The 144,179-nt window shown below is 42.6% G+C and overlaps 3 protein-coding genes and 1 pseudogene across 9 annotated transcripts; 3 read left to right on the top strand and 1 right to left on the bottom strand.

Annotated features, from left to right (window-relative positions):
• The first annotated feature begins 1,276 nt into the window (after window positions 1-1,276).
• Window positions 1,277-5,885, top strand: jagn1a (jagunal homolog 1a). 2 transcript variants are annotated; one of them, XM_060928676.1, is made up of 3 exons: window positions 1,277-1,375; window positions 4,113-4,210; window positions 5,114-5,885. In XM_060928676.1, the coding sequence occupies exons 2-3, from the start codon at window positions 4,122-4,124 to the stop codon at window positions 5,574-5,576; spliced, it is 552 nt and encodes a 183-aa protein (XP_060784659.1). In that variant the 5' UTR covers window positions 1,277-1,375; window positions 4,113-4,121; the 3' UTR covers window positions 5,577-5,885. The 2 variants fall into 2 exon arrangements, with proteins under 2 accessions (XP_060784659.1, XP_060784658.1); XM_060928675.1 differs by lacking the exon at window positions 1,277-1,375 and adding an exon at window positions 1,386-1,781.
• A 4,294-nt stretch (window positions 5,886-10,179) lies between these two features.
• LOC132892151 (splicing factor 3B subunit 1-like) lies at window positions 10,180-31,431 on the top strand (annotated as a pseudogene).
• Window positions 31,432-47,045: 15,614 nt separating this feature from the next.
• Window positions 47,046-74,482, top strand: tfg (trafficking from ER to golgi regulator). 3 transcript variants are annotated; one of them, XM_060929423.1, is made up of 8 exons: window positions 47,046-47,152; window positions 53,307-53,491; window positions 53,931-54,014; window positions 64,844-64,990; window positions 65,567-65,713; window positions 69,587-69,733; window positions 73,267-73,356; window positions 73,631-74,482. In XM_060929423.1, exons 2-8 carry the CDS (start codon window positions 53,308-53,310, stop codon window positions 74,020-74,022), a joined length of 1,191 nt encoding a protein of 396 aa, XP_060785406.1. In that variant the 5' UTR covers window positions 47,046-47,152; window position 53,307; the 3' UTR covers window positions 74,023-74,482. The 3 variants fall into 3 exon arrangements, with proteins under 3 accessions (XP_060785406.1, XP_060785407.1, XP_060785405.1); XM_060929424.1 differs by having other exon boundaries at window positions 53,304-53,491; window positions 73,634-74,482; XM_060929422.1 differs by having other exon boundaries at window positions 53,304-53,491.
• Window positions 74,483-76,460: 1,978 nt separating this feature from the next.
• On the bottom strand, window positions 76,461-137,410 carry LOC132891639 (target of Nesh-SH3). 4 transcript variants are annotated; one of them, XM_060929417.1, is made up of 30 exons: window positions 137,111-137,410; window positions 131,686-131,865; window positions 131,542-131,610; window positions 131,248-131,380; window positions 130,431-130,612; window positions 125,272-125,327; window positions 125,062-125,107; window positions 124,890-124,970; window positions 118,325-118,380; window positions 118,160-118,205; window positions 113,689-113,732; window positions 113,523-113,568; window positions 113,357-113,437; window positions 110,987-111,030; window positions 110,824-110,869; window positions 110,653-110,733; window positions 104,771-107,107; window positions 104,312-104,383; window positions 103,460-103,600; window positions 100,721-100,804; window positions 95,949-96,002; window positions 95,690-95,812; window positions 93,746-93,835; window positions 92,674-92,883; window positions 89,964-90,069; window positions 89,779-89,858; window positions 82,893-82,922; window positions 80,396-80,554; window positions 77,235-77,357; window positions 76,462-77,118 (listed from the first exon to the last, which is right to left on the bottom strand). In XM_060929417.1, the coding sequence occupies exons 1-30, from the start codon at window positions 137,178-137,180 to the stop codon at window positions 77,003-77,005; spliced, it is 4,986 nt and encodes a 1,661-aa protein (XP_060785400.1). In that variant the 5' UTR covers window positions 137,181-137,410; the 3' UTR covers window positions 76,462-77,002. The 4 variants fall into 4 exon arrangements, with proteins under 4 accessions (XP_060785401.1, XP_060785400.1, XP_060785403.1 ...); XM_060929418.1 differs by lacking the exon at window positions 104,312-104,383 and having other exon boundaries at window positions 76,461-77,118; XM_060929420.1 differs by lacking the exon at window positions 104,312-104,383 and having other exon boundaries at window positions 76,471-77,118; window positions 107,018-107,107.
• Between the last annotated feature and the right edge of the window lie 6,769 nt (window positions 137,411-144,179).

Genomic DNA, 144,179 nt, shown 5'->3' with positions numbered 1-144,179 from the left:
AAAGTGAAGAGAGGACAGACGCGCAAGCCACATAGACTGCCATTATAAACTTGGCAGAAAAGTCACTCGTTTTTAACTTGCTCTAGTGACCTCATTTTTTGCACTACAGACAAAAGAATTACATCAGTGTGTTCAGGAGATCATTGTGGCACTCACTGTGAAAGAATTTTGTGAATATCTCCTTCCATTTTCGTGTAACTCCCCGTTGTTTGGAGGGAGCGCACTGAGAAAATCCTGCGCTCTGTGTGACACTCTGCTCGCTCTCACACACACACACAGAAGGGACGGGCTGCTCGCGGGCTTCAGTCTGATTGACGTGTCAGTATCCAATCATTTTGAGGTGGTACCTCGATATGATTGGATGGTGTTTTTCCTTTATTTTACACTGTAGACTGGATTAAAATCAGGGGAGGTCCTGGGGGCAGTCTGACCGGGCAGCCACCTGGGGCGGCATCGCGGGGGGGGGGGGGGGGGGGGCATCACGAGCGCGGGCACGAAAAAAAAAAACGGTCCCAAAAAAAAGGTCCCCCCAAAAAAACCCCGAAAAAAAAACAAGACGGGTGGGGTGTGTGTGTGTGTGTCTGTGTGTGTCTGTGTGTGTGTGTGTGTGTGTGTGTGTGAACATTTTGGGAAGCCCAATACCAAAGTTGCGCAGGTGACGTCATCAGTGTATGTGTGTGCCTAACTTGTCGTAGCTCCATAATATGCACAATCCCGCCAGCGGAACGTTGTACTAGTCATCAAAAAGACTTTATTACCATAGTACTACACTATTATGACATTACACAGAGTCTTAAATAATACATTACGACTTGATCATTGCCATTCTGGTAACAGCAAATTTATAACGGGCCGTGTCCGCGACGTACAACACACGACGAGAAATGTTTAAACGACCATGTAAAGCTGTTAACATCCTGTTGGCTAATACAGAGTTCAACGCCGGGGGGGGGGGGGGGGGGGGGGGGGGGGCACGAGTGCCAGCAGGGTGTTTCGCCCGGGGAGTAAATCGCTCTAGGATCGCCACTGATTAAAATATTTCGTTTTTGGGTCAAACCTTCTATTGTACTGCTTGCAACATGGGTGTGAGGAGCTTTTCAAGCAATATGGTAAAAAATACTCCTGAAAAAAATCTCATACCCCACCTTTAAATGCAGAGAGGAATTTCACAAGTGTGTGATGAATAAAGTTGTGCCTACGTTATGATCCAATCGGCGTACCATACTGCGCTTCAATTTGAGGGCGGAGAAAGAAAATCGTGCTACGCATGCGCAGGTCTGTAGGCTGCCATAGACAGGAACGTTATTGTGTAGCGCTTTGTCGCATATAAATAAAAATAAAACCTCTTTTGCGTCAGCACTTCAACTAGCCGACAGTAAGTATATTGTATTCGCTTTTTACTCATGTGAGCGCTTGTTAAAAACATACATGATATCATAAAAACAGGAAGAAGGGAGAGAAACAGCCGTTTAAATCGCTCAGCAGGTGAAGCCTGGGATCAGTGAGTCACTGACATCAGCAGCGCTCGAGCTGTTCTGGGTACAGTGAGGCTACAAACTGGCTGTGATCTGGAATAAAGATTAATCAGAACCTTATCATTAACTTTTTTTTTAAAATAATGATGCTTTCCCAGCAAAAGAAGTGCATATAGGCGACTGATATTAAAACCACTCGAGCTCCATCATGTTCTGCTGCACTGCTGTGTCATTAAAATCCCAGGCTCGCCTTGACCCAGTGATGGAGGCCTTACTGATGATACAAGTTTTTATATGAAGCATTTTGTAAGTGATTTGGTGATTTTTTTTTTCCCCCAATTCAGTAATCTCTTTGGAATAAATAACCTCATGTACTGTCTTTTAATCTTCATATTACATAGCGTCATCCTCATAAACCACACAGTATTGGATGCATTTAAATGTTGTTGCTATACACACACACATATATATACAGTGGTGCTTGAAAGTTTGTGAACCCTTTAGAATTTTCTATATTTCTGCATAAATATGACCTAAAACAACATCAGATTTTCACACAAGTCTTAAAAGTAGACAAAGAGAATCCAGTTAAACACATCAGACAAAAATATTATACTTGATCATTTACTTCTTATCTCATCTCATTATCTCTAGCCGCTTTATCCTGTTCTACAGGGTCGCAGGCGAGCTGGAGCCTATCCCAGCTGACTACAGGCGAAAGGTGGGGTACACCCTGGACAAGTCGCCAGGTCATCACAGGTCTGACACATAGACACAGACAACCATTCACACTCACATTCACACCTACGCTCAATTTAGAGTCACCAGTTAACCTAACCTGCATGTCTTTGGACTGTGGGGGAAACCGGAGCACCCGGAGAAAACCCACGCGGACACGGGGAGAACATGCAAACTCCGCACAGAAAGGCCCTCGCCGGCCACGGGGCTCGAACCCAGGACCTTCTTGCTGTGAGACGACGGCGCTAACCACTACACCACCGTGCCGCCCTGATCATTTACTTATTGAGGAAAATGATCCAATATTACATATCCGTGAGTGGCAAAAATATGTGAACCTCTAGGATTAGCAGTGTGAAATTAGAGTCAGGTGTTTTCAATCAATAGGATGACAATCAGGTGGGAGTGGGCACCCTGTTTTATTTAAAGAACAGGGATCTATCAAAGTCTGATCTTCACAACACATGTTTGTGGAAGTGTATCATGGCAAGAACAAAGGAAATTTCTGAGGACCTCAGAAACAGTGTTGTTGATGCTCATCAGGCTGGAAAAGGTGACAAAACCATCTCTAAAGAGTTTGGACTCCACCAATCCACAGTCAGACAGATTATGTAGAAATGGAGGAAATTCAAGACCATTGTTACCCTCCCCAGGAGTGGTCGACCAACAAAGATCACTCCAAGAGCAAGGCGTGTATTAGTCGGCGAGGTCACAAAGGACCCCAGGGTAAGCAACTGAAGGCCTCTCTCACATTGGCTAATGTTCATGAGTCCACCATCAGGAGAACACTGAACAACAATGGTGTGCATGGCAGGGTTGCAAGGAGAAAGCCACTGCTCTCCAAAAAGAACATTGCTGCTCGTCTGCAGTTTGCTAAAGATCACATGGACAGGCCAGAAGGCTATTGGAAAAATGTTTTGTGGACGGATGAGACCAGAATAGAGCTTTTTGGTTTAAATGAGAAGCGTTATGTTTGAAGAAAGGAAAACACTGCATTCCAGTATAAGAACCTTATCCCATCTGTGAAACGTGGTGGTGGTAGTATCATGGTTTGGGCCTGTTTTGCTGCATCTGGGCCAGGACGGCTTGCCGTCATTGATGGAACAATGAATTCTGAATTATAGCAGCGAATTCTAAAGGAAAATGTCAGGACATCTGTCCATGAACTGAATCTCAAGAGAAGGTGGGTCATGTAGCAAGACAACGACCCTAAGCACACAAGTCGTTCTACCAAAGAATGGTTAAAGAAGAATAAAGTTAATGTTTTGGAATGGCCAAGTCATAAAGTCCTGACCTTAATCCAATGGAAATGTTGTGGAAGGACCTGAAGCGAGCAGTTCATGTGAGGAAACCCACCAGCATCCCAGAGCTGAAGCTGTTCTGTACGGAGGAACGGGCTAAAATTCCTCCAAGCTGGTGTGCAGGACTGATCAACAGTTACCGCAAACGTTTAGTTGCAGTTATTGCTGCACAAGGGGCTCACACCAGATACTGAAAGCAAAGGTTCACATACTTTTGCCACTCACAGATATGTAATATTGGATCATTTTCCTCAATAAATAAATGATCAAGTATAATATTTTTGAATGATTTGTTTAACTGGGTTCTCTTTATCTACTTTCAGGGCTTGTGTGAAAATCATCTGATTATGTTTTAGGTCGTAATTATGCAGAAATATAGAAAATTCTAAAGGGTTCACAAACTTTCAAGCATCACTGTACATTTGCGGTACAGTCAGTATACAACTTTCGTATACAGTATACAGCTGTATACTTTCTGTAGTTAGATTTTAGCTCATGAGCCAATATAGACTGCTCATGCATATTGTTGCTCTGTTTATCATTCACTGACCTGTATGTTCTCATTTTGAGGCTGATGGTAAATGTCCTCCTCACACAGGAGTTAGTCATGACCTCACGTGCCGGCCCAAGAACTGCCAGGACTGATGGGAGTGACTTCAAGCATAGAGAGAAAGTGGCTCCTCATTATCAGATGAGGTAGTATCTTAAGCAGTAAATCCTCGCTGCCCATCCATGTTTTGTCATTAAAGGAGATACGCAGAACCTTTTATTTTTAAATAAATTTGAGTGGATAGTATCTCCATCCTTGACTCTTGTATGCTGCATAAATGGGAATAAAAAAAAAATATATATATATATTTTTGAGAGTTAAAATCGACCGCAAAGTTGGCATTGGAGCTGCCCCGCTGAGCCAGCCAGCCCTGAGTGCGTGACATCACAGCGGTAACCGGTTTTAAGCCCGAGGCCTTTTACAGCTATAGACCAAAGTCATATAAATAATAATTTATGGTGAAAGTAAGAAACACCGTTACCGACTTGCTCAACTAAGACTGATTTGACTTCATTGATTGTGGGTTGACTCTCATTAAAACAGGATGGGTGTTATAACTTATGCAGCATACATGTACATGCATGCATTTTCACTGATAAAACGTCAAAGGCTAATTAAATAATCAGAAGAACTGAGACAATCACATTCTGAAGCAAATTAAATCATCTTATACCGGTAACTTAAACACACAATACAGGTTACATGTATTAATCTAAATGCAGATAAACAACGAGCATTGTTTTTGTTATGTAGCCAAATGAGAGCGTCGCGTCTTACCTGTCTGTGTTCTCGCTTTTGAAGACCGAGCTTGTGGCCGATTTGTTTCAAAACAATCGGCCACAAATCAGCAAACGTTATATGAATAGTACAGTGTCTTAAATGATGTCTGAGTATCTCAGAAAATCTGTGGAAAGACGGAAACGTACAATAGGTTCCCTGAGATTTTGATGCCTTTGAATAGAGTGAATGAATATTTATTAATTTAGCGTTTACAAACGGCCAGCTCATCTTTTCCATCTGTCCTCTAACTTGACCCCTCTGTGTTGCAGTGCTTCCTTAAAGTCTGAGATCAAGAAGCTGACCATAGTGCATCTCGTTATATGGTTACTCATTGCTTCCCAGGTGACAGTTGCCCACTTTAAGCTGTTCTCCCATGATGTAGTGGCCATGCCCTATCAGTGGGAGTACCCATACCTCCTCAGCCTGCTGCCCTCACTGCTGTCTAGCATGGCCATGCCCAGGAACAACATCAGCTACCTGGTGATCTCCATGATCAGTGCTGGCCTATTTTCTGTGGCTCCACTCATTTTCGGTGCCATGGAGATGTTCCCGGTGGCACAGCAGCTGTACCGACATGGCAAGGCTTACCGATTTATCTTTGGCTTCTCGGCAGTGTCAGTGATGTACCTGCTGATGGTGATCGCCATTCAGGTGCATGCAGGGCAAATTTACTACAGCAAGAAGCTACTGGATGCCTGGTTTGACTCCACACAGGAAAAAAAGAAAAAATAAAGAGACTTTTGTTGAACTGTTTACAAGTCATACTGTTGTACATTACTCACAGGTTTGACATGCATGGAATTAGTAGAAAGGATCAAACGTACATAAAACTGGGCTTTGTTTATTCTTTACGTCGTGGCCACTATCACAATATATTTAGACATTCATTTCAGAAAGGACATTATAAATGATACTTCTGTTGAGTGAAGCACCTCTGACGGTCAGCTGTAATTTATGTATAGACGTACATTGTTTTATTACACCATCTGCTTTTTAATTCACTGGTATTTTTATGCTGTCGCAATAAAAAGGTTTAAAATAGTCATTGTATTGTGTTTCAAATGACTGATACTGTGTGCATGTGTTATCAGATTAATTGCTATTAATTAAACAGGCCTGCTGTATATAATGCCAGGGCTTGGGACAAAATGTGGTATGGACTACGGACAGCTGACCTCATCTCATCTCATTATCTCTAGCCGCTTTATCCTTCTACAGGGTCGCAGGCAAGCTGGAGCCTATCCCAGCTGACTACGGGCGAAAGGCGGGGTACGCCCTGGACAAGTCGCCAGGTCATCACAGGGCTGACACATAGACACAGACAACCATTCATACTCACATTCACACCTACGGTCAATTTAGAGTCACCGGTTAACCTAACCTGCATGTCTTTGGACTGTGGGGGAAACCGGAGCACCCGGAGGAAACCCACGCGGACACGGGGAGAACATGCAAACTCCACACAGAAAGGCCCTCGACGGCCCCGGGGCTCAAACCCAGGACCTTCTTGCTGTGAGGCGACAGCGCTAACCACTACACCACCGTGCCGCCCAGACAGCTGACCTGGTTTTCCTTTCTGTAATGGCAGAACTGCCACTAAGCACCATTTCCAGAAAAACGCTGCCTCTTTAATCCATGCACCTAGTGATCATTAAGCACTAGATGGCACTGGTGAGTTTAACAAGTGGAAACTATTGGACTACTAGATTATGCAATATAGACTCACTGGCCACTTTAATAGGATCACTTGTACACCAGGGCCATATTCACAAACCTTCTGAGAATACTCCGAGAGCTCCTAACGTAGCCTAAAAATGTCTAGCAAGGAGTCATAGTGTAGGAGTGATTAAGGAAGATGCTCAGAGCAACTCTGAACAAGGAAGGGACAAAAGCTTACCTTAGCGAGGAGGTGTGTTTGTTGCTAGGATCAACCAATTACATTCTTTTAAAAGGAGTGATTGTTTGATCAACAAAATAAAAAAAATTTAAATGTACATAGAATGGACTGTGAAATCGATCATAAAATTTAGTCTCTAAGACATGTAATTCCATTATCTGTAGCCACTTATCCTGTCCTACAGGGTCGCGGGCAAGCTGAAGCCTATCCCAGCTGACTATGGGCGAGAGGCGGGGTACACCCTGGACAAGTCGCCAGATCATCTCAGGGCTGACACATCGATACAAACAACTATTCACATTCACACCTACGGTCAATTTAGAGCCACCAATTAACCTAACCTGCATGTCTTTGGACTGTGGGGGAAACCGGAGGAAACCCACGCAGACACGGGGAGAACATACAAACTCCACACAGAAAGGCCCCCGTCGGCCGCTGGGCTCAAACCCAGGACCTTCTTGCTGTGAGGCGACAGTGCTAACCACTACACCACCTGTTGTAATTATGAATAGTTTGTATGTTTTATCTGTAACCGCTTATCCTGTGTCGGGTCGCGGGGGCAAGCTGGAGCCTATCCCAACTGATCATGGGCGAGAGGCAGGGTACACCCTGGACAAGTCGCCAGCTCATTGCAGGGCTGGCACACACATAGAGACACAACCAACCATTCACACTCACGGTCAATTTAGAGCCACCAATTAACCTAACCTGCATGTCTTTGGACTGTAGGAGGAAACCCACGCAGACACGGGGAGAACATACAAACTCCACACAGAAAGGCCCTCGTCGGACGCTGGGTTCGAACCCAGAACCTTCTTGCTGTGAGGCGACAGTGCTAACCACTACACCACCATGCCACCCACATGTTGTAATTATGAATAGTGTTTAATGTAATGAAATCTGCTGAATAAATTCAAAGGGTTTCCAGTCATTTCGCACAAGTCTTTTAGCACAACTCTAAAGTCATTTTGCGCAATTGTTGTAAACAACCCTGAAGATGCCATAGTGTCAAGTGTTTGGGTATAAAAATAAGCCTGATCACTGAAGTCGTGAACACACACACACACACACACACAGTGAATACACTCACCCAGACTTTGGGAGCATCTTGCTGTCCATAAACTCCATCTCAGGCCACTTTTTGTTTTTGTTAATTTTGCATTTTCCCTTGTATCTTTATGTGACATTCTTTTCTTTGGTTTTATTCACTGAAAAAAGTGATCTTTTTAGACAAGTTTCGCATTGCAATGGCAATGGGATTGTTTAGTACCTGTGTCAGTACTGTATACAGTGCCTTGCAAAAGTATTCGTACTCCTTGAACTTTTTCACATTTTTCCACCTTACAACCACGAACTTAAAAGTTTTTTATTGAGATTTTATGTGATAGACCAACACAGAGTAGCACATAATTGTGAAGTGAAACGAAAATGATAAATGGTCTTCAAAATTTTAAACAAATAAAAATCTGAAAAACATGGTGTGCATTAGTATTCAGCCCCCCCTGCGTCAATACTTTGTAGAGCCACCTTTTGCTGCAATTACAGCTGCAAGTCTTTTGTGGTATGTCTCTACCAGCTTTGCACATCTAGACACTGAAACTTTTGCCCATTCTTCTTTGCAAAATAGCTCAAGCTCAGCCAGATTGGATGGAGAGCGTCTGTGAACAGCAATTTTCAAGTCTTGCCACAGATGCTCAATGGGATTTAGGTCTGGACTTTGACTGGGCCATTCTAACACATGAATATTCTTTGATCTAAACCATTCCATTGTAGCTCTGGCCAGGATTGCCCTGTATTTAGCTCCATCCATCTTCCCATCAACTCTGACCAGCTTCCCTGTCCCTGCTGAAGAAAAGCATCCCCATAGCATGATGCTGCCACCACCATGTTTCACAGTGGGGATGGTGTGTGCAGGGTGATGAGCAGTGTTAGTTTTCCGCCACACATAGCGCTTTGCGTTTAGGCCAAAAAGTTCAACTTTGGTCTCATCTGACCAAAGCACCTTCTTCCACATGTTTGCTGTGTCCCCTACATGGCTTCTTATGCCTGTCTTTCAACAATGGCTTTCTTCTTGCCACTCTTCCAAAAAGGCCAGATTTGTGGAGTGTACGACTTATAGTTGTCCTGTGCACAGATTCTCCCACCTGAGCTGTGGATTTCTGCAGCTCCTCCAGAGTGATCATGGGCCTCTTGGCTGCTTCTCTGACCGGTGCTCTCCTTGCTCGCTCTGTCAGTTTAGGTGGACGGCCATGTCTTGGTAGGCTTGCAGTTGTGCCATACTTTTTCCATTTTTGAATGATGGATTGAACAGTGCTTCTTGAGATGTTCAGAGCTTGGGATATTTTTTTATAACCTAACCCTGCTTTAAACTTCTCCAGAACTTTATCCCTGACCTGTCTGGTGAGTTCTTTGTTCTTCATGATGCTGTTTGTTCTTCAGTGTTCTCTAACAAACCACTGAGGCCTTCACAGAACAAGTGCATTTATGCTGAGAGTAAATTACACACAGTAGGACTCTATTAACTAATTAGATGACTTCTGAAGGTAATTGATTGCACTGGATTGTATTTAGAGGCATCAGAGTACAGGGGGGTGAATACTAATGCACACCACATTTTTCAGATTTTTATTTGTTTAAAATTTTGAAGACCATTTATCATTTTTGTTTCACTTCACAATTATGTGCTACTCTGTGTTGGTCTATCACATAAAATCTCAATAAAAAACTTTTAAGTTCGTGGCTGTAAGGTGGAAAAATGTGAAAAAGTTCAAGGGGTATGAATACTTTTTCAAGGCACTGTATGTGTTAACTAACTGAGTGAGATTTAAACTTAATAAATGTGAAGTTTGTTGATTCATGGATTTTGCTGCCAGTAAAAATCACATGGTTACAGAAATTTTCTGATTAGATTTTTAGAATTAGAAGCCTTTATTTGTCATATACACGTTACAAACCTGGAAGTCAACGATAGCTGGACTGGTTTACTGTGTTAAATTGTTTGGAGGGAGGATTGGTGACGAACATACGGGCTACATCAAACATGGAGGTTTCAAGAAAGCGGAGTGGTGAAATACAGTCGCTAATATTCGACTGGAATCTCAGCAAATTTCATTTAAAAATCCATTAAAACGTCTTTAAACATGATCAGTATTTATAATAAAGATTAAATGTTCTTAAAACTTGTGCTAAAAGACTTTAAATTTGTGCGAAATGACTATATTTGTGCTAAAATACTTGTGCGAAAAGACATTTGTGCTAAATGACCGTAAGCCATTCAAAGCTTTACTTTAAAAGTAGCCTAAAATGTTTGAAAACAGTTTTGAAGTGTGTGAGAAGCGGTGGTATGTGGTGTAGTCTGAAGCGAGAGAGGAGATTACAGCACACAAACAGGATTCTTCAGGCACAGGTGAGTGCTAATGCCACTTACTTCAAACTTAAATGCAGATATACTCGACTGGACCACCGACTAAACGACTGTCTCAAATAGCAGAGACCATGTTTAATGTGCTTGGGCAGTCAGAAGAGAGCATCACCGGGCTGAAGGAAGCCACCAACAGGTCGATGATTCAGCTGGAGGAAATGCAATGAAGGTAGAACAAATTGGTTTCCATAAACCAACAGGCAGATAAACACAATATCAAGAACAATTTTTATTTAAGGTATCGGACATGTACACACCATTTCCCATATGCTCATTGCCATCATGGTATTCCGTGAAATTAATGAAAACAAAAGAAACAACTGAATATAACAGGCTTTGTGTTTTACCCCTTTTCTGCAGCATGGAGCCATCAGAGGAACCGGGGCCTTCAACGTCACAGGTGTGTGATCCTCAGCCTGAAGCATCTCCATCGTCTGCTGCTGCTGCTCCAACACCATCCCTGCTGGACAGAAAACTGGAGCTTGATATGGACTTCCCAAACAGCACAGAAGAGTCCAATGTTTACAGGAGGAGGACTACAAACTAAAAATTGAGCTTCTAAAAAAATAAATTACATGGCAAATAGAAATGTTGTGTTCATGTGTCTTTATAACAACATGCTTTCTTGTGTAAGCTACGTACATCAAGGAAAACTGTATGCTATTCTGGTTCAATGGAGCCACCAGTTTTTATATTACACTGAGTATAACTTGCCTAAAATGCACATTTGTAAATTGGGCTCAGTGAGGAAGCCCACTCTGGGACAAGTTCCTCCCCTGTGGAGGGTGACTCTCTCTCATCATCATCATCATCATCATCATCATCATCATCATCATCACATGGCTGTCATTGGGAGGTTCTGGGATTTGTCTGAGGTGGGGTTTACATTAGACCGTATCAGCGGATCATCAGATTAACGTTTTTAAAACGATCAGTGTGCACACAGCAACACCAATACACGATTCGCGTGCACACAGCAACGCCAATACACGGATACGCTCGGCTCCGCAGGCATCCTGCGCTCCAAATCACTCCGCCCTGAACAGCGAGTGCCCTCTGGAGGGTGCGCACTCCGGCCCTGCGCAGCTCACAGAGCGGGCGAGTGGAGCGCACGAGCAGTGATTTGGGACTGAGCCGCTGTGTGTGTGATCTCAGTGCATGTCGGGCATGCGCGTCACTTACCACTTGCAAGTGGAAGGATGGCAAGCCTAAAGACAATCATAACTACACAATGGGCAGTATTTGCATCAGTATTTGCAGTATTTTCATACTTTTATACTCTTTAATGAAAGGTGATACAAGGTGGAAGTCCGCGCCGTTTTTCAGCAGTCGCGTCACATGACCAACGCCAGCAAATCAGGAAGGTGGATGTCACAGTGACGTTGTCCAATGACAACGCCAGCTAGAGCTCAGCACAGCATATCCGCGTATTCTCAATGTTTACACAGCACCAGACCAGACACGATCTGGATTGAATACGTGGACCCTGGCGGATTCCCGTTTCCCGGCGTTTCCAGGCGTTTTAATGTAAACGGACAGTGCATCCGCGAAGAAAATGAGACAGATACGGTCTAATGTAAACTTGGCCTGACTTTGCAAATGTTGTGAAGTACCACACAGGCTGTAATGACTTTGCAGACTTCATCTAGTGTCAGTTGCACCTCTCCATGTAACACGTGAAACTGCCTCTTTAGTTGACCAATACCCCATTCAACTACAGTCTGTGTTTTCTTGTGAGCCCTATACGTCCATACCAATAAGCCAACAGAATTTAATTCAAAGTAACAGAAAGTAATGTGAATAATGTAATGCATTGTAGGCTATTTGAGGACAATGTTTAAATTACTAACATACTCCAACACATTTGTTTCTCCTTCAGTTTTATTCCCGCTCATAATAATTCTATACACATACCTGTTGTAATGTAGCTGCTGTCCCCGGTCTGGATGGAGGCACGGTGTGACAGCACAGTGCTGCCCCCTAACAAGTGGCAACCAGCTGGCACATAATGACCTTCAAAAAGCTGTCTCGGGCCACTCTCAGACAGTATCCTGCCCCATGTGTTGAGCAGGGGCAGATCCAGGAAAATGGGAAGGAAACTCCCTAGATTTTAATCCCATCGAGAACCAGTGGACAATCCTCAAAAAGTAGGTGGATAAACAAAAACCCAAAAATTGTGATAAACTCCAAGCACTGATTATACAAGAATGGGTTACCATCAGTCAGGATTTGGCCCAGTAGCTGATATCCAGCATGCTAGGGCAAATTGCATGAGTCTTGAAAAAGAAGGGTCAACACTGTAAATATTGACTCTTTGCATAAACTTAATGTATTTGTCAATAATAGCCTTTGAAACTTATGAAATGCTTATAATTGTACTTCAGTATACCATATCTGACAAAAAGATCTAAAAATACTGAAGCAGCAAACTTTGTGAAAACCAAAATTTGTCTCAGTGTCAAAACTTTTGGCCACGACTGTACCAGGTTGACTAATTTATCATATTACAAGGATACCCTATTAATGAATATGAGCAGTAGCCGGACAGCTGACACGTGTGTACGCAGTAAGCCTACTGCAGCATCTTATCATTTTGGCTTGTGAACATGCGTGTTAACATGCGATACCATAAACATCAAAGTATGGCGCACACCCTTTACATGTAGTCCACAGTGCAGTCCGGGAATACAGTAGGTTATGTCGATGCACAGAGTTCCCGTGCCCTGTTAAAATCCAACAGGACTCGCCCGACTTGCTTTTCATTGCATTCGTGTCACAAGCAAAAAAAAAACCCTAAACTAGGACCTACAGTACTATTAAATAGAAATTTATACCATAAACTCTTCAGCTCAATCCCACATAATGATTTATTTTGTCTATTTTTTAAACCTTATTAATTAAAAAACGGCAGGCATCTCTATGTATCTGCAATACAATCAAGTCACAATTCCAAGTAGCCATGTACTAAAACTTTTTTTTTTTTGATGGGGGTTGCGCCAGGTGTGCCCCCCTGAAATCCGTGCCAGACCTTAGTAGTAGTAATATGATAAATTAGTCAAAAGGCAGTTTGACAGTAATTCAGCCCTCACTATATGTTAGCAAGTGTAGCAGATAGTTACCCCGTATGGCTTACTGTTGCCCTGAGGAGACACATTATGCTCTGTATCACTCTGTATCAACCAAAAGGGCTGTGAATATCACCTGGATGCCAACTTGTGCACATGCTGCATACCCATGCCGAGATCTTGAACAAAGTCACAAAGTGACCATATGATGTAGCATTTGATATAAATACCACTATAATACAGCCGGGGCGGCACGGTGGTGTAGTGGTTAGCGCTGTCGCCTCACAGCAAGAAGGTCCTGGGTTCGAGCCCCGGGGCCGGCAAGGGCCCTTCTGTGCGGAGTTTGCATGTTCTCCCCGTGTCCGCGTGGGTTTCCTCCGGGTGCTCCGGTTTCCCCCACAGTCCAAAGACATGCAGGTTAGGTTAACTGGTGACTCTAAATTGACCGTAGGTGTGAATGTGAGTGTGAATGGTTGTCTGTGTCTATGTGTCAGCCCTGTGATGACCTGGCAACTTGTCCAGGGTGTACCCCGCCTTTCGCCCGTAGTCAGCTGGGATAGGCTCCAGCTTGCCTGCGACCCTGTAGAAGGATAAAGCGGCTAGAGATAATGAGATGAGATGAGATGAGATAATACAGCCATTGTTTACTGTTCTTCTTCTTACCTCATAGATCCATAATAAGTTGTGACTACTATCAGAGCTGCTGGCAACTTGTCCTCTAAAGCTGGTGATGGACTCTGATCACCTCCAAACATCTCTTTTAATCTCTCCATGGCTGCAATGAGTGTATCACTACCATGTGATGTCCAGGCTCAGTATGCTGCTTATAGTTAGTCTACTACATTAGCTGGATTGCCAATACAATGGCTCCAATCTATATCAACCCCTCTATGACATAGATGATTGAAACCTCGTTTCTGACAGTTAGTGGAGAGCCGCCGTACATCCTAACCTAAGGGTTCCAGGCCAGAATGTAGGGCAGCTTTCCACTAATACGATTTCTGGAGGGCACCAACTGTGTTTCTGCACTGTGAGACACATATAAATCAACCCTGTGAAAGCTACCTTATGTGACAAGGTTGCTTGTTAGATCTGAGGCCAAAAAGCCCTGGAGAAAAGGGCACAAAGCTGAGAAGGCTTGTAGCACTAACTGAAGCTGTAACAGTAGTTGCCTTAGGCCTGTTGGAATTAAAGAACTTTCAGAAGTGGGTCATCAGCCTGTGGCTAAACCCCAACTACCACAGACAAAAACACGTTACACAGAATTCAGCAATCAGGCCACAGAGTCCTGCTTGTGGCACTAAAGTAGCCTGTCAAATCTTGATTTCCACTGCTGCTCTTACTAGTGGTTGGAACACCTTGATGCCTTTCTCCTCAAATGGATCTGTTGGTCCATATGGACAGGAAGATTTGGCACCCTCAGCTAGTTTTCCTGCATCTGTGGTACTGGCCCCTCAGAGTAGGTCGAGGACTGATAAAAGCAAAAATATTAGGAGAATCATATTCCTTGTTCAAGGATGTGGGAAGGAAGGGTACTGAGGGTGCTGCAGCACCCTTGACCTTCAGGATTCCTTGCAGAACAACAAATGCAGCTGCAATACAAGTCCCTGTGTATGCGCACTTACGGTACTATAGGAACAATAACATTCAGATGTGTACTGCTACAAAAAAAAAAAAAAAATCAACACCTTCTGTTTTGAGAATGCAGTCAGGCTGTGGTAGGCAATAACTAAACAACACAATTTCTGTTAAAAGCAAAATAATAATAATAATAATAATAAAAATTATCATTCATGTGTGATGTCACAACTCGTCACTTGTATGCTGCTTAAAATTCCATCAATGTCAAACACCTTCACACATCCCTGGTCTTTGTGATAAGTTGGCCTTGTGTGTGGGTGGTGAGAGTGACCTTGGGGTCACCTAATTTTTTAAAACTAATTGACTGACCTTCCATGAAGGAGAACCTGTTGAGCATTCAGTGTTATTCCAAGTGCCTGCCCTGCAGTACTCTTTGGGCCAGATGGAAGTGATTTGATCATTATTTGCTCACTGGGTGAGGAACATCAACTACCTGGGTGTCACTGTGCATATTCTTCAGGTTAAGCCTTAGTGGCACAAGTGTGACAGCCAGCCTGAAAGTTATAGGTCAATCTTGATCACAGTAAATAACAATGTGCACTGAATTACCAAATAAAGTACACTGTTCTGAATAGGCTGCACAACAGTCTTACATATTCTTAATGGCAACAAAATTAGTTCATTTCAGGTCAGATCTGCATGATATCCAGCAGGTCCTGTATCTCATCTTCATCTAATATTAGCTGGTTATAATTGAACTACTGTTATTTCCAGCAGACCACAGTGTGTCCAGTATGTTTTGTATACCTTTCTGGCCATGAGCTTCAGAATCTTAGGAAGTTGTAATCTGATTGGCTCCCATTACATCTATGGATACACACTTCTATGTGTTGGAACTCAAACTTATGAATACTGATACAATGAGCCAGGATATACAGGGTGTTCAAAAAGTCAGGAGCCAATTAAAGTAAAACTACATATAGTCAATTTTGTGTTTATTATTTACCACCCCAATTCCATAAATTTGGGACACTGTGTAAAATGTAAATAAAAAACAGAATATGACGATTTGCAAATCTTGGAAACTCTATATTTCATTGAAAATAGTACAAAGACAACACTGAAATGTTGAAAATGAGAAATTTTATTGTTTTTAGAAAAATATATGCTCATTTTGTATTTGATGTCAGCAACATGTTTCAAAAAAAGTTGGGACGGGGCAACAAAAGACTGAAAAACTTGTGTAGTGCTAAAAAAAAAATATATATATATATATATATATATATATATATATATATATATATATATATATATATATATATATATATATATTTGGTTAATTGGCAACAAGTCAGTAACATGACTGGGTATAAAAAGAGCATCCTAGAGAGGTTGAGTCTCTCAAAAGTAAAGATTGGGAGAGGTTCACTGCTTTGTGAAAGACTGCGTGAGCAAAAAGTGCAAAAATTTAAGAATAATGTTCCTCAATGTAAAATTGCAAAGAATTTGGGATCAGATAATCTATGGTACATAATATCATTAAAAGATTCAGAGAATCTGGAGAAATCTCTGTATGCAAGAGACAAGGCTGAAAACTGACATTGGATAACTGTGATCTTCAGGCCCTCAGGTGACACTGTATTAAAACAGACATGTGTCTGTAGTGGAAATAGGTGTATGGGCTCAGAAACACTTCAGAAAAACCATTGTCTGTGAAAACAGTTCATTACTGCATCCACAAATGCAAGTTAAAACCATACTCACTCACTCCGCTGGCAATGGACCCAGTTGATCCTTAGCCACCTTCACAAGTCCTCACCAGACATCACGATCAGTCCACTAGCTAGAGTACTCTACTCCTAAAAGATGTCATAACTTTTCTTAAGTTGTCACTCCACCTCATCCTTGGTCTCCCTGGGGGTCTGATACCGACAGGAGTTCCTTTGGTGATTTGTTTGACAGATCTTGTTTCTCCCATTCAGGCTATGTGCCCTGCCCATCTTAGCCTCATGGCACATACTATGTTGGTAATAGGTGGGAGTTGTGATAGGTCCCATAGCGCTTGGTTATGTTGTCTTCTCCTCTCTCCAGTGCTGTCGTCAATGACTGGGCCATAGAGTCATCTTAGAATACTGTTTTCAAAGACCAGTAGTTTTTGTTCTAGTTGTTTTGTAAGGGCCCAGGTCTCTGCTCTATATGTAACAGTTGGTCAGATGAAGGTTGTGTATATCTGGAGTTTGGTTTTTCTACTGATATTTCTTGCATTAAGGATTGATTTCATTGCCCATGCACAGCAAGACCCGTTGCTATTCGGATTTTTACCTCTTCAGCAGTGTTGTTGTCAGATGTTACAGTTGATCCCAGGTATCTGAAGCTGGTTACCTTTTCTAATACAAGGTTACTGATATTGGTGTAACCTTTTCCCCCACCCATTCTTGAGGCTTTCATTATTTTTGTCTTACTTTCATTTATTTCCAACACAACCTTTTTTCCAGCTTCTTTAAATGCATTCAGTGTTGGCTCCAATGCATCAATTTTTGTTGAACATATATCCACATCATCTGCCTATGCTAATCTGTCACATGCTGCTGTTCCAATGTGGATTGGTGGGTTAGCCCAAGGAGTTTGTCTCATGACCCATTCCAGGACCAGGCTGAAAAGGAGAGTTGAGAGTGGGCACCCCTGTTTGAGACTACCTCCAACTTCAAATGGTTCAGTTGTCTCACCTCCACATCTAACATGGCATCTGGTATTCTTGTAGCACACTTAAAACCATATATAAACAATATTTAGAAATACTACCACCTTCTCTGGGCCCGAGCTCTTTTACAATGGACTGAGGAAATTTGTCCCAAGGTCTGACGAATCAAAGGTAGAAATTCTTTTTAGAAATCAGTCCCATTGGGATGAGACTTCTTCCAGTCAGATGGGCTCCTCCACCCCTCTGCTCACCCCTGGAAAGACCCCTATTGACACACCAGCTATGAATACGGCCACACCCACTCCAGGTACTACTGCTCCAGAAAAGTGTGTGGTTTTACTTACTTGAAAATACTTGAAAATACTTACCTGTTTACCTGTTTATATCGACTGCAACCGTGCTTTAGTGCTTACGTGCCAAACATTTAATGCATTATGTGTCTCGTGTAATGAATGTTTCATCCCATATTCAGTAATGTGATTGGTGACCAAGGAATTCGAAGTTTAAAATAATTTAGGCGTATTTTAAAGTTGGTTAATGTTGTAATGTTGGTGATGTTCATTTTTATGTATAAGAATATCCCTGTTTTCTTAAGAAGGGAGATGTCATGTTTGGGCCACTAAGGCCACCGTACCTTGCTCCTGAGGTCACGCACCCTGTCACATTCTATGGCAGTTATTCAATATGGCGACCCAATAAAGTCAGCAAACTATACGCCGGTGTCCGCGGAATTATTAGTCAGTTTATTTAAATACTTGCAGGTGCCAGAGGGCAAAAAAAGTATTAGTTTTAGGCACCTATAAAGGCATGCACAGGTTGCATATAATGGCTGCTTTTTTTTTCCCTAGGTCATTTGATGAGCATGACTCCAGCACAGCTTCAAGCATGGCGCTGGGAAAGAGTGATGAGCGTAACTGCCCACTGACTGATGAGGAGCTGGACATTATGTTCCCGGAAGGCTACAAAGTGTGCTGTTGAGCCTTCCAATTTATGACAGAAATTGTAAATGTCATTAAAACAATTAGCATGAACATTAACAAGTTTTGTGTTGCTTTACCACCAGGTGCTGCCCCCACCAGCAGGCTATGTGCCCATCCGCACCCCTGCCCATAAGTTAGCTGCCACCCCAACACCCATCAGCGGCATGACTGGCTTCCACATGCAGACTGAAGACTGAACCACCAAACAGATGAATGACCAGCCATCTGGCAACCTGCCTTTCCTAAAACCAGATGGCATCCAGTACTTTGACAAACTTCTGGTGAGATTCTTGATTATATCATCAGTAATTCCTTTGAAAGTCTGACTGTTATGGGGAACAAAGGATTATTTTGTCTTCTTCAGGTAGAGGTGGATGAGTTCACTCTGAGTCCAGAGGAACAGAAGGAACGCAAAATTATGAAGCTGCTCCTGAAAACAAAAACTGGCACCTCTCCCATGAGGAGGGTATGTAGCTTGATATGTGCTGAACTGTAGTGATTTACCTATTTTTTTTTCTCATCTCATTGGACTATGAACTTCTAACCATCACTGCTGTACTTTTAGGCTGCTCTCAGGCAAATCACAGACAAGGCCAGGGAATTTGGTACTGGGCCTCTTTTCAAGCAGATTCTGCCCCTGCTTATGTCTCCTACCCTTGAAGTTCAGTAGTTCCATCTATTGGTGAAGGTCACTGACCACATTTTGTACAAACTGGATGACCTGGTTCGACAGGTCCACAAGGTGAGGTATAACAGCTTATGTTAAATATTAATTGCATAGGAATTATTCTTTATGTATGAACAATGTATCATCTGTGTCTTATTCCTGCAGATCCTAGTGGTGATCCTTGATTGATTGATGAAGATTACTATGCTAGAGTAGAGGGCAGAGAGATTATCACCAATTTGGCAAAGGTGGGCAAAAATCCTGATGATGCATCTATTACTGATAATTAATTAGGTATTTCATTTGAATGTCCTCCCCCACACACACACAGACTGCTGGTCTGGCCACTATGATCTCCACAATGAGGCCTGATATTGACAACATGGACGAGTATGTGAGAAACACAACAGCTCATGCCTTTACTGTTGTAGCATCTGCTTTGGGTATTCCCTCCCTCTTGCCTTTCTTCAAAGCTGTGTGCAAGAGCAAGAAGTCGTGGCAGGCTTGGCACACAGGCATTAAAATTGTGATTGCCATCCTCATGGGTTGTGTCATCTTGCCTCATCTCCGCAGCTTGGTGGATATTATTGAGCATGGTCAGTATGTGATATTAATGGTCATGTAAACTTATATAGGATCATGGCATGCTGGATATTTTTTTGTGATACTTGCAGCATCAGATAAATTATTCCATCTAGTTGAATTCTGATCAAAACTCCTTTACAGTTGGCAAAGGAGGTGCTTTAGGGGAAAGACTTAAGGCAAAAATGGGTGTTCGACTGAAAGTAACAAATTTACTGATGCTGAATGGTGGTCTTACTGAACTGGTTCAATTTAGGCACTTATTCTCTCTCTATCTCACACACACACACACACACACACACACACACACACACACACACACACACACACACACACACACACTATCACATACACACCCTCTTGCTCTTACTCACTCACATTGATTCATTCACTCCCTTTCTCTCTCTCACACACACACTCACTCACTCACACACTCAATCACATGCATGCACACACCCACAGACAGACAGACACACAAACACACTCATTTGCTTGCACACACGCGCGCTCACACACACGTGTGCACCCACACTATCACTTACTCACTCACTCACTGCCACACAGAACAACAGACACACACACACTCTCTCCCTCTCTTTTCTTTCACACACACACACACACACACACACACACACACACACACACACACACACACACACACACACACACACACAATGTCCGTGTTCTCAAGATGAATTGTTGAGAATCCAAATGGCCTGAGGATAGAGACTTCTCAGTCTTTTTGTTTTGGCAAACAGAATATTCTGTGGGGAGAGCGCTGTGTTGAAGGAGGTACAGCTAAGAAAGAAATGTTTATTACTATCTTCACAGGATCCTGCCAGCATTGATCTCAAAAGAGAAGTGGTTATTCAGTGCCTGATGGACTACCTGGGGGAGAACAAAATGGCCCTGATAAAAGAATACTGTGTGAGTAAAGGGCTATTGAACTAATATATATCTTTAGGAAGTTGTCACATTGCACATCCAACAACATGGTCCTGAATGCATCAATTTCTGGTTTTTACAGAAGGCAGATGACCTCGTCCAAGAGGACATTGTGCAACAGGTGATGAAAATCTATGTCATCAGGAAAGGTCCCTCAGCCCAGAAGATGTTGGAATCGTCCTGGAGGGTGTCAAGGTGATGAGTGGTCTGGGAAGTGTGGCACGGGCATGCTCCACTTTTCTTGGCCTGACTTACTCACTGAACCTCAGCTACCCCAAAGAGCTGAGGTATACGTTTGAGGCTTTTCAGAAACTTTTGGTGGAAGTGGAAGACGCAAAGCTCTCAGGCAAGCTGCACAGCCTAAAGAACAAACTATTGGCCTGAGAGGCACTGGCCTTGCTGGGACTTATGTTACTGCTGGGTTTATTATACAAAGGAGTCCTGATTATTGTTTTTTTTTCCATATTTTCTAATTTTTGGAAGTCTTTAAAAAGTTTGCAGTGTTTTATAAAATCCTTTTTCCTCCATTTTTTGAAGTAAGGACGCGTTCTGTACTTGTCTTGTATAGTAAGAATATGTAGGTAAATGTATGGATAATACTCCCACTAAAATTTAAGGGCATGTAGTGTTTTATAAAATCCTTTTTCCTCCACGCTTTTTCAGTAAGGAGGCATTCTATACTAGTTTTGTATGGTAAAAATATGTATCGTAAATACTGCCACTTAAATTTAAGCTCATTTAGGCTCATGAGGTTCTCTCATAAACGTCTCTTGTAAAACTCATAAGGTTATCACACCCCACTGAGGATATTCATATTCATATTTTTTTTAATTTAATATAAGTAAGTAAGCTTAAATGTAATTCTAGGCTGTCCTTGTCGTCTGAACAAATTTTAGGCGAGTTGTATCTACTTAGTCTTTCTAAGCCAATTTACTTAAAAAGGCTGGAAGTAAAATCAACTCAATTAAAGTAAGTGTAAATTGTTACCTCATTTTTTTTAAGTAGGTTTAACATTATCATTTTTTACAGTGTGGACCAGCCGGTGGCTTTCCTTTCCCTGGGCCTTGTTGTAATGGGGTCTTGGGATGCTGCAAAGCCATGTCCTTCCTGAGGCAGCTTCCCCCACCCACACCCTGTACTGCAGCTGCATTTCAGCCTGGTCAACTGCCTCCTGAGCCCTCCACTTCCTACCCATCCTCACCTCAACATCGGCCAAGGAGACTCTGGTATCACTAGAGTCTCTGTACAGCAGTACTTCTCTTGTCTGGGAAACCATAAATTCTTCTGACAGGATACTAAAGGGGAGATGTAGCTTGTTCTTACTCCCATAAAAGGCAATGCTGCTGAGGCTACAGGGAAAACCCAACCACCTGCACAAAAAGTGGCTAGTCTTCCTCTGAAAGCCCTCGACGCTGGTCAGTGGGACGTCATACACCAGCAGTGGCCAGAGGAACCTTGGCAGGATGCTATGCTGGTAAATCCAGGCTTTGAACTTTCCTGGTAGCCCTGCTACAAGCCAGATTCCCAACTCCCTGCCAGCTTCTTGGAGTGCAGCCGTGTGCTGTTGAAGACCTTTCCCAGGCTCTTAACTGGCTTATTGGTGATTGATGGGATCTGAACTCCTCCTAGGGAGAAATAGAACTTGCCCATTACCTTCTCCTTCTTTACGACTATGGATTGGGACTTGGATGGTTTAAAGTCCATCTGGGTCCAGTTGATGAGGTGGTTGAGACCTTGGCAGATCCATCTGCAGCCTGGCACCAATGTTGTGGTCACCATCAGATCATCCATGAATACTCTGATGGGGGGTTGCCACACGCCTGACTTGGTGATTAGTTCCCTGCACTCCACCTCTGCTGACTTAACGAGCATGTTCCTGGCCAAGGCAAACAAGATCACTGAGACAGTACACCCAGCGATTATGCCCTTCTCCAGCCGATGAGATGTAGATGTTACTGTTCCAGAGGTGACTCTCAAGCTGAAGCAGCTGTAATATTCCAGAATGAGGTCCCTGATCTGGTCTGGAACATACTGTTGGACGAGTGAAGTTTTCACCAGCTTGTGTGGGATTGACCCATATGCATTGGCAAGGTTGAGCCACAGAACTGTCAGTTCGCTGTTGCCTTCCCTAGCCTCCCTGATCAGCTGGGTGACAACTCCTATGTGCTCAATGCATCCTGGGACCTTTAGAATGCCACACTTCTGTACAGAGGTGTCAATATATGTGTTCCCCAGGAGGAATTCTGTGATGCAATGGGCAACAATATTAAGAATATCTTCCCCTCGACACTGAGGAGTGAGATGATCCTGAACTGCTTGATGGTACTTGAGTTCTCCTCTTTAGGGATCCAGACACCCTCTGCATGTCTCCATTGCTGTGCCACTTTTTCCCTCCTCCAGATGACCCTTATAATTTTATAGAACCAAGTCACACTTTTGTCCATCACTCTTTCAGGTGGTGAAGCAGTGGGACAGATGGTGTGGAGGCCAACTACATCAAAACAGAGATTCTGCCCCCTTTCTTTAAACACTTCTGGCAGCACTGTATGGCCTTGGACAGAAAAGTAACTACAGACATATATGCTGTATGCTGAAGTTACTTTTCTGGTGAGGGGTTTTTGAACTTGTTAGTTTTTTCAGCAGTGTCTTATGGCTCTTGTTTATTCCATGCTTTGCCACTTGTCTCTTTCCCCTAGTTGGTAGACACTACAACAGAGCTGGCCAACAAAGTTGGTACAGCAGAAATCATCTAAAAAATTGTGGATGACTTGAAGGATGAAGCTGGGCAGTACAGAAAGATGGTGATGGAGATGATAGAGATGATCATGGGTAACTTGGGTGCAACAGACATTGACCACAAACTAGAGGAGCAGCTTATTGATGGCATCTTGTGTGCTTTCCAAGAACAGACCACTGAGCTGAGTTACAAAGGGTAGAATTTTTTTAAGGAGGTGGTGGGGGTGTGTATTGCAATGGCTCCTCTGTATTTGAATCCATGATACGGATACATTCCACCAGGACTTTGTGATGCTGAATGGTATTGGAACAGTGGTAAATGCTCTGAGCAAACAAGTTAAGCCCTACCTGCCTCATATCTGTGGTACTGTTCTGTGGCGTTTAAACAATAAGTCAGCCAAAGTCCATCAGCAACCTGCTGACCTCATTTCTCGCACAGCTGTGGTTATGAAGACCTGTCAAGAGGTGAGGGAAAAATAATTAGTTTCCCCATATCATGACTTCCTGAACATATTCATGATAAAATCCTGTTACTCGTATTCTCTAGTTTAATTCGTTACATATTGTTCTCTCTTATTATTAACAGGAGAAGCTGATGGATCATTTGGGTGTAGTGCTGTATGAGTACCTGGGAGAGGAATACCCTGAAGTGCTTAGAAGCATCCTTGGAGCTCATAAAGCTATCGTTAATGTCATTGGTATGTCATTATCCAATATAATCAGCTTTTCTAATGCACAAGGTGTAGAAGCCTGTGGTTTTGCGTTCAGATATGTATATGTGTCCTGTTTGGCAATGGGCAGCAAATTGCTGATGAGGATACATAAAAGTAATTTGTACAACCTTGTTTCATCCTCATTTTCATTGGTCACCATAATTTCTGCCCCATAGGCCAGCTCTAATTGGGTGCTGGCAATCAAGGAGAGTTAAAAAAATAAAACAAAACAAAAAACCCTTTGGCAGTATCAACTTTTCACGCAAAGAATCAAAACAAAGTAAGTGTTGCCAGGCAAAACAAACCTCGCCTGGTAGCACTTATGATGAATATGAAGGAAGATATCGTGAAAAAAAATAGGTACCCTATGGGTACATGTGGCTACTGCTTATAAATAAAATTGTTTTCTGATACCCTTGTTTTCTGATGAATAACAAATACACTCGAGCTGAGCCATCACGAGCCAGAGTGTGTGTGAGCGCTGATTAACTGACAAAAAAAAAGCTGATTGGCACAAGGTAGTCAGTCAGCATTTCAAAAGAAAAGTCCTTCAACACATTCTTACATTCTTACAACATGATGATAATGCAAGATCACCCCGTGTCTGAAATCGCTCACTCGTTCACTACTCCCTACTCACTATATAAGGAATTACTATATAGAGGACTATACAGTGGTGCTTGAAAGTTTGTGAACCCTTTAGAATTTTCTATATTTCTGCATAAATATGACCTAAAACATCCTCAGATTTTCACACAAGTCCTAAAAGTAGATAAAGAGAACCCAGTTAAACAAATGAGACAAAAAACATTATACTTGGCCATTTATTTATTTATTGAGGAAAATAATCCAATATTACATATCTGTGAGTGGCAAAAGTATGTGAACCTTTGCTTTCAGTATCTGGTGTGACCCCCTTGTGCAGCAATAACTGCAACTAAACGTTTCCGGTAACTGCTGATCAGTCCTGCACACCGGCTTAGAGGAATTTTAGCCCATTCCTCCATACAGAACAGCTTCAACTCTGGGATGTTGGTGGGTTTCCTCACATGAACTGCTTGCTTCAGGTCCTTCCACAACATTTCAATTGGATTAATGTCAGGACTTTGACTTGGCCATTCCAAAACATTAACTTTATTCTTCTTTCTTTGGTAGAACGACTTGTGTGCTTAGGGTCATTGTATTGCTGCATGTCCCACCTTCTCTTGAGATTCAGTTCATGGACAGATGTCCTGACATTTTCCTTTAGAATTTGCTGGTATAATTCAGAATTCATCGTTCCATCAATGATGGCAAGCCGTCCTGGCCCAGATGCAGCAAAACAGGCCCAAACCATGATACTACCACCACCATGTTTCACAGATGGGACAAGGTTCTTATGCTGGAATGCAGTGTGTAGCGTGAATAACGTGTGGGTGGAGCACAGAGGATGGCAGGACAGAGATCAGGGTGAATACAAGGCTTTATTGCCGTACTTTTCAGCCGGACAATTCAAACCAACACTCAGAGACTCGCACACACACACACTGTAGTCTCCTCTCGGGAAGCTCCCATCTGCTCTCACTCTCCCTCCTTAAATAGGGCGCGGTTTACTGGGGAAAACACACACAACACACAGGTTAATTACGCTCAGGTGTAGCGATTCTGCCACTTACCTTCCCCGACTCCGCCCTCCTGTCACAGACTGGTGCTTGACCACGCCCCCACTGCCACATACCCCCACCGCCCGACTCAGGCCGGGCGCCCGTCCGGCCCGCAGCCGACTCCCCCCCCCCGACCGGAGAGGAAGTCCGCCACGACCATCTGCGCCCCCGGCCTGTGGACCACCTTGAAGTTGAAGGGTTGGAGTGCCAGATACCAATGGGTGATCTGCGCGTTGGCATCCTTCATGCAGTGGAGCCACTGGAGGGGCGCGTGGTCCGAACAGAGGGTGAAAGAGCGCACCAGCAGGCAGTAACGGAGGGCGAGGACTGCCCACTTGATCGCCAGGCACTCTTTCTCAATTGTGCTGTAGCGCCCCTCACGCACTGACAGCTTTCGGCTGATGTAAAGGACTGGGCGATCCTCTCCCTCCACCCGCTGGGACAAAACGGCCCCCAGCCCTCTGTCCGATGCATCCGTCTGTAACAAAAAAGGGAGAGAGAAGTCAGGGGAGTGCAAAAGTGGCCCCCCACACAGTGCAGCCTTTACCTCAGAGAAAGCCCGCTGGCACTGCTCCGTCCACTGGACCGGATCTGGCGCCCCCTTTTTAGTGAGGTCAGTCAGCGGGCTGGTGACATCCGAATAATTAGGTATAAACCTACGATAATAGCCAGCCAGCCCCAGGAACTGTCTCACCCCCTTTTTCGTCTTGGGCCTCGGGCAGGCCGCAATCGCTGCTGTCTTATTAATTTGGGGATGCACCTGCCCGTTACCCAAGTGGAAGCCCAGATACCATACTTCCACCCGCCCAATCGCACACTTCTTCGGGTTGGCAGTGAGCCCCGCCCACCTCAGCGACCTAAGGACGGCCCAAAGGTGTTGCAGGTGCCGCTGCCAGACATTACTATAAATGATGATGTCGTCTAGGTAAGCCGCCGCATAGGTGGCGTGGGGCTGGAGGACCCGGTCCATCAGCCGCTGAAACGTAGCGGGCGCCCCAAACAGCCCAAACGGAAGTGTGACGAACTGGTGTAAGCTGAACAGTGTGGAAAAGGCCGTTTTTTCCCGGGATAATGGAGTCAAGGGGATCTGCCAATATCCCTTCGTCAAATCCAGTGTCAAGTAAAAGCGAGCCGTGCCTAGTCGATCGAGCAGCTCATCAATACGAGGCATTGGGTACGCGTCGAATTTAGACACCACGTTGACTTTTCTATAGTCCACACAGAACCAGACCGAGCCGTCGGCCTTGGGAACCAAGACCATAGGGCTGCTCCAGTCACTGTGGGACTCCTCGACGATGCCCATTTCAAGCATGGCCTGAAGTTCTTCCCGAACCACCTTTTTTTTGGGTTCAGGTAATCTATAAGGACGGCTACGCACTACCACCCCCGGGGGCGTCTCTATGTGGTGTTCTATGAGGTTAGTGCGACCGGGCAGGGGCGAGAACACATCCGAAAACTCGGCCTGCAACTGGGCGACCTCCGTGAGTTGGGTCGGGGAGAGGTGGTCTCCACAGGGGACCGGAGAGGTACGAGATGCCAATGACCCTTTTTGGACCTCCGGCCCCAGCTCCGCCTTCTCCGGAACTACTGACACCAACGCCACGGGGACCTCCTCGTTCCAGAGTTTCAGCAGATTGAGGTGGTAGATCTGTAGCGCCCCCTCCCTGTCCGTTCGCCTAACCTCATAGTCGACGTCCCCGACTTGCCGTGTGACCTCAAAGGGTCCTTGCCACTTGGCAATTAATTTGGAGCTCGACGTGGGCAACAGGACGAGTACCTTATCTCCCGGAGTGAACTCTCTAAGGCGCGTGCCCTTGTTGTACAGGTGGGTTTGCCGTTCCTGGGCCTGCCGCAAATTCTCCTGAGTTAGGTGGGTGAGCGTGTGGAGCTTTGCGCGCAGATCCATAACGTAATGAATTTCGTTTTTGCTCTGTGAAGGTCCCTCCTCCCAATTTTCCAGCAGTACATCTAAGATGCCGCGCGGCTTACGCCCATATAATAATTCAAATGGGGAGAACCCCGTGGAGGCTTGGGGGACCTCTCGCACTGCAAACAACAAGGGTTCGAGCCACTTATCCCAGTTACGTGCGTCCTCACTTACGAATTTTTTGATAATATTCTTGAGGGTGCGATTGAACCGTTCAACTAAACTGTCCGTCTGTGGGTGATAAACGCTGGTGCAGATCGGCTTAATACCCAGTAGCCCATACAGTTCGCTCAGTGTTCGTGACATAAACGAGGTGCCTTGGTCAGTCAGAATCTCTTTTGGGATTCCAACCCGGGAGATGACGTGGAAGAGGGCCTCTGCAATACTGCGTGCTGAGATATTGCGAAGAGGCACCGCTTCCGGGTATCGCGTTGCATAGTCCACCAGAACCAATATAAAGTGGTACCCTCATGTTGACCGATCTAATGGCCTGACGAGATCCATCCCAATTCTTTCGAACAGGGTCTCGATTAATGGTAGGGGGCGCAAAGGCGCTTTTGGAATGGCCGCTGGATTTACTAACTGGCATTCGCGGCACGCCATACACCACTTACGGACGTCGCCGCGAATCCCTGGCCAATAGAATTGGGCCATTATCCGGGCTAGTGTCTTATCCTGCCCTAGGTGTCCAGCCATGGGATTAAAGTGAGCCGCCTGAAATACCAATTCCCAGCGGCTCTTTGGAATTAACAGCTGTGTGACTCGCTCTTTTGTCTGAGTGTCCTGCGTCACTCGGTATAATCTATCCTTCATAATAGAAAAATAGGGGAAGGACGGGGTGGCGTTCGGCTGGAGCGTTTGACCATCGATTACTCTCACTTGGTCAAACGCATGTCGCAGAGTCTCGTCTCGCGATTGTTCTAATGGGAAATCCGCGAGTGATTCCCCAACAGAAAGAGGAGGAGCCGGCGGCTCCTCACTCTGTCGCGTAGATGACGTAGACGGCTCTGCGACAGCAGCTCCAGCCAAAGCGACACCGGGACCTCCCCCTGTCAAATGGCAGGACCCACTCTTTACTAGGCGCGTCATTAAACCCCGAAATCCCGGCCAATCAGTCCCCAAAATTAAAGAGTGGGTAAGGCAAGGATTAACCGCTGCCTTCACTATAGATTTTTCCCCTCTGAAATATATGTGGACCGACACCAAAGGGTAGCTGTGAACATCCCCGTGCACACACAACACCTTCACCCCCTGTGCTCCCCCCAATGCCTCGTCTTGCACCAGGCTTTGGCGGATCGAGGTCTGATTGCAACCAGAATCCACCAACGCCTGATATGTAGCCCCTTGTACACTCACCGGTATGCGATACGCTCCGGCCCAATCGAGGGCAGCTTCTGGTGCATCGGGGATCCGTACCACCGCGCCCACCTCCATTGCTGCGCACTGTTGTTGCAGGTGGCCCAGCTCCCCGCAGCGCCAGCAAACCGGCCCGGGCCTTCCCTCTGCACCTGTGCTCTGGGGCTCACTCACCTGAGGGGGGGGGAGAGACAGACACAGAAGGGAGAAACGGGAGGACACCACAGGTGTGGCGGGCCGGCTGGGATGGAGCCGGCCCCCGCCTCCGCGGTGGGGGAATGGGGCGAGGACGGGACACAGAAGGGAGGGGAGAAAGAGAGAGAGAAGAGGAGAAAGAAGACGATGTCATCGGTTGTCCTGCCACCGGAACAGCCGCCAGATGATCCTCTGCCAGTCCTACGGCCTGATCCAGCGATGCCGGGCGGTGGCACTGGACCCACTCTGCGGTTCCGGTGGGTAAGCGGGCGATGAACTGTTCCAGCGCCACCTGGTCGATGATTCCCTCGGTCTCGCAATCTTCGGCCCTCAGCCACCGCCAGCAGGCGTCCCGGAGCTGCTGGCCGAATGCGAACGGGCTGACGACTTCCTCCATCCGCAGCGCGTGGAAGCGCTGGCGCTGCTGCTCCGGCGTGCGCCCCACGCGCTGGAGGACAGCCCAGCGAAGGTCGGCGTAGGCCAGCTGGCGGTCGGCGGGGAGCTGTAGTGCGGCCAGCTGTGCCTCTCCTGTCAGGAGGGGGAGGAGGCGCGCTGCTCCATCGGCCACCCCGAGGCTTCGGCAACCTGCTCGAACAACGTGATGAAAGCCTCGGGGTCGTCCTGCGGGCCCATCTTGGTCAAGGTGAGGGAAGACGGGCCCGCAGCCGGGGCGCTGGTGGACCCCGCCGACGCGAGGAGACGCCGGAACGCCTCTCAGTCTTCCTGTTGAGCCAGCACCAGAGCTTCGAAGCGGCGCTCCTGCTCCTTCCGGAGCGTGACGAGTGCCTGGTGCTGGCTCTGCTGAGCCGTGGTGAGGGCATGGACCATGTCCGCGAACGGGGAGGATTCCATGGGGCTGCAGGACGTGTGCTCCACCTTTTCCCGGGTTTCAGCACCACTGTAGCGTGAATAACGTGTGGGTGGAGCACAGAGGACGGCAGGACAGAGATCAGGGTGAATACAAGGCTTTATTGCCGTACTTTTCAGCCGGACAATTCAAACCAACACTCAGAGACTCGCGCACACACACACACTGTAGTCTCCTCTCAGGAAGCTCCCATCCGCTCTCACTCTCCCTCCTTAAATAGGGCGCGGTTTACTGGGGAAAACACACACAACACACAGGTTAATTACGCTCAGGTGTAGCGATTCTGCCATTTACCTTCCCCGACTCCGCCCTCCTGTCACAGACCGGTGTTTGATCACGCCCCCGCTGCCACACAGTGTTTTCCTTTCTCCAAAGATAACACTCCTCATTTAAACCAAAAAGTTATATTTTGGCCTCATCTGTCCACAAAACATTTTTCCAATAGCCTTCTGGCTTGTCCACATGATCTTCAGCAAACTGCAGACAAGCAGCAATATTCTTTTGGGAGACCAGTGGCTTTCTCCTTGCAACTCTGCCATGCACACCATTGTTGTTCAGTGTTCTCCTGACAGTGGACTCATGAACATTAACATTAGCCAATGTGAGACAGGCCTTCAGTTGCTTAGAAGTTACCCTGGGGCCCTCTGTGACCTTGTTGACTATTGCACGCCTTGCTCTTGGAGTGATCTTTGTTGGTCGACCACTCCTGGGGAGGGTAACAATGGTCTTGAATTTCCTCCATATGTACACAATCTGTCTGACTGCAGATTGGTGGAGTCTAAACTCTTTAGAGATGGTTTTGCAACCTTTTCCAGCCTGATGAGCATCAACAACGCTCATGTGTGTGGGCGAAAACCTAGGGCCCGCCCCCGAAAAACCTGGTTAGAGGGTGTCAATAGTAATCTCAAGAAGTACGGTCTTTCGGCAGTTGATGCACAGAATCATGGAAAATGTAAGGCTGCTGTAAAACGTCTAACCCACCCAGGGGTGGAACCATGACATAAAACTGGATAGCAGCAGCAGCAAACAGGTAGTTTGAGACAGTCATTTAGCCAGTGGTCCACCCTTTAGAACAATTGATTCTATTGGTGTTTAGTCAAACACACCTCCTCGCTAAGGTGAAAGTTTTTGTCCCTTCCTTGCTCAGAGTCACTCTGAGAGTCTTCCTAAATCACTCCTATGCTATGACTCCTTACTAGAAATTTTTAGGTTAAGTTGGGAGCTCTGTGAGTATTCTCAGAATGTTTGTGAATACAGCCCCTGGTCATTCAGGAAATGATCTTATCAGCCAATCGAAACTGGACAGTTGAAGATCAGATTGTTCCAATCTTCCACTATCCAGCTGTTTTGGTGAACGTGTGCCCTTTGAAGTGCCAGATTCATGTGTTTGGCTGAAAGGAGTACAACACAATGTGGTCTTCTGCTATTGTAGCCCATCTGCATCAAAAGTTTGCCATGGTGTACTTTCTGAGCTGCTTTTCTACTCACTATGATTGTAAAGTTACTAGGAGATATTCGAGTTATTTGAGTTACTCTCCACTTCCTGTCAGCTCGAGCCAGTCTGTCCATTCTCCTGTGAGAATGGACAGACTGGATGACATCGTAGCCTGTCCATTCTCCTGCTCACTTGATGTATTAGGTTTTTTTCTGAAACTCAAACCAGTCCATCTAACACCATCACTCATTCCACGGTCAAAGTCATCAAGATCCATTTCTTCCTGATTTATTTGTGTGTAGTAACTAAAACTCTTTCACTCTACCTGCATGATTTTATACATTTTGCTACTGCCACATGACCGATAGCTATATGAACATATATAGTTTTTTTACATGAACATGTTATAGTTTTTTAATTAATAGTTTTTCATGAATTTTAGAAATATTATGAAGGTGACATTACTCTTACAGCCTTGTGCCATAATTTCTGGCCTTAAAAGAAGATTCTAAATACCCCATATATCTTTTCTCTGTGCTTTATGCCCAGTAATAACCATCCATGCATCCATCCATTATATGTAACCGCTTATCCTGTACAGGGTTGCAGGCAAGTTGGAGCCTATCCCAGCTGACTATGGGCGAGAGGCAGGATACACCCTGGACAAGTTGCCAGGTCATTGCAGGAATGACACATAGAGACAAACAACCATTCACAATCACATTCACACCTACAGTCAATTTCGAGCCTAACCTGCATGTCTTTGGACTGTGGGGGAAACCAGAGCACCTGGATGAAACCCACGCAGACACGGTGAGAACATGCAAACTACACACAGAAAGGCCCTTGTTGGCCACTGGGCTCGAACCCAGGACCTTCTTGCTGTGAGGCAACAGTGCTAATCACTACACCACCATGCCCCCCCCCCCCCAGTAATAACCACTGTCTTATATTTATTTGTTAATTTCTAAGTTAATTTCAGCCACAGAATCAAACAGGGAGCCAAACCTGTGAGCTTTAGCTATTAATGGATGTGAACACTATGTATCATCACAGACTGATGGAAGGGTTGATATGTTATACAAATATAACACCTTACTTGCTTAAGGATGTCCGTCATATCTGATGATGACAATCCTGCCTCTGCTACTTGTGAGTTCTCATGTGACTATAAAGTCCAATCCATGAGCCACACTGCCTGCCGCAGACAGAACAGTTAAGGGCACTGACTGGGGGTATGGGTGTGGAACTGGCTTCATGTCTCTTCAAGCGTCTCCTGGTCTGTCAGTCTCCTCGGTCCTCCTCGAGCTTCTGCACCCCTTGCTGACAGAGTTGCCACCAGATGGAGCATTGGGTGGCAATGTCCTCCAGCTGGTTTGGGTTCAGACCACACTTTTTCATAGCTGTCTTCAGTTGGTCTTTGTAACGTTTTTTCTGACCCCCTGCCAGGCAGTGGCCAACATGTAGCTGGCCATACAGCACTTTGTGAGGTAGGTGTTCCTTTGGCATCCTGATGACGTGACCAAGCCAGCGAAGTTGGTGCTGGGTGATGATGGCCTCCATGCTGACACAGTTGGTCTTGTGGAGGAGTTCAGTATGGGGCACTCAGTCATTCCAGGTTATTCCCAGGATCCATTGGAGGCATCTGATATGGAAAGCCTCAAGCATCTTGAGGTGGCAACTGTACAGGATCCACGCCTCACAGGTGTAGAGGAGAGTTGTGATGACCGCCAGATAGACTGATATTTTGGTGTGGAGTTTGAGGTCTTTATTTTGGAAGATCCTTTTTCTGAGTCTGCCAAAGGAAGATGACGTATGTTTAATCTGGTTTTGTAACTCTCTGTTGATGCTGGAGTTGTCAGAGAGGAAACTGCCCAGGTATTTGAAGGATTCCACTATTGTAAGTGGTTTGTTGGAGATGGTGAAGGTTGGTGAGTGGAGTGGAGGAGTAGAGGCCCACTGGCATATTACTTCAGTCTTGGCCACATTTATGGAAAGCCCCATCCTGCCATATGCCTTTGCAGCAGCTGCAAGGGTGACTTGCAGTGCTTCTGGTGTATGGGCCATGACTGCACAGTCATCGGCATACTGTAGCTCAATGATGTGCTCAGATGTTGTGTTTGTGGCCGCTTTGAGCCTTCGGATGTTAAACAGATTCCCATCAAGTCTGAAGTCCAAGGTAATTCCGCTGTCTCTCTCAATGTCCTTGTGACATCACACACAGGAGGAAAATGTTAAAAAGAACTGGAGCAGGGATGCACCCCTGAAGTACACCAGTGCACACCCTGAATGACTCGGATTCCTGGCCTCCGATAGTCACATGTGCCATCATGCCTTCATGAAACTGCTGGAGGATGTTAACAAACCTTCGTGGGCAGCCAAACTTCAGAAGGATTTTCCATAGGATCTCCCTGTTGACTGTGTCGAACGCCTTTGACAGGTCAATGAAGAGGTCTCGATGTTGCTCCCTACACTTCTCCTGGAGTTGACGTGCTGTGAATACCATGTCCACAGTACTCCTGTTTCTGCTGAATCCACACTGAGACTCAGGCAGCAGCTCCTCTGAGATGTTTTTCACCAGCCTCTGTAGCATAACTTTGGCTAGGACTTTTCCAGCAGCAGCCAGGAGTGATATGCCATGGCTGTTGCCACAGAGGCACTTGTCTCCTTTGCCTTTGTATATGGGGATGATGTTAACATCCTTCCACTGCTGGGGGATGGTTTCAGTCTTCTATATGTGTGAGATAAAGAGGAAAATGCACGGGTGCAAAGGTAGCCTTCCTGTCCGAAGATCTCTGCAGGGATGTTGTCAGGGCCAGGGGTCTTGTTGTTCTTTAGCGACTTTACTGCACGATGAACCTCTTCAAGGGTTGGTAGATGGTCAAGGTCTTGGATGGTGGGGCGGACAGGTAGTTCATCCAGGACTGAGGGATCTGCTGGGGAGGGCTGGTTCAGCAGAGCTTGAAAGTGCTCTGCCTACCTTTTTGAGATCAGGTTCTGATCCTTTATGAGGGTGGTACCATTGCCAGACTTCAGGGGGGAGATGGAGCAGTTTCTTGGGTCACACATCATTTTCACTGCATCATAAAAGTTGTGCATATAATTTCTGTCGGCATGAGATTGTATTTCATTTGCCTTTGATATCCACCACTCATTCTGCAGAGCATGCAATCTGACTGCACCTCTCTCCTGGATTCTTGCCATTTTTGCTGGAGAGCAGTTGATGTAGGATTTGTGAGGACAGCACTATGTGCTTTGTGCATGCCTTTCAGTATGGAAGTTACTGTGCCCGTGTTGTCACTGAACCAGTCCTGTTGCTTTCTCCCCTTGTACCCGATGGATTGGGAAGCTGCCTCGTAGAGCCTAGAGCTCACAGAAGACCACTTCTCATCTATGGAGTCATCTGTGGAGAAGCTCAATGTCTTCCAGGTTTTCAGCCAGAGCGAGACGGAGGCTGTTCCGGATCTCAGCCTTTTCTAGCTGGATACAGTCCGGCTTCTTCTTTCTTGGCTTCTGGAGATGGACAGCAGGGCGTACTTTCACCAGGAGCCTGGTCATGATGAGCAGGTGATCTGTCCAGCACTCAGTGCCTCTCATTGCACGAGTGAGTAAGATGTCTTTCATCTCAGACCGTCTCACAATGATGTAGTCCAGCAGGTGCCAATGTTTGGAGCATGGGTGCATCCAGGATGTTTTGTGCTTATTTTTGAGCTGGAAGAGTGTGTTTGTGATGGTCAGGCCATGCTCAGCACAGAGGCTTAGCAAACACAGACTGTTTGCATTGACATGACCAATGCCATGCCCACCAATGACATCACTCCATACCTTGTTGTCTTTCCCCACTCTAGCATTGAAATCGCCCAGCAAAAGGATCTTGTCTTCCTTGGGTATATGACAGAGAGCCTCATCTAGTGATTGATAGAAGTGGTCCTTCACATCATCCCCTGATGGTAGTATTGGTGCATAGGCACTTAGGAGGGTAGCATAGCATTTCTTAGCTAGAGGGATCCTGAGTGTCATGAGCCTTTCGCTTATGCCAATCGGTGTTTCAGTGAGTCTTGGTAGGAGGCTATTTTTTATTGCAAGTCCTACACCATGCTGGTGTTGTCCTCCTGCAGGGTATCCCTTCCAGAAAAAGGTGTAGGTGTCCTCCTTCAGGGAGCCTTCATCCAGGAACCTTGTCTCACTCAGAGCAGCAATGTCAATGTTGCAGCGGTTGAGTTCCGCTGCAATGAATGCAGTTCTTTGCTGAGGTCTTTTGTCGTTGGCATCCAGCAGGGTTCAAATGTTCCATGTTGCTAGTTTAAAAGGGACAGTTTTCTTGCATTTATTTCGACCACAGAGTGGAATGTCCCGATAGGTGTGGTAGCCTATCCAGGATACTCTGAGTGGGCAATGTTTAGGCCACCTTTTCTAGACCCCTCCCCACTTGGGGTGAGCAGTGTGGCTCCTAAATAGGGCTGCTCAGTCACACAGGGGTCTGCCAAGAGCAGCTGCCACTCAGCCCAGCTGCTGGCAACCATAAATAGCCCTGTGCCACTGGCGTGCAGGGATCTGACTAGGAGCTCCCAGTGCATTCAAACCTGCTCCTGTCACCAGACACCCTATTGCTGCCAGACTTTCCGTTTCTGGTTGCTGGTCTCACCGAGGCAGAGGTGGATACCTGTGCAGAGACATTATTTAGAGTGCCGTTGGGGGTGCGCATGTCCCAGCAGCACTGCTTCACCATGAGAGGGTGGGACCTGGTGGCAAGGGAAAGCCCAAGATGACCAGCACTCTTCCACAGCTGCAGGAGGCTGCCGGAACTCCAGTCTTTCAGAGAACCACCTGTCGCACACCGCCACACACATTGCTTTTCTCTCAGGGTGTGCTCCCCTAGCCTTTGTCATCCTTGACTTACCCACAAGGCAGCGGGACAGTGGTTGGTCAATGCAAGGCGTATCACTCCATGTGAGCCTGCGCATTTGACCTCTGGGGACCACTGTAGCTCCGAAGATCCCCTACAGTTTATTACAGGAAGGGTTGTTCGCCCTATGCCCAACCCCCAACCTGGAGGACCAGGGATCATCTTAGTCTGGTCTCTACCCCTCGACCTGTCTGATATGATTGAATCTACAGCATAGCTCTCAGGGTCATCAAGACACGCAAGCCCCCATACCATGACAAGGTGATGATCCGGTGGAGGAATATAACACCAGTCAGTGGGTGGCACGGTGGTACAGTTGGTATCACCTCACAACTCCAGAGTCCCCAGTTTGATCCTGAGCTTGGGTTACTGACTGTGCAGAGTTTTGCATGTTCTTCCTGTGTTTGTATTGGTTTTCCTCCAGGGTCTTCAGTTTCTCCCCACTGTCCAGATGCATGCAGGTAGATGGACGAGTTATGTTAAATTGCTGCTAGGTGTGTGTACATGGTGCATTATGAAGGATTGTTGTCCCATCTGGGGTGAATTCTCCCACATTGGGCCCAGTATGACTGGGACTGGCTCTGGATCCGCTGTGACCTTTAACAGAATAAAGCAATTGCTCGTGATGATTGAAGATTAACACCACATACTGAAAGTTCATGGAGGTCAGAGGCTCAAAATCCATCCTTGATGATACTTATGTAGAATTTGAACCAGTTGACCAGACATTAGAAGAGGCCAACCTATTTCTTCAGCCACTCAAGTATGATCACAAAGCTGAATGTTCTAAACCTGCAATGAATCCCTAGTAAGCTGAGATTGAAAACTTTGACAGATTTTAAGGGGCTGATTCTCAAATGACTGAAATCCTTGCAATGTGTTAGTTATGGGTATTCCAATGGTTTGTACTTGCGAAGTTCTTTCATGTAGAATTACAGCCATCACGGGCATCCGGTCAAGGATGAAGGAGACAGTAGAAGTTTGTTTGCAATCTTTAATCTCCTTTCCAGTTCTGAACCTTCTTCTGGTAGTGGTTTCCAAAAAAAAATTTTGTGAATGTGTACTGTGCAGCGCTCAATTATATCTTTCTTCTCTGCTTCTGCTTCTGTAGCCATCCTTCACTGAATACAGCTCCAAATGATCTCTCTAGGGTACTGATCTCTTTGTTAGGGGATTTTCAACAATGGGCTTTTGTCCATTTCAAAGAATATTTTTATTTAAAGTCATTTAATAGGATGGATACTATTTTCTCAGCTATTTTGTTCATGACTGTTGAGAGTTGAAATCTATAGAGGACACTATCTATTAATGTTGTATTACTTCAGATTGGGCTTAGTCTCAAGGCTACTTTTTGAAGGTCTTGGTCTCATCTCAGAATCAACTGCATTTTTACTTGGTACTACATAGAGGACTCTGGATTTTATTTCAAGACCGGTCAAGATCACAACTGCAGGGATTTCACTAAACTGTTGGTGCATTGTCTGATTTATTTGTTAACACCATTACTGTGATTGGATGAAAAACTTCCTGCTTCAAATGCAACCACTAACGTGGCTCATTGCTAATTTGGAATTTTCGTTACTGTTAAAGGTCCCATGGCATGAAAATTTCACTTTCTGAGGTTTTTTAACGTTAAAATGAGTTCCTCTGACCTTCTTAAGTCACCCCAGTGGCTAGAAATTTCATAATGTGTAAACCAAACTATGCCCAACATTTGAGAATGGCGCGTCAAAACGGCGCGTTGATAAACTCTTCCCTTGCCTACGTCAGCAAGGGAGATGATCCCCACGCCACCCCTCTGGATTCCCACCCACTGTATGGATTGCCCGCCCAACTCAAAAGTTGCTGTTTGTCCTACCAAGCCTACTGCGCATGCGCAGAACACATGACTATATTTTGTAGTGAGGAGCCCATAGAAGACACAACATGGAAATTGCGCTGTACATGGATGTGACAACACAGAAAGGAGTCTGTTTTTACTGCCAACGGGAGAGCCCCTGAAGACGCAGTGGCTTAATTTTATTTACTTCAATAATACGCCGTCGAGTCTACCTAAGACGGTGTATGTTTGTCAGAAGCATTTTCCTGATGAATGTTTCCACAACTTGGGACAGTAGGGCAGGTTTTGCACATCAACTGTCACTGAAGCCTGGGTCTGTGCCAAGCATCCCTGCTGCATCAGCAACAAACACCGAACAAGTAAGTGTATAACTGGTCGTTTTGCCGTGTTTTAAAATCGGTGCGTTAGCCTAGCAATGGCTACATTAGCTGTGCAGCTAACCGCTTCCTGCAGTTAGCCAGGTACATGGGCTCGAGTTGTACCATTTTTTTAGACAGGACGGACGGACCAGGGCATTCGCCCGCCTGGCCGTGCCCGACGAGGAGCGCTCTCGGCCGGCTTGGGAGGCAGACGGCAGCCCCTCCTGCAAGTGCAGTTTTACCATGGGCCTCATGCGGAAAAAAATGACAAAGTCCCACTGCTCAGTTTTACCATGGGCCTCAGGCGGGAAAAAATGACAAAGTCCCAGTTTTACCATGGGCTCGAGTTGTACCATTTTTTTAGACAGGGCGGACGGACCAGGGCATTCGCCCGCCTGGCCGTGCCCGACGAGGAGCGCTCTCGGCCGGCTTGGGAGGCAGACAGCAGCCCCTCCCCCTCCCCCCATGGCACGCCCCCACCGTCTATCCTTCCCTGCCTCCTGCTTCTCATTAGCAAAACGATGCACTGGGAAAAGCTCTGAAATGGGGCTTTCTCCCAGGAGGCTATATCTACGTACCGAGGGTTCATTTCGAGAAAGGCTGCAGATATAACATCCGGAAGCCTCCACGAGCCTGTTTAAAGCATCAACAAACCACCATGCCATGGGCCCTTTAACGGCTGTCACCCCTCCCTGCCCCCCTTCACACACACAGGTCTAGCTTTGATCTTGTCTCAGTCTCACCCTGCCTTGGTCTTGGTCTTGACTTGATCTCAACCCCTCAAAGTCTTGGTTTTGTCTCAGTCTCGATACACTTTGGTCTTGGTCATGACTTGGTCTTGGTTTAGGTGGTCTTGACTACAACATTACTATCTCTACAGTCTAGATCTAGAAGGCTCAGAAGTTTCTTTTTCATGCTGTAGTCAGGATGTTACCTAATAATACTTCCAAACAACTTTTTGGAAGTTATGAGGTAGAGAGTCAAAAGGGATCCTAGAAAATTCAGAGTGGCAGCTGCTAAATGCAGACAAATATGTCGAAAAATGATTCACTAGAAATTGATCTGAGATAAGGAAGCAGTGAGCATAAAACAGGTAAAGGTTACAAGAGATTCAGCAGTAAGATAGCACTTTACAATAGTCTTCTCATCATTGTGCTGTTACAGACTAATGCAGAGACAGTAGATGTAGCTCAGAAATTACTTTTACTAGTAATGAGACTTTGATGCCTAAGAACACCTGACCCATCCTCAAGGTGTAGATCTTTTGTATGGGGAAAATAATTATATTATATTATATTATATTAGATTAGATTAGATTAGATTAGATTAGATTAGATTAGATTAGATAAAACTTTATTGATCCCTTTAGGTGGGTTCCCTCAGGGAAATTAAGATTCCAGCAGCATCATTACAGATAAACAGAGAAAACTTCTAGATAGATTAAAATAAATTATTTACATATACAAATATAAAAAAAATAAGATATGGGGAAGGGGGGGAAGGAGGGAAAAAAGGGGGGTGGCGGCAGGAGAGATATTGCACTTTATATTGCACATTATATTGCACATTGTCCGGTATTGCTTATTGTTAGGCTAGGCTACTGCTCCTTCCCATCCTCTGTCCTCCTGTTACCCCTCCTCCTCCCCCCCAGAGAGGAGTTGTACAGTCTGATGGCGTGAGGGACAAAGGAGTTTTTGAGTCTGTTCGTCCTGCACTTGGGAAGGAGCATTCTGTCACTGAACAGGCTCCTCTGGTTGCTGATGACGGTGTGCAGAGGGTGACTGGCATCGTCCATGATGTTCAATAGTTTTTCCATAGACCTCTTCTCTGCCACCATCACCAGAGAGTCCACATGCCTTCATGCCGACCACAGAGCCAGCCCACCTGATCAGTTTGTCCAGCCTGGATGTGTCCTTCTTGGATGTGCTGCCCCCCCAGCACACCACAGTGTAAAACAGGACACTGGCGACCACAGACTGATAGAACATCCACAGGAGTTTCCTGCAGATGTTAAAGGACTGCAGCCTCCTCAGGAAGTATAGCCTGCTCTGTCCCTTCCTGTATAAGTGTTTGGTGTTGCAAGTCCAGTCCAGCTTGCTGTCCAGCCACAGCCCGAGGTACTTGTAGGAATCCACAGCCTCCACCTCGACTCCCTTGATCAGAACTGGTCGTGACCTTGGTCTGGACCTCCCAAAGTCAATGACCAGCTCCTTGGTCTTCGAGGTGTTGAGCTGCAGATGGTTCCTGTTGCACCACACAGCAAAGTCCCTCACCAGGCTCCTATACTCCTCCTCTCTGTCGTCACTGATACACCCAATGATGGCTGTGTCATCGGCAAACTTCTGAATGTCACACGGCTCCAAGTTGTAGCAGAAGTCCACGGTGTACAGGGTGAAGAACAGGGGCCAGCACTGTGCCCTGGGGTGCTCCGGTGCTGCTAATCACAGTGTCAGACGTGATGTCCTTCAGCCTGACGTACTGTGGCCTGTCAGTGAGGTAGCTGGAGATCCAGGTGACCAGGCAGGGGTCCACTCGCATCCTGTTCAGTTTGTCCTGAAGCAATAGGGGCTGGATGGTGTTGAAGGCACTTGAGAAGTCCAAGAAGAGGATCCTCATTGTGCCATTTCCCTTATCCAGATGTGAGTGGGCTCAGTGTAGCAGGTAGAGGATGGCGTCTTCCACACCGACACCTGCCCGGTACGCAAACTGCAGACAGTCCTGGGCATGTTGTACCTGGGGTCTGAGGAGGCTGAGGAACAGCCGCTCCAACGTCTTCATCAGATGTGAAGTGAGTGCCACCGGTTGGAAGTTGTTCAGCTCACTGGGATGATTCTTTTTGGGAGCTGGAACGATACATGATGTCTTCCAGAGGGTTGGCACTCTCCCCAGCTGCAGGCTGAGGTTGAAGATGCGTTGGAGTGGTTCACCCAGTTCAGCAGCACAGGTCTTCAGTAGTCGGGGACACACCTTGTCCGGGCCTGCTGCTTTCCTGGGGTGAAGCTTCCTCAGTTGACCTCTGACCTGGTCTGCAGTAATGCATGGAGGAGTCTGTGTTGAGGTGGGGCAGGAGGGGGAGGAGGGGGCTGCTGTGATGACTGGGGGGAGGTGTGTTGAGGGAAGAAGGAGAGATGGCTGCAGTGAGGGAGAGGGTGGGGGGGGATATGGGCTGGTTGAACCGATTGAAAAAGGCCCTGTCCACACGGCAACGGATTCAGGTGAATCTGATAAAGTTGTTTATCGTTTCGGCCTGGCGTCCACACGGCACCGGCGTTTTGGGTGCCCCAAAACTAAATCTTTTGAGAACGGGTTCCAGAGTGGAAAGATCTGGCAACGGCGCCGTTGCGAAGTCGTCTGGATGAGTAGAACGGATTTGTTTACGATGACGTCACAACCACATGTGCTTCACGCCGGGTAGAAGTGTAACGAACTCGATGCGAGTTGTCAACAAATCCTATAACTTGGTTCATGAAACGCGCTTACAAAATATTTTCACTGTGAATATTTATTGTGTAATGGTGCAAAGTGAGACAGAGAGTGAAAGTCAATCCCGCCAGCAAAAATAGGGAAAAAAAGGAGCGATCTCACCTCTTCAGATGTTGGTTTAAGTCCTACAATACATTCCTCAAAAAGGGCGTAGAAAAACAAATTAATCCATCAACGTGTAGCATTCAATTTATTCCAGACCATTAAAGAAGCCGCCTTCCGCGTAGAATCATATGTCATCCTCACCGCCATATTAGATGGGTCAAAGCGGAGAATAAAGATGCCTCATTCATGTGGTGCGTTTAACTGTACCAACAGGTTTGCCGTCCAAACGAGATCACATGGGATTACCTTTCACAGGTGAGACTGGAAAAATACTTTTCATTGTATTTGGTCATTATAACGTAATTTTACAAACAGATTTTTCTGACTTTGTGGCTAATATGAAGTCTCGCGCATAATAGTTTATGCGCATGCGTCCTTACTACTTCTATTGTTGTGGTGTCTCCGATGGGACCGTCTTACAGCACACCTAGAGGTGTGGCATGTGTATTGCATCGTTTTCAGCAAGCGTTGCGTTGCCATATGTACCTGATATTTTACTGATCCGTTGCCCATGTGGACGCGATATTTTTTTTTTTAAATCTCGTTGCCGTTGTCGTGTGGATGTAGCCAAAGTCATTCAACTCATTCGCCCTCTCCACTGTCCCCTCAACGACTCTGGTCTTTGTATTGTGGCCTGTGATGGTTTTTCACACCTTCCCAGACCTCCCTCATGCTGTTCTCCTTCAGCTTCTGCTCCACCTTTCTCCTGTAGCTGTTCTTAGCTTCCCTCACGCAGCGTTTTACCTCCTGCTGTGCTGCTTTCATTGCCTCCCTATCCCTGCTCCTGAAGGCGGCCTTCTTCCTGTTGAGGACAGCTTTGACTTCTTGTGTTACCCATGGCTTGTTATTAGGGTAACACTGTACAGTCTTAGTGGGGGAGACCATGTCTGCACAGAAGTTAAGGTAATCCGTCAGACAGTGTGTCAGCCCCTCTTTGTCCTCACAGTGTGGGCTAAGCAGCACATCCCAGTCCATGATGTCATAACAGTCCCTGAGAGCATCTTCCATTTCAGGGGACCACCTCCTGATGGAGCTAGTTGTTGCAGGCTGCCTTTGAACCAGGGGGGTGTACTTCGGCTGTAGAAGAACCAGGTTGTGGTCAGACTTCCCTAGTGGGGGGAGGGGTGTGACTCTGTATGCATCCCTCACATTAGCATACAGCAAGTCAATTGTCTTGTTGTTCCTTGTTGGACAATCCACAGCCTGGTAAAAAGCAGCCAAAGTAGAGTCCAAAGTAGCATGATTAAAGTCCCCAGAAATGATGATAAATGCCTCAGGGTGCTGTGTCTGCAGCCTTGCTGTGACAGAGTGAATCCTCTCACATGCAGCGGCTGCGGCTGCCCTCGGAGGGATGTAAACACAGATGGTGATCACGTGGCTGAACTCCCTCAGCAGATAATATGGCCGCAGGCTAACGGCTAGCAGCTCCAAGTCCGGGCTACATAAAACTGTCTTTACGGAGATATGTCCCGGGTTACACCAGCGGTTGTTCACATAAATGATGAGTCCCCTACCTTTGCTTTTCCTGCATATGTTAGTGTCTCTGTTGGCTCTCACAGCAGTGAATCCCCGCAGGTCCACATTAGCATCCGGTACAAGGTGTGTTAGCCATGTCTCCGTAAAGATAAATAAGCTGCTCTCCTGGTAAATCCACTGGTTGTTCAGAGCGGAAAGCTCGTCGACTTTATTCTGCAGCGAGTTCACATTCCCCATGATAACGGACGGAATGGATGGTTTGTAGCGCTGCCAGTTGTCTGCTAGCCTAGCCTTTAGCTTAGCTCCAGCCTTGCAGCCCCTGGGTTTCCTCCTCAGCTCCGCCGGGATGGGGTGTCATATCCCGGCTCGTCCCATTGTTTTCAGGGCCAGCAGCTCCTCTCTCGAATAAGCGAGAAAACTGGCTCCTGGTTGCATGTTAAAGTTAAATATATCCATGTTATATAGTAAAACACACTATGTCTTCGTAAGAAGAGCAGAAAAGTAAAAAAAGGTGGAAAAAAGAGGTTTAAAGAGCTAAAAACTACAGAGCTACTGTAGAGGCGTCCGTCTCACACAGCGCCCATACGCCCAACAATGTAATTATGATAATTACATGTACAACAGTGGTCTGATCTACTTCTCATCTCATCTCATTATCTCTAGCCGCTTTATCCTTCTACAGGGTCGCAGGCAAGCTGGAGCCTATCCCAGCTGACTACGGGCGAAAGGCGGGGTACACCCTGGACAAGTCGCCAGGTCATCACAGGGCTGACACATAGACACAGACAACCATTCACACTCACATTCACACCTACGGTCAATTTAGAGTCACCAGTTAACCTAACCTGCATGTCTTTGGACTGTGGGGGAAACCGGAGCACCCGGAGGAAACCCACGCGGACATGGTGAGAACATGCAAACTCCGCACAGAAAGGCCCTCGCCGGCCACGGGGCTCGAACCCGGACCTTCTTATTGTGAGGCGACAGCGCTAACCACTACACCGCCGTGCCGCCCTATATTCATATTTTCATGTGAAAAACAATAACGATATCACCCACGTGACAATGAAGAGTACAGCTGAATATCTTAATTCTGTGAGGGTACTGCATACCAACTTAATTAAGTCACATATCGAGTACATACAATTCATTCATTCATTCATTCATTCATCTGCAGTAACAGGGCTGACACAGAGACACAGACAACCATTCACACTCACATTCACATCTAGGGTCAATTTAGAGCCACCAATTAGCCTAACCTGCATGCTTTTGGATTGTGGGGGAAACCGGAGCACCCGGAGGAAACCCATGGAGACATGGGGAGAACATGCAAACTCCACACAGAAAGACCCTCGCTGGCCACTGGGCTCAAACCCAGGACCTTCGTGCTGTGAGGCGACAGTGCTAAGCACTACACCACCCCTGGGAGGACATGAGTACATCCATCCATTATCTGTAGCTGCTTATCCTGTTCTACAGGGTTGCAGGCAAGCTGGAGCCTATCCCAGCTGACTATGGGCGAGAGGCGGGATACATCCTGGACAAGTCATCAGGTCATCACAGGGCTGACACAGAGACACAGACAACCATTCACACTCACATTCACACCTACGGTCAATTTAGAGCCACCAATTAGCCTAACCTGCATGCTTTTGGACTGTGGGGGAAACCAGAGCACCCGGAGGTAACCCACGGAAACACGGGGAGAACATGCAAACTCCACACAAAAAGACCCTCGCTGGCCACTGGGCTCAAACCCAGGACCTTCGTGCTGTGAGGCGACAGTGCTAAGCACTACACCACGCCTGGGAGTACATGAGTACATCCATCCATTATCTGTAGCTGCTTATCCTGTTCTACAGGGTTGCAGGCAAGCTGGAGCCTATCCCAGCTGACTACGGGCGAGAGGCGGAGTACACCCTGGACAAGTCGCCAGATCATCGCAGGGCTGACACATAGACACAGACAACCATTCACGCTCACATTCACACCTATGATCAATTTAGAGCCACCAATTAGCCTAACCTGCATGCTTTTGGACTGTGGGGGAAACCAGAGCACCCGGAGGAAACCCATGGAAACACGGGGAGAACATGCAAACTCCACACAGAAAGACCCTCACTGGCCACTGGGCTCAAACCCAGGACCTTCGTGCTGTGAGGCGACAGTGCTAAGCACTACACCACCCCTGGGAGGACATGAGTACATCCATCCATTATCTGTAGCTGCTTATCCTGTTCTACAGGGTTGCAGGCAAGCTAGAGCCTATCCCAGCTGACTATGGGCGAGAGGCAGGATACATCCTGGACAAGTCATCAGGTCATCACAGGGCTGACACAGAGACACAGACAACCATTCACACTCACATTCACACCTACGATCAATTTAGAGCCACCAATTAGCCTAACCTGCATGCTTTTGGACTGTGGGGGAAACCAGAGCACCCAGAGGAAACCCATGGAAACACGGGGAGAACATGCAAACTCCACACAGAAAGATCCTTGCTGGCCACTGGGCTCAAACCCAGGACTTTCGTGCTGTGAGGCGACAGTGCTAAGCACTACACCACCCCTGGGAGGACATGAGTACATCCATCCATTATCTGTAGCTGCTTATCCTGTTCTACAGGGTCGCAGGCAAGCTGGAGCCTATCCCAGCTGATTACGGGCGAAAGGCAGGGTACACCCTGGACAAGTCGCCAGATCATCGCAGGGCTGACACATAGACACAGACAACCATTCACGCTCACATTCACACCTACGGTCAATTTAGAGCCACCAGTTAGCCTAAACTGCATGCCTTTGGACTGTCGGGGAAACCGGAGCACCCGGAGGAAACCCACGGAGACACAGGGAGAACATGCAAACTCTACACAGAAAGGCCCTCGCCAGCCACTGGGCTCGAACCCGGACCTTCTTGTTGTGAGGCGACAGTGCTAACCACTACACCTCCCCTAGGAGGACACGAGTACATAAAATATATATTTAATATATACAATTACAGGGGGAAAAAATCCAGACATGGTCAAAATCAACATTCCCAGAAAGTAATTCCATAACTGTAGCTAATCATCCTGAGAACAGCCATTTAAGGTGCAACTAAGTGACATTGTCAATTTTCTAATTCACCTTAGAAACACTGAATGTTTTCTTATCTGGGTTCTCTTTGTTATTTTTAAAAAGCTTTGGATCGTGACAAAATGTTGCTTGATACGGCCACTGTTTTGTCTAATCACTCACTTCGGTAATCCGATCATCACCAAACTCAATAGCAGTGTGATTGAATTCACTGCGCATGCGCGACTGTGTGTCTGCCACGTACAGGAGTCACTTCCGGATGTGTAGCACTGTTGAGAGGTAGTTCAGTGGAGACTGGTCCTGCTAAAATACTGTACACCACTGCGGGATCAACAGCCTAACGCCAGGTACAGCACTGCTGTTATACTGATAGAGATTTGGATGTTTGGGTCCTTTGTCACATTAAATATTAGCATGTAACGCTTTTAAGGTTCCGGCACGGCTGACTGTTATTAGCTAAGTGAGTGTTAGCATCAGTTTAGCCTCTGGAAAGTGGGGCAAAAAAACCAAAAACGTTTGGGACGGAAGACGAGTATTAGGTTATTAGAGAACAATGTGTATTGTTTTGAAAGCTTCTGGCTTGTTTTCTTTATGCTAATGTTCTTTAGAAAGCAGTGCTTAAAACCCTTTGCGCTGTACGTTGACGCCGGCAGAGCGCTTTTGAGCTAAAGAGTACGTTTCTTGCAGGAAGTCGCTGTGACAGCTGCGTAATTATTATTTTTTTAAAATACGTTTTTCAGAATACGCCTTCATTGTGATTGGCTAGAAGCTGCGCGTGCATTCTAATACGCAGCTTTAATTGGACAGCGGGTCAGAAATAACCAGAATACGGGTGTAGAGAGAAACAGAACGCCTTGCTCAGAGTGGATCACTATTTGGCAGGGTTAAAACGTCCTGCCAGCAACGCAGCAAAAATGGCCAGATGATTGCGATACAGTTTATTCATTTCCCCGAAGTGGTTATACAGTTGGAAGCATTGTAGAGTACCTAAAAAGTTATCTTTAATTTTATAAACAGCTTTTCATTACTTTTCTTTGAGTAATTTGACTGTCGGGGAGGGGGGAATTGTAATGTTCCGCTGCCATGCTATTTTGCTAGCGATTTAGCTGCTTAGCTAGTAAAGTAGAGCAGCTGAGCATCGCCCATGTCACTGTCAAAAAGTCTGCAAAACTTATAAATGATGCTTTGGTTTATGTAAACAGGACTGTGAATAGTTTTTTTTTCCTATAAGCAGACCCGTTGTTAACTCTATAACACCTGACTCAGGTGAGATGGTGCATGTGGGACATTCCACCGAATGGGTGCCATTTGCTTGTTGTACCACTCCCAAATTAAACTTAATTTGTTATATCTTTTCAACACGGATTATAATAACACACACATTTAACTATTCATAATGTGTATTGGTCAACCTCAGGCTACGTTACTATGGAATCAATTTTGTGCCAAAATGTTCATACAATACTTTTGAAATATCAAACAAAAACGACAAATCAAAATACAAAAAAACAAAAAAAGTCAATTTATTTTAGACTGGCAAACAAATTATTCATGTAATCGTGCAAAATATCAGTCTATTACTCTTCAGAAACCTTTTATTTTTGTTCTGCGTCTTTCTCAGTTTTGCTTGACGTAATTTATTTTGGTTGCGATTCCAGCTTTCCCGTTTGCGCTCCCTGACTTTTTGCTTGCAGCTTTGGCACAAACTTCACGTGTGGGTGGGCTGTCCAGGAACGCATTCCCACTGGGTAACTTGTGTTTGACTGATAGCTACGCTCAGCCATTCCCTACTCGGATTCTGGCAGACTGTTTGACGAGTGAGCGATCCATTGACGGTAAACAAGGATCGAGTGGACTAAAGTGGCGACTATGATATTGAATTTACACTTTTGTTGAATTAATTCAATATCATAATTGCCACTGAAGTCCACTCGATCCTTGTTTACCGTCAATGGATCGGTCACTCGTTAAACAGTCCGCCAGGAGGCGTCGTGGCTCAGGTGGCTAAGGCGCCATACCATAAATCCGGGGACCCGGGTTCGATTCCGACCTGAGGTCATTTCCCGATCCCTCCCTGTCTCTCTCTCCCACTCATTTCCTGTCCTGTCTCTACACTGTCCTATCCAATAAAGGTGAAAAAAAGCCCAAAAAATATCTTTAAAAAAAAAAAAAACAGTCCGCCAAAATCCGAGTAGGGAATGGCTGAGCGTAGCTGTCAGTCAAACACAAGTTAGCCAATGGGAATGCATTCCTGGACAGCCCACCCACACGTGAAGTTTGTGCCAAAACTGCAAGCAAAAAGTCAGGGAGCGCAAACGAGAAAGCTGGAATCGCAGCCAAAATAAATTACGTCAAACAAAACTGAGAAAGACGCGGAACAAAAATTAAAGGTTTCTGAAGAGTAATGGTGATGATACACGGGGCAACTTTTTGGGCAATGTTGCCGAGCAATGTTGCTGGGCAATTGCGTTTTGACTCTTTTCTATTGAGATTGGGCAACATTGCTTCTTTCTGAATGGTTTTGATAATCTCTGGCAACTTTTTGAGATAAGCCAATCAGAACGCGAGTATCGAGTCATGTGACCTCCGGTGAGGTTCGGATCAGAAATTTCAAACAAATATGGCGGCCGCTCAGTGTCAGTGGAGTGAAGAGATGGAGAGACTCATCTGTTTTTACGCCGGTAAGTTATTTTAATATTCTATATGGAGGAATTTACCTCACCAAAGCTCTAAACAACAGACAGCTTGATTAAATGGTCACAGCAAAAATTAAGACATCGATTTTTTTTTTTTTTTAGCTAACTGTAAACTGCCGTTGCTAACTGTTGTTGCCCTGAAAAGTTGCCCTGTGTCTCACCTAGTTGCCCGTTGCCAGCAACTTTGCTCGGCAACATTGCCCAAAAAGTTGCCCCGTGTATCATCACCTTAATAGACTGATATTTTGCATGATTACACGAATAATTTGTTTGCCAGTCTAAAAAAATGATTTTTTTTTTTTTTTTTTTGTATTTTGATTTGTCGTTTTTGTTTGATATTTCAAAAATATTGTATGAACATTTTGGCACAAAATTGATTCCATACGTTACAAGGTTTGAAAGTCAAAGATGGCTGCATTTTTTTTTTCAGTCCTGTTACCAAAACTCTGAAAGTAACAGGACTGAGTTTTTAGCCTAGGATTAGCTAATACATGGAATTAAGCCACATGGCGTCATCGCTAATAGCATGACCACACTTGGCACATTCTATTGATTTACCAAAAATCTGTATTTTTAAAATAAATATAATCTAAGAAATAATTTAAGTAACAGGACAGTATGTTGACATTGACCTTATCAGTCAAAGTTAAAAAATCATCAAATATACAGAAAAGTAAATGAGAGAACTAACTTTTGGTCTTCCCATGGCCTTCAGAAGACACAACTGATGTAACTTCCTGTTGAGCATGTGATTTATGGAATGTTCCAAATTTGTCAGATGGGGTAATATGTTTGGGTAACAGGACTGAGTGAAAACCCAGGGACACGACTAAAATGTGCATTTTAACTAAGATATTGTGGATTTCTTATGAAAAAAAATATATTTAAACCATGGATAGGATATGGAGTCACACAACAGTGCAAAAGAAATACTGTTTCTGAAGGATTTTAATCATAATATTTTATAGTTAAGTATAAAGTTAGAGTGCGGGGACAGGTAACACATGCTATTTTTCAGCGTTTTAGGTAGTTTTTATTAATCCTTACAATTATATATCTTAAATTTGAAATTAGATCAATGTGCAGGACATTCTGCGTAATAAGGAAATTTATTTTAAAGTACATTTTTATGTGCATTTATACATATAATTTTGTAGGGACGGAAATGGCACCGATTTGGTGGAATGGCTCATGTTAAGATGAGTGGAATAAAACACTATCAAAGCTTTGAGCTTTATTTAATCAGTGATCAGATAAGCACTGATCAGTGATATGCTCATGACATGTTTAGTATGAGCTAAGGAAGATCTACTCTCTCTTGACTGTTGATTGAGCTGTGTTTTATTTTTCTCCCATATAGCCCTTTTCACCAGTGGTTCATCAGTACTTCTGTCTTCCCATCACTATAATGGATCCTTCACTCACAGGCTTCCTTTCCTTTAGACGATTTACACCACAGTTTGTGTACCTGGCCAAAGTCTGTGCTAAGAAAGCAAAGTCATCTTTCCTGCTTTGACCCTTAGACTGTTCTGTGGCATTACAGTTAGTCTGAAGCTGGGCCAGACTTGGCTCAAATTACTACGGTCCTAATTAAAGGCCTTGTTTTCCTTTCTACTATTTCACCGGACTCTTCTGCATATCATATTCCTTTCTTTTAGGCTCACTGGGCAGCTTGCCATGGTCATCAGAGATGAACGGTTTCAGTAGGTGCAGGATTAACCCTTAGAAGTGTGCGATATATGGTAACACAAATTTGGTCCACAATCTGTTGGCTTTTTTTTGTCGTCGGTGTAGTGGATTGTATAGCTGCCACGAGTCAAAAACTATTTTCTACGCTGGCGTATTAAGGCCATTGTTGGTTGTGTGTGGGTTTAATTTTTTTTTTAAATGTCAACATGAGTTTAAAAAAAAAAACCTCTGAATTTCTGAGATTAAAGTCATACGTTTGTGAGAAAAGGCTCAGATATTGTATGTGATTATAAAGATATAAATTAGTGTGGGGGGGGATCCTTCAGAAATTCCAAGAAAAATAAAACTTAAAAAAAAAAATCCAAGCTTAACAAGTCACAAATTTACAAAGGTGGAACCTAGCATGCTTCGTGGCCTCTTGGCTGTTGTGAATTCTGGGAAATGTAGGAGAAAATCTCTTGGTGCTTTTGACCTCATCTGGGACGGAGTCCACCGGGGGTGAGGTATTGTTTTCGGTTTTTTTGTTTACAAAAAAAAAAATGTTACAGGAAAGCAGCTGGACCAATCTCCATGAAACTTTCAGGATAGATGGGCATTGGTCTCAGATAGAACCTTCAAAATGTTGGGGGTCATCCGGTCAAGGTTTTGTGGCTACTGTCTCATATCCAGGCGGTAGCCACTATTGGCCCTTTTCCACTACCCTTTTTCAGCTCACTTCAGCCCAACACGGCTCGCGTTTCGACTACCTCAGAGCGGCGCGACTCAGCTCGCTTCAGCCCTACTCAGCACCCAAAACTTGCACCGTTTTGGAGTGGGGCTGAAGCGAGCCAAACCGAGCCGAGTGGGGCTAGGGGCGTGAGGAGACACTCCCCTGTGCACTGATTGGTGAGGAGGAGTGTCCTCACATGCCCACACACGCCCCGCGAGCACGCTGGGATCTGTAAACACCATAAACCCGGAAGAAGAATTACGAGAATTTCTGAAGCCTTATGCGCCTCGCCTCATCTATACGCTCTTGTCAGTATCTGTTGGCGTTGTCGGTGACAACAAGCCACAGCACCAAGACCAGCAACACTAACGACTCCATATTTATTGTTTACTCTCTGGGTCGTGAGACTACCGCTTAAAAGGTCACTGATGTCACTGTTTGCGCCGCCTAACGACATCACGTGACGTCCACCCACTTTCGCTAACTCCACCCAATGTGTCCACCCACTTCCAGCCAGCACGGTTCAGCGCGGTTGTAGTCGAAATGCAACTCCAACAGCCCCACTCAGCCCGACTCAGTCCAACTCAGCACCGCATGGCTCAGCCCAACTCAGCCGCGTTGGTAGTGGAAAAGCGGCATATGTCATCGTGCTGTAAAAGTGTAACAGTCGCGCGGTACGGTGTGTTCCGATTGGCTGAGACCAATAAGCAGTACAGTGTGTTCTGATTGGCTGAGAGAATCAGAATCAGAACCATGTTTATTGGCCAAGTACACACAAGGTCAAAGTCACAAAAAAGGTCAGAATCGTTTTTTTGCGATATCTTCCTTCATATTCATCATAAGTGCTGCTGGGTGAGGTTTGTTTTGCCTGGCAACATTTGTTTTTGTATTGTGTGTTTGCTTTTTTTTTTTTTAAACCTAAAATGTCTCTAATATTCTGTCCTAGTTTTTCCTGTTTTTGTTCTGTGAACATTTTCAGTCCCTGGGAGGAGAAAAGGGATTCTTAAAAAAAACCACAAACAGATGTCATCTGTTCTTACACATGCAAATGTGGGATTGACAAAAGGTTTCAAAACTGCACTGTTGACAGACTTTTCCTGTTTGTTTTGGTAAATGAGTTTATTACTATGAAATTACAACATGTTTCCAATCATCTCCAGGAATAAAATGGGTCAGCGCTCATCTTTTCTGCAACAGTTAGGTTTGGGTACATTGCTACTCTAATTTAGAAGCGGAAAAGGTTGCACTGTGTTTTAAATCACTACATTAGCTCAGTGTGACTGTTTTATGGCCTGAGCATAAAGGTGGCACCAGTTTCATGGCTGTTGGTTGACGATCCGTGTTGAAATTGTTAGTATTTCTCAAGCAGTTGAACATGCAGTCATTGTCCATGCTGTGTTTCAGCAGTATGAATGGCCAGCTGGACCTGAGTGGGAAGCTGATCATCAAGGCTCAGCTGGGCGACGACATACGCCGCATCCCGATCCACAATGAAGATATCACCTACGACGAGCTCCTGCTCATGATGCAGCGCGTTTTCCGCGGCCAGCTCCAGAGCAGCGATGAAGTCACCATCAAATACAAGGACGAAGGTGCCTTTTCACTTTATGTGGCAGATTCAGGCTTTTTATTAATTAGGATAGGAAAGCTTAGTTTCTCATTAGATGCTAAACAGTCTTTCCTCTGTCAGGGGCTCCAGTACTATAATTACAGGAAGCAACACCATTCCTGATGGTCTTGTTGCCAGCTTAACACACAAAAACAAAACCATGTGCAGTGAACACATGCGACTTAACCCAGATTACACAGAACAGTAATCAAACAGCTCATAGATTGTTCTTTATGCATGTAAATTGCACAAATTTGATGAACACCGACTAATTAACACAAAATCCAAATGAGTGGTGCATTTTATAAGAATGTGGTAAGAGTACCTATCCCCAAGCAGATCTAGATCAGAAGTAGGTTCCCATTTTTATTAATCACCCATGAGTTTGTCCCTTTGGGTCATACCCTTTTCTTCTGTTGCAGATGATGACCTTATCACCATCTTTGACAGCTCTGATCTGTCCTTCGCAATCCAGTGCAGCAGAATATTAAAGCTCACTCTGTTTGGTGAGTTGTTACCTGTGAGCTTTGGTTTTGTGCCAGATGACCTTCAACCTGTGTGGTGACGCGTATACCTTTCCCCGACTGCTCACGTTTGTGAAACATCGCAGTTTTATGTTTTTATTTTATGATGATAGAACGATAGCTGGGGGGAATACAAGAGCAATTCCAGCGTTATGGACGCGACACTTGAACTCAAAATGGCAACAAATGACCCAGTGCATGTTTTATTGTCTCCCAGTATTTAAACAGGTGTTGCATATTTTAAGGCTGTACCATACTGGAGAAGTGATAGAACAAGAACAATTCCCATAGTACATCTAGGGCATGCCAGAAAATGCCAATAAAAGATGCGTTATGGATGTGACAGAAAAAGTGTCACTTTTCTTGGGTGACTGTACATTTTTATCAAACTCTGTGAAATCGTAAACCTAATGTCGAAATGGAGATATCCGTTTGATAGAGGGGTCCAAGGTGAATATTAAAAAATCTTTGTTTAAAATATTTTGTATTTCATGCAGAGTTTCGGAAGGAAAAGTCAGCGTTATGGATGTGACGAAATTCCGTTATGGATGTGACGCGTCTGAAATAGACATGGCATATGTTTAGAAAATCAGCAATTTAACCACCATAACCCTTTGAAAAAACTCTCTAAATATCAGCTAAAACTATCAAAGTTCTTAAATAATATTTAGGATGGCTATTGTTTTGCTGTTTTGTGGATTTTAGCATACATTTCTGCGGCTTGTGGCAATAATATAGAATTGTACATGATCAAAGTTGATTTTAGCTTGGGTTTTACATTATAAGAAAGAAAGACTGACAGTGACATATTAGGTTGGTTACAAATTGGTTCAACTTATTCACATCTGTAAAATACAGGCCGAGGTGATATCTCTGGGAGTGGTTTTGATGTATTACATGTTGCTTTATTTTTGCATGGTGAGGTTGACATTTACATGGAATTGCCCACAGCTAAACTGTAGACAGATTTCTCACGTTGACTTTCTCTGTCCAGACCACACCACCACATGTTGTATTGAGATTTAAGGGCTTGAACATAGTGGTGTTTTATAAGCAGATAATCTCTCTTCTGCTGTGATGACTAAATAACCCCAAGTTAATCTCTCCTTGAAAGCTCTGGCTTTTGGGGGGGAAGGTTTGTTTAAGAGAAAACGATTTGAGGCATGTGTATCCAGGTTTTTTTCTAGAAAAATTTAGTATGAGGGCGCTCACCATGGCGAGGGAGCGAAGCGGGGGGGGGAATGGTGCTGGTTGTCCCCCTCCCTCCGCTGTGCGAAGCCTGAGGGAAATTGTAACAAATTGTCTGTCAAGATTGAAAAAGAAAGAAGTAATCTTCTTCTGCCCTGGACAGTCTTTGGCTTTCTTCCGCTTCGTGCCGCGGGATGACATCTTTAAATGCCCAAGTGTCAACAAAAACAACTCGCAAACTACTTCTGTCAAAAACTCCCGCGCCGGTGGGTGAAAGGTCATTCAGTTTCGAGAAATCTCGCTCTACAAGTCAGCTGACCTTGTATGTAACCCATGTCAAATCTCGCGAGAGCAGCCGCGACAAGTAAACAACATGGCGCCTCAGTCTGGAAAACGCCAATTCGGATTGTTTTTGCACTGTCTGGCAGTGTATCTACTATGATTGTAATATTTTTGGAGTAATTATAACGTATTTGATGATCAGACACATTGTCACGTGGTGTTGCTGGGATGTTTTCACGGAGAAAAGATCGTTTTGAGAAAGATTGCATGTTGTGCAGTAGCATATAAGTGCATGGCCTAAGTGTGACTTGGGGTTCAATCAGCATTTCGGTAAGAGGGCGCAGCGCCCCTGTTCCCCGGTTTAGACGAAAGCCTGTGTGTATCAATTAATATGTCAAGAAATTCACCATCAATTATGAAAAATTGTGGATGTGGATTTTTAACATGTACTGTACAATGGAGCACTTTTGGTGTTCAGTGTAAAGATGGGTAATATATGGTTCATGATAATCTCACAATAAGGTTAGACAGTTAATATTTTGAGGAAGTTTTTCACGAATGAGTCAAGAGCATGTTAACGAGTGCTTATGCTGCCAGGAACGTGGAAAAACTCATGCACTTGCCTCTTGGACAGATTTAGGGAAGTCCGATTGTATGCAGATCTGTTTGTAGGTTGTCTAGCAAGGTTACGGTCTGCAGAATGAGGCCGTCACGGCAGCACTACTTGTACCGGGGATCTAAATCTGAAAAGTTGCCTCCCCCCATTCAGTCACATCGGAGTAGATGAGCTGTTCTCGCTTCCCTCGCTGTTTATCAGCAACATCAGTATCATCTTTCCCCTTCCACTTTTTTTGTTAGAGAAATGGAATTTCATTTTTTTCATATAATCTTTTAATGAAATAATCTCCAGCCGGGGGCAGCTTCAAGTCTTACTCGCTATGTGGAGCTTCCGTGTCTTGCACCCAAATGACGCCGGAGCACTGCCAGAAACGATCGGGGGGATTTTTCTGATTGGTTAAAATATTTTCAATGGCGGCCTCCATGAAATCGTCCATTCTGCATAGAAACTGACTTTCGGAGATGGATGTCTTAGTTGTGTGAGCTCCTTATTTTCAAGTATTCGCATGAATCTGTAGTTTATATCGTCTATCTTCATAACTATATTTTAAATTTGGGTTTTCGTTTCTTTTAAGTATGAATCATTTGTGCTTGTGACTCTTAACAGGAAACAAACATGGCTAAGAGTGCAAAGAGCATGTGCAGGCTTGCTGCTGACACCAAGCACACACAAGTTCAGTAGTTATCTTCAGAATTATTGGCACCCTTGGTATGGATGGGTGAGAACAGTCAGGTCGGAATTCACGTAGCTTTTTGTGTATACACATCCGCTAAGCGCTGTCTTCATCAGTCAGCACCAACGGACTGTCTGCCGTCCTCCAGAGCAAAATGCAATGCATATATTAGCTAGTAGCTAATGTTGGTTTTAATACCATGAATTAATGTTCTTACAAATGGTGTGGGGGTTTTTTTTGTTTTTTTTTTTTGGTGATGCAGGTGACTCGTGAAAAAACATATCAGTGTGCAGGTGCATGCCATTTCGGAGGACCGATGCATTCACATTACAGTTCACCTTTAATTATGAATGTGAGCCGTCAAGATAGGCAAATCTAATCTGAGCAAAAAATCGGAATTGAACAGTGAGGCTTGTAATATGAACATAGCCTTTGGCCCTGCTCACACCAATCATTAGCATCTGTCCTGGGCGATCAGGTCACAATTCTCAAGCTCTAAGTGCACGTGTGAACGGATCAAACGCATCCTGAAGTCTCATTGTGATCTCGTCACTCGGACCACGTTTGGAGGTAGCCTGGGCTGCATATGGCCATATTCTTTTCAGCGTGTACATGAATGTATCCTGGGCCACATTGAAGGACCACCTACTCAACTGGCATCCTTCGTGTAAGCAAAAGTACATACTCATTTGCATGTCAGTGGAATCATATTAAAGTGTGACAACAGGTAATAACTTCTTAAATTGCAGAAGGTGCTTTTGTCCTCGATGTCTGAATTTTGAGAAGTCCAGAGATGTATTACTGTGTCAAAGATCTTGGGTGTTTTGGTTTGCCTTGAACATGCCAAGGAATAGACCTGGTCTGTATTGTTTGATTTCTTATTCTTCTTTTGATTTCCAGCAGACTAGGCACGGGAAGTGTGTTGCTGCTTCTTCCAGGTTAAAGCAATGACTCATTCGGTCTCTGCAAATGGAAATGTAGGCGTTTATTTGCATATGTCGGATCGGCAACATGAGTCCAATATTTGAGTGAATTATGTCAGTATTGGCACCTGATACCAATATTGGATTGGTCGGACTCAACTCTACTGCTTTTAATATTTTGTGCAACCTCCCTTTCCCAAAATAAGCGTTTTCCCCTATGCTTTATGAAATTGGAGAACACAGAGCAAAGAATTTGCAGCCACTCCTGAATACAGAATCTCTCCAGGTCCTCTCTTGTGGTCATCTCCTTTCAGTTCACCCCACAGGTTTTCATTGGAGTTTAGGTCAATAGGCCATTTGCAGGAATTGGTCACGTGTCAATTTTCCCCATAGCAACAAGCCCGTGGTGGGCAAGCTAACTTGACATTCCTTGACAACCATAAGAGTTTGACTGGCGATGCAAAGCAATCCATTTCTGTAATAGCTGTTTTTACCTTTTCTACTTTCTTTTTTTGACCCGAATTTTCGTGTGTACTTGGAAAAAGTTTGTGGTTTTAACTTCTGTCGTAAGTTAAAGCGAATCATTGGCCGTAAAAGAGTTTTTTGGACTCAAGTTGGTCGCTGCTGAAAGAAATTCATGTGCGAAATGGCGGATTTCTCAGGTATGTTTATAACTTACTTCTCCTTTTCTACCGTTATCATTCGCTTAATGTGTGAAGATTCTTGAAAATAAATACAGCTATATCTGTAGATGTGTTTTTAGCTGATAAGAAGCAGATTTATTTGCATCACGATTCGCTTTAACTTACGACAGAAGTTAAAACCACAAACTTTTTCCAAGTACACACGAAAATTCGGGTCAAAAAAAGAAAGTAGAAAAGGTAAAAACAGCTATTATAGAAATGGATTGCTTTGCATCGCCAGTCAAACTCTTATGGTTGTCAAGGAATGTCAAGTTAGCTTGCCCACCATGGGCTTGTTGCTATGAGGAAAATTGACATGTGACCAATTCCTGCAAATGGCCTATTGTCTGTGATGGCCATGTCAAAAATTAGATTCTTTGACAATTGAGCTATGTTAAAGTGGATTTGATATTCTGAACACACGTTGTCCTGCTGAAAGATCCAACCTCGGTCCAGTACCTCAGACTCTCCTGGTTTTTCATGGCATCCATGATGAACCTTGTAAGGGGGTTCATTGGACCTTTGGAAGAAAAACATTCCAATATCACAGATCCCCCACTATATTAAACAAATGAGGATTAGTTTATTTTCTGTGTAATCTTTCTTTCTTTTGATTCCAAATCAACCTTCCCTGTTTGGTAACAAAAAAAAAAAGCTCTATTTGTGTGTTATCTGACCACAGAACCCAGTTCCAGTACACAACTCCAGGCATTTCCATTTGTGGTTAGATGAAAGAAAAGGCTTTCAGCTGCCGTGACTTCCAGATAGTTTGCTGGCCTGGAGATGGTGTTTGTTTGTTTATAGATTTGGAAGACTCGGTGACCTCAAAACAGTGCCATCTTCTGTAGATCTCTGGCCAATCTCCCATCCTTAAAGAATTATTTTCGTCTCTAACCATAAAACATTCATGGAGTGCTTTATTAGGAACACTATACTAATACTAGGTAGGGCCTCACTTTGCTCTCAAAACAGCCTCACTTCATGGTATGGATTCCACAGGATGTTGGAAACCATTTGAATTTCCCTCCAGGGATTAATAAAGTGATTCTGATTCCTTTGATTTTTGGTTTATTTTTACTTGAGTGCATCACGCAATTCCTGCGGATTTTTTCAGATGCACTTTCATGCTGCGAGTCTCCCTTTCTACCACATCCCAGAAGTGTTCTAGTGAATTCAGATCCCATGACTGAGAAGGTTACTGAAAAGATTGTCGTGTTGATGAAACCAGTTTGAGATGACTTTTGCTTTTTGACATGGTGCATTATCATGCTAGAAGTAGCCAATAGAATAGGAGTAAACTGTGGCCATGAAGGAACGCACACAGTCAGCAACAATACTCATATGGCCCTTTTCCACTACCCTTTTTCAGCTCACTTCAGCCCGACGGCTCGCGTTTCGACTACCTTAGAGCGGCGCGACTCAGCTCACTTCAGCCCTGCTTAGCACCCAAAACTCGCATGGTTTTGGAGTGGGGCTGAAGCGAGCCAAACCAAGCCGAGTGGGGCTAGGGGTGTGAGGAGACACTCCCCTGTGCACTGATTGGTGAGGAGGAGTGTCCTCACACGCCCCGCAAGCACGCTGGGATCTGTAAACCCGGAAGAAGAAGAATTACGAATTACGAGAATTTCTGAAGCCTTATGCGCCTCGCCTCATCTACACGCTCTTGCCAGTATCTGTTGGCGTTGTCCGTGACAACAAGCTACAGCACCAAGACCAGCAACACTAACGACTCCATGTCCTCCATGTTTATTGTTTACTATCCGGGTCATGAGACTACCGCTTAAAAGATCACTGATGTCACTGTTTGCGCCGCCTAACGACATCACGTGACGTCCACCCACTTTCGCTAACTCCATCCAATGTGTCCACCCACTTCCAGCCAGCACGGTTCAGCGCGGTTGTAGTCGAAATGCAACTCCAACAGCCCCGCTCAGCCCGACTCAGCACGGCACGGCTCAGCCCGACTCAGCCGCGTTGGTAGTGGAAAAGCGGCAATAGTCTGTGGCATTCAAGTGATGATACATTGAGCCTGTTAGTACCAGTTGGTGTCAAGAAAACAATCCCCACACCACTACAGCACCACCACCAGCCTGGATTGTTGACACAAGACAAGTTGGGTTCATGGATTCATGCTGTTTGAGCCAAATTCTGATCCTACCATCTGTGTGCCTCAGCAGAAATCAATATTCCTCAGACCAGGCAACAGTTTTCTAGTCTCCCACTGTCCAGGTTTGGTGAGCCTGTACTCACTGCAGCTTCAGCTTTCTGTTTTTAGCTGACAGAAATTGAACCTGACACAGTTATCTGCTGTTGTAGCCCATCCACCTCATAGTTTGATGTGTTGTGCTTTTCTGCTCACCATAATTGTAGAGGATATCTCAGTTACTGTAGCCTTTGTCAGCTTGAACCAGTCTGGATGTTCTCTGTTGATCTCTCTTCTCAACATGGTATTTCCTTGTCACGGTCAAAATCACTTTTTTTTTTTTTTCTTTTTCTCCGTTCTCATGTTTGACGTGAACATTACCTAAAGCTGCTGGCCCGTATCTGCATAATTTTATGCACTGTGCTGCTGCCACGTGATTGGCTGATTTTAGACAAGTGCATGAATGAGTAACACTACGTTCACACTGCAAGGCTTAATGCTCAATTCCGATTTTTTTGTGAAATCCGATTTTTTTGTGAGGTCGTTCACATTAACAAATATATGCGACTTGTATGTGATCCTCAGTATGAACGAAAAGCGACCTAAAAGTGTTCCGCATGCGCATTGCAGGATACGACGACGTCACACGCAGTGAGCATGGCCAGTGTTTATGGAAGTAACCTAAAGTTTCCTGTGTATGACAGTAGCCAGCATGGAGTACCTGGCAATGATGCAGTTGTTGTTGCGACGGAGCCAGAACATGCACAATAGCCTGATGTTAAGGAGGAGGTTGAGAAGGAAGAGGGTAAGGGTTTTGGCTCAGGCGTTCTGCGGGGTAGTGACTGCAACCTCCGTTCAAAGGAACATCAAAGCCATGTTGTTGTAACTTTTTTTGAGAGACCCGCCGCCTACTTCAGCGCAGAATAGTGACGTTTGTGGCTTGCTGATGACGTGTAAGTCGGATGAATGCGACCTGGCGGTTCAGACTGAAGTCGCATATGAAAAGATCGGATAGGAATCGGAATTGGGACCACATATCCAAACGGCCTGGGTCGGATTTGAAAAAATCGGATCTGTGTCGTTCATATTGTCAATAAAAGATCGGATACAGGTCACATATGGGCGAAAAAATCGGATTTGAGTCACTTCAGCCTGCAGTGTGAACGTAGTGTTAGTGTATAGGTGTTCCTAGTAAATTGCTCCGAGTGTATTTATTATATAGTATGGCCAGCCATAACAAGTGACTAAAGTAATTTATGTAGCACTAAAGCTCAAGATGATATCTGGATTTCAGTGTTGGTCATCTTAAGGCCAAGTGTAAAAAAAAAATTGAGCAGATAACATTAATTTAGCAGTTAGCCTGCCTCCTAATGTACATTCATCGCTTTCTGAAATAATTTGTTGGATGTTCGACAGTGCCCCCCCCCCCCCCCCCCCCCCCCCAAAAAAAAAAAGACAGTAAAAATTGGCAGATGTAGTGAAGTGCATGTCAGATTTTGAGGGGACGGAGACGGTCATTACTGCACAACTTTCTGCTACAATTGCCCACGTACAACAGATGCCAGTAGAACACTGACCAGCTGTAGGATTGCTTAGAGAGATAATGATGCAGGCTGAGAAGACAGACAGGCGTGTTCAAAAAGAAAATTGGGGAGAAGAACATTTTAAAATGTGATGATGCCAAAGTATTTACCGTCATTCAAGGCAAGTGAGTGGTGCTGGTAAAACAGCTTTTGTATTGCAAGGCCTTTCACATGCTGTACCATCACTGAATCCTAAATAAAATGATTTATTGGTAAGTAAAAGGGCAATTGTTATCGGGAAATATTTTAGGAACATATTAGAAGTAGCTCATTAAACTAAACCTGAGATTTGAATTACAGATGGTGCTGCTGTTAATTCATGCATGGATAAAGCTGGGCATACACTACGATTTTTGGCCCGATTTTGACACGATTTTCACTCGTGCAACTATTTTGGAGATCGGGCCGAGTTTTGGCTCAATCGTGCGTCTCGGATCGTGTAGTATAGACCCTTTTCACTCACGTGACCTTCGTAAGCGCGACCGCCATTTTGGACATGAAGAAATAACGGTTTATGGCTCAGACCCTTTCGGTTCTCGCTCATCTAGCTGCTACAATGACTGCTTAGACTGCAACAATAATACCTAACGCACATTTAAGTATCCGTCGTAAAGACGTGAAACTCATCGAGTGACGAGTGTGTTCATTGATAAGCTAACACAATCTAAAAGTAGACATACCATCACACTGCCCTGGCGCTGTGTACAGTTTACCTTCTATGGTTTGTGCACTCGCTATTTGCCATTACTTTCTCCAACCCAGTGTTCGAACTATGCCGATATTTTCAGGGGGTCCCTTTTTTTCCCTGGGGGGGTGCTTGCGCTTGTCTCGGAGTGCGGATCTCCAAACACATGAGAAGCCTATCTTACGCCCATATCACGCGGACTCCACACACGCATCACATCTGAAGTCATAACTCATCAGGGGAAATCGTGTCTGCATTGGCATGTTCAAAAAACAACCTCGCGTCAACAATGATACCACACGCAAGAAAAAAAAAAAACAGTCAGGCTACTCAACACATCTGATCCACAGCAGCACCAAAGCATCACTGGAAATCATGTCAACAACCAATCTTCCATTTCAACACGCGCCAACAAACAAATGGCACCACGAACATGAATGAATCGGTCAGGCTACCGATTCCAAACCCACAGCAGACGAATAATTAAATGCATCTTACCTTAAAGCAGAATCGACCACAAAGGAAGTGTGTTGGCACTGTTGGCACGCTTCCTTTCTACTAGTTTGTGTCCCCAACCTGGCAGCAGCAGTCGTTGTCATATCGGTTCATTTTATCTTTGATGTAAACACAACACTTCGGATATGCAAATGCTTCCCGTTACACACGATTGCTATGTCAATAAACATCATTTTGCCAATATTTTAGAGACCATCCATCTTTTCTGTCGGTCAGCATCTGTCGGGATCCGATAAAACGATAAATCTTGCCTTGTGTGTTGATGGTTACTACATCCAGGTGGACAACAATGTAATGGCATGATGGAAGTCTTGCTGAAAGTAAAAACTTTCTTTGATGGCTGTATTCCTTTCGATGCTTCACCGTCGTTCCTCGTTGTTGGCTGTGGTAGACTACTGGTAGTACATGTCCAAAATGGCGGCCGCGTTTGTCGTGACGTCACGTGAAAAGGGTCCATACATGGAGTAACGACAAGCGATTAACACCTCACGATCGATCGGATGAAAATCAAACCTGTTTGAAATCCTGAGCATCGCATCCGAGCATCGGATCGTATAGTGTGAGAACAGGAATCGTAAGCTGCGTGCTGTTTACCCCTGCGATTCACTCGTACAGTGTGAGCAGCAGCTGAATACCGCGATTGAAAAAATCGCAGTGTATGCCCAGCTTAATTCACTTTCGCCTGTTGAGATCAATTTAAAGTCACGGCTGGTTTGACGCAGTCTAGCACAGAGAGTTCATAACCTTAACTTTACATCTGATATACATTTGTCAGACAGAACATAAACTTTTTATAAACAGTGGTTCATTTTAACATAAAATATAAAAGTCCACCAGAGGGAGCCATAGCACACATGGTATAGATCTACGCATTGGGAATTGTTTACTCTTCATTCCTGTGGTAATATATTATGAACTCTTAGCTCCATAAAGATGGGCGAATCCCCCCCCCCCCCCCCCCCATATCAAATGGCTCCACGTATGAGATACCGTTGTTACTGTGAGTTGCACAATTGTGACTTTGACTCGTGGGCATACCTTGTAACCATTGTCCAAAGATGATGATTTTTTTTTTTTTTTACACCCCCCCCCCCCCCCCCCCCCCCCCCCCGCCAAGCCAGATAATGTGATTTCCTGTCCAATGTTTTTGTTTGCAGCCCTGCTTCTTTCTGCCAAAAGGGTCATAAAGTGAGGTGACGGAGAGCACTGGGAGGGGAGGGAAGATTTGGAGTGAGGTGTATTTTTCCAGGCCAAGCATATAGAGGTCGACTGCTGGTCTGTGACTTCTCAACCTCACGTGCATGTGTGTGTCCCAGACGTGTGACTTGAGTAAAAGACGGGGCTTATTTTGCACTGAGTGGGTGTGTCGTGGAGCCTGAAACAATTTGTGCAGCCAGCCTTGTAACACACTGTTGCAAATTTTGCTAACAAGTTTTCTGTTCTTTTCATTGTGCTCCACATATTTGCACCTCTCCCACTGAGAGAAATGATTGATTGACTGACTGCGTTTCCACAGTGAACGGGCAACCACGGCCGCTGGAGTCATCTCAGGTTAAGCACCTGCGCAAAGAGCTGATCCAGCTGAGGAACAGAATCAACAGCCTGCTGGACAGCCTGGAGCCACCCTCAGAGCCTGCCCTGGAGAACAACAACCCTGAGACGGGTATAGCACGATAAAACCAGCCTTCTATACGTGTCCGTGTCAGAATAAATATCGTGCACAAGCCAGTGTCTCGAAACACACTGAGAGAATAAAAGTATGTTAGAGGCCATATTTTAAGTCAATACCCTTGTAAGTTTATTATATATAACACAAACAACATTTTGCATCCTAGCTAAAGATTCTGAAATTTGGACTGTTAAGAAAACTGGTTGAAACTAGTTTAGCTTCCCAGTTCAAGTAGTGTTCTAGTAATTGAATAATAAAAAGCATACCCAGTGAAACTAACCAGACCTTTTATGAGAAGCCGAGGGAGGGAGAAATTTTGGCCAATAGTCTGTCATGGTATTTTGAAATGAATCGGTTAAGTTGCTTTGAGTCAACCATGTACTATAATGCCTTGTGTAAGAACTGTTTTGGACCTAGTAAAATTTGCTGTCAGTGTGTGGGTTTGTATTTTTATATTATGCATACTATATTTTGAACCTGTATGACAAGGGTGAAACAAACTGCTAACCATAATCAAAGCTGTTACTATAATACTTAACCTGAAGCCTTGCTCTTTGGTTTGTCTTGCAGAATGTGTGGAAGCTGTAGACACAGCAGTGAAGCAGGCTCCTCCGGTCAGTGCTGCTAGCATGTCTGCCTTTGACCCTCTGAAAAACCAAGAAGAGGTCAACAAGAACGTAATCTCAGCCTTTGGCCTGTCTGAAGAGCCTGCTCCAGGTACACACACTTATGGGCCTTTTCCACTACCCTTTTTCAGCTCACTTCAGCCCAACACGGCTGGCGTTTCGACTACCTCAGAGCAGCACGACTCAGCTCACTTCAGCCTTAAGGCCAATTTATGCTGACAACGCAGTCCTCACAGACGGTGTCGCAGATAGCGTCTGCGTAGCCCCCAACCTTCGCAGACGCTCTGCACGCACCTCCCAAAAATTATGACCACCGCAGAAGCCTCGCAGACAAGAGGGCTCTGATTGGTCCACTCTACATCCGCTGTACACGCACTTCCGCTTCCCTACTTTCCCGCTTGGGTTTGTTTTCACGACCGCCATTTTTAAAAACACGAGCGAAGATGGAGCAGCACGAAGAGCGGTTGATCGAGGAAGTGAGGAAGTACGGACATCTATACGACTCCAGTTCTAGTCATTATAAGTAACCGGAGGATAAACACTCCACTAACCACACCCACCAACTACTCCTAGCGACTTCGCACCCCCTTGCGTTGTAGCGGTGAATAACATCGCGCACGCCTATTACTCCCCGCTCAACGATAAATTACAACTGTCTGCGAAAAGCTGTCTGCGAAAGCCTTGTCGCAAGAGCATGCAGAGGCCTTTACTCAGCACCCAAAACTCGCACGGTTTTGGAATGGGGCTGAAGTGAGCTCAACCGAGCCGAGTGAGGCTGGGGGCGTGAGGAGACACTCCCCTGTGCACTGATTGGTGAGGAGGAGTGTCCTCACATGCCCACAAACGCCCCGCGAGCACGCTGGGGTCTGTAAACACCGTAAACCCGGAAGAAGAAGAATTACGACAAAGAAGATGATCAGAAAACTAGAAGATGGAAGACCAACCCAAGCGAGGAAAGGCCAGCCAGTTTATTGTTTACTATCCGGGTCGTGAGACTACCGCTTAAAAGGTCACTGATGTCACTGTTTGCGCCGCCTAATGACATCACGTGACGTCCACCCACTTTCGCTGACTCCACCCAATGTGTCCACCCACTTCCAGCCAGCACGGTTCAGCGCGGTTGTAGTCGAAATGCAACTCCAACAGCCCCGCTCAGCTCGACTCAGCCCAACTCAGCACCGCACGGCTCAGCCCAACTCAGCCGCGTTGGTAGTGGAAAAGCCCCATTATAGGGGTTTACTGGAGTAGTGTGCCTCAGGTGTAGATGTTAAAGAAAGTGGATAATGTCGTCTGTGAAAATACTTTTCTTTTTACTTTAGCTTTCCCATCTTTTATTAAGTAAAAGGACTTAGTGAGGCAACATCAATTCTCAATTAACTGTGAGTTCCATAACATACTGGATCTTTAGTGCTTGATATTCCCTGGACCAACAGGAATAGCTGCAGTGCCCTCGAGCAAGGCACTGAACCCCTAACTGCTCCCCAGACTCAGCGCTCGAAACTAACGGTGTCCCGATGTCCCGGGGACCATAAAAAATGTCATCGGGACACAAAATTATCATATCTGGGACAATCCCGGGACAATGGAAAAAAATAGATCTAGAAAAAAAGTTCTACATTAATATTATTTACAAAGCCGTAACACATACGTAGACATTCACCTAATTTGTCAATTTTAATTTTAAAACGTTAACAGTGAAAAATACATAGTAGCTACACTTTCAGGCTACAGAGCAGCGCATTCTGTTCTAGAATCTTCGGCCGGAGTCCGCATTATATGGACTTGGAATGGAATTGCTAGCGCACACGCTGCGCCGACTCTTGCCAGAACAAAAATGCTGAAGTGGTTGAAGCGGACCGACCGCGGGGAAGAAACTGAAAGCCCAGACATAACGTCTCCGGGACCTTCAGGATCCAAAGTGTCATCGCCTGGTCTGCAGGCAACGCTAGCAACTGAATGAACTTAATGAACACTGTTAGACACGTTATAAAATACAACAGGAATGATGTGGATGATATTGACGGAAGATACCGTTCAACAGAATAAGTGAGTTTTTTCTTGGTGTCTTTCTAGTTCAGAAAGTTTAGTCAGTCAGCAGCACAGCTAAGCTCGGACCTGCCACTATGCTGATGGTGCTAACATTCGCACCCGGCAGCGAAAGTTCATAAAAGGGATAACGGAAAGTTCATAAAAATGGATAACGGAAAGTTCATAAAAATGGATAACGGTAATGGATAACGGAAAGTTCATAAAAATGGATAACGGTAATGGTGAAAATTATAAGTTGGCCTTATAAGTGCCAACATATATTCAAGGTATAAGTAGATGAAATGAACATAAAAGGGGTCTTATTTTCAGCTAAAGTGTACTGCAGATGTAGTGAGTTGAAACATTTTCTGAATGAGCTAGTTGGCCCCTTTAAATAAACGGGTATCTATTCATACAGTGAGATCGCCAAAGTTTAATAAACTGAAAATGCAATAACTGTAATTTTGAAGTAGATGATGTATAGGACATGTGTCGCTTGTGTCTTGTGACTTATTGTAAAAATGATATAAAGGGTTCAAAATCGCATAGTTACAAATATAATAGTAACTTCATATGATAATATTAACCACTGGTTATTTCAGAGAGGAAAAAAATGGGGACACTATTGCTTCCATTCGGGACGATACAACACAGAATTCGGGACCACTGGGGGACACAAAGAAAAAAAGTTAATTTCGAGCCCTGCCCAGACTGCTCTGGGATAAGTGCATCTGCTAAATGCCTGTAATGTAACATAATACATGCATATTGTCGACACCAGATATTGAGAGACTCCGAAACGGAAAGTAAATACAAAGGTTCAGAAAAGAAACTAACATGACTGCACAACAGTTAGTTTAGCATTTACACTACCATTCAAAAGTTTGGGGTCACTTTGAAATGTCCTTATTTTTGAAAGAAAAGCACTGTTCTTTTCAATGAAGATCACTTTAAACTAATCAGAAATCCACTCTATACATTGCTAATGTGGTAAATGACTATTCTAGCTGCAAATGTCTGGTTTTTGGTGCAATATCTCCATAGGTGTATAGAGGCCCATTTCCAGCAACTCTCACTCCAGTGTTCTAATGGTACAATGTGTTTGCTCATTGCCTCAGAAGGCTAATGGATGATTAGAAAACCCTTGTACAATCATGTTAGCACAGCTGAAAACAGTTGAGCTCTTTAGAGAAGCTATAAAACTGACCTTCCTTTGAGCAGATTGAGTTTCTGGAGCATCACATTTGTGGGGTCGATTAAATGCTCAAAATGGCCAGAAAAATGTCTCAACTATATTTTCTATTCATTTGACAACTTATGGTGGGAAATAAAAGTGTGACTTTTCATGGAAAACACAAAATTGTCTGGGTGACCCCAAACTTTTGAACGGTAGTGTAACCGTTACTGATCAATTTATGGCGACAAATAAGGCAATTTCTTTTTGTACTGGTGCTTCATGATTCCAGGCTTGACTCAGGCCATACACTCAGCAGACAGCTGTTTTGAATCTGAGACGGAGAATAAACGCGTACTTCACACTCTTCTCTGTTTTCAGACCTTGTTTTTAACCATGAGTTTGCCAAACAAACGAGCGGGTAGATCAAAACAAAAATCTGAAAACTCTAACTTCTGAGAGTTTCTTTTGCTACATAGCTAATAGTCGCTTGTCTGATGAGCCGCCGTCAGATAAATAGTTTACATGAATGCCTGCGATTGGCTCGAGCAAGCCACACCAGAGAATCTACATCATTTACATGTTGAAAACTAGAGTCGCTGACCAACAGCCAGATGCATTTATTGACTATGGTACAGTAGCGACGGTATTTTTTAAAGTGCTTAGTTTGGGAGAATTAAAATGCTTTCTTGGGGCATCTGGACTATCGCCCACCAGTTGATGATTGGTGCATGCGTGCGTGTGTGTCTGTCTTTCTCTCAGCCCCAGCAGTAGCTGCAGTGGAAGAGCGCTCTGGCACTCCTGACAGTATTAACTCATCCTCCTCTGCAGCTCATCCTCCTGCTGGGGCAGCTCAGGGTGCCCCACCTTACACAGGGGTACAGCAATCTCCTGCCACCACAATTGATGGTAAATACACATACACACACACAGTAGAATAAAGACTCTGGTGTGTTTTTCACTCTCCACAGACACAGAAACTGAATTATATTCCTGTATACAAAATGTTTGTCATAGTTTCCTGCACTTCTGTACAGTCAAGAATGAAATACCGTTCCTCCTAGCCTAAACGATGTACATAATTAAGAAAAATTTGTTTCAAATAAGTACTAAAAAGTTTCTTTTGCTTTGTAGCTATTAGTCACTGGTTCCCTCAGCTGTCTGATGAGCAGCTAAATAATTTGCATAAATGGCTGCGATTGGCTCGTACAAGCCGCACCTTCAGCTTAAAGGCTTCGTCTGGATCACTGATCAGTGGCAAGGAAAAATAGACAAACAATTACGCAAATAATGCACGTAAATGAACATTAAAGCTATACTACCTTTCAGATTTTTCAAGTGTAGGTCATAAAAAGAATTTTTCCGGTCACCCAATTGTTTTTGTTCAGTGGACCGAAAGCTACTGAATTCAAATCACAGACTTCCAATTTTATTAGATTTTTTTTTTTCTCAATAGAACAATTAATGACTTTAGGGCCACATGTCCCTAAATTCTCCACTATCTTTTCTTGCTTTACTGTGACCCAATTCAAGATACTACATCATGCATCACATGGTGGGCTTTCCCCGTTCGCCCAAGGCATTGTGGGATACAAATTTGAAACAGGAGAGAAAATGGAGGACGCAAATTAAATGTGAAAGGCCGACAGTAACGGAAAGCGAGAAGAAAAGACATCATGTTGTGAAGGAAAGGACCAAACTAATGAATATTGGCGCTCAGCAAGCACCTCGGTGTGATCAGCTGTTCGTTTAACGACAGAATGATGGACCTGTCGGTGCACGGTCAAAGGGAAACCTGTAGATGGCAGTAATGCAACACTGTGGATGCCAGCTGCTGTAAAACCCAAAAGAAGAAGCAGGTAAACCTGCGCGTGCGTACACAGACTTCCTCTGTCTGCTTGACTGCATGAAGCGAGCGATTTCATGCCCGTTCTTTCTTAGGGAATGTCCTCAAATTAAACAACTTGCCAGCCACAGAATGGCCTGGGTTTTTTAGACTACGTTCAGACTGCACCCTGAAACGACCCATATCCGATTTTTTTGCCCATATACGATCTGTATCCGATTTGTTATTGACAATCTGAACGACACAGATCCGATTTTTTTCACATGCGACCCAGGCCGCTTGGATATGTGGTCCTAATTCCGATGCATATCCGATATTTTCACATGCGACTGCAGTCTGACCGGACAGGTCGCATTCATGCGACCTACACGTCATCAACAAGAGACAAACGTCACTATTCTGCATTGGCTAATCCCGCCTCTTTGGTGGAAAACAACAACATTTGTACAGTTTTCAGAATTTAAATAGACTTTTATAGAATTGATCAAGCTAATGGTGGATTTGGTAGGGACCTGGATGTTTATCTGTTAGCCTGATTAAATAAAACAGTTTCTATAACTGATTTATAACTTAAACCATCCTGTATTACAAGATTATAAGATTGTTCTGGAAATTTCCAGTAATTTGACACCTTCGGTCTCATTAGTCTGCTGCCCACATTAATCAGATTATTGTGTGAGTTCCGCCGCCGCTACAAAAACCACATCGCCAGGTCTCGCCTCATCTCCATCGCAAACTGCACGGGTGTTTCTGCACCTTGAGCCAGCGCTGAGAGAAGTTGCAGAATTCAGCTGGCTATAAACAATCTAAATAAATATTTATAAAAAATGTGGAAAGTTTATTAATATGACGAAATAAATGTGTGCAAATTATTAAGCCTGAATTAAGAGTTTGGTAATACAGCGGCCGTATCCCAAATGACTGCCTACTGAAGCTCGAGTGCACTATATAGAGTTTAAAAATCCATTACTTCCTAGTAACATGTAGTGCACTTATATAGAAATTAGAGAGACATTTAGGAGTCAACCCTCGTTACCAGGCTACACGTTTTCATTTCAGTTCAGAAACAAAAACGCACACAAGACCTCACACTTTAACACTAACCAGATAATTAAACAAACAAACAAACAAAAAGAAATCATTAAACTTGAGTGCGCTTTTTTTTTTTTTTTTTGTTTACGTATTATGTAGATGTGCTTATTACGTGTCAATTTGCGCATGCGGGACACTTTTGGGTCGTTTTCCGTTCATATTGGAGATCGCATACAAGTCTCATATAATTGGTAATGTGAACGGCCTAACAAAAAAATCGGATTTCACAACAAATCGGATATGGGTCGTTTCAGGTTGCAGTCTGAACGTAGTGTTAGATATTGTAGAAATAAACATGCATCGCACTGACCAAATTTCAGAGGGAACTAAATTTCACCGATTTTATGAAATCGAAAGGTTGCCTAGCTTTAATAGAACAATAAACTGTGTGCCTTGTTTGCGCAAAGGCACAAAACTTTCCACAAAGGTTTCACACAAGCAGAAGTGATTTGTATAAAATTACCTAGTTCATCTATGGTTTGGAAGGAATGTGTCTGTTTCGATTGAAACCTGCAACAATGACAAGTCCCAGTTCAATCCTGGGTATGGCAAGTGTGGAAAATGCTCTGAAAGGAATCTGAGGAAAAGTGCATAAAAAGGAAATCTGGGAAGACTTGATTGTTTAATGTGACCAAATACTGTGTATATTTTAGTTAGTGATATCCTGATGTTTGGCAGTATAATGTCACACCTGCACAAGTGTATGCACTCACAGGCACGTCTGTGTCTACTGTTCAGAGTAAAGAATGAAAGAAACTGATGTTGGAAACACTGCAAAAGTGCTTTAGGAAATCCCCAGTGCAAATAGAATCGAACTGTAACTCGCATTCTTTTATAGTTACTTCATTTCTCATGCAGAGAAGTCACAGGCATCCAGATAGGGGAGGGAAATGGGTTAACTGAGTAAGAGTTGGTGAGGAGTGTCATGTTGGATTTGGATCTGCTTCGTTTCCACAGAGCTCCCTTGTCAGCTTTGTCCAAGTGAGGAAACTGTTGTATTACTCATGGTTTCACAGAGTCATAACTCTTGGACCTTTTGATGCTTTTTCTCCATTTTATTAATATCAGCCCAGTAATGTCCCATATTTCGAAAAACACACACATTTTCTCATTTGTTACTTAGTGCTGTGTACACAAACACAGCATGAACCCTCTCTGACTTCTCTTTTTAAAAATTATGTTCCATATGGTCAGTTTCTCGTGTGTGGGTGGATTTGTGTGGACATGATTTTTGTGTCTTTGATATCTGTCTAGTCCTGCTATCAGGACGTGTTTTTTTTTGAGTGGGATTCAATGTTTTTGTTTCCTGTGTTCAACAGTCACTGCTCCACATGTGTTTCTTGTGGACAAGTTTAGCGTCTGAGAGAGATTTGTATATTAATGATGCTCCAAGCCCAACTTTTTGTTTGAAGTGGAATCAGTTGAGTGGAAGCATCCTTTGATGCATTGAAAGCTCGTATTAGTCTGATCAGTGTGAGACTCTTTTGGTCTGTGTTTTTCTCAGGTCAGATGTATCAGCAGTATCAAGCTCCAGGTGGATATCCTCCTCAACAACCGGCTGCTCCTCAGCAGCAGTATGGCATGCAATACCCTGGTAAAGTTCCTCACCTTTGCACTGACATTATAACTCAATATAAAGAACATTTTAGTCTAGGAGCATGCTCATTTTCAAGCATTTGAGTTCTTTGCTGAAACGCCTCCAGGTGGCTCTTTTGGACGTCCAAGCAATTGTGATGTATAACTGTGGTCTGCAATCTTTTCTTTTAATGATGTGAGGGTCAGGGTTGGTTGGTTAGTATAAATAGCATTTAGCTTGAGTGTAAGTTATGAGGTTTTTATTTTTATTTTATTTTATCCCCCCCCTTCAGCAGGTTATACTACTCAGCCTGGTGGCCCTCAAGCCCCTCCGCCTCAGCAACAGTTCCAGAATTACCCCACTCCTACATCTCAGGCTGCTGCTCCTGGCTCCGCACCTGGATTTAGTGCTCAGCCACAGGCTCCGCCCCCTCCCCAGCCCCAGGGTACAGGCCAGTACCCACCACCTCAGTTTCCTTCTCAGACCTACACTTCCCAGGCCTCCCAGCAACCAGCCAACTACAGCCTGCCGCCCAGCTCCCAGCCGGCTCCTGGGTATCAGTCTCGTCCTGGATACACCCCACCCCCAGGTGTGACCCCACCCCCTGGGAGCTCCAATCCCTATGCCCGCAACCGCCCCCCTTACGGGCAGGGCTATGCCCAGCCTGGTCCCGGCTACCGGTAAAAATCAGCTGCAGCACTAGATTACAACAGATCAAACCCCAATGCCCTGCGTTTGATTTTGTGTGTGTGTGTGTGTGTGTGTGAGATGTGTGAGCGAATGAATGTGTGTGGTTGCGCAGATAAGACCAAATGGTATAGGGAGTTGATAGCTGTGTGTGAGATTGGTGTGAGAACAACCTGTGCATATGTGTTTCTGTGTGAGTACGAGTTTTAACACTTGTCTACTCGTTGGTGTTATTGTGTGTTAAATCATGTCAGCTTTCTGTTGAAACACTAAATATAATCACAGCTGAAGGAAATTGCTTTGTTTAATTCTCATTCCCCCACCCCCCCACCCCTTCATCATTCCTCCTCTCCTAGTTTTTACTAATACCTGACTGGCCCTGTTCAGTGGCCCAAGTCATTCTGTATAAACTGTAACATTTGTTTTCTGGCAGTGAATAAAGACTTTAAAGAACAAATGTTTTACTTTTTTGTTTGGTGGCTGGAAAAATAGTGATGGACATGTTGCACACCTTTCCTGCATCATTTATTTGACTCTGTATGCTTAAAATATGATACTATACAATTCAAAGCCTCTCTTAAATGGGGCTCAACATTTGACAAGGAATGTACTCTGAGTAATTAGTACAGCTGGTGTAAAGATCCAGAAAAAGTATTTATTTCCTTTTGTACCTTCACATAGACACCAGAAAATATTCTGTCAAGTAATACATTTGTGGCAGAAACTCCTCTTTAACATTGCAAATAAACTTGGGTTATAAAATCCCCAAAAGCTCCTCAGATAAATCAACATTCATGATCTTTGGGTTAACACCCTGTAATAATTAATCTAAAAAGCTACAAAAAAGGAGTGAAAGTTTAATTCGCTGTTTCCACATATACACATGCATATTTGCCAAATGATCAACACTGTACATGACATGCACAAAAACTTATTGAAGCTACACGGCCTGGCCAAAATAAAGTCACCGTTTGGGTTTAAATAAGCAAATGCTTAAAAGCCTTTGATTGGATAATTACTTCAATATTAATGCTTTAGCCGGCAACAATTCTTTTAACCCTAACTGATGCAGTGAGTAGCTTCTCGTTTCTTAAATAGCCATGTTAGATGTATCCTGTGGTTGTGGAAAAGATGTTGCTGTATTTCAGAAGGGTCAAATTGTTGGCCTGCATCAAGCAAAGAAAACAATTAAGGAGTATTGCTTGAAATTACTGGAACTGGGTTAAGAACTGTTATTAAAATCTGGAAGGATAGCAGTGAGCCATCAACCTCATGAAAGAAATATGGTCAGAAAAAAATCTTAACTGACCGTGATTGGAGATCACAAATGCTTAGTGAAATCAAGTCGTTTAATTGTCAAAGTAAGAGCATTTCAACATGCACAATGCAACAAGAATAGATTTTTCTTCCCTGATGGCATGGGCATATTCCAGGATGACAATGTCAGGATTCACTGGGCTCAAATAGTGAAAGAGTGGTTCAGGGAGCATGAGGAATCATCTTCAAATGTTTATTTCCATCCAAAGTTGCATTAATTTTTTGCTGAGAGCTTGTCTTGACAATGGGAGAGTCAAACCACTCCGTAAGGTCTTCTAGAGCACATCCCAAAGACTTTCAGTGGGGTTAAGGTCAGGACTCTGTGGTGGCCAATTGATGTGTGAGTGTGCTATCAGGGAAGAAAAAATCCATCTGTGTGATAACCTGGTCATTCAGTACGTTCAGGTCATCCACTGCCTTCATTTTCTTGCCACGTAACGTTGCTGAGCCTCGACCTGACCAACTGAAGCAACCCCAGATCATAACACTGCCTCCAGAGGCTTGTACAGTGGCTACTATACATGATGGGTTCATCGCTTCATGTGCTTCTCTTCTTACCCTGACACGCCCATCACTCAGGAATAGGGTCAATCTGGACTCATCAGACCACATGACCTTTGCCTATTGCTCCAGAGTCTAATTTTTATGCTCCCTAGCAAACTGATGCATTTTCTTATTAGACTCACCAGCAAAGGTTTTCTTATGGCCACACAGCTATTTAGTCCCAATCCTATGAGTTCTCATTGCATTGTGGGTGTGGAAATGATCTTCCAAACATAGCCGTGAGTTCTACTGTCAATTTTTGACAATTCAGCTTCAAGTGTTTGTGATCTTTGATCATGGTCAGTCAAGATTATTTCCCCACCACGTTTCTTCCACAAAGTTGATGGCTCACCACTATCCTTCCAGGTTTTAAGAATGTGTTGGACAGGTCTTAACCCAGTTCCAGTCATTTCAGCAATCTTCTTCGTTGTTTTCTTTGCTTGATTACTGTCAATAATTTGACCCTTCTGAAACACAGTAACGTCTTTTCCATAACCATGGGATGACATGGTTGTTTAAGAAATGAGATGGTACTCACGCCGTCAGTTAGGGTTAAAAGAATTGTTGTCAGCTGAAACACACCGATCACTGCAGTAATTATCCAATCAAAGGCTCTTAGGTATTTGCTTATTTAAATTCAAATGGCAACTTTTCTTTTTTGGCCAGGCAGTGTATTTTCTAACTTAATTCATGTGAAATGGATGTGTATTAGACTTAGTGCATAAAATTCCATCTCAAGTGTTTGTGTTTTACTGTGCATATTAAACAGCTGCACAATATGATCAAATTACCTCTTGTTGCTTATTCCATCTGTTTTGCCAATTGTCAGGAAATTACTCTATGTTATCCCCAGCCTCTTGATAAATAATATACTCGTTTTAAACATTCAGGGAGCCTGCTACCCCGTACTTTCATAAACTCTGCTATTTCTCTAAATGTTTGATAAATTTGTTTTGCATATAAATAGTATGAAGCCATTAGATACTGCTGATAACATTCAATAAAACTTTTTTCTTTTCCTTTTTTTTCCCTTTCTGTACATCTTTATACATTGTCAGCTTTGTCATCTCTCACACAGTATACATTCTAATAGAGCACATCCTCAGCTTCAGGGGTCCTACCATGACCCAGGTATGGGGACTCCACACTCGTACCAGGCTACATAGTTGATGTGGGTGTTACCACCAATCTTTCCAAACTTCACAGGCTCCTGGCGCATGGACCGGAAATAACCTGGAAAAAAAAAAAGAATACAAGTGCAGCCAATTATAACAGAAATTACTTACATTACTAGCTAGTACTGTAAAACTAATAGCTACCAGAGAGAATGACTGTACAAAATGCTGCACCTTGTTTGAGTGGTAACTGGTATGCTGGAATCGGGCCTCCAGTCCTTCCATCCAGATAGGAATCAACAAACTGACAATGATCCTCTCCGTATCCAGCCTCATCCCCAATGTCATAAAACTTCCCTACAGATACACAGGTAACAGAAACCCATAATAACGTTCACACATGTATGCTTATATGTACATCATTTGTTAGAAGCCTTTATCCATTGCAACTTAGAAGTGCTTAGTAGTGTCCAACAAAAACATATTCTCATGCTAGTACAAATAGGTCAGGGTCTAAGAATACATTTATTTACATATGCATGCATTCATACATATTTCTTTCACTTTTCCTTTCATGGCTGAAGGAAGAAAATGTCAGCCCAGACTTCTGTATCCCAGGCCACATAATCTTGTTCCTCATGGGGTATCCCCAAATGCTCCTAAGCCAACTGTGAGACATAAATTCTCCAGTTGGTCCTAGGTCTGGCCTTGGTTCTCTGGCCAGTGAGAGATGCCACCAAGGGGCATCCTCATAAGGTGCCCAAACAACCTTAAGTGGCTCCTCTAAATTTTGAAGCAGCAGCTGCACTATGTTATGTAATTTTCTTGCTTTCAAGAATAAGATTCCAAAATACTGAAACTTCTACGCCACGGGCAAGGTCCCTCCCTTCACTTGAAGAGAGCATCCCACGCTTTTCTAGCAGAGAACCATGGCCTTGGAGGTACTGATTTTCATCCCAGCCACTTCACACAGCGGCAAATTCCATGCCTATTTCAGATAGTTCAGACAGTGCCAAGAGAACATCATTATCTGGAAACTGGAAGGTTACCTCTAGCCCCCCTACTCGACACTCCTCCAACCTTGCCTGCATCTCGATATCCAGCCCATGAAAACCTCAAATGTGAATAGAGAGAAGACACACCCTTGACAAACACCAACTTAACTGTTTCAACTCGATGCCAAGAAATCAGACACAACTCTCACTCTGCCCATAGAGAGACCAGACTACATCAAGTAGCAACCCAGACTCCTGCAGTACTTCCCATAACAAATGTTAAGTTGCACAATCATAGGTCTTCCTCAACTACACAAAACACATAGACTGGATTATCTTACTCCCATGACAAAGCTGTGCAGCAGCACTGTTCTACAGCCTGGACAGAACCAGCATTGTTCCTCCTGAATCCTAGGTTCAATTATAAGACTCGACTCTCAAGAAACCCTAGCAGAGAACGTTAGCCTCTCAGGAGTTCCTCAAAGTGCTCCTTCCATTGCTCAAAAAAAAAAAGATCCCCATTAGTGGTTAACACGACCCTGTACTTACTATCAAGAGAAAGCCTGTTAAAGAGGAGTTCATAAAAAACTGTTACAGCAACAAAAACAGTAAAACATGACCTCTGTCTCAGACTTTTTTCAGTTTATTTTGAAGACAGCCAGTGACTAAACTGTTTGGACAGCCAGAGGAAGTTATTCCACCACTTGCGTACCAGTATGGAGAAGAGTCTCAATGAGTCTTTCTTCTATCTTGAAGGGTGAGGAGTCAAGTTGAGTCATGAAGGGAATATGGGGCAGACTAGAGTTGATATGTGCCTTTCAGGTAGGTGGGGGTCCATTTTTGTCTTTGTAGGCATGCATCAGTACTTAAATTTGATGCAGGAAGCTAACGAGGCCAGTACAGGAAACGCATCAGCCGTGAATGTGGTATGAATGGGCAGACCCATTCAGAAGCGAGTTGCAGTAGTTAATTTCTTAGATGACAAGAGACTGAACAAGCTCCTGGATGGCCACCATTGAGAGAAATGATTGGATCATCCTGATAGTGTAAAGGAGAAACCCGCAGGATAGAGTCAGGTTAACAATATAAGGAGAGAATTCTAGTTTGTTGCACTTGAAGCTTAAAATGGTAGTTGTTTGTACTTGGAGTGCAGAAAGTAAAAGAATAGATCACTTTGGCTACGTTCACACTGCAGGCTGAAGTGACTCAAATCCGATCTTTTCGCCCATATGTGACCTGTATCCGATCTTTTATTGACAATATGAACGACACAGATCCGATTTTTTCAAATCCGACCCAGGCCATTTGGATATGTGGTCCTAATTCCGATCCCTATCCGCTCTTTTCATATGCGACTTCAGTCTGAACCGCCAGGTCGCATTCATCCGACTTACACGTCATCAACAAGCCACAAACGTCACTATTCTGCGCTGAAGTAGGCGGCGGGTCTCTCAAAAAAGTTACAACAACATGGCGCATAATCACGGGCGCAGATAGAGGGTGGGACTCGTCCCACCCAGATTTAAATTCACCTCGTTCGGTCCCCCCCCCACTTATAGGGAGGAAAAAACGTCTATGCTGTCTTTCTTTGCATAAGGCAAACATCACGGAAAAATCAAAAGACTAATTACCATTCGGTTTATTGAGGTGCACAGCAGTGTATACATAGTTGCAACAACTCACATAAAACAAAGACTGATATTCGGTTGGTTGAGCTGCGCAAACTGCACAGGTTGCGAGCTCGAGCTTGGTTGCTATGGTTACTAACAACAAGTTTGACAGGCATATCGGGGTTGGGGTTGGTTTGCTGGCAGCTTTGTCCCTCCCAGTTCAAAAAACGTATCTGCGCCCCTGCGCATGACATCAATGCGAGGGACGCTTCGGGCTGTGAAGGTTCAGAATCTTCTCAATGGAAGGACGCAGAGGTTAGGGAGCTGATTTCCATTTGGGGGGATGCAGCTATTTAAGCTAGATTGGATGGGTCATACCGCAACCGGGCGGTTTTACTTCCGTAAACACTGGCCATGCTCACTGCGTGTGACGTCGTTGTATCCTGCAATGCGCATGCGGAACACTTTTAGGTCGCTTTTCGTTCATACTGAGGATCACATGCAAGTCGCATATATTTGTTAATATGAACGACCTCACAAAAAAATCGGATTTCACAAAAAAATCGGAATTGAGCATTAAGCCTTGCAGTGTGAACGTAGCGTTTGATGGGAGTCATGGACAAATGAGGAACCTTATCATAAGCGCTTTTAAAAGTCTCCATTGGTCTATTCACTTCGACTTACTGCTCAATGTTTAGTGACATAGAAAGATCAGCGCATCAGTGCAAGTTTTGCTCATGGCTGGACAAAAATCTGCCCTAATGCCCAGGAAGATAAACAAGGTTCTGACCTTTTAGTGAATCACTTAGGTAGATCTTGTATCTGAGTGAGTTGCACAGCTGAATTCCCACAAACTTGCGATACCATGTACGTTTCACATATTGGGTTCCAGTGCACTCAGAGTAGGAGTCCGCTTTGAATGAGAATGATGACCAGATGGCATTTTTACCTGTAGGAGAAAGATAATACAGACAATTGCACTGATAAGTAATGTTGCTTCTTTCATTTGTAGCAAGTAAGTGGAAACATTTCACCACAATTTTTTTCATTGCAACTTTATAAGTCCAACTTTTACAAAACTCTTCATACATCATTCTGAATATACACCCACTGAGCAATTTATTAGGAACACCATACACCTCCTCATTCATGCAATTATCTAATCATCCAATCATGTGGCCACAGTGCAGTCTATAAACTCATGCAGATACGGGCCAGCGGGTAATGTTCACATCACCCATCAGAAAGAGGAAAAATGTGATCGCAATGATTTTGACCGTGGCATGATTGTTGGTGTCAGATGGGCTAGTTTGAGTATTTCTATAAGTGCTGATATCCTGGGATTTTCACACGTAACAGTTACTCAGAATGATGCAATAAAGTAAAAAAAAAACATCTAGTGAGAAGCAGTTCTGTGGATGGAAACGCCTTGTTGATGAGAGCGTTCAAAGGAGAATGGCGAGACTGGTTCGAGCTGACAGAAATGTTACAGTAACTCAGGAAACCACTCTGTACAATTGTGGTGAGGAGAACAGCATCTCAGAATGCACAACACATTGAACTTTGAGGCAAATGGGCTACAACAGCAGAAGACCACGTCAGGTTCCACTTCTGTCAGCCAAGAACAAAAACCTGAGGCTGCAGTGGGCACAGGCTCACCAAAACTGGACAGTTGAGACTGAGAATATATAGCCTGGTCTGATGAATTTCAATTTCTGCTGGGGCACACATGGTAGGGTCAGAACTTGGCAGCACTGGCATGAATCCATGGACCCAAACTGCCTTGTGTCAGCAGTACAGCCACGTGGAGGTTGTGTTTGGTTTGGATGTCGCACGCGACAGATCAAAGTTCTGCATCAATTGTCTGCTTTGTGTTCATGAGCTCTTTGATGGCTCAACAATTCAATTGCTGACCCACAGACTTTGGGACACCTATCACAAGGAAAACTTCCAGGTGCTGATACCCTTTCCTTTCTGCAGTGTTGCTTTTCCTTAAGTTCTTCAATCTGCTTCTCCTCGAACTTTGCCATGCCATCCTTTCCAGCTGCCCTCCATTGAGCTCTGTTCCTGGCAAGGTTCTCAAAGTCCGATAAGCTGTATTTAGTAAGTGAACTCTTAAGCAGGTCTTAATGCTTCTTTGGAGCACCAACTGAGCATACACCATCAGATAATTCACCATAGAACAGAGCACGAGGTAATCTCTCATCACTCATCTGAACCACGTGCCCAGACCAGCGTAGGTGGGCTTCCATGATAAAGGCCTCGATTCCACGTGTATGGCAGCAAGGTTTGATAATGATCCTGCCAAGATATTCCAGCAATCCTCCATGAGCAGCGCATATGAAATGCATCAAGCTGCCCTACGTGGTGTTGATATAGTGTCCACGTTTCACAGATGTACAGTAACACTGTTAAAACTGCAGCCTGATAGACAGATACTTTGGTAGCTAGATAGATGTCACGAGCATCAGCCAAAACAAGTGCCCTGACTATGACACGTGCCAGGATCTTGCCAGCCATACACAGTAGAGAAACACCTCTATGATTATTGCAGTCAGCACGTTTCCCTTTCCTCTTATACAGATGGATAATCTTAGCGTCTTTAAAATCCTGAAGGATCTCCTTGTTTTGTCAGATAATTGACCACAGGTGGTGAAGTTTTTCAGCCAGGAAAGGACCGCCATACTTGAATACTTCAAGTATTGAGATGGTGTAATGGTGTACTAATGTTTTCTTGGCACACTTTAGGCCCATTAATACCAACCAATCATCGTTTGAATTCCACAGTCTATTTGATTATAGCTGCTGATTGTGTGCATCCCTTCCTGGCCACAATTTACCATCTTCTAATGGCTACTTCCAGCATGATAATGCACCATCTCACAAAGTAAAAGCCATCTCAAATTGGTTTCATGAACAATGAGTTCAGTGTTCTTCAGTGGTCTTCCCAGTCACTCTATCTGAATCCAGTAGAACACCTTTGAGATGTGGTGGAATGGCAGATTCGCAGTATGAATGTGCGCCTGAAAAAGCTGCAGGAACTGTGTGATGCAGTTATGTCTACATGGAAAGAATGTTTTCAAAATCTTGTGGAATCCATGCTTTTTTGAGAGCAAAGAGGGGCCCTACCCAGTCTTAGTATAACGCTGCTAATAAAGGGCTCAGTGAGTGTATATACAACTCACCACAACTATTCATTTCATTCTCCAAAAGCACAAAAATCAAATTTTAAACTGAACAATTAAAACAGAAGTGCTAGTAATTTAAAAATGTCAGGAGATATTTACCACTTGGGATTTCACTCACCCGAGGGTCCGCTGCAAGGGAACAAGAGCATGTTAATGCCAGAAATATTACATAATATAATATTATTTCCATACCATATCATTGTGTGGATAAAATGCAGTAAAGCTGTTTGAAATACATTTGAGCTGCCATGCTTGAATGATTTGTGCATGATACATGGTCTTTCTCTCTCTTTTTTTTTTAATTTTTTTTCACATACATACTTTCAGTGAATCACCACTCTCCTGTATTTGATAAATAGAGCTCTGGTTAATTACATCATGCTTGTGGTCCCAACTAGATGCCTGCATTTGCTCACACTTCCACTTGAAATGACACAGGTGTATATATCATGACATTTAACTATATAAAAGCTTTACATATGCTAAGACTGGAGTGATGTTCTGTTTTTCATCAAGACCAAAGCCTTGTAATTTATCAGTTGAGTCATGTGGTTTCTGTTAGCTGCTGGCACTTGGACAGACCCTGTGGATCTAAGCAGCAAGGGGAAAAGAGAGCCAAAAAACTAGGCTAATTACATTCATTTCAGGGTGGGCAAAGGTAATGGGTTAATCTAACAAATACAGACATGTGCTCTGTGTGCCACTTTAAGCTAAAAACACATACGCTACTTTTGCATAAAAGCTAATAGCAGGAGAGTATCAACAGAGGGTCAAGTAAGTATCACTAACAATTTAGTTTAATTCTATTCAATTTAATTTTATTTATATAGCACTTTTAATAATAGACATTGTCACACACAGTATACAGTATACAACCAGTCAGACAGTCTGCCTCTCACCCACCCATACTGGTGATGGACATGGTACCCATATGAATATAGTCGTGCGCTCTTATGGTTTGGTTGTTCTGCTTTGGTTTATGCCATCTCTTCATTCATTAACATCGGGTTGCTAGTTATGATATTAGTACAACTAGATAGCTTAGATATCAACATGAACAATATACTGGGCAAAAACTGTGCACTGAAGATGTGTTGCAACCAGGCCTGGAATTTCGTCATTTTAGGGGCAAGGCCACTTGGCCTTTTGTGCTGTCAATTTTTTGAGGGCACGAAGGCCAAAAGCCAGGGCACCAAGGCCATAAAAAATAAAAAAAATGATTTTAAGTTCACGTCTATAATGAATTTAATTTAAGGACTAATGACTCTTCTGAGGAAGATTGGAGTCTCAGTCGAAACTATCAAGCAGGTAAAGAAACATCTCCTACACTATTATGTCTGAAGATAAGAAAATATTGAACACATCTAAACTTATCAATCCATCACTCACTTCAAAAACTGTAAAACTTATTAAACCTATATCCTCCCATAATTTTTGTTCAATTGACACCGAATGTGCAAGAGCATCTTCAGACTGTACTACTACGCAGATTTTTGATTAATGAAAATTGAGCCTGGAGTACATCAAAATATTTGACTGTAAATGGAATAAATACTAGCATGCAGGCTACTGATTAACCCATAAGAGCCCAGACCGAGTTCTCAATCAAGGAAAATTATCTCATCTCATCTCATTATCTCTAGCTGCTTTATCCTGTTCTACAGGGTCGCAAGCAAGCTGGAGCCTATCCCAGCTGACTACGGGCAAAAGGCAGGGTACACCCTGGACAAGTCGCCAGGTCATCACAGGGCTGACACATAGACACAGACAACCATTCACACCTACGGTCAATTTAGAGTCACCAGTTAACCTAACCTGCATGTCTTTGGACTGTGGGGGAAACCGGAGGACACGGAGGAAACCCACGCGGACACGGGGAGAACATGCAAACTCTGCACAGAAAGGCCCTTGCCGGCCACGGGGCTCGAACCCAGGATCTTCTTGCTGTGAGGCGACAGCACTAACCACTACACCACCGTGCCGCCCAGGAAAATTATTGAGGAAATAAAATGAACTAAATAGATGACAAAGAAAACATTTCTGACCTTTTATTTTTTTAAAATAGCACTTTCATGTCTCAAGATCAGAAATATTAAATTGCAGATTTGCAGAACACTGCGACACTATTACACTGTTAACCAGAAAGTTCATTCTATGCAAACAGTTTGAGTAAATACCACTTCTAAAGATTAGTTTTATTGCATTACTTAAACAGTATGAGTATATGAAGAGTATATGAGACAGTCATTGGGTGTACTCATTTTTGTTATTTAAACAAACTTAAACTATCCTGTTTTACCTCAGGCCACAGTGCTGCCCTGTTGTGATTGGCTCAAAACTCAAGACAAGTCTGTGCTTGTCTGTTGACAGCTACAGAGGAAGTTGCGCCATTTTCTAATTTACACAGAGCAATTTAAGGTCTTTGCACTTTGCATGCTCCTTGCACAATATGCCTGCATTTTTCTGTTTTTAACAATGAGATAAAATCTCTTGCGATGGTGAGCTCGTCAAGATGGCAGCAGTTACACTTCGGTTAAACAGCAAAAAGAAACATACAATACCAGTAACAAAACAATGCTAACTGCATAGATTAAAAAAGTGGCTATGAACAGACAACAGCACATATCACGTATCATATTATGGCAGGAACAAGCAGTAGTAACATCCATGACCTTACGCTTAAAGCTTGACAAAGGAAAAACTTGACAGCAAGCTAATTAGCATTTGTTACCGGCTACAGTCGGTACTCGGCATGTTAAAAGTGGGTCAACGTTGTAACGACATAACGTTACTGTACAAGCAATGCTTATTTAACGGTAACAAACTTAAGCCCTATATGTTGAAATTCCTATCTTATTCGTTCGTTAATTTATCACACAGTCTTACCTCAGTCAACTTCTTCCCTCCTTCTGTGAAAATTCAACGTCTCAGACGCGGACACAAGTGGGCGGGGGATGTGTTTGATTAAGTCTCCTGGTTGGCTGGTGATAGATTGGTGTCATTATAGCACGTCGGAGCGGTTCATGCCAGGCTCGAGTCCGAGCCACCACTGATGAGTTGCCCAATAAGAATCCAGAATGTCATCAAAAGAAGTATTTTTTTTCTCAGTAGACGCAGGTGATGTTAAAGCCTATTGGCAGTCACGAAGTAGACTACAAAACCGCAAAACCGCAAGGCATCAAGGCCACTGTGGCCTTACGGCAGATATTTTATTCCAAGGGCACAAGGCCAAATTGAGAGGGCACGAGGGCCATGACCCTCGTGAAATTCCTGCCCTGGTTGCAACAATTAATTGAAGAACAAGACATCATGAGAACTGTCAGATCTGTCAACCCCATCCATGGCCGCTTATCCTGTTTTACAGGGTCGCAGGCAAGCTGGAGCCTATCCCAGCTGATTACGGGCGAGACACAGCAGGGCTGACACAGAGACAAACAACCATTCATATCTATGGTCAATTTAGAGCCACCAATTAGCCTAACCTGCATGTCTTTGGACTGTGGGGGAAACCAGAGCACCCGGAGGAAACCCACACGGACACGGGGAGAACATGCAAACTCCACACAGAAAGGCCCTCACCGGCTGCTGGACTCAAACCCTGGACCTTCTTGCTATGAGGCGACAGCGCTAACCACTACACCACTGTGCCACCCCTGTCAACACCATATATCTACAAAATTTTAAAGATGTTAAATGAAATTCACTGGGTTTTCATTGCAGTAAGAGCTTCAGGTATGTCTTGGAAAGTGTGTGCATTTATAAGACTCCCAAAACTGTCAATCACCTCATCAACCGTATCTTTTTGTCATCAAATAACTCCTATAAAACACATTTACACATTTGTAAGGAATGTATTGAAGGCAGTGTTGTAGTCGAGTCACTAAACCTCGAGTCCGAGTCCAGTCTCGAGTCCCCAGTGTTCAAGTCCGAGTCAAGTCCAAGTCTCGTCTCGTCTCGTCTTCTTCCGCTTTATCCGGGACCGGGTCGCGGAGGCAGCAGTCTAAGCAGGGAAGCCCAAACTTCCCTTTCCCCAGACACCTCGGCCAGCTCCTCGGGAAGAACACCGAGGCGTTCCCAGGCCAGCCGAAAGACAGTCCCTCCAGCGTGTCCTGGGTCTTCCCCGGGGCCTCCTCCCGGGGGGACATGCCTGGAACACCTCCCCAGGGAGGCGTCCAGGAGGCATCCGAAAAAGATGCCCGAGCCACCTCAGCTGATTCCTCTTGATGTGGAGGAGCAGCGGCTCTACTCCGAGCTCCTCCCGAGTGACTGTGCTTCTCACCCTATCTCTAAGGGAGCGCCCAGCCACCCTGCGAAGGAAACTCATTTCGGCCGCTTGTATCCGCGATCTTGTCCTTTCGGTCATTACCCAAAGCTCATGACCATAGGTGAGAGTCGGAACGTAGATCGACCGGTAAATTGAGAGCTTCGCCTTTTGGCTCAGCTCCTTCTTCACCACAACGGACCGGTAAAGCGACCGCATCACTGCGGAGGCTGCACCGATCCGCCTGTCGATCTCACGCTCCATCCTTCCCTCACTCGTGAACAAGATCCCGAGATACTTAAACTCCTCCACTCCTCACCAAAACCCCTATGGAGAAAAATCCGAGGACCGTGACGTCGCCCGGGATGACGCAGCCGGGGCCCCACCCTGGAGCCAGGCCCGGGGTTGGGGCTCGTATGCGAGCGCTTGGTGGCCGGGCCTTTGCCCATGGGGCCCGGCCGGGCTCAGCCCGAAGAGGTGACGTGGGCCCGACCTCCTGTGGGTTCACCACCCACAGAGGTAGCAGTAGGGGACTGGTGCAATGTGGATTGGGTGGCAGTCGAAGGCAGGGGCCTCGACGACCTGATCCCCGGACACAGCGGCTGGCTGTTGGGACAAGTCCAAGTCATTAAAGAAAATTTCAAGTCGAGTCCGAGTTCAGTCCACTATTGATCTGAGTCGAGTCTGACACAAATGACACACCGTCGTCTCCTCGATAGTTCTTCTACATATGGAACACATACTGTAGCAGTGCATTTTTTCCCACTGCACGAGAAGTCTGTATAAGCAAAGTGGACAATCCTAGGGGCTTCTCTCCAGACATTTTAGCGCCGTTAACGTTAGTTTGTTCCTGAACATGACGTATGAACAGGTGAATGTGCATTCTCTTGCAGGAAATTAGTATAAAAATTAATGTAGATATAAATATCTTATGCCAAATTATCATGGCATGTTACAAAAAATAAAGAAAAAAATCTGAGTCCTCATCTCCAATTTACGAGTCTGAATGCAGTTAATGCACGAGTCCGAGTCCAAGTCCGAGTCATCAGTGCTCAAGTCCAAGTCAAGTCATGAGTCCTTAAAATTAGGGCACGAGTCGGACTCGAGTCCCAGTCCTGGACTCGAGTTCTACAAGCCTGATTGAAGGAGATATCAAGGTCAACTGAATTTGTAAAAATGACAACACTATCACCAAAAATAATTTGGGATTATGTCAGTTTGCCTCTTTTTGCATTCATTAATATTCACAATTTCCATGAATGAGGTTAAAACTTGTCACTAGAGGGCCTCAGAGACATTTTGGCTTCACTTATGAATCCCTGGGACATCCAACTATATACTGTATACAGTCATTGTAATAAACAGTAATACGTTTTTGTAAGTAAGGATCCTGGAATGAGCACGGGAAAGTCTGTATGATCACAAAAGGAGTGTTTGGAAAGTACAAATCTACAACATGCCAGTGAGATTATCCACTGAAACAAGGATGAGTCTTAGACATAAACTGTTTATAGACTTTATTTATTTATTTATTTGTTTGTTTGTTTGTTTAGAAATTGGGCACAGTTTGACCAAACTAGAAATATCAACATAATTACATGGTAATATCAAATACATGCTATGCCACCTTGTTGGTTGTGACAAATCTTTTTTTAAAAATTTTTTTATTTTCACTGTCTCATCTCATCTCATTATCTCATCTCATCTCATTATCTCTAGCCGCTTCATCCTGTTCTACAGGGTCGCAGGCAAGCTGGAGCCTATCCCAGCTGACTACGGGCAGGAGTACACCCTGGACAAGTCACCAGGTCATCACAGGGCTGACACATAGACACAGACAACCATTCACACTCACATTCACACCTACGGTCAATTTAGAGTCACCAGTTAACCTAACCTGCATGTCTTTGGACTGTGGGGGAAACCGGAGCACCCGGAGGAAACCCACGCGGACACAGGGAGAACATGCAAACTCCGCACAGAAAGGCCCTCGCCGGCCACGGGGCTCGAACCCGGACCTTCTTGCTGTGAGGCGACAGCGCTAACCACTACACCACCGTGCCGTCCTTAGTTTCACTGTGCTAAATTAAATTGATATGAGTATTGCTGATCTATTTGCTGCATAGGAAGACCTTTCTTGAGAGTCCCATAGTTCTTGAAAGCTTTTGTACAAAGGTTCCCTTGTAGTATTCAGAAAGTTGTGGGACAGAGAGCTATTTTTAGGAATCCTCAGCTGCTCAGGTCTGTGCTTGGATTAGACTGTATCTCACTTGTAAATCATTTTGGATGAAATGTAAACCTTAGTGTACAAACTCATCACAATAATAAATACTCGGATGTGGTGCATGCTTAGAAACTTGCAAGCCATCCTCTAAATTTCCATCTTGTTTCATATTCCCTTTCCCCATAAGATTTAAACAGAAGTCTTGACTCACAGTTGATTGGTCACCACTAAATCAGAACATCCAGCATCGGATGGTGTTAAAATAAACACAGGACTTTAACCTGGATTGCAGTGGAGTATGGCATGTTGAATAGAAACACATCTGGTGCAATTAAGCTTGCAATCAAATACTTTGCCTTGAAGGATTTGTAGCGAATTCATAAACCTCAGTGCGGTTTTGTGGTTTGACTTGGAGAGTGAGGCTTTGGCTAAAGGACCTATGCTAAATGAGAGTATGGATAATAGATGAAGTAATGAGGGTTCCAGGCTATTTTTCATACCTGACTCAGTGCTGAAGGATACTGGCTCACTGGAAGGTCCTGAACCAAGCTCGTTCTTAGGTGTCACTGTGAACTCATAACTTAAAAAAAAAAAAAAGCATGAGAAGAATGAAGAATCTGTGGTATAGTGAAATATTCTATGAGTTGGTGACAGACAGACACAATCAAGTGTTCAGTGTGTGTACCTGCTCTCTGGTTTCAGGTTCTCCACAGCTGTATGTGTCTGATTGGTCGTTACGACAGATACGGCATGTCCATTTGGACTGATAACAGAGGATGTGACCTCATATTCTGCGAATCAAATCATTATGTCAAGAATTAGTTTTATTTGTTCAGCCTTTTCCTTGTAGTAGTGTAATGGTGGAGTTACTGTATTCATGGGGGGAAAAAAGGAAGGATGGATTGAGCTTTTTATAAATCTCCAACTAGGTCTATTAGCATAAAAAACCCTATGAACTTTATATATATATTGGTATAAAGCCCAGATTTGTACCATAGATTATTGACATAGAAATGTAAAGTGAGGTGATTACCATGCATTTGCAAAGAAAAAAACAGTAACACTTTCCATTAAAGCGCATTAAACCAACATTATTTTCAGATAAGATAATATTCAAAGTGATAAGATAACATACAAACTGAATGAATGGAAACATTTATTTATTTAATATTTGAGTCCAGTACTCGAGTGCATGTGAATTTCATTGTATGTTTTCTGTACAGTGACAATAAATAATCTTATCTTATTATTATTTTCTGTGCACCATAAACTTCAATGGCATCAATAAATCGTAAATAATGTTACTAAGTGAATCAACTCTTGTATCAATTAATGAACTAATATTAAGTCTACAACACCCCACAGAAATGAAAGATTTCAAAGTTGGTCAAATTAATGTGTGTGTATGAATTTACAACTATTATTCTCAACGGTATTTAGCAACTTAAAACTGTAACTTCGTTGATGCTACTATATGTGACTTCTTTTTAGTCCTTGTTGGAATAAACATATTGTTTATTTATTTATCATTTAAAAACCATCAGTTCACACAGAAGTAAATTTATTTTGTTACTTTATTAACATTACTTATAAGTTATACTTTATTTATTCCCTTCGGACATTATGTGTACAATTGTACACATGAAGTTCCACAGCATGAAGTTCCATAGCATTTTCCCTTGTGTCTGAAAGGGTTAAATTTGTTAACATTAAGCAGTTCAGTTCAATAATTAATTTTAGTTTCATATACCTGAATGTAAAATGTCACTAAAAAACTCATTGCAAGTGCATCTCAAAAAATTAGAATATCGTGAAAAAGTTCCATAATTTCCATTGGTTATTTAAGAAAGTGAAAATGTAATATATTCTAGACTAATTACATGTAAACTAAACTGTTTCAAGCAATTTTCTATTTTAATTTTGATAATTATGGCCTACAGCACAAAAAAACCTCAAAATATTAGAATATTTCAGTTTGAGTAAATTACTATTCACACAGTATAAATACTGTGTATGTCTCGGTCTAGTTTAGTACATGCAACATGTGGTTCAAAGTCCTTTTTTAATATGAAAGTATATTTTGCATTTCATTTGGAAATCAAGGTCCTAGAGTCTGGAGGAAGAGCGGAGAGGCACAGAATCTGAGGTATTTGAAGTCCAGTGTGAAGTTTCCGCAGTCTGTGATGATTTGGGTGCCATGTCATCTGCTAGTGTTGGTCCACTGTGTTTTATCAAGTCCAAAGTCAATGCAGCCACCTATCAGGAGATTTTAGAGCACTTCATGCTTCCATCTGCTGACAAGCTTTATGGAGATGCCGATTTCCTTTTCCAGCAGGACTTAGCACCTGCTCACAGTGCCAAAACTACTACCAAATGGTTTGCTGACCATGATATTACTGTGCTTGATTGGCCAGCCAACTTGCCTGACCTGAACCCCATAGAGAATTTATAGGCTATTGTCAAGAGGAAGATGAGAAACACCCGACCCAAAAATACAGATGAGCTGAAGGCCACTATCAAAGCAACCTGGGCTTCAATAACACTTCAGCAGTGCCACAGGCTGATCACCTCCATGCCACGCCGCATTGATGCAGTAATTTGTGGTAAAGGAGCCTCAACCAAGTATTGAGTGGGTAAATGAACATACAGTACTTTTCAGAAGTTAAATATTTCTGTACTGTAAATCCTTTTTTTGATTGATCTTAGGAAATATTCTAATCATTTGAGATACTGGATTTCTGATTTTCATGAGCTATAAGCCATCTCATCTCATCTCATTATCTCTAGCCACTTTATCCTTCTACAGGGTCGCAGGCAAGCTGGAGCCTATCCCAGCTGACTACGGGCGAAAGGCGGGGTACACCCTGGACAAGTTGCCAGGTCATCACAGGGCTGACACATAGACACAGACAACCATTCACACTCACATTCACACCTACGGTCAATTTAGAGTCACCAGTTAACCTAACCTGCATGTCTTTGGACTGTGGGGGAAACCGGAGCACCCGGAGGAAACCCACGCGGACACGGGGAGAACATGCAAACTCCACACAGAAAGGCCCTCGCCGGCCACGGGGCTCGAACCCAGGACCTTCTTGTTGTGAGGCGACAGCGCTAACCACTACACCACCGTGCCGCCCCGCTATAAGCCATAATCATCAAAATTAAAACAAAAAAGGATTTAAATATTTCACTTTATATGTAATGAATATAGAATATGTGAAAGTTTACCTTTTTGAATTAAATTATGAAAAAAATGAACTTTTTCACGAAATTAAAATTTTTTGAGATGCACCTGTACTGCTCTTAACTTTTCAAATTGTTAACTTGCTATCAATAGCTAACCAATCTATCCAGGGCAAATTAAACATGTATTAAATAAATGTCCAGTTCACCTTTTGTCTCATTGTCTGTTTTCTCCCAATCAATTATGACGAATGAGGGACATCCCTCCACAGTAACCACAGTGAGGTTGGTGGGAGGAGTCTTGGGTGGGCCTGTGATGTTTGTTACCCCATTTTCCTCATCAGGAAAGAAGCTGAGAGAGTGAGTGACAGAACATGGCTGCTCTGGAGACTTGTCTATCTGATAGATCACATGAGGTGCTGCAGACACAGAGAACATAAGATCAGATCCAGTTACTACAACCATAGACATCACTGAAGTTTGGGTAGGCTGAAGATATATACTCCAGACAGATCAGGACACAGTTAATCATTTTTTTTATGAGTGATTCCACGCTTATGGGTACTGAAATGGGGACATGAACTTATTTTTAAAAATTCACCTAAAACCATTTCTTTTTTTTACCATCAGGTCACAAAACATGTAATCTTTAATGAATGATATGTTAAAAGATAACTTTAATTTTCTGAGATGTAATAAAAGCATATTTATATGCCAAAGTCAGAACGTAACAGAAGTGTTGTGGACATATATATTCTCAATTTTAACAATGTAGAATTACTTTTTGAAACATAGGAAGGTGATGTTTTAGCAAATATAATTAATAAACATGTGTAGTAGAATAAACATACACATTCTTTCAATAAGATTAACATGGTATATAGCTAGATTGTAATTAATTTGTAACAGACGCGAGATGGACAATCGTAACAGAAGTAATGTAACAGACATCATTTTGGAACTCATAGGCTTGACTTTGGCATATAAATATGTTTTTATTACATCTCAGAAAATTAAAGTTATCTTTTAACATATCATTCATTAAAGATTACATGTTTTGTGACCTGATGGTAAAAAAAGAAATGGTTTTAGGTGAATAAGTTCATGTCCCCATTTCAGTACCCATAAGCGTGGAATCACTCTTATATTGTAATCATTTACTTTTTCAAATCTTGACAAAGTTTTTGTTCCATTGCAGGATAAACATAGATAAATATTTTAATCAAGAGGACTGATTACTGGCCCAAATGGCTTAGGTGTGCTGAGAGCACATTGGCTTACCTACAAAGCGTTTCTTTCCCGTTGAGTCCACTTCTGAGACAGGAAAAGGACTGAATACAGAGGAGTTGTCACCCATGTTATACCAGCTACCTGTGAGTTACAAGCCACAAAGAGAAAGATAAGAATAAAGATGATGAGAAGAAAAACTCAGAACTCAGAACATTTGACTTGTGATTGTGATAGGATTCTGTGTTTAAGTATATTTATATTTTGTTTTAAATGTATTTTACGTGTTTTTTGAACTCTGTATCAAAAAAGAATAGCATTAATGTGCTCCACAACAAACTATTTGTCACACTAGCACTCTCCATTGTGTTATCATCACAATCATGGCTTACAAAACTAGAAAAGCACTCGGAGTGTGCAGACCTCCGCCAAGAATCCTTTAAAAAAATCCGGGATCCAAGGTGATCCGGATCACCGTCAAAATTTAATGGACTGTTACTTGTGCCCAGTCACACCTCTGGAAAAAATTTCAGAGCAATCCGTTCATTACTTTTTCCGTAATGTTGCTAACAGACAAACCGTACCAACCAACCAACCAACCAACCAACCAACCAACAAACAAACAAACAAACAAACAAACAAACAAACAAACAAACAAACAAACAAACAAACAAACCAATGCTACCGAAAACATAACCTCCTTGGCGGAGTTAATAATAATAACTAGAATGCATTTCCAGAGAAAATGCAAAAGTGTGCTTGCTCAGGTGCGCCGCCATGGCGACCCGGCAAGAGAGGCGACCGCACGCCCACACGACAAGTTTTGTGTCAACACGCGAAAGTTTGGCCAAGACACAAAGCGGATTCTCATACGGAGATGACAGGCTGGCTAGGTTCTTTACAGGGACATCCCAGAGCATCACTAACATGAAAATGTAGATGTAATTCTAAATCCGTAAAAAGATATGACCCTAAACACGTTTTTGCTCATTGTGGCGCCCCTAGTGGCCAAATGACACCAAATTTGATGAGGATACATGAACTGGTGCCGAAAGTCATCTCAACAAATATTTTCTTGATACGTCAAAGCGTTTCTGAGATATGAGCCAAAATACATTTTTGCTAATTGTGACGCCCCCTAGTGGCCAAATGACACCATATTTGATGAGGGTAGTTTGGATGGTGTCCAAAGTCATGCCACTAAATATGGTCTTGATAAGTCAAAGCATTTCCGTGATATGAGCTCACTCCCTGTTTGGTGGCTTTGCCATCGATTTTGATTGGCTGCCACGGGCGAACGCTTCGACATATGAGAGCGAAACGAATATCATTCATTAGGCATGGACTGCAGATCATGTGTGCCAAGTTTCGTGATGATCGGACAAAACCTGCGGCCAGGGTCACTCTACCTTCACTTTGGACAAAATTCAAAATGGCGGAAAATCTAATTAGGCGGAGAATGACGTCATAGGGTGCTTTGGAATTGTCTAGCTCCAAGGATTCCAATGGCACCAGACTTATGAAAATCGGACATACGGATCAAAAGTTACGTGCATGAACGTATATAAGACTGTGATCAGTTGGTGGCGCTAGAGCGCGAGATGTACCAACATGAAACTTGATGAAATCAATCAGGGTCCACTCCTCTATCAGTGTACCAAGTTTCATGACTTTACACCTTACAGTTTGGCCTACAGAAGGAAAAATCTGGTTTTTTGCATCACGCGCCCATTCATTTCAATGGGGAAAAAATTAATCCTTTAAAAAAATCCGGGATCCAGAAGGTGATCCGGATCACCGCCAAAATTTAATGGATTGTTACTTGTGCCCAGTCACACCTCTGGAAAAAAATTTCAGAGCAATCCGTTCATTACTTTTTCCGTAATGTTGTTAACAGACAAACCAACAAACAAACCAACAAACCAGCGCTACCAAAAACATAACCTCCTTGGCGGAGGTAATGAATATAATGACTACAAAGCTATTTTGGCTTCATACCATTAGAGGCAAAAAATGGTGTGGTTGTTGGTGTTGGTGTTTGATAGATTTCTGTGGTAGGAGGAGCAGGTGAAGGTTTCAGAATTGGTAGAGTATCCACCAGCTTTGGATCAATTACTTTATCTGATGCATCATAAAGAAAAAAAAAACATTTGTTATCAGTCAAACTTCACAAAACCATTATTTGCAACTACATCCTTAAGTTAAATGGTCACCTTTAAAAGTTTAAATTTGTAACTAAACACATAGTGAGTTTTACCCTTATCCTCATCTTTGTCCACCTGGTTTGACTGCATCTTGATTTTGTTTGATTCTGAAAAACAAAATCTGTGGTTACTCTTTAATTCCAGAAACCACACAGTGGAAAATCTGGACATCAGTAAAGTTGAATAGCAGGTCCAAAACATCAGGAAAATCGGGGGGGGGGGGGGGGGGGGGGGGGGGGGGGGAAGCATGACACTTGGTGAGGGTTAGATGAATTGAAACAATGAAAGAGTGCTTCCACCAAATGCAATGTAAAGGCACATTTTGTAAAGTTTAAAAGTGGTTCTAGACCTATAATAATCCCAATATTATTTATGTTCACGTCCTCTGCCCCCACACCAAAATAACTTTTTACCTTGACCCTATTTCCTAATAGGCAACATACTATATGCACATTCAACATAGACTCGGCAAATGAAATCCACCTTGTAGGCAGCTGAGTACTCTAAAAATTACAAACAGCACCATTAAAACATAATTAGGCTATAGTTCCTCACCATACCTTTACAGAGAAATAGAAATAGCCAAGAGTATCCATAGAAGCATGTGTGAGAAAATTTCATAAAGTGTGTTTTTGGCAAAATTACAATGAATTAAGAATAAAAGATGTTCCGGGAAATGATTAGTGCATGCTCTATAGCTGTAGAGTTCTAACTTGCTATCAGGGCAGTGTCCTCAAAATCAAGGTTTTGTGGTCAGTGACCAGCCCATGAGCATAGTAGTGTTTCCAAACTAAACAATTACTCAAAACAATCCTGTCTACAGATCACGTAACATAACACAACAGTGTCCAAACTCTGTCTAATGGGTTGTGATCGATAAGCATTGGCCATGGTGTTCTTGTTGGCTTTAGTTTTGAGTGGACCGCTATGTTACAGTTTAATTTTTTTTTTGTCTATATAGTTCAGGGTTTTTTGCCCTGATTTTATCAATGATAGTAACAGAGGAGAAGAATTAAAAAGCCGTTTTCATACTTCATTTACAATATTTCCTCTAATGAGGAGTATAAAGAAATAGCAAAATAAGGGAAAAGTTTAGTGTAGCATTAGCGATTGTACATGTTTTTCCTGTAAACTATGTGTCATGGTTTTATGACACTGGAAATCCTTTCTTGAATGGTGCATAAATAGTTTCTTTGGCCTGGAATTAGCTTGAATGTCCGATGTGCAAGCAGCAGTCTCTCATGGGGGGATATCTAGCATGCTCGTTAGTGCTCTATGCCAGGGGTTTTCAAAGTGTGGGAGAGTCAGCCCCCCCTCAGAGAGCAAATAAACAACAGCGCCCCCCTTACAATTTTTGTTGTTGCTATACTTAATGTTCCATTCGTATTTTAAAAAATGGTTGTTGTACACATTTTTTTTCTTTTACACATTTTAAACATCTGTGCTTTTTGAAAGCATCTTTTTTTTTACACATTTTAAAACATATGAGCTTTATTAAAACATCTTTTTTTACACATTTTAAACATCTGTGCTTTTTAAAACATCTTTTTTTACACATTTTAAACATCTGTGCTTTTTTAAAACATCTTTTTTTTTTTACACATTTTAAACATCTCATCTCATTATCTCTAGCCGCTTTATCCTGTTCTACAGGGTCGCAGGCAAGCTGGAGCCTATCCCAGCTGACTACGGGCGAAAGGCGGGGTACACCCTGGACAAGTCGCCAGGTCATCACAGGGCTGACACATAGACACAGACAACCATTCACACTCACATTCACACCTACGGTCAATTTAGAGTCACCAGTTAACCTAACCTGCATGTCTTTGGACTGTGGGGGAAACCGGAGCACCCGGAGGAAACCCATGCGGACACGGGGAGAACATGCAAACTCCACACAGAAAGGCCCTCGCCGGCCCCGGGGCTCGAACCCAGGACCTTCTTGCTGTGAGGCGACAGCGCTAACCACTACACCACCGTGCCGCCCCATTTTAAACATCTGTGCTTTTTTTTTAAAACATCTTGTTTTACACATTTTAAACATCTCATAGCATCATTAGCTAGCACCTCTTGGCAGACAACACACTGTGGCAGTGGAGCATCTTCAGATCCAGTCCATGAAAATCCAAACTTTAAAGTAGTTCTAGAATTTGAAAATCGCCTTTGCATGTAATGATGAATACTAATATTTGTAGTATATTACAAAAAAAATCACTAAAAAATGTTCATCCGTAATGATTTTATAGAGGATTTTCTGCGATAGCCCACGAGCAAAACATCGCGCCGCGATCACGTGACCGATGACGTAGTAAATTGACAAGCTAGACAGCTCACTGCCTGTACATACTGTGACTGTGAGTGACAATTCGCGGATCTACGGATTATTTCCACTGTATACGATGGTAAAAAAGTGTGTAGTGAAAATTCATTATGTCTACCTATTGAAACTATTCTTTAAATTCGTTTCTTAAGACAAGGATTTTTTTAAGATGTTACCTTGACAGTACCTGACAGCAGGAGGCATGAACTACCTGTCAAATTGGGCGGGACATTCACGCCTCCTTAGAGTAACATCAGCTGATAAGGCACGTCACCACTCGACATCTGGTGACTGTTTTGAAGAAGGCAGAAGTTTATCAAACTCACGGACTGGCCATCGGGAGTAGCGGGAGTTTTCCCGGTGGGCCAGTGGTTCAGTGTGGGCCGGCGGAGAAAAAAAAAAAAGTTGGGCGCTGGCCTTTAATATGATAAGCAATGTTAACAGTTTCTTTAAGAAACTGTTAACATTGCTTATTACAGTTAACATTGCTTATTACAGTTGTGCGCTGGCCTTTAATATGATAAGCAATGTTAACAGTTAAGAAACTGTTAACATTGCTTATCATATTAAAGGCCAGCGCGCAACTGTTTTTTTTTTTTTTTCTCCGCCGGCCCACACTGAACCACCGGCCCACTGGGAAAACTCCCGCTGGCCAGTCAGTGTGGTAACATCTTAAAAAATCCTTGTCTTAAGAAACGAATTTAAAGAATGGTAAAAAAGTGTGTCGCGTACAGCTGTTCTAAAACCAACAAAAACGGAGTATCTCTGCATCAGTTCCCTGATCCTGATAAGAATAATGGATACTATCTCGCTGAGTGGAACCGGCAAGTAAAGCGGACGAGGGCAGACTGGTGCTAGTTGAAGGCTAGTGCACATATTTATGCTGGTGAGTGTAAAGGGAAAAGTGGTTTTTATAGTCCATGGGAGAATCTTGAGGCGCGCTTTGAACGAGCTTCCCGAACCTTTAGGACAATTAAAGGGTTCTATAACTAAACAAGAACTAGACGATCCCTGGACGAGTTCCTGCTTTGCACTTCTACGATACAGCCGTGACTGTCCCCATTCAGGCCCGCATTTTTCTTCTCCCCAAGCTCCGAACGCACACAAAGCAGACTTTGACAGCTGCAGTAATTTCCGTGTTGTTCGAAAGGCCGCTTGAACGCCATCGGTTCGCCCCAAATATACTGCCGATCACGACGCACATTTCGGCCCAGACCTCTGATTTAGTAGAAAAAATTTTGTGCATCGACTCACCTCGACTGGAACACGATTCACTTTCGTCTTCAGACGCAATTTCGTCTGAATAATCGCTGTCTGATTCACTCATTTCGCTTGTGTTTATACTGGATGCTGCCATCCTGGTCAATTTATTACGTCATCGGTCACATGACTCCCGACTGGGATTTCTAGGAAATGCTTCCCAGAAGCTCGGTTTTGTCGCTCAAATACACCCCTTTGATGGGGACATTTTTTATTTTTAATTTGCATACATTGAATATATACCCTTATACTACATTTTCATCAATAGTGGGTTCTAAAATTCTAGAACTACTTTAAATAATGGTGGTCATACTTCCTTCTTTTTTTGCTTGGCCCAGACTCTGTCTCCTCACTCACTGTAGCTTTAGGTACTAAAAATCGATCCATTTTGTCTCTGGCAAAGGCTAGCTGAAGTTCGCTAAATGTCCGCAATAGTAACTTATTCTGGTTTATTTTTCCTCACGTTGCGCCCCCCCGAAGAACTCTGGCACAGCCTAGGGGAGGTGCGCCCCACACTTTAAAAAGTCCTGCTCTATGCAAATCAGGCTTGTAGTACTTGAGTCCAGGACTCAGACTCGAGTCTGATTCGTGCCCTAATTTTAAGGACTCGTGAGTTGACTTGAACTTGAGCACTGATGACTTGGACTTGGACTCGGACTTGTACATTAACTGCATTCGGACTCATAAATTGGAGACAAGGACTTGGATTTTTCTTTATTTTTCATAACATGCCATAATAATTTGGCGTAAGATATTTATATCTATATTAATTTTTGTACGAATTTCGTGCAAGAGTATCACACCTGTGCGCTTTGGCATGTGCATCAGATAGACTCTCGGGCGCTCTTCAGACAGCATGTGCACCAAGCGGACTCTCACACACGTGCCGTAGACGGTTTCACATAAAGGCAGCAACAGCCACCATCAAATGGTGCGGTTGGAGTCTTGTTCTCGGACGCGACTCAGACTCATCTCGGATCAAAGGTGGACTCGACATTTTCTTTAATGACTTGGACTTGACTCGGACTTGAACACTGGGGACTCAAGACTGGACTCAGACTCGAGGTTTAGTGACTCGACTACAACACTGATGCAAATTGGTAGAATTGCGGCAGCACAGAGTACAGTCTGTGCAAAATGTCAATATAACATTTTGTATATTCAGCCCAAAGTTAGAATTCCAACATTACCTCTCAGGCTCCTACATAGAAAAATGTGAGACAGATTGTAATTTTGGTTACTCACTGGTTTCTAATTTACCAGACTTTTTTGGAGGCTTCTTGTAAAGTTTGTCCAATGACAGTCCCTTGTGCTTCTCATTATCGAATTCTGAAGGAAGAAGAAAAGTTGTTAATAACATGCAAGTCAAGTCAAAGTGCACTTCATAGGAACAACAAAAATAGACAGAAACACAAAAAATTAAGAGAAAGACCTAGAAAACTTGAATGTAGGACTGTATGTTCTCAATGGTATTAACCCCTTGGCTGCCACCCATAATTAATTGTAATGTGCTGGGCATATAGGACAAAAATAGGTCAAAATTGGGATATTTTAATAATCTTTCTCTAACTTGTTCAGAAGTTTATATTTTTAATATTTGTATAGAAAAATCACAAAAAACACTGTTGTAGAGTAAAAAATAACTTTAGTAATCAAAAACATCAAAAAACAAAAAAAGGGGTCTTCTCAATGAGAACCTGTCCATAAACATGAATTACTAGTACTCGAAAACACCATGTAAATGGGTACCATTTTTATGATTGTCTTTGGTATGACCCAACCTTGAATAGAACTCATGATCTCCTGACTAAGAGGTGGACACACTAACCACTAGGCCAACTCTTGGTAATATACCACTGTGAAGTAAAAGTAATGTGCCATGTAAGATATACACAAGGAGGTGTTTATGATGAGTAGCGTACGTCATAAGGCACAGCAGTAAAAGATTTCATGACGTACATGACTTGTCCAAGGGCATTGAAGGGGTTAATCTGAAAATGTGATGTGAAGGACAGGTTGCAGGAGGAAACAAAATACAGTTCAATTTAAATCTGATACATAACATTTGTAGCAGTCTGGTTGAATTCTGAACAGCAAAAAAAAAAAAAAAGACCCTTTTTTTAAATAAAAAAAATCAAACATATTCCTGTATCTCTATTTTAAGAAAACATAAATATATTTTAGTAAAACATGTGGAAAGGTTTTAGTTTAGTCATATCTAACCTTGGCTTGACTTGACATTCTGCAAATATCACATTGGGTAAGGAGCCATTTTCATAAGCAAAATCGTAAAAGCAGTGGGTCTGCCTAAAGATGCCTAAAAGATGTCCTTTTTGCTTATTCACAGAAGAGCCATGGAAGAGTATATCCATGAGGCTATAAAGTTGGGCTTTATTTATCCCTCTACCGCCACCTATCCTGCAACTCCAGTTCTTCTTTGTGGGGGGGAAAAAGATAGAGGACTGAGACCCTACATAGATTATAGTCATAGTTGTACCGATACCCCCTTTCACTAGTAGTATCAGTCATGGAACAAGTACACTATATTGCCAAAAGTATTTGCTCACCCATCCAAATTATCGGAATCAGGTGTTCCAATCACTTCCATGGCCACAGGTGTATAAAATCAAGCACCTAGGCATGCAGACTGTTTTTACAGTTTGGAGCTGGCCCTTTCCTCTTCCAACATGACTGTGCACCAGTGCACAAAGCAAGGTCCATAAAGACATGGATGACAGAGTCTGGTGTGGATGAACTTGACTGGCCTGCACAGAGTCCTGACCTCAACCCGATAGAACACCTTTGGGATGAATTAGAGCGGAGACTGAGAGCCAGGCCTTCTCGTCCAACATCAGTGTGTGACCTCACAAATGCGCTTCTGGAAGAATGGTCAAAAATTCCCATAAACACACTCCTAAACCTTGTGGACAGCCTTCCCAGAAGAGTTGAAGCTGTTCTAGCTGCAAAGGGTGGACCGACGTCATATTGAACCCTTATGGATTAGGAATGGGATGTCACTTAAGCTCATATGTGAGTCAAGGCAGGTGAGCAAATACTTTTGGCAATATAGTGTACGTGGAGCAACATTTTTACTAAAGGTGACTTGCACAGTACTTATAATCTGATTGGGGGTCGAGTGGAAGACAACATTCCTCACTGCTTTGGGCCACTATGAATATATGGTAATGCCTTAGGGTCTGGTTAAAGCCCATTCAGTCTTTCAAGTGTTTATAAATGAGGTACTCTGCGAAATGGTAAAGAATTTGTCATGCTCCGCCCTGGACTTCCACTCTGGAGATTTATTATCTCCCAGTTCAGCGCTAATCCGGATCCGGGACGGGACTTCCATCTTGCTGGCTTTCACTTCCTGGTTTGCTCTGCTGTGTATAAAAAGGCCGTTCTCAGAAGGGGACTTTGCCAGAATGTCTCGTTGGTTTTTCACGTCGTCTCTGTACCATTATTGCTTCTTGGATTTTGCTCTCTGTTTTGCCTGTTTCTTGTCACAGTTTTTTGCATTACGTTTTTGTCTTTTTTTCATGTTTGTTGTGCTACGTTTTTGTCTCAAGTTTTTTTGTCTAGACTATTTTTTATGCTAGCGTTTTTTGTCCTTGCCTGGCTCATTTTTTTTTTGTCCCTAGCTTTTTCTGGATTATTTTTGGTTTATTTTTTACTCCGATTAAATCTTTTTTTATTATTGGATTTACTGGTTTGTGTTCCGCTCTTGGATCCTACTCAGCACATCTCACCATCCATAACAGAATTTGTCTAAATAGAGTAAAAATGTTTACATTTCACAATGTAAGGTTTTCCCCATTCCATCAGACATATAGCCTCAGAACAGAGCAGCATGAGATCTGTTTCATCAAGCAGATAAGGAGAAGCAAGACTCATGCCTATTCTGACGCTTCTGATTACAGATGAATAAAGAGCAGAACATACATTGTACAGACGGCCTACCACTAGAAAAATGTGATGGCTTGTTACCCTTTGTACTCTTGTTAGAGGCGTTTAAGTCGGTAGGAGGCAACCGTTTTGGATTAGGAACAGAGAGTGTAGGGACACGCTTGGTTACTGTAGGTGCTGAAGTGCGTGTCACAGGAGCAGAAGGTGAAGACATGTCTTGGCCTAGAAAGACATAAAAATGATTAATAACTTGAGTGGTGAGAAATGGCAATTGATCTAGTTGGATAAGGAAGAGGACGGTGCTGGCGAAGTGGAGACAGACAACAAGCTGCTTTTACTCTGTAAGTAAGGGTGTGAGCAGGTGTCTGAGAGTCCTGTGGAGACAGACAGTGAAAGCACTTAGGCAGACAGACGGTGCAGTCCTGAATGAGTACAGTGGTGAGGACAGATTAGATGTGAGAATTCCTGGAAAGGTGGTGCTGTTATACAAGTTTTTTAAAAAGTTGTTAATAATGAATTAAAGCTGCAAGTACCAGTTAACAAGAACATGCTAACTGGTTCCTGTATTTCACTGATTGTTAATGTCATTGACATTTTTCGCTGAAATATTCCTTTACATGAGGGATGAGCATGACGTGACAGCATAATGCAGAGTTTGGTGGTTGGGTGGCAATGAGGTTTAAAGAACACTGAGTGGGTGTAATACAGTAGTTATAGCACAAGTGAAGTGTTGGCATGGTGACTTTTGTGGAAAATAATAAAATAATGACTGAATAATGCAGTTGATGGCATAAGTGATGCTTGGCAGCAGCAGTCTCATTTTAGCTCAATTTAGGTGTTGTTATGTGATGTGAAGTCACAGTTGCATGGCATGTGAAAGACAATTGTTAGGACCAATAATGCTGGAGCCTCAACACACATCGATATCATTACCCTGGTTCCTATTCGGTGCCCCACTGATAAGAACAGGCTTTGTTAGATGTCCATCCCGTGATTGGCTTGGAGCTGTGTGACATGGAGAAGCTGTCTCATAAGGATGAGGTTTTTATTACAATTTGAAGAACTCTAATATGCTGTTCTTGTGAATCTTACTACAGATTCTGGGTTATATCCCTGGCTGTGGATTATAGCTCTTTATAAAAGTTTTTGGCCTGAATTTGGTGGGACCTTCAGGGGAATTCTTGATAAGATGTTTTGGTAATATTTAGTCATCTAGAAACATTTGCTTTCTGACTGGCCCAGGGAAGTTTCTACAAAATGTATTCCAGACACTATAATCTTAGAAGTAATACATCATCGATGATAAGCACTATGCTCATATGTTTACAATTTTCAATCAGTGCTTTTTAAAATACATTAACATAAGTGATAGTAAGCAACAGGAGAATTTACCCATTTTGCTGACTGGGAGCGTCTTGTTGACCAGCTTCTTTTCATCCCAAGGCGAGTTTTGACTGTTAGAGTTTTGTACAGGTTGCTTTGGCTTACTTATGAGGGTAAGCTCAGTTTTATCATTTTGCCATGTGTTGGTGTTAGAATGTTTTATTGTAGCACTTGTTGGGTGATGGTCTGCTTGTTGGAATTCAGTAGTGCTTAACTCTTCTAATGTTGTGCTGAATTGGTGGTAAGTATCAGGTTCATGTGTAAATTTCAGGTTGGTTATATCTTTGGCATGTCCTTTTGTGACAGGCTGTTCATGGGATCTGAAGTTAGGTTGGTATTTAGCTGTACTGGACTGGGTTGTAGTTGGTTTGGGTTGTGCTTTGCGGGAATGGGGTGCTCTGGTCTTTTGTTTTTTTTTTCTGGATTTGGATCGGGGTGTGGTCAATTTGTATTTCATTGTTTTTTCTGTGTGTTTGGTTGAATTGGATTGGGTTTTAATGGGGTGGGGTTGAGATTGTGTTGTGTGAGGTTGAGATTGTGTTGTGTGAGGTTGAGATTGTGTTGTGGTGGGTTGAGTTTGGGTTGTTCCTAGATGGTGTATTACTGTGTTATTTTGGGATTGAGTTGTGTGGGGTTGAGATTGTGTTGTGGTGGGTTGAGTTTGGGTTGTTCCTAGATGGTGTATTACTGTGCTATTTTGGGATTGAGTTGTGTGGGGTTGAGATTGTGTTGTAATGGTTTGGGACTGGGGTGTGTGGGGTTGTGATTGGGTTGTGGTGGGTTGGGGTTGGACTGTTCTTGGATGGTGTTTTACTGTGCTAGTTTGCAATTGAGTTGCATGGGGTTGAGATTGGATTGTAATGGTTTGGGATTGGGATGTGTGGGGTTGTGATTGGGCTGTAGTGGGTTGGGGTTGGGTTGTTCTTGGATGGTATTTTATTGGGCTAGATTGAGATTGAGTTGTGTGATGTTGAGATTGGGTTGGAATGGTTTGGGATTGGGATCTGTGGGGTTGTGATTGGGTTGTGGTGGGTTGGGGTTGGACTGTTCTTGGATGGTATTTTACTGTGCTAGTTTGGAATTGAGTTGCATGGGGTTGAGATTGGATTATAATGGTTTGGGATTGGGATGTGTGGGGTTGTGATTGGGTTGTAGTGGGTTGGGGTTGGACTGTTCTTGGAGGGTATTTTACTGTGCTAGTTTGGAATCGAGTTGCATGGGGTTGAGATTGGATTGTAATGGCTTGGGATTGGGATATGTGGGGTTGTGATTGGGTTGTAGTGGGTTGGGGTTGGGCTGTTCTTGGATAGTATTTTTCTGGGCTAGTTTGGAATTGAGTTGCATGGGGTAGAGATTGGATTGCAATGGGTTGGGGTTGGGGTTGGGGTGTATGGAGTTGAGACAGGATTGTGGTAGGTTGGGGTTGAGTTCTGTCGGTTTGAGAGTGGATTGTGCCGGATTGGGGTTTGACTGTTCTTGGGTAGTATTTTACTGTGTTAGTTTGGGATTGAGTTATGTTTAGTTGATATTGGGTTGCAGTGGATTGAGGTTGGATTGTGTGGGGTGGAGATTGGGTTGCACTTGAATTGGGTTGAGTTTTGTGGGGTTGAGACTGTTTTGTGTTGGAATGGGGTTGAGTTATGTGGGGCTGGGATTGGGTTCTAATAGACTGGGGTTGGGTTTTATGGGGTGGAGAATGGGTTGCAATGAGTTTGGGATGAGGTATATGAGGTTGGGATTGGGTTGTAATAGAGTTAGGTTGGGTTGTGTGAGGTTGGGATCGAGTTGTGATAGGTTCAAGAGTTGTAAACTTGTTTTGGGTCATTTTTAGTTGGCCTTTAGCTGTGCTGTGTTGGGACTGGTTTATACTCATTTGAGGGTGAATTGTATATGATTGGGGTGACCTGGGTTTGGGCGGGGCTGTTCTATGAGGGTATTTGACTGTGTGATGTTGGAACTGGGCCGTTCTAAGTTGGAACGTGGGTGTGCCCAATTGTAATTTGGTTGTGCTGGACTCAGGTTGGGGATGAATTGTGTTGTGGGGTTGAGTTGTTTTCTTTTTGGTGAAGTTGAGTTGAGCTTTGACTGTGTTAGATATAGTTTTGGTTGTGTTGGTCTGTGTTTTGGCTGTGTTGAATAGAGTTTTACTTGTGGTCATTTGGGATTGTGTTGTGTGAAGTGGTTGTTGAGTTGTAATTGAAAGAGATGACATAGTAGAATGGTGAGCATGAAGAACATTAGTGGTTTTTAAATTACTCATTGGTGTGTGAGTTGAGGTGAGGGTCTGGATCAAGAACAATGAATCTTCAGAAGGACGTGACGTTCTTATGCCATCACTTTCTGTTCCTGTTCAAAAAAGAGATATGACAGTGTCTTATAGTGTGGGTGCGTGTTTGCAGATGGTGCATCTTGATAGACAGTATGCTTGGACTGGCTTTGGGAATATTCAGCTTTGAGTCTGTAGATGGGAGACAAATTTCCACTTCTAAAAGGAGCTGAAGTTGCCTTTAATACTTGTTCAAAGCACTCTCACTGCAATATGCAGACAACTTTCTTTGACAGTGCAAAGTGCAATCATTTGATGCAATGTCTTCTGATATGAAACTGGATGCAGAGCTCACTATATATATATATATATATATATATATATATATATATATATATATATATATATATATATATATATGTGTGTGTGTGTGTGTGTGTGTGTAGTGTTTTTAGTTTCTAGTCTATCATTAATCTTTAAATTGCCCTTCATGTAATTAATATTATGCAAGTCTGAGCTAAACTGGCTAGAAAAATATGAACTACAACTCCAGTAGTAAAGTGAAACTTTGTCTCCCTGTTCCATCAGAGTGAGAGCTGAGACTGAAAGTGGACCTGAGAAAAAAATTATTGGATCAAGATCAAGTAGAAAAAGATCCAACACAGCTTGTGGATTTTAGATGAATAGTAAGGAGTATTAAATATACACAGTGGACACTTTATTAGGTGTACTGACCTTGTAGGTATCCTTATTGACTATTTTCTTGAGAATTTTACCTCTGAGAATTACGGATGTTTAGTTAATCAGGCACAGTGGGCATTGTGGGGATTTTAAGCACTGTATTCTTACTGGTATAGTTAGGAACACACACTGTGTTCTTATCTGTAGGTTTACAAATAAAGGCAATAATTCACAAAAGATCACTTCCACTGTGGCCGATAGAGTGACTCTCAACCCAGCAGTCATATTAAGGTGTTTAAAAAGCCCATCATTACTGCTTGCCTGTTCGACTTGTACCAGTACTACACACCAGTGGCGGCTGGTAGTCTTTCAAACAAGGGAAGCTGGTCGGTTACGATATTTCCAGATTTTAAAAGAAAAAAGAAAAAACACATCAATTTTGCCCATACTCTTGCCTCTGAACTGGCTGATTGTTGGCAGGGTCACAAACTGTGAAATAACAGGTTCTTTTGGACCATTAGCCTACTGTCCAATATGCATGATGTTGGGGGGGGGGGGTATATTTTAACATTTTATATTTTAAAATTGTGGCATGTTGTTTAAAAATTGATCATTATTGAAAGCAGCTCTTTGTCAGGAACCTCAGCAGTAACAGCAGAGTGTTCTGGAATAGGCACAAGCACTGACCTTGGGGAGCCAAACATAGAGCTGGGTGCCACACATTTCATTCAGTGACATTTTCCCTATATTTTACTTATTTTGACTGAGAAATGTTTTATTGACAATTTTGATAACCCTTCACTTTTAATCCAGGTCTGTAGTGTGAAATGTTCTCGGCTGTGTTTTTGTTTAAAAATGTTTTCCAAATTGTGGCTGTGTTTAATTCATATCCAGAAAAATATATATTCCAATATAATATACTCAGCATAAACATTTTAAATAGATTCTATATTTTTGGTCCATCCATGACATATTACTAAAGTAGCCTATTTACTGTTGTTGATGTGGGTCACTTGCTGTTGGCCAATTCACTTTCTCGTACCAGGAGAGCTGAAAGGAACGAGTATTATTCCCTACCTTTTTCACCAAGTCAATTTGAGGCGTTGGTCTACCCTGCTCTTTAATTTTAATTTTTTCCTCAAAAGGAAGACTGGCAAATGGCTTCACCAAATTAAATCAGCAATGCTTGGCATCCATGCGCAGCTTTCTTGCTAGCTGACTAGCCCCCTCAAGTTCAAGTTCAGTCACTCAAATAAACGAAATTTCTGGAACTAAGATAGCAAACTTGACAACACTATATTTACACTTTATTTACAATGAAATATATACAAACTAAAAAAGCTGGTAGAAACCGTATGTAATGAATGAAATCGAAATGTAAGCTGATCTCTTACAATACACCACACCACTTGCGAATCCGCATGGGACTGAACTGAGATTCACTGCTGCCTGTCTATATTTGAAACGAGCTGTCAATCAAAGAAAATATCCGTCCGCTTTCACCAATCACCAGTCTCCTCGTGGAAACTGCCATGTCCCTCCCACTGTGAGGCTCGGAGTCCGTAGGCGGGCGTTTTCGCAGTATTTGTCCAATAATCGTCTTGCATTTTGAGACTGAAAAGCGCAGAGCTCCCAAATGCCATTGAAGTCCACTGAGTCTGGGCTGCATCGCGCTGTCACGAGGGGGAAAAACTCACGCACACATTAGGTGAACTGGGGAAAGTTATAAGGGAATGATTTCGCACTGTAATTGGGTTGAGCACATATATTTCTATGATTCTGGATCTGAAATAGCAATGTTATAAGGTCGGCTATAACATAAGCCTAGCGCAATTCATCCTACACTATGTTCGTCATTTTTAGAGGAGGCTAAGCCTCCCTCGTTGTCTTAGAGCAATCGCCCGTGCTACACACACATGCTGAGAATGGTCCATTGCCTAAATAATATCCACCATTAGTGACCTCCGTGAAGTTGCCACCCCATATGATAAGACCATGATTAAAAGTATTTCAGATCGTTTGTGCATTGTTTGCGCATGCAAAATAAAATTTTTTGCTCAATTTTAGAGCAATTAACCATTAAACATTTTAATGTCTTAAGGACCCAGCACCCCATTAATGCCCAAATGACTCCAGATATGTCTGATTTGTTTGTGCATCATTTGTGCACACAAAATAAACATATGTGCTTCATTAATGGGGTTCTGAGTGATGTCACATGTCAAGAAAATAATGTTTAATAACTTCAGAAATCATGACGTACATGGTTATTTTGCATGCACAAACAATGCACAAATTAATCAAAATACTTTTATTCACATTCTCATCATATGGAGTGCCAGTGTCACCAAGGTCCATTGGTGGTCTCTTTCCAGTTATGGAGAGGGTCTGATGAATTGTTCCTAGCAACACATGAGATACAGTGAGTAACTGCATACCTAAAAAATGCATCTATATGATCGTCACACCTTACAAAATATGTATCCTTAATAATATGTCCACTCAGTGTACATATACACCTACATACTCATCAATTGTGCAGTATTTCATTAGTATTGCGTCTTGATTATAAAAGTAACAAAAAAGAGATTTCCTTTGCAGTTACATGATCAAAAAGTGTAGACTGATCATTTAACTGGTAAACAGAGCACAGAACTATTTCAATAAATAAAACCAAGACTGATAAACATTACAGCATGCAAAGGAATGTTTTTGAAAATGATTTGTTCCATTACAAATCATTATAAATATTCACTGTAGACAAAAGCATTCCGGAATTTTCATGTGAAAGTAAGGTAGGTGGAGAACAATGGAGACAAGTGTAACAACTCAAAAGAGCATGTTTTTTTTGTTTGTTTGTTTGTTTGTTTTTCAGGTGGTGTATGAGAAATTGACAGATGTTCAAGAAATCTGTAATAAAAACAGCCATTATTATTTTCATTACCCAGAGATACCCTCGGTACAGGAGGGGGTGCTGTGTGTCGGAGGAGCGAAGCAGGTCTGCTCTGAGTCACGCCTTGCAAAACTGGAAAGTGGAGTGTATCACAGTGGATTAAATATTTGATAAATATTAAAATTTCTTTTTATGTTTTTATGACAGGAGAAAACATCTTACTAGGCACTGAGGGGGAGAAAGCTTGAGGGCTTTCGGTGATGGGCTTCTGAAAGAAAAAGAAGTCTAGATTTATAAAGAAAAGCAGGAACAAGAGGCAAAGGGAACGACAAGGGAAAGAAACATTGAGAGCTGGAAAATAAATTACTGCATATGATGCACTTACCTTAGGGCTCATAAAATTCTCAGGCTTTAGTGGTTTATGAATGTCTATAGGTGAAAAAGAACAATTATGCACTGTGTGATTATGCAGTTTAAGTGTTTCAATTAGGTATTAGTAAGCCATTCTCATTGAATGAAACAATGCAGCTAGCTACAGTCAAGTGCAAATATTTTTGTTCTCTTCAAACAGACAAAGAAATGTAATTCATCACAGCAAGACTTTTAATGTCTTGGGTTTTATAGATTTTCCTTCATTATTCCAAGTAACAATGTGGAGACGACAAATTTCTGCCTATAAAAGGAGTTTAAGTATTTATACTGGTTTATAGCACTTTCAATTCTGCTGCTATTGTGAGAAACAGGATGTCACGTATTCATCAGAATCTATTCAGAACTCTACTGCCCAGAACAGACCATTTCCTACAAACATGTCTGCCATGGACTATGATTCCCAGCAACTACACATTCACAGTCAACGGATTACTGATAACACACATCTGGACTCGATTACCACCACACACTATATAAGCACACTCACAGCACAGAGACTTTGTGAAGTAAACACTGAGTGTGCCAGTGTCTGACTTTACCAAGCATTAATATTGTGATTGCTTTGTTTTGATTTTGTTTGGTTTCTGGTTTCTTGTATTTTTGAATTTTGCCTAGTTCATGTTGATTCTGATTGCCTGTTTTTTATCTTGATTTTTTTGCCTCACAATTTGGATTTCACTTGGTTGGATCACCGTCAGACCCCACAGAACTTGATCAAGCATCAGGATTGAGCCATCTTGATGACCTACATCTGGCCCTACATCACATCACTCCTGTGGAGAACAGTCCTATATGGACAGCTGAAAGTTGCACTTGGAAGATGGCTCTGGACACTTACAGTTTTGCTGTGGTGGCTGAGGACTACAATTGCCATGATAACTTTAGGACTGTAGTTCTCATGAACAGTCTTGCACTCAAGGTTTCTTCCTCATGTAATTTGAGGGAGTTTTTCTTTGCCACCATCGCTGCAGACTTGCTCATTGGGGATAAATTAGGGATGAAATTAGCTCATGTTTAAAGTCTTTAATTTTCTGGAAAGCTGCTTTGCGACAACGTCTGTTGTTAAAAGTGCTATACAAGTAAACTTGACTTGACTTGAAGGTACCATTGATGCAGAGGCATATATTGGGATTTTAGAGAGACATATGTGGCCATCAAGGTGACATCTCTTCCCAGGAAGTCCACACTTATTTCAGCAGGACAACACCATGCCTCATTCTGCATGGGCTACAACAGCATGACTTCACAGAGTGTGTGTGCTTGACTGGCCTGCTGCCAGTCCAGATCTGTCTCCTATTGAGAATGTATGGCGCATCATGAAGAGGAGAATCGGACAATGGCGTCCACAGACTGTTGAGCCGCTGAAGTCTTGTATCAAGCAAGAATGGACAAAAATTCCAATTGCAAAACTGCAACAATTAGTATCTTCAGATCCCATACAATTAAAAAGTGTTATTAAAAGGAAAGGTGATGTAACACGATGGTAATAATGCCTCTGTCCCAACTTTTTTTGAGTGTGTTGCAGGCATCAAATTCTAACTTCATTTACATTTACAAAATGCAATTAAGTTGATCGGTAAAACTATTGAAAAACTTTTCTTTGTACTTTTGTCAGTTAAATAAAGGTTCACATGAATTAACAAATCACTTATTTTTATTGCATTTTGGAAAATATCCCAACTTTTCTGGAAATGGGGTTTGTACCATTATTGGCTATTTTCTCAGGAACATCTACCACATACTGTAAGTGCACTTTGTAAGTATACAGGTGTGTAGCAGTCTGGGAAAACCTATTGGATGTTGAGTTGGAAGATGACCAAATTGGGTTTTTCTGTTTAGAACATTCTTTGACACCTACTTTAAGAACTATATGTAGCAGAAAATATCAAAATTTCACTATGTGACATGTTTTTCCAGGTCACCACAAAATACTGACACGGTAACACAGTAACTGTTACTGTGCACAATTTATCAGCTTTCATCCACTCCATCCATCAATGGAAAGGAACTACCATAGGGCTACAGCCGGGCAGGATATGAACACAGCAGGGTTGTCAAGATTTTTAAAGTACTGTATTCTTATTGGTACAGATAGGAATACACACTGTGTGATTTTAATTGTATGTGTAACAACTCTTCCACTGTGGGTTTGGATGGCAGACAGGTTTTTATGTGAAAATAAGACAGGTGGAGAAAAAAAGGAGACAAGTGTTAAAATATAGAAGAGAGACCAATTGTTTGTTTTTTTTTCAGCAGGTGGTCTGAGAAATTCACAGATGTTCAAGAAATTACTAATACAATTAGCCATTGTAGTTTTCATTACCTTGAGTTACCCTCTGTGTAGGAGGGGGTGCTGGGTGTCTGAGAATGGGGGCCAGTCTGCTCTGAGCCACACTATGTAGAACTGGAGAGTGCAGTGCATCACAGTGAATCAGATTTGATGAATTAAGTTTCCCTTAATATTTTTTTCATGAATGGAGAAAACTTACCCGGCACTGAGGGGGAGAAAGCTTGAGGGCCTTCGGTGATGGGCTTCTGTAGGAGAGAGACATCTGGACTTACAAAGAAAACCCAAAAGGCAAGTGAAAGAGAAAGACGAGAAAAAGAAACATTGAAAGAGATGGGAAAATAATTTTCTGCATAAGATATACTTACCTCAGGCCTCAGAGAGATCTCAGGCTTCAGTGGTTTACGAATGTCTATAGGTGAAAAAAGAGAACACGCACACATTGCATCACTTGGCAGTTTCTGCATATATTTGAGTCATGATGCTCTCTTTGTGCACTGAAGCAGTGTTGAAAGGAAACGGTTCATGTTACAAATTTGAATCTAGGACTATTTGTAATAATTGTGAGGTTAGTCAATTTGAAACTGAAATCAAGCATTTGATACTGACCGTGAGGAATGAATTTACACAAGGGAATGGATTTACACAAGGGGAAAAGAATGTGAATGAATGGGAATGAATTTACACGGGGGAAAAAAGAGAAAAGCTTTGGTAAAGCCATTATTTCTTGTGCAGTTGTTCCCATACAATGGCTTTTAAAGTTGTTATTATTAAAAGATGAGTTAGAACAATATGTGCACTTTATACTATTTCAACAACTAGAGCATCCTTGAGCTTGAATCTACCATCAAATCAAATTACAACTTCATTCCTGTTATAAACTCTTCTTTCACTATCCATTTAATCATACTTTGATAATGTTTTGCTGAGAATGAAATTGTTTAAAAATTGTTAAAAACACAAGCAACAAGATTAATAAGCTGAATCTGCTGACTGGACTCATGCGCACTTAATGTTGGAACTGAACCTCACTTGCTGCATGTGGATGAACTTTGTATTTGATTATTTAATGTGCATATAAATGATCTTCTACAGACTGTTCAGTTTATGCTCCATATAAACAGTTCATTAGCAATGAATCCATCCATCCATTATCCATACTGCTTATCCATCAGGGGGAAGCTGGAATCAATCCCAGCTGACTTTGGGCAAGAGGCAGAGTACACCCTGGGCAGATCACCAATCTATTGCAGAGCTAACACAGAGACGAGCAACCATTCATGCTCACACCTACACCTATGGGCAATTTATGGCCCTTTTCCACTACCCTTTTTCAGCTCACTTCAGCTCGCTTCAGCTCACTTCAGCCCGACACGGCTCGCGTTTCGACTACCAAAAACCGGCACGACTCAGCTCGTTTCAGCCCTGCTTAGCCCCTAAAACTCGCACCGTTTTGGAGTGGGGCTGAAGCGAGCCAAACCGTGCTGACTGAGGTTGGGGGCGTGAGCAGACACTCCCCTGTGCACTGATTGGTGAGGAGGAGTGTCCTCACATGCCCACACACGCCCCGCGAGCGCGCTGGGATCTGTAAACACCGCAAGCCCGGAAGGAGAATAATTACGAATTACGAGAATTTCTGAAGCCTTATGCGCCTCGCCTCATCTATACGCTCTTGCCAGTATCTGTCTGCGTTGTCGGTGACAACAAGCCACAGCACCAAGACCAGCAACACTAACGACTCCATGTCCTCCATGTTTATTGTTTACTATTTGGGTCGTGAGACTACCGCTTAAAAGATCACTGAATCAGTGACATACAGAGCATCGTGCACGAGTTCGCGGAGCACAAGGCTCGTCGTATGCCCTTCAAATAATGCGCGCAGTAGGCTATTGATGTTTTATTATGAGCCATGTACAGTATCCTAATGTTTTTTGTTTCTGAGTTACATGTTCGTTTGAAGGACTTGATGTACTAAATAACATAGTTGCACCCGGTAGTGTTGAAATTGGTAAACACCGCAGTTGCGGACATTTTGTAGCCTAAAACGATGTTATGATAAGCTTTAATAAAGTGCCCGGTCATTTGCCCCGCCCCCGGCCCGGCTCTGACTTGTTCCGCCACTGTCACTGATGTCACTGTTTGCGCTGCTTAACGACATCACGTGACGTCCACCCACTTTCGCTAACTCCACCCAATGTGTCCACCCACTTCCAGCCAGCACGGTTCAGCGCGGTTGTAGTCGAAATGCAACTCCAACAGCCCCGCTCAGCTCGACTCAGCTCGACTCGGCACGGCACGGCTCAGCCGCGTTTGTAGTGGAAAAGCGGCATTAGAGTACAAAACTGGAGCACCCAGAGGGAACCAACACAGGCACCCAGAAGAACAGGTCAACTCGGCACAGAAAGGCCATGAGTTTCAAACCCAGAACCTTCTTGCTGTGAGGCATCAGTGCTAACCAGTGCACCAATGTGCCTCCTGGAATGAATTCATATGGATGGCAAAGATCTTTACATTTTAAACATAGCCAGTGTTCATGCATGTCATGTCAGATTACACCGTAGATAATAAATTGGATTACTTCTGTTAAAGATAAAATATAATTGCCTCCTACTTTCTTCCTGTCAAACATGATTGGACCGTTGTTTCTGTGATGCAGTGACTGTACACTTTGAGTTATTGTGGAACACCATTCCAGATTATTCTGGTTCATTTTAACCTCTGACTATATACACAGTGAACACTTTATTAGTACTTTAGTAGTCTGGGAAAACCCACTGGATGTCATGAAAAAAAAAAAGATATACTTTGACACTTATATTAACAAACCGTAGATCAAAACAACATGGAAATGTTCTTATTTAATTTATATTCTTGCCAATGATTTCCAAAAACCTTTAGTTTTCAAAACTATATATGGCAGAAAATATCAAAATTTCACCAAGTGAACGGTTTTCCCAGGCTGCCACACAAATAATGACATACTGCTATGCACGGTTTATCGGCCCTCATCCAACCCATCCATCACTGGAAAGGAACCAACATAGGGCTATAGAGGATGTGCAGTCATGTGACCCGTCCGTGTTTACTCCGCCATATTGGACAGCTTCAGGATTGTTTACCTTGCGCGAGCGTAATGGATCCAGGGAGTAATCCCCAAGAAAATTCGGAAAATACCCCATCTACATCGCGCGATAATTTGTCTAAGTTTGTTCAGCATCTTGAAGGTGACGTGAGGCAGCGTTACGTGGAAAAGTGTTCCAGGTTGGGGATTGCAGATCCGTACAACTTGCCGCAATCCTTGTTTAGGGAAATTCGGAGCTGCGGTGCCGGCGATTTGCCCGATCTGGCCTACCACGACATTTACAATTTTCTTGTTAATCGTGAATCGTGTTACACTGGCAAAGCCCTCAAAGCTTACAAGAGCCTGGAAGCTTATAAATATTTTGTTGCGGGATGGGTATCTCAACTATACCCCTGGAAGGTTCCGAAGAAGAATGTCTACTTGATAACCTCATGGGTAAGTGGCATTAAGACGTTTATCATAAAGAGACTATGCAGGACGTTTTATTGTAAGAATGTTCAAAATCTAAACTCTGTTCCAGATAATGACAGGGTTGTAAATATGTATGTTTTTGTCTGAAAAAAAAAATCACAAATCACCGACTATGCAGTTATCATTCAATCCGAAAATCAACTTAACAGATGTACTAGGATTATTGAATTAGAAGATTACACCTACCTGATATGAAGTGTTCACTACAAATTCGGCTGGTAGAACTGGGGTACCAGTTTTCTCTTCGCACAGCGGACACCCATTTTGCGCGTCTCTCCTCGTCTGCGGGGAATCTATAAAATGACAGGCCCTCCTTTTGGCCCTGTCTATTGGTACAACCAAATGCTGAACAAGATATAACCATTCTCGAAAGATCTACTCCCACACACTTGATAATTAGAACGGTTTCGTCTAAATTCTATGCGTGGCCATGCCGTCCAAGATGGCAGATAAACAAATATCACGTGACCTCGTGACGTCACGTGCACGCTCTCTATACCATACAAGGGCACTTATGAGATTAGTGGACCATTGTGTATCAGGCACAGCAGCATTGAAGGCACTGTATCCATACTGGAACAGAAATTTATACACACTGTTTGCTCTTAACTGTAGGTGTAACCCTCTTCCACTGTGGGCTTGGTTGGCAGACTGACTCTCAACTATAGAAAAATAACATTCTTGGGTCTTTATGTGAAAGTAAAATAGTTGGAGAAAAGGAAAAGGTGTGTTAAAATACAGAAAATAACAGTTTTTTTTAAAAATCAGGTGTCTATGAAAAGTTTGAAGATGTTCAAGATGTTTATGTCACACTGTGCAGAACTGCAGACTGGAATGTCTCACAGTGAATCAGATATTTGATAAATATTAAAGTTTTGCTGGGTGGCACGGTGGTGTAGTGGTTAGCACTGTCGTCTAACAGCAAGAAGGTTCTGGTTTTGAGCCCAGTGGCTGACGGGAGCCTTTCTGTGTGGAGTTTGCATGTTCTCCTTGTGTCTGCATGGGTTTCCTCCAGGTGCTCCGGTTCCCTCCACAGTCCAAAGACATGCAGGTTAGGTTAACTGGTGGCTCTAAATTGACCGTAGGTGTGAATGGTTGTTTGTCTCTACGTATGTGTCAGCCTTGCGATGATTTGATGTCTTGTCCAGAATGTACCCTGCCTCTTGTCCATGGTTAGCTGGGATAGGCTCCAGCTTGCCTGTGACCCTGCACAGGATAAGCGGCTACGGATAATGGATGGATAAAGTTTCTCTTTAATGTTCTTATGAATGAAGAAAACGTCTTACCAGGCACTGAGGGGGAGAAAACTTGAAGGGGTTTGGTGGTGGGTTTCTGTAGGAGAGAGAAGTCTAGACTTAGAAAGAAAAACAGAATGAAGAGGGAAAGAGAAAGACAAGAGAAAGAAACATAGAGACAGGTGGAAAATAATTTACTGCATATAAAAGACTTACCTTACGCCTCAAAATGTTCTTAGGTTTCCATGGTTTATGATTGTCAATATCTTTTGCTGGGAAAAGAGAACACTATGTCATTAGGCAGTTAACTTTTTTAATTATTGCTTGAAAGGTTCAGCAATTCTGAACAATGATGCTTGCATAAGAATTCAACCCCCCAGGTTTTCCAGAAGGTCTAGGTGAAAGAGATGGTCTTAATGAGGATTTTCCATTTTTAGTTCATCTGGCCATAAGGCCGATGAGCTATTGCCATGGCGTGGCGTCCGTTGGTCCATCATCCACAATTCAGTTAAATAGTATCTCCTCCGTCAATTCTCCATGGATTTCCATTCCAACTGTTTTGCTTGAAAGAACTCATCATTCCACACAAACCTTGGTCGTTGTTTTGTTAAATTTTTTTTGCTAATGAGTTAGTAATTCAGCCAAATTAATGAATTTTCCAGGCCTCTCACTAGAATTTTATCTCCTCTTTCATTTCTTATCCAATTCCAGTTCTGATCGATGCATTGGGTAGAGGTTCCCTCGGGGAACAAAACTTGGTTGTTTGTTTGTTGCTTTTCCTGCTGTAAACAATTTGTCATGGCGGTTGGTCCTCTCTCACATTGTCACATTTCAGTTCTGTTTGAGGTTTTGGGAATCATGGTTGTTTTGACGGCAGGCCAGATGAGCTACTACGTCCTTGATGTTCTGGTCTGAACCAAAACCACCTCAGTTGAACTGTAATTGAAGAGACTGTCAGTCAGACGGAAAGGAGTGAAACTGAAGATTAAGGGGCATTCTAATGAAGTTAAAAATAAGGTAATAGAATTTCATAATTTAGGACTAAGGTGTAAAATTATATGTAAGAGATTGAACATCCCAGTAAACACTGTGGAGTCAATAGTGAAGGAGTGGAAGCTGCATCACACCACCCAAACACTACTTAGACAAGGCCTTCCTACCACTACATCAGTGTCACTATTATGTCAAGACCCGTGGAGAAAAAAGTGTGAAAATACAGAAGAGAAGGACTACTTTTAGAACCACTGAATAAGATAGAGAACTAACCACTTTCCAAGAGGTTTATGTTAATATGTTTATTTTGGTGGAAAATAGTCACCATGCACATTCTTTCTGCTATACAGTATTTACCCACTGTGACCCACCATCATATACTTCCACAACATTGTTGAGAAAGATCATATCATGGCTGCAGTGAGAGTGAAGGTATGTGAGAACAGAGGATTTATGTGCCTGGGCTCCAAACCTTTCCTGTTTCCCAACATGATGAAGAGTGTTGCAAAAAACAAAATTGTTCACTGCCGCCAGGAAGAGACTGGATGAGCTCAACATTTGTTTTACATTGGCATACCAGGTTGTCAGAATGTTAATATGACTCAGATATTTGTTAAGCCTACTTAGGAAACCGTAGAGTGGATATACAATTCTGCGCATTCCTGTTAAAACTGAAGATTTTTGTGATGTAAATAAATGAAAGCAAAATAAATTATTTCAGATCATTTTCAATGTGATATAGTCACAACCAGCAATATTCAAGTGAAAAGAGAAACATTTTAGAAAAAAAAATAGAAACATTTTAGGAAAAGAACAAGAAAAAAAAACGTATGACCTGGTTGCACAAGTGTACACACCCCATAACTAATTATATTTTACAGCATCTTTTGCTTGTCCTTCAACACCTATTTTAGGTAAGTGTTTGCCAACTTAGACATGCCAACTTCATGATTTGGCAATTTAATTCCACTCTTCCTTGCAAAAATGCTCCACATCTATAAAATTGCGAGGCGAGCTCCTGTGCACAGCCCTCTTTCATGGCTCCAATTGGACCATTCCAAAACATTAATCTTTGTTTTCTAGAACCATTCCTTTGTTGATTTGCAGTGGTGAACCATTACTATTAGAGCTGGAACTTCATCTTAGCCAAAACTTAGGCCCTGTCCACACGGCAACGGATTCAGGTGAATCTGATAAAATTGTTTATCGTTTCGGCCTGGCGTCCACACGGCACCGGCGTTTTGGGTGCCCCAAAACGAAATCTTTTGAGAACGGGTTTACGATGATGTCACAACCACATGTGCTTCACGCCGGGTAGAAGTGTAACGAACTCGATGCGAGTTGTCAACAAATCCTATAACTTGGTTCATGAAACGCGCTTACAAAATATTTTCACTGTGAATATTTATTGTGTAATGGTGCAAAGTGAGAGAGAGAGTGAGAGAGAGAGAATAGCCCTTAGGGCAGAGTCAATCCCGCCAGCAAAAATAGGGAAAAAAAAGGAGCGATCTCACCTCTTCAGATGTTGGTTTAAGTCCGACAATACATTCCTCAAAAAGGGCGTAGAAGAATAAAGTAATCCATCAATGTGTAGCATTCAATTTATTCCGGACCATTAAATAATTCTGGAGGATATCAGAATGTTGGCGTACCGGCTTCCATCTACCCCCGTTCATTCCTCTTTCCGCGTCTCCATTCAAAAAATGAGCACGTGATTTAAAGGGACTATATCCATAGGATAGGGAGTGAGAAAGTGTATGCGTGTGACAGTGACAGGGATAGTCACTGTGCGCATGCGCAGTTATGCGCATGTGTCTACTTCTATTGTTCTGGTGTCTCTGATGGGACCGTCTTACAGCGCACGTAGTGGTGTGGCATGTGTATTGCATCGTTTTCAGCAAGCGTTGCGTTGCCATATGAACCTGATATTTTACTGATCCGTTGCCCATGTGGACGCGATATTTTTAAAAAAAATCTCGTTGCCGTTGTCATGTGGATATAGCCTTAGTCAGACACACCAAAAAAGCAACAGGGCAAAGGATTTTGCAAGGGATTAGCAGCAGACTGCCAGGTTGCTCCATTGTGTGTAGTAGTCGATGTTGATTTTAAAAGTAACTAAGAAAATTGCATAGGGAAATGAATACTTCAGTCTGAATGAAAAATACTGTAACGAGTGTGTGTAGAAGAAGAGTCTGGAGACAGAAATCTTAGTTTCTCCATTGTTAGCCTGTGCTACTTGCTCTCGATAGCACTGGCTTGACCATTTTATTAGCATTCGCAAACACTACCGATGAACGCTACACTGGCTGGAAGGTGACTTCACTGCTGCACTGAAACCGCCAACTTGTGGTTAAGCTCGTGTTAGCCTTCAAGAATGCTGATATGGGCCTTCTATGAAGGCCTAGATGGCCCTGACAGTTTCTCTCTGTTAACTTGGATTTGTGCTTTGGGTTGTTCAACTGTTTAAGAGAGGCCTGTATGTTTTTTGCTAAAATAGATTGGTATTTGGAGCTATCCATTGTTCCCTCTATCTTGACTAGGGTCCCATGGCATGATGATAATGCTGCCACCATCATTCTTCACCATGGGTATGGTGTTCTTTGAGAGATGTACTGTGTTGCTTTTGTGCCAAATATATTTTAGAATTATGCACAACAAGTTCTACCTTGATCTCATTAGACCACAACACATTTTGCCACATGGTTTTGGCAAACTTTATTCAAGGTTATATATTTTTCACAATAAAGAGTCACCATCTATTCACCCTACCCAATAATGTGAAGAAAACACACAGGGAGTAAACAGTACATGCCAAATATTCCTGCAGCTCCTTTAATGGTGCCATTGGACTCTTGGCAGCCTTCCTGATAAATTTTTTTCTTGTCCTTTCATCAATTTTGGAGGGAATGTCCTGTTCTTAGTAATGCCACTGTGGTGCCCTACTTTCTCTACTTGTTGATGAGGGCCTTCACGGTGTTCCGTAGTACAGCTAATGTTTTGGAAATTCTTTTGAAAATCTCTCCTTGATATCTTTTGGCAATGAGATCCTGTATATGCTTTGTAACAGTGCAAAAAGGTTGAAAACTGAATTTGAGGAGAAAATTACTTAATACTAGTGAAGTTATCTTGCTGCAGGACAGATATTTTTACTTGATAAGACATCTTAGAATAAGTTGGTTGTGATCTAGAACTACAGTGGTGCTTGAAAGTTTGTGAACCCTTTAGAATTTTCTATATTTCTGCATAAATATGACCTAAGACATCATCAGATTTTCACACAAGTCCTAAAAGTAGATAAAGAGAACCCAGTTAAACAAATGAAACAAAAATATTATACTTGGTCATTTATTTATTGAGGAAAATGATCCAATATTACATATCTGTGAGTGGCAAAAGTATGTGAACCTTTGCTTTCAGTATCTGGTGTGACCCCCTTGTGCAGCAATAACTGCAACTAAATGTTTGCGGTAACTGTTGATCAGTCCTGCACACCGGCTTGGAGGAATTTTAACCCATTCCTCCATACAGAACAGCTTCAACTCTGGGATGTTGGTGGGTTTCCTCACATGAACTGCTCGCTTCAGGTCCTTCCACAACATTTCGATTGGATTAAGGTCAGGACTTTGACTTGGCCATTCCAAAACATTAACTTTATTCTTCTTTAACCATTCTTTGGTAGAACGACTTGTGTGCTTAGGGTCGTTTTCTTGCTGCATGACCCACCTTCTCTTGAGATTCAGTTCATGGACAGATGTCTTGACATTTTCCTTTAGAATTCGCTGGTATAATTCAGAATTCATCGTTCCATCAATGATGGCAAGCCATCCTGGCCCAGATGCAGCAAAACAGAACCAAACCATGATACTACCACCACCACCATGTCTCACAGATGGGATAAGGTTCTTATGCTGTAATGCAGTGTTTTCCTTTCTCCAAACATAACGTTTCTCATTTAAACCAAAAAGTTCTATTTTGGTCTCATCCGTCCACAAAACATTTTTCCAATAGCCTTCTGGCTTGTCCACGTGATCTTTAGCAAACTGCAGATGAACAGCAATGTTCCTTTTGGAGAGCAATGGCTTTCTCTTTCCAACCTTGCCATGCACACCATTGTTGTTCAGTGTTTTCCTGATGGTGGACTCATGAACATTAACATTAGCCAATGTGAGAGAGGCCTTCAGTTACTTAGAAGTTACCCTGGGGTCCTTTGTGACCTCGCTGACTATTACACGTCTTGCTCTTGGCGTGATCTTTGTTGGTCAACCACTCCTGGGGAGGCTAATAGTGGTCTTGAATTTCCACTATTTCTACACTATCTGTCTGACTGTGGATTGGTGGAGTCCAAACTCTTTAGAGATGGTTTTGTAACCTTTTCCAGCCTGATGAGCATCAACAACGCTTTTTCTGAGGTCCTCAGAAATCTCCTTTGTTCGTGCCATGATACACTTCCACAAACATGTGTTATGAAGATCAGACTTTGATAGATCCCTGTTCTTTAAATAAAACAGGGCGCCCACTCACACCTGATTGTCATCCCATTGATTGAAAACACTGATTTCACCTTCAAATTAACTGCTAATCCTAGAGGTTCACATACTTTTGCCACTCACAGATATGTAATATTGGATCATTTTCCTCAATAAATAAATGGCCAAGTATAATATTTTGTCTCATTTGTTTAACTGGGTTCTCTTTATCTACTTTTAGGACTTGTGTGAAAATCTGATGATGTTTTAGCTCATATTTATGCAGAAATGTAGAAAATTCTAAAGGGTTCACAAACTTTCAAGCACCACTGTAGGTTTAATAATCTCAGAATTGGTGTCTTGTATTCATCTAATAGGAAATGCGAAATCATTTCAACTATTTTCAAGATATTTTTACTTGCTAAGATATAATTTTTTGCAGTAAAGCTCTTTGAGGACCATGACACCACCAGTCAGATGAAACCAAGAAGATGTCAAGGAAGTCTTTCAGAAACAGCTGATCTTTATTTGGGGGTTAATCAGAATAATTTCATTGATGACAGGTGTGTGATATTTACATTTGAGCATCAGTTTGAATGTGATTAGTTGATTCTGAGCACAGTCGCATGCCCCATTATTAAAAAGGGTTTGCACACTTATACAACCAGGTTAGTTTTTTTTTTAACTTTTCCCCCTAAAACTTGGTTTAAATTTTTTTTTCACTTTGATTTTGTTGGTTGCTAAATCACATTAAAGGTAGAACATTTCTGACATTGTTTATCATGTTTTTTTTTTTAATTCCAAAAACCTGTACATGTAGACTTTTTATATTAACTACATATGTGTTTCCTTTCTATATTTTTGCACGTAATGGATCATGAGTGAGTGGGAACATCCTCGGGGGGGGACTTTCGAGTATTTTTTTAAAGTGTAATATGTTGTATGAACTTTATGTCTGAACTTGTTGAAATATAGAACAGAAAATCCAGAACATGATTTTTTTTAAAATCAGGTGGTCTATGAGAAATTCACAGATGTTCATGAAATCAGTAATAAAAACAGCCATTGTACACTGCAAAAAATTGAAAACTGAATTTGAGGAGAAAATTACTTAATATGAGGGAAATTATCTTGCTGCATGGACATATATTTTTACTTGATAAGACATCTTAGAATAAGTTGGTTGCAATCTAGAACTAGGTTTAATAATCTCAGAATTGGTCTCTTGTATTTTTCTAATAGGAAATGCGAGATCGTTTCATCGATTTTCAAGATATTTTCACTTGATAAGATATCATTTTTTGCAGTGTAATTGCCATTACCTGGAGTTACCCTCTGTGTCGGAGGGGGTGCTGTGTGTCTGAGGAGGGAAGAAGGTCTGCTCTCAGTCACTCTGTGAAGAACTACAGAGTGGAGTGTATCATAGTGAATCAGATACTTGATAAATATTTAAAGTTTCTCTTTAATGTTTTATGAATGGAGAAAACATCTTACCAGGCACTGAGGCGGAGAAAACTTGAGGGCTTTCGGTGATGGGCTTCTGTAGAAAAGAGAAGCCTAGATTTACATTGAAAAGGGGGGACAGCTGAAAGACACACACACACACACACACACACACACACACACACACACACACACACACACACACACACAGAGAGAGAGAGAGAGAGAGAGAGAGAAAGAAAGAGAGAGGAAAATACTTACCTTAGGCCTCACAAAGTTATCAGGCGTCACTGGTTTATGAATGTCTATATCTTTTTCTGAGAAAAGAATACAATGTGTCATTAGGCAGTTATTTTTTAAATTAAACTTTTATTAGCTTAATCTCATTTAAATTTTATTAATTCTCATTTGAATTTATGAATCAATGTGGTCAGCAAACAGTGGCACAGTGGTTAGCATTGTCGCCTCACAGCAAGAATGTTCTGGGTTCAAACATCGTGGCTGACTGGGGTGTGCATGTTTTCCCCGTGCCTGTGTGGCTTTCCACCCAAAGATATGCTGTATAGGTCAGCTGGCTACAGTAAACTGCCCATAGGTGTGAATGGTTGTTTGTTTCTGTGCTCGCCCTGCAATAGATTGGTGACCTGCCCAGGATGTACCCTGCCTCTTCCCTGAGGTTAGATTGACTTCAACTTCCTGCATGACCCTGCTGGATAAGTGGTATATGATGGATGGATGGATGGATGGATGGATGGATGGATGATGGATGGATGGATGGACTGACAATTGAGTGTGAAGGCATTTTAGGGTGTTGGGTTTCATAGGTGTTCATTCATTATCACATGTAACAAAAATCCTCAAATATTTTATGTTAAGATATTATTGGTTAAAAAAAACCCCACCACTCTACACATTCTTTTGATATTATATTAATATATCTATTATATTTCCATATTTCTGGTCAGATATCATACACTAGCGATTGACTGGGTCATGGCGAAATTTAATTTCAAAATGTTTTTCTGTTGATTTTTGCTGTATGTTTTGGATTGGGCTCTTGTGGCAAGGTACACCCACAGTAACCAACAGTTACAATAAATGTTGATGCTGATGTTGTTGTTACTGTCATCAGTGTGTATTTTTTTTCTTTGCCAGAAAGGTTCTGATAACCCATGGAGCACAAAAAAAAAAACAGTGCTCAAGTGGGAAGGTTTTACTTTAATGTGGGTGTGAACGATTTGTCAGATATGAAGCTATCAGCATAAAGACAGCCCATTGTACAACCCTGATTCCAAAAAAAGTTGGGACAAAGTACAAATTGTAAATAAAAATGGAATGCAATGATGTGGAAGTTTCAAAATTCCATATTTTATTCAGAATAGAACATAGATGACATATCAAATGTTTAAACTGAGAAAATGTATCATTTAAAGAGAAAAATTAGGTGATTTTAAATTTCATGACAATAACACATCTCAAAAAAGTTGGGACAAGGCCATGTTTACCACTGTGAGACATCCTCTTTTCTCTTTACAACAGTCTGTAAACGTCTGGGGACTGAGGAGACAAGTTGCTCAAGTTTAGGGATAGGAACGTTTTATGATGCGTAAAATGTTTTCTATGGGTGAAAGATCTGGACTGCAGGCTGGCCAGTTCAGTACCCGGACCCTTCTTCTATGCAGCCATGATGCTGTAATTGATGCAGTATGTGGTTTGGCATTGTCATGTTGGAAAATGCAAGGGCTTCCCTGAAAGAGATGTCGTCTGGATGGGAGCATATGTTGCTCTAGAACCTGGATATACCCTTCAGCATTGATGGTGTCTTTCCAGATGTGTAAGCTGCCCATGCCACACGCACTAATGCAACCCCGTACTATCAGAGATGCAGGCTTCTGAACTGAGCGCTGATAACAACTCGGGTCGTCCTTCTCCTCTTTAGTCCGAATGACATGGCGTACCTGATTTCCATAAAGAACTTCAAATTTTGATTCGTCTGACCACAGAACAGTTTTCCACTTTGCCACAGTCCATTTAAAATGAGCCTTGGGCCAGAGAAGACGTCTGCGCTTCTGGATCATGTTTAGATACGGCTTCTTCTTTGAACTATAGAGTTTTAGCTGGCAACGGCGGATGGCACAGTGAATTGTGTTCACAGATAATGTTCTCTGGAAATATTCCTGAGCCCATTTTGTGATTTCCAATACAGAAGCATGCCTGTATGTGATGCAGTGCCGTCTAAGGGCCCGAAGATCACGGGCACCCAGTATGGTTTTCCAGCCTTGACCCTTACGCACAGAGATTCTTCCAGATTCTCTGAATCTTTTGATGATATTATGCACTGTAGATGATGATATGTTCAAACTCTTTGCAATTTTACACTGTCGAACTCCTTTCTGATATTCCTCCACTATTTGTCGGCGCAGAATTAGAGGGATTGGTGATCCTCTTCCCATCTTTACTTCTGAGAGCCGCTGCCACTCCAAGATGCTCTTTTTATACCAAGTCATGTTAATGACCTATTGCCAATTGATCTAATGAGTTGCAATTTGGTCCTCCAGCTGTTCCTTTTTTGTACCTTTAACTTGTCCAGCCTCTTATTGCCCCTGTCCCAACTTTTTTGAGATGTGTTGCTGTCATGAAATTTCAAAATGTCACTTTCGACATTTGATATGTTGTCTATGTTCTATTGTGAATACAATATCAGTTTTTGAGATTTGTAAATTACTGCATTCCGTTTTTATTTACAATTTGTACTTTGTCCCAACTTTTTTGGAATCGGGGTTGTACATTAACATGAACATGTAGCACTGTATGCATTTACAGCATCCATATTAAAGGGGAACTGAAGTCATTTTTAAACTTGCTTTATTTCTTAATTAACGTGTTGTTCAATTACGTTTTTGGTTTTATTAACCTTATATCGTGACTTGTATTGGCATATTATATTACACTTATCAGCCTTTTCGGTTTTTAGCCATGTTGAATGTAGTTCGTATGGGCCACGGCAGGCGTCGCTTATCCACCACGATCTTCACGAGACTTGTGCGAAACTTCAAACGTGAAGTGTCAGCCCTGCCATTTTGAAAACTGTTTACACAGCAGCCAGATCGCCATATCATTCCAATTTAGATTAATTTCGAGATTCACCAGTTTCATCAGTGAGGGAGTGTCAGTCCTGCACGCTGTGGCGCGTGCACTTGAAAGCACACCTCAGGCTGCGCGTTCCGAGTGGACTCCAGCACACGTGCCGTGAACAAGGCGCACCTGAGCTCAATTAAGGAACTATGTGTTTGCCTATTTAAGGACTGTGCTGATGCATTTGCATCGCAAAGTATTACGATACGCATGTACGCATTACCAAGCCTTTTTACCAGTTGTCTTGATTTCCTGTTTCACAATCCTTGTGCCTGTTTCTTGTCCTCGCTTAGCCTTTGATGTACTGTTTACGCCTCGACTGACCCTTTTGCCTGTATTCTCGTTTTTGATCTAGCCTGCCATTTTGGATTGTTTGCCTGTGTATACAGTATATTGTCTCACTGTATATATATATATTCTGCACTTTATTAAATTGTATACTTCTGCACATACATCTGCCTCCCATGTGACATGGAGATTATTCCATACGACTTCAAACCAATGTAGAGTAGAGAAGAGTTGGAAAGACTACAGGATAAGGACTAGTCCATCGCGCTGGTATTGACGTCATCACTGTCACACAATCAAAATGTGCCAGATCAGGCGGCTGGTGGGTTTTTAAAATAATAAATACATGCATGTATTTTTGTGATAAATACATATTATACTGAGCACGTTTCCCACATAATCCTCACTAAGGTTACAAAATGGCGTCCCCCACTATATAGTGAGTAGGGAGCGATTTTGGACGCAGGAAAACTTCTGGCTTGATTACATCAGCATTCGAAGGAAGGCACGCGCGTCTTTTGACAACGTTGGCAGATGTTGGTCACTTTGATTTCCGCTGTATGTTTTACTTCCGTCCTACGATGTCTCGCACAGGTCTCAGTGAATCTCATTTACGGCCGTTGCTTTGACGTATGGACTGATATATTACAGAGCATATTTCAAACACTCATAACTTGCTATAGCAGTGACAAAATAGCTGTCAGAAATGTATTCCGATATTTAATAAAATGAGAAATAGAATTTTGATAATAAAAATTTGCTTTCAATTCCCCTTTAAATGCCTTGTGGTAGATGCAGTGGTTTAAAATAAGCTACTTTGTTTATATTTGGTGAAATAGAACCAGCTAAATTTAGCAGAAAATACTGTGGCAGCTTTTTATTTTTTATATTTTATGGTGTACAGTATGTCTTTTTCATTTCACATATCTGATAACTTGCTGCTGTAACATAATTTCCCAGCTTGGGATCAAATGATTGATTGATTGATTGATTGATTGATTGATTGATTGTATCTATCTATCTATCTATCTATCTATCTATCTATCTATCTATCTATCTATCTATCTATGACCAATTGTGAACTAGTTGGGGGGGGGGGGGGGGGGGTTGTTGCCCAAGCCCAGAAATGGGAGGGTTGGGGCAGGAAGGGCATCCAGCGTAAAACTATGCTCCAATTAATATGACATGTGGATTAATAGGGTCCATATAGCTGTGACCCCACACACATAAGTGGGACAAGCTGGAAGAAGTGAGTGATGTAGCTGAGGTTGAGGAACCCTCAGAGCCAGACTTCACACAGCATGCTGACAGTACTAGCATTTCTACCTTCGGCCATGCCCACTTTGGGTTTAAATCCGAATACTGAGAATAAATATTTGGCGCACTAAACAAATACATATGCAGATATGTGCATTGTATTAGCCCCCTTTGTACATAAATTGTTAAATAAAATAGCAAAGAAGAAAAAAGAGGCACATATTTCCTGTTAAATTCAAAATCCATGGTGGATTTGAACTTTAGGCACTGCAAAAAAACTGAATTTGAAGAGAAAATTCCTTAATACTAGTGAAATTATCTTGCTGCATGGACAGATAATTTTACTTGACAAGACATCTTGGAATAAGTTGGTTACAATCTAGAATTAGGTTTAATAATCTCAGAGTTGGTGTCTTGTATTCTTCTACACTGCACAAATGATATCTTAACAAGTTAAAATATCTTGAATATAGTTGAAATGATCTAGGATTTCCTATTAGAAGAATACAAGACACCAATTCTGAGATTATTAAACCTAGTTCTAGATTGTAACCAACTTATTCCAAGATGTCTTGTCAAGTAAAATTGTCTGTCCATGCAGCAAGATAATTTCACTAGTATTAAAGAATTTTCTCCTCAAATTCAGTTTTCATTTTTTTGCAGAGTGCTCAATTATATAAGTATGTGAAGCTCATGAATGGATTTGCATGTTAAAATTGTAATGCTTTGTTTGGACATACCAGCTGTGTTTTGGGTTACTGGAGGGCTCCAGGCTCCATTAATATTGTCAGCCTCTGCTCGGACCCCAAACTCATACGGCGTGTCTGGTTTGAGTTGGTCAATGATTGTATCTGTCGTGGGACATGTCTGATAGTTCCACTTCTCTTCAGGATCCTTCTCCCTGTAGCGCACGGTGTATTGACTAGAGATTTAGAGACAACAAAGTTAGTCTGTTGTTCAGTCACTCTACTGACACGGCACTGATTAGCCTGGATGTGAACAGCCTATTATACTTTATATTATGTTGGAGACGTAGTGCAAATGCGAAATATTCACAATGATTATTTCTATTTAAGCTGCTGGAAGGAGTTCTGCTTTTACTGACTCTCAGTCTTTCTCTCTGTTTTATACTGGGCAGCAAAAAGATCAGATTGGTTCAACAGAGCAGACTGACGTAAAGCTTTCCACCAGCTTGACCAAAGAGCACGCAAGGTGTGTGTGTGTGTGTGTGTGTGTGTGTGTGTGTGTGTGTGTGTGTGTGTGTGTGTGTGTGTGTGTGTGTGTGTGTGTGTGTTTATAGCTCTGCACCTGCAATATCTACAATAGGGGCATCACATTCCAAAGTTTTTCATGTCTGTATTCTTGGCTGTCCCACTATGTGAGTATACAGACTGGGACTCTGTGAGATTATTCTGATTTCTTTTGGCTCTTCTATTTACTGTTACTACTCCATGTCTTCTGTCAAAAGTATGACCAAACATCTGGCAGATTATCAATGTTCTCATCTCACATAAAGAAAGCAGACACACACACACAAATACAAACATGCAGTCTTACCCGTCCTTAATGCAGTCATCCAGGTTGGTTTCAGAGGAAAGGGAATTTAGCAGTGTGCCCCAGGACAGCTTCACTGAGTTCTGGGTCACCGAGCCAATCAACAGATGCAGAGGCTTTTCCAGAGTCTCCTTCCCTATAGATTAAAGATTTAGCAGTGCATGAACTTTATTTATATATTTTATTAAACCAGTGGTGTCAAACAGCTCAGTGCTTTAAATAGTTATATAGTAGGCTACATGTGGATTGCAACACTATGTCTTTAATAGTGCTTTCCATACATTCAGTATTGTTTACCTGTGCATGGTTTCTTCACCTGTTCTCGTTGGATTGGCTGTACTGCAACTAGATATTTTGGCTCAGCATCTGAAAACCAAAAAAGAAATTCAGAGCGAGACAGATGGGAAGAGATTATCGAAAAAGAGAATTTGGAGGTTTTACCAATTTCAGTTTCATACGGTTCCCCATCCACAGGGAGCTGGATGAACTGTTTGGAGAATAAGCTGCTGCCGTAACCCAGGATGTAGCCCTCCAGTTTAGTGTCCATGTGTGGTTGCAGGAACTTCAGCATGATGGTGTCTCCTGTAGCACTGATCCGAACCTTTGTGGTCTGCCTGTGCACTGGGGATGGAATAGAAACCAAAATTACACAAATAACAGGAATAAAGAGGGGACCTATTCAGTTTCACTAAGCTATTGGCCTTCTCAGTGGAAGAATAAGCCTCAATATGACATCAAAACCTACAGAGCATTAATTGATTTTGATTCTGGCAGGGCATTTACAGTATCAGAGAACAATGTGTTTTTATGCTATTGCCACAGAGAAAAATATTCTAATATGCCAGCAAGTTGATTGTCCCCACAAGAGTACTTTTGGTCATTTTAATGGGATATTTTTGACTTATTACATTTTGCTAGAATTTTCAGCACGACTGTGGATCAACAGTTCCACAGTTTAATGCCAGATTTAGTTCTCTCCAACAGTTACATGGTCAATACCATCAAAACAACCATTAATAGCACAGACACTTGAATGTGGGCCACAGACTATTACAAACATAAAACACAACCCCGAGACATAAAACAGACACCAGTAAAGACAGAAATAATAAATGAAGATCAAACATCTTAGAAATGGATTTGAAGCATAGCCGTGTGGTCAACTTTTATTACTTGGTTGACGAAACTGGATGAAAGTGGGTGTTACTGAAGGACAAAAGGTTGCTGTGTGTTAAAGAGAAGGAAACTCCTGGCAGCTCCAAAACAAGCAATTTTGTTTTTTGTTACTTCAGAGCTGGCTTAGTCCATCTCCAGGCATCTCCTAAGGCATTATTCTGGGCTGGATGAGCTTGTCAGCAGGTGCATTGGAGAGATCCCTCAGTACTAAATCACGAACATGTTGAATTTGACAGAATTGGAAAAATCTGACTGTGTCTGTATGTGAAGTGAAGAATACCATTTTATCATGCACCATTGTATTTTTAAGGCCAAGCACCACAGGCCTAAATGGCAATCTTGTTTCTAATGGTCGGTTTTCCTATTTTAGACATCTGCAACATTCATTTATTTATTTCCTAAAACATAATGTTACGCAATCCATGACATTTTCTTAAATCGTGTAATGATTTGTTCATGAAATATGAAGACATTCTTTTCATGACAGATATTATTTGTATCATCTGTTTTCTCAGAATGACTTAGTTTCCATGTGCCAGTAGGTTCCACTGGGATTTTCTTACATCCATCCATCCATCCATTATCTGTAGCCGCTTATCCTGTTCTACAGGGTTGCAGGCAAGCTGGAGCCTATCCCAGCTGACTATGGGCGAGAGGCGGGGTACACCCTGGACAAGTCGCCAGGTCATCACAGGGCTGACACATAGAGACAAACAACCATTCACACCCACATTCACACCTACGGTGAATTTAAAGCCACCAATTAACCTAACCTGCATGTCTTTAGACTGTGGGGGAAACCGGAGCACCCAGAGAAAACCCACGCAGACACGGGGAGAACATGCAAACTCCACACAGAAAGGCCCCTGTTGGCCACTGGGCTCGAACCCAGAACTTTCTTGCTGTGAGGCAACAATGCTAACCACTACACCACCATGCCGCCCCAAAACAAAAAAATTGAGGTCAATTTATTTGTTAAAAAGCAGTTTCTGTGAGGTGCAATCTAGTACATATGCAGTGATTTGCAATCAGATACAGATTAATAGTGTGCATATTTTTAATACATTTTAAAAGAAAATTTTATACACTTTTATTCTGACAAGAATAAAAGTGTGACTCTCTTATCCTGTGTAATAGATTTACATGACAATATTATATACTATAATATTATCACATTATAATTATATCACATTATTGTATATAAATCTCCATGACAACTAGATATCAGGATCACTGGACTAAGCATAAAAGCAGGTGTGCAAACTGGATCAAATTTTTTCAAGCTCAGTGATCTCAAAAAGATGAAGAAGTAAAGGGTTGTGGATCACTTTTACATGTGCTTTTTGCTAAAAGTGGGTGTGTAGGACCAAGTCATGAGTGTGAGTCATAAACACTTACTCCTCTGGGCCAGTGCATTACTCAGTACCCCACCACCACAGACAGAGACCTCCAATCATGCCAAAGCATGCTACAATTGTACATGTTCACAATCAGCTACTGTTGCTGTAATAACACTTTGGGATGCTAGTAGGAAAATATTTACTTTTGAACACTTGTGTTAGCCTAAGATATATAAGATTTTAGCTTAGAAAGGTGAGGTTTGTAGCCTTCATCTGCGTTTTATTGCAGTTTCATTTTAGTTGTGATGGAAGTAGCTTCCACTGGGATAAAAACTTACAGATGGTTTTGGAGAATTGTAGAATCAGAAATACAAAACTTGGAAATTATCCATGAATTCTCCATGTTGTCATCAGTTGGATTAAGATTCAGTGTACGAGGTGGGAATAGCATTCATTCAGAATTAACTTCGCTTCTATGGTTCTCATCCTGGAAAGGACCACTCTCATCAGCACGATTTTTATTAAGTATCACACTCATTTATATATATATATATATATATATATATATATATATATATATATATATATATATATATGAGTGTGATACTTAATAAAAATCGTGCTGATGAGACACACAGTTGTGGTCAGAAGTTTACATACAGTGACATAAATGTCATCTTAGATATGAATGTCATGGCAATATTTGGGCTTTCAGTAATTTCTCTGAATACATCTTTAAAAAAAAACACTGGAATTTGGTGCACAAGTTTTAATTATCTTTGGGCTTTCTGAAATCAACCAAGGGTCAAAATTATACATACAGGGCCAAAAATTTACATACACTCAGATTATGAATTCAGAGGTGCTGAAACTTCCAAAATGTCTTTTATCTTTCCAAGGCCGAGGTCTCTTAACTTCCTGTTAGTGATCATGATTGACTACAGCTGGTAGCTTCTCTGTGCCTTCATGAAAAGGGTTTGTTTACAGCACTCATTAGATTGACCCACACACAGTAAAATGGGAAAGTCCAAGGAGCTCAGTGCAGATCTGAGAAAGAATATCGCAGATATACACAACTCAGGAATGTCTCTTGAAGCCATTTCTAAACAACTGCAAATTCCAAGATCAGTTCAAACAATTGTATCCAAGTTATTGTGAGGTGTAGTCACTTTGCCAAGCCACTTTGCTTCAAGAAAAGCCAAACGGTCACCCTCAGCTGAAAGGAAATTGGTTTGGATGGTCAGGAACAACCTGGGAACCACCATGGCACAGCCCTGCCATGAACTGGAAGCTGATGGATCACTGTCTACAATTCAGATCACCATGGACTAAGAGGCTGCTATCCAAGAAATAACCCCCTGCTCCAAAATTGACACCTTCGAGCTTAACTAAAGTTTGAAACTGACCACACGGACAAAGAAAAAGCCTTCTGGAGGGCAGCTGTATGGCCAGATGAGACAAAGATTGAATTGTTTGGCCACAATGACCACCATGTACAGAAGGACACTGTACCAGCTGGTTGTGGTGGTAGGATCATCATGCTCTGGGGCTGTTTTGCTGCCAGTGGAACAGGTTCATTGCACAAAGTGGATGGAATAATGAAGAAGAAGGACTACCTCAGTATTCTTCAGCATAAACCATCAGAAACTTGAACATGACTTGGGACTTACAACAGGACAATGAACCCAAACACACATCAGAGCTGGTTGTGGAGGATAAAGCAGGTTAACATTAAGCTTAAAACAAGTCCTGACTTCAACCCTATTGAAAATATATGGACCATGATTATAAGTCGAGTCCATGCCAAGAACAAAAAAATAATTGAACTCTACCAATTCTATCATGAAGAGTGGTGAAATATCCAACCAGAATTCTGCCAGAAGCTTGTTCATGGTAAACAAAAATGTTTGGTCAAGGTGAAGCTTGCAAAGAGACATTTTACCCAAATATTAGGTGTGCTGTATGTATATCTTTGACCCTGTATGTATAATTTTGACCCTGTGTTGATTTCAGAAAACCCAAAGAAAATTGTGCACCAAATTCTAGTGCTTTTTTTTTATTAAAGATGTATGCTGTACAATCATTCTGCCACAGAAAAAGAACAGTTCAAAGAAATTACTGAAAGCCCAAGTATTGCCATGACATTCATATCCAAGATGACATCCATGTCACTGTATGTAAACTTCTGACTGCAACTATATATGTGTGTGTGTGTGTGTGTGTGTGTGTGTGTGTGTGTGTGTGTGTGTGTGTGTGTGTGTGTTTAAGAGACCAGTAAAAGAAGTGTCTCCTATTTCCTGAAGCTGTGCCATTTAGCCAAGGCCTAGTCTTAATCTCTGGCTGGAAATTCGCCCATCAAGCTTAGGTCAGTATCATCGACAAAGGTAGGCTCCAACAATGATTAGGAAATGGAGTACTCCAGAAAAAATTGCACCAGGATGATGTGATATTGCACAGGCAATGAGGTCATTCCAAGGGCAAAAAAAGGCAGATGTTTGTCAACAGGACCAGAAAAGGCAGTGATACAATACATTATCTAGCTTAGTTTTAGACCAGACCGTTTTGATTTAAGCTGATGACCAGAGTCTCCTCACACCTCAACACCTCTTTGCAAGAAACACACAGACTTTCCTTCCAAATACTGTAGCTATTTCCATTATTGGTCACTGGTAAGAAGTGAATTGGCATCCAAAAGTAATCAGTTCTATTTTGCAATCACTAACAACCAAATCAAGCCTAAAAATAACATTCATGTAGTGTTCATAACTCTTTTATTTAGAACTGTCTGCTCATTTACAGTCTAACAAGACAAATTCATTTAATTCACTGGCATGCATATTTCTGCTGCATGCTGAGTCCAGTTGAGTGCAAAAAACTGGGCCAAACAAAGCAAATAAAAGAACAGAGTTCATTGCCAACATCTGAGGTATTGGTTTCTAATCTACAAAGTCATAAATAACATTGCTCCAATTATGGTAAGTAATATTCTTAAACATGATCACACTGTTCCATGCAAGATTAGATTTACCATAACCTAAATGTTGGTGGAAAAAAAAATAAAAATAATAATAATAATAATAATAATAATAATAATAATAATAATAATAATAATAATTATTATTATTATTATTATTATTATTATTATTATTATTGTTGTTGTTGTTGTTGTTGTTTTCACAAACATACTAATGAGCCTTTAAAAAATGCTCTTGATGAATCTTGCCTGTGTTCTGGGCAAATCAACAAATCATACACTGATCTGCAGTTCTTTGAAGCTATTTCAAATCCTAATCTGATGTCTGAAGTCAAGTATAGATGTGACCAGCAGTAAATAGCACAGTGTACTGTACCTCTGGATGCGCAGGTGAGGTTGGGGAGCAGGACCTCGCTGAGGATGAGGAGGAGAAGGAAGACTGTCATGCTGATCCCTTCATTCAGTGGCTCACTAAAGTTCAATGCTGTCCACCTTTGTCTATTCTGATTCCTCTCCAGCAAACGTCTGCTCAGCCCTGAGGCTTGTCTCACGCCCTCTTTCACGTTAATGTAAGTGTTCACATGTGTTTCTGAGAGTGAGCATATACATGTGTGTCTTGGAAAAGGCTGTGCATTTTATGGCAGGATTCTGAGAGGTCCTGCTTGTGACCAGACCATCTCTAGTGGAGGGAGCTTGGGGGCGGTAACCTCTGATGTAACACATGTTGTCAATGTTACAAATTTCTCTCTCTCTCTCTCTCTCTCTCTCTCATGCACACACCCACATCCTCTCTCTCTCTATCACTTCATTCTGTTTTCTCCCCATAGACACCTATTATTTCTTTTCCACACTATTTGGAACCACTCTTCAAGCCTTGAAGATTTATTTACTATGAAGAACATTATATTTTAAACATTCAAAAAGAGTTCAATAGACTTTTCAGATACTGGAAAATAAACAGTGGAATTACTGACCGTCTCTCACTGCATTATCATTTATGCTCGCCAGTTGTCATAAAGGGACATTGATATTTTGGCTCTGGCCCAGATGTAGAATAGGCTGACCACTGACAACACTTACTCATTATCAGTGACAACTTCATCCTGGTCAGGGTTGCAGTGCATCCAAAGAATAATCTGGAAACACCAGGAGTAATATGGGGATACACCCTGTAAGAGATGCCAGTCCATGTCAGGAAACAAACGCAATCACATCTTGAGGCAATTAATAGTCACCAGTTCACCGACTGGTCATGTGTTTTGAATGTGGAAGGAAACTAGAGATCACAGAGAAAACACATGAGGAGACAGGGAGAACATGTCAAATTCTGCACAGATAACCTGAGTTAACAGTAACCTGAGCTCAGGTTCAAACCAGGGACTCAAGAACTATGAATCAGCAATGATACCTTCTGTGCCATCAAATCACCCTGAAAACTGACAACCTATGAAACTTCCTCTATGTCATGATTTTTATAATGCAAAAAAAAAAAAAAACAGACATTGAAAATTTGTTCTAATACCAGAGGAATATGAATAGAGTTATGACCTCAGAGAGAGGGCATGAAAATCACTTTCCAGGAAGAACAGGCAGGGTTCGCAAGTGTTGGTTGCAAAGTTGATTCATTGAATGGTTTACCAATTTATTAACTCACATATAATCTCATTGCCAATTCACTTATTGCTTAATACACAGATTAGCACAATGGACATCCTATCATTCAATTAATTGCTCTTCCCAGGGGCGGCACGGTGGTGTAGTGGTTAGCACTGTTGCCTCACAGCAAGAAGGTTCTGGGTTTGAGCCCAGTGGCCAATGGGGGCCTTTCTGTGTGGAGTTTGCATGTTCTCCCAGTGTCTGCGTGGGTTTCCTCCGGGTGCTCCGGTTTCCCCTACAGTCCAAAGACATGCAAGTTAGGCTAATTAGTGGTTCTAAATTGACCATAGGTGTGAATGGTTGTTTGTCTCTATGCATCAGCCCTGTGATGACCTGGCAACTTGTCCAGGGTGTACCCTGCCTCTCGCCCATAGTCAGCTGGGATGGGCTCCAGCTTACCCGCGACCCTGCATAGGATAAGTGGCTACAGATAATGGATGGATGCTTTTCCCAGCTAACAGCTAGTGCATACATTAGCAATTTAGCTTGTGAGTTAGTAGTTGTGGCAGTTAACCCAATGTTTATCTCATCAGTTATCTCATACATTATTCACCTGTTGAACATAGTGTTTGGTTAACTTAGTGATGAAACCACTTTAGTGAATTATTTGCTTATTAATTTACTTTTGATCTCCATGGCTCTTTTTGGTTAACTTATCAACAATCTCAGTAGTGGAATTAGTTGTGCAGCTTTTTACTTCATCTGTCCAAGGTCAGTTTGGAAGACACTGTGTGACTGGATCAGTGAGTCCATGTTCAGGAAATCCATGGCAAACACTGTACTTAAGACCCAATTATTCAGGTATTTATTTGGATTGGATTTTTAAAAAATGATGGCAAATGAATAAATGTTGAAAGAGGATTTTAGAGAGAACAACCAATAGCTAGGAATATGAATAGTTTATTAGCTCACATTTATTTGTTTTACAGACCGTTATTATTTAAACCTCATATCCACTCAATTTTTTAACACGTAATTCTTTTAAAAGCCTTGTGGTTGAATAAAAAGTTGTACTGTTCTCATAAGGTATTTGTTTCCAATAATAAATGTTTACCATGCAGGTGATAGATGCACACAAAAGCACTTTAGTATTGATTAGAATGAAAATAAGACCAAACAAGTGTTGCCAGGCAAAACAAACCTCGCCCGGTAGCACTTATGACCTTTTTGGTGACCTTGAGCTTGACTAATAAACATGGTTCTGATTCTCATTCGCACACTGTACTGCTCTCAGCCAATCAGAACACACCGTACTGCTCTCAGCCAATCAGAACACATCTGAATGAATATGAAGGAAGATCGTGAAAAAACAATTTTGACCTTTTTGGTGACCTTGACTGGATGACCCTCAAAATGTTGGAGGTTCTATTTGAGACCAATGCCCATCTATCCTGAAAGTTTCATGAAGATTGGTCCAGCTGTTTTCCCGTAATATCATTAACAAAACAAACAAACAAACAAACAAACAAACAAGGCGGCACGGTGGTGTAGTGGTTAGCGCTGTCGCCTCACAGCAAGAAGGTCCGGGTTCGAGCCCCGTGGCCGGTGAGGGCCTTTCTGTGTGGAGTTTGCATGTTCTCCCCGTGTCCGCGTGGGTTTCCCCCACAGTCCAAAGACATGCAGGTTAGGTTAACTGGTGACTCTAAATTGACCGTAGGTGTGAATGTGAGTGTGAATGGTTGTCTGTGTCTGTGTCAGCCCTGTGATGACCTGGCGACTTGTCCAGGGTGTACCCCGCCTTTCGCCCATAGTCAGCTGGGATAGGCTCCAGCTTGCCTGTGACCCTGTAGAAGGATAAAGCGGCTAGAGATAATGAGAATGAGATGAGAAACAAAACAAACAAACCCCACCGAAAACAATACCTCACCCCTTGGTGGACTCCGTCCCAGGCAAGGTAATCAGAGAAAGAAACAAATGAACCAGTTCAATTTTATTAAAAAGAAATGCAGTTCTGCCATATGATCTGTTGACTGGTGAATGAACACTTCACCACTATTCGCATACATGTTACTACTTTTGGTAAATCAATGACATTTTTGTTCATGCCATTGTCATGACTATGGAAATTACAAAAATATATTTAAAGGGGAGATTATGTTCATATTTGGGTAAATGTGTTAGTGGGGCGTCTAATGACCATTGCTTTTTCCAGTGTGGTAGTTTAACATACGTTACTTACCCATATTTTGTCTTCTATCAACTTTTTGAACTTGGAGCCAGAATTTTTAACAGTTTTTCCATATAGAGTAACAGTTAAAAATAATAGTTTGTTTTGCAACCATAACTGCAAATATATCATAAGCTCTGATATCCAGCAAAAGACTTTCAGAAATCACAGAGATTTCCAGAAGCAGCATTAAGTTATGATGATCTTAACAGGTAGAGTAAGTGTTCAGTGTCATGCTTGCTCTACCAGTAAACAATGATCATTGATAGTTTTGGGAACCTCAGCCAGGAATGACTTCTAGTTGAAACTGAAGTACTGTATAAGAACACAAATAAGGACTAATAATTATGTCCTTCATGTGTTCTCAGATTGACATAAAATTTAGAGATATTGTTTTTAAAGAAATCAACACTCACTGGCCACTTTATTAGGAACACCCATCCACCTGCTGTTTGATGCAGTTCTCTAATCAGCCGATCCCTTGACAGCAGCACAATGCATCAAATCATGCAGATACAAATCAATAACTTCAGTTAATCTTTACTTCAAACATCAGAATGGGAAAAATTGTGATCTCAAAGTGTGACTTTCACTGTGGCATGGGCATTGGTTTGAGTCAGATGGACTGGTTTGAGTATTTCAGAAGCTGCTGATCTCCTGGGGTTTTCACACACAACAGTCTCTAGATTTTACACATGGTGCGAAAAACAAAAAAACTTTGAGTGAGTGACAGTTCTGTGGGTGGAAACAAACGCCTTGTTGATAAGAGAGCTCAGAGGAAAATGGCCAGATTGGGTCGAGCTACCAGGAAGGATATAGCAACTCATAGCAACTCTTTACAACCATGGTGAGCAGAAAAGCATCTCAGCATGTAACAGCAGAAGACCATATTGGGTTCCGCTCCTGCAGCCAAGAACAGGAATCTTAGAATCAAGAACAAGTTCCTATTAAAGTGGCCGGTGAGTGTATAGCATTTTACTGCTGAGCATTGTGAAATTGTTATTTCAGACCTCAACAATTAAGAGTTCATTTAGTTTTTTATGCTACACCATTATGTCATCTGACTTCTGCCAAACGGTTGATTTATTGGCTTATTTGTGATCTTTTTATTTAATCATATTTTGAAGATCCTATATTTTCCCGGCGGCACGGTGGTGTAGTGGTTAGCGCTGTCGCCTCACAGCAAGAAGGTCCAGGTTCAAGCCCCGTGGCCGGCGAGGGCCTTTCTGTGCGGAGTTTGCATGTTCTCCCCGTGTCCGCGTGGGTTTCCTCCGGGTGCTCCGGTTTCCCCCACAGTCCAAAGACATGCAGGTTAGGTTAACTGGTGGCTCTAAATTGACCGTAGGTGTGAATGTGAGTGTGAATGGTTGTCTGTGTCTATGTGTCAGCCCTGTGATGACCTGGCGACTTGTCCAGGGTGTACCCCGCCTTTCGCCCATAGTCAGCTGGGATAGGCTCCAGCTTGCCTGCGACCCTGTAGAACAGGATAAAGCGGCTAGAGATGATGAGATGAGATATATTTTCCCAATTCCAGTGTGATTTTAAATGATAAATAAGTTCAATCAGTTTTAAAAACCAGTGTCATGGAGCTGAATTTCAGTTTCATCTGCTTACCCAATGATGCTTGTGACCCCTCATTCACCACTAAGAAACACATTTATATAAAGGCTGACAATAAGACAGACTAATGTAAGGATGTCTTCAGACTGAATTTTCTAGACAATTTGATTTTAATCTGCTGTGACTGTATATTTTATCATTTTGACTAATCAAAGCACTCATGTATTCAGCATGAAGTGAAGATTTTCCATTATTCTTTCTTCTGCCCTCTTTCCAGATAATTTTTTGTCATCTGCTCAAGCATTTCATCTTGGTCCCAATTATTATTTAATAACTTCCACTCATCAGACAGGGTGCGCATCTGTGTGTGTGTGTGTGTGTGTGTGTGTGTGTGTGTGTGTGTGTGTGAGAGAGAGAGAGAGAGAGAGAGAGAGAGAGAGAAAGGCGACGTGGCGGATGAACCAATGGTGGATCTACCAAAAAAACAAAGGCACTCATCAGAGCAGTCACTATTAATTTAACAGAAACAGACCTTACCTACACATACAATATCCACCAGAGACACCTGAGGACCAGCTGCACTTACGTATGCTTTAATAATAATGTCCCTGGGAGCTTTATGTGTCTCTCGCTGAGTGGTGAACTAACACATTGGGTTTAAGTGATTTGAATTCCAGCACAATTTGCAGAAACTCTCCACATCAGTAAAAGCTCCAGTCACATTAAAATATATGAGGAATCCAGGATCCTGGACTCTGAGAGAAGCTACAGGGTAGCGGAATATTTTGCATGTGGTGTTCAGGAGGTAGGGTTCATACATTACCTCATGCTCAAGCAATATTTATGCAGGATGCCAGATTTCAGTGATTATTAAAAAAATATGGCTTGTGGATTGATTAAACGATCTTGCTCCATCTGCATCACCAGTTTGGGTTGGAGAAGCCCAGTCATACAGGGTTGTTCATAGTGACATTGCACATACTGCTATTGATGTAAATACAAACAGTAACTACTCAGACAGCTGCACACAGGATGGAGTTTGCTAATTACAGAGGTTTGTCAAAGTTGTGTACAATTGTGACCTTGCACTTAATTTCATTTCACTTGTGTGGTATTGTCTTAAGCAAGGAGCGGTATAGTCCAGCCCTGCTGTCTGACAAGTTGAGGCAACCATACTATGTCACGTTTATGATTATGTTTTGTGCTGTAAATACACTCAGGTAAAAATATTGAATGCCATTCAAGGGCAATATTGAACAGTTATTCCACAAAATCAAGTCGTACATGAGCTGATAGCCGATGAGGCATGGAGCACCGAGTTGGCTATAAGCCATTTACGATGAGATTGAATGGAATAACTGTTTTATTCTATCCACATTCACTGGATTTTGAGAAACAGAGCATTTTTATTTTTATTTTTTGCAAATTCGATCAATAAAAACTTTATACAGAACGTCTGACAAAATCATTTCCGATTCGAATGTAAACAAACCGGCGAAATGACAGTAGCAGTTTGCGAAAAATGTGATAATAATAATAATTTTTGAAAAATTTAAAAAGATACGTTCTGACCGTCAAATACTTTTATTCCATATTTTGTTGCTTTTTTGTATTTTTTTTTTTGTTTGTTTGTTTTCGAGTAGTTTTTATTCCGTCCTCAGTTGGTTCAGCAACACGTTCCGGCCATTTTGTTTTTCTCTACTCACAGTGTATGAGCTGATATCCTAGTAGTAGAGTAGCCAATCAGAGCACACGACTGCTCATATCCAGTGAATGTGGATAGTGTGTGTGTGTGTGTGTGTGTCCACAATAATTTTTTTCCATGTGTATATATAATATATTTCCACAAGAAGTCCCCCACCCCCACATGGAGAACATCAGTGGAGACAGCATAGTTAGCCACATTGCTTATCTGGAGGACTGAATTTTTATGCATAGAATTTTGAACTACAGTTAATTAACATGAGTTGTATACATAACAGATGAGTATTTGATCAGCAAACTGTGGAGATGTTTTCATAACAGGAGAAAACATCTAATCAGTTTTGCACATGGGGTAACT

Source organism: Neoarius graeffei, chromosome 9, assembly GCF_027579695.1.
Source record: "Neoarius graeffei isolate fNeoGra1 chromosome 9, fNeoGra1.pri, whole genome shotgun sequence".
NCBI lineage: Eukaryota > Metazoa > Chordata > Actinopteri > Siluriformes > Ariidae > Neoarius > Neoarius graeffei.
Note: the sequence above shows the minus strand (reverse complement) of the source record. Positions and strands in the feature narration are given on the sequence as shown.

What these genes read in the sequence shown, in the direction of transcription:
- jagn1a (XM_060928675.1), top strand. An exon ending in GCTCCTCATTATCAGATGAG is followed by an intron (nt 4,211 to 5,113) that starts GTAGTATCTTAA and finishes TCTGTGTTGCAG; the next exon opens with TGCTTCCTTAAAGTCTGAGA.
- tfg (XM_060929423.1), top strand. Translation starts at nt 53,308, where the DNA reads ATGAATGGCCAGCTGGACCTGAGTGGGAAGCTGATCATCAAGGCTCAG. An exon ending in TCCTGCCACCACAATTGATG is followed by an intron (nt 69,734 to 73,266) that starts GTAAATACACAT and finishes TGTTTTTCTCAG; the next exon opens with GTCAGATGTATCAGCAGTAT. An exon ending in GTATGGCATGCAATACCCTG is followed by an intron (nt 73,357 to 73,630) that starts GTAAAGTTCCTC and finishes CCCCCCCTTCAG; the next exon opens with CAGGTTATACTACTCAGCCT.
- LOC132891639 (XM_060929417.1), bottom strand. Translation starts at nt 137,180, where the DNA reads ATGACAGTCTTCCTTCTCCTCCTCATCCTCAGCGAGGTCCTGCTCCCC. An exon ending in ACCGTATGAAACTGAAATTG is followed by an intron (nt 131,611 to 131,685) that starts GTAAAACCTCCA and finishes TTTGGTTTTCAG; the next exon opens with ATGCTGAGCCAAAATATCTA. An exon ending in GACACAGAGGGTAACTCCAG is followed by an intron (nt 118,381 to 124,889) that starts GTAATGGCAATT and finishes CTCTTTTCCCAG; the next exon opens with CAAAAGATATTGACAATCAT.